At 41.9% G+C, this 106,505-nt stretch overlaps 1 protein-coding gene across 7 annotated transcripts; it reads right to left on the bottom strand.

Annotated features, from left to right (window-relative positions):
- Window positions 1-19,365: 19,365 nt before the first annotated feature.
- On the bottom strand, window positions 19,366-89,089 carry SLC38A1 (solute carrier family 38 member 1). Of its 7 annotated transcripts, none has more exons than XR_008663565.1 (18): window positions 87,851-87,946; window positions 71,591-71,705; window positions 68,085-68,302; window positions 57,838-57,913; window positions 57,430-57,545; window positions 37,500-37,573; window positions 35,977-36,069; window positions 35,584-35,665; window positions 34,570-34,652; window positions 33,569-33,627; window positions 33,336-33,452; window positions 32,043-32,122; window positions 30,342-30,442; window positions 27,937-28,055; window positions 27,063-27,204; window positions 26,865-26,962; window positions 23,248-24,922; window positions 19,366-20,851 (listed from the first exon to the last, which is right to left on the bottom strand). XR_008663565.1 is itself a non-coding variant. In XM_055318665.1 (18 exons), exons 4-18 carry the CDS (start codon window positions 68,204-68,206, stop codon window positions 24,821-24,823), a joined length of 1,464 nt encoding a protein of 487 aa, XP_055174640.1. In that variant the 5' UTR covers window positions 68,207-68,302; window positions 69,502-69,580; window positions 71,591-71,705; window positions 87,851-87,946; the 3' UTR covers window positions 19,366-24,820. The 7 variants fall into 7 exon arrangements, 5 of the variants coding, with proteins under 5 accessions (XP_055174640.1, XP_055174639.1, XP_055174637.1 ...); XM_055318665.1 differs by adding an exon at window positions 69,502-69,580 and having other exon boundaries at window positions 19,366-24,922; XM_055318664.1 differs by adding an exon at window positions 69,502-69,603 and having other exon boundaries at window positions 19,366-24,922.
- Window positions 89,090-106,505: the final 17,416 nt, after the last annotated feature.

A 106,505-nucleotide genomic window follows, 5' to 3' on the forward strand; every position in this document is an offset into this window, starting at 1 on the left:
TTATTCATGAGAGACTCACACTGAGAGAGAGGCAGAAACATAGGCAGAGGCAGAGGGAGAAGCAGGCTCCATGCAAGAAGCCCGATGGCGGGACTCGATCCCGGGTCTCCAGGATCATGCCCTGGGCTGAAAGCAGACGCTCAACCGCTGAGCCACCCAGGCGCCCCCTCTAGCTTAGATTTAATAAATTTACAAGACATTCAACCACCTGCCCCAAAGATAGGAAAATTGGAAAAAGAGCCAATTTTATAGTACTATTTTGAGAACTGAAAACTAAAAGATAATACAGACTAGGGGTGTCTGGCTGTCTCAGTCGGTAGAACATGTGACTCTTGATCTTGAAGTCGTGAGTTCAAGCCCTATATTGGGCGTGGAGCCTACTTTACAAAATAGGTAAAAAAAATAATACCGAATAAATAGGAATTCCAAAATGACAAACATTTCAGCATACCCCTCTAAAATGGTGATAAACAGAACTCTTCTTTCTCAAGGCAACTAGGTTCTAAAGAAACAGGGTATATTGAGAGTTTCCTATTCTCTGAAAGGATTTTGGGATTCCGCTTGATTGCCAGAGGTAGTTGGGGTATTATTTGGAGAGAGCTAACTCAACATCAAAATGGATCTGTTTGGAATGATCCCAGTGTCTGCTAAATTCTCTTAAGCCTCAAAGATAAGAGATGAACTGGGCCGAAAGAACTTCCTCTGAAGCCCCCTTTGATGAAAGCTGACTTGTTTTATTTTAGAGAAAAGCTGGAATGATAGGAATTTTATTACTGAAATCTTCTGTTGAACTTCTCTTTAAGAAATATTCTGGAAGATCTTACGATTATCTGATTATTTGCTAAAATAAAATTGATTGATAACTTTTGGAGGAACTTTCTTAGCTATGATCTTATGTCTGTGTGCTGCTCAGTCAGTGGGTTGGTCTGTAAGGGAAGCATAGCCAAGGACTGCAGTTCGTGAATGAATTGTTCTAAATAATGGATGACGTACAGATGATAGTCTGCCTAGAATAATTTGGTCTTGAATTAACTGATATTTGGAATCATATTTTAGCTTGTTTCTTCTGTGTTCTTATATTTGATGTGAAACTGTCCACTTTCGCCAAGAGGCAGTCCTTAAATTTGAAGGAATTAGTAGTCTGGAGTTGGGGGCAAGGTAATTTAAAAGTTCATCACAGATCCAACCAGAAGAAAAGAGCAATTTGTATGCCTGGTTTGTATATGGATTGGTGCCTCTTTTCCTCTATCTAACAATAAGTGGAGCAGAATAAAATGGGTCACAGGAATTATTGAATCAAGCCAATTTCATCTATAACTTCCTAACTAATCCCAAACATGGGTTATTTTCAGAATACAATGTTCCTTTTTATATTTTTAAAAGTAAAACAGAGAGGACGAGACACAGAATAAAAGATGAAACAGTATAGACACATTAATCTAGGGCAAAACAATTCCTTTCATTTATAGCACTGGTTCTCAGACTTTAGTATGAATCAAAATTGTCTAGGGAGCTTATTGAGTATGCACATTCCTGGCCCTACCACATGATTTAATAAGTTTGCGAGGGACTCAGGAATTTACATTTTTAAGAGACATCCAACTGTTCTTATTCAGGTAACCCACAGATCATACTCTGAAGGATATTGAAACCATCTGAGGGGAGATTAATGTCTGTAGATGCTAATACAGCATTTCCTCAGGGAGTGAAACTTGAGGTAGAGGATCCTGAACAGAGAATCTTGGGAATCCATCTTTGGCCTGGAGCTTACATATGGTTTCATTTCCTTTGGATTAGATAAATGACATCCAGGAAAATGTGGGAGCAACAACACACGTGTGTGCATGCACACACACACATCTATAATTTCTAGGCTCATTAATATTTTCTACAAATAGATTCTGAGATGCTTATTTTTATCATTAGCAAAAACTTTCTTCACTTTGAATAAACATTTGACCTCTCTTACTTTCTTCACATCTGGACCGTGTAGAACTCTCCAAACTCCAACCAGCAGTGACAAGGGACCTCTCAGCTAAGGCTTACACTGCTCCAAGATTTGGGGGAGCTTCTGGCCCTTTCTCCCCCTCCTTTCCCTACATCTACCTCTGCATTGACTAGACTCTCCTGTCCAGATCCATTGAGCTAGACTGCATGTATAAGCTCTGACCTGGCCTAGTGGCTGATCCCATTTTGTCTGAGATAAGCAGGATGTTAACAGATTTGGATTCCTACACTAAGCCAGCAAGATTTAGTATTTAATTTATCTCCTATTCATTCAACAACATGTGAGTGCCTACTCAATATTTGAGTGCCTACTATGTGACAGGTGCTGTTCTAAACATTTGGGATACATTAGTGAATCCAACAGAAAGATTCCTGACCTTATAGAGCTTATATTCCAGTACCGGAGAGAGACAACAAACAACATGATTAAGGCATAAGTGCTATGAGAAAATGAGAAAGTAGATCAGGGGGTGTGCACATGCATATGTGTGTGTGTATTTGTGTGTTGTGGTATTACATGAAACAGGGTAAGCCTTATTAAGAAAATGAGAATTGGGCAAAGATTAAAAGATGGGAGGAAATTAGAGGATATTTGGAGGGAAAGCACAGTAGCCAGAGGATAAGCCAGGGCAATGACCCTATGGCAGGGATGTGCCTTCCATGCTCAAAGAATAATCAGGAAGCCAGTGTAGCTGGAACAGATTGAACAAGAGGCTTAAAGAAGGAGACAAAATAAGAGGTAATGGTAAGGAAAGTCAAGAAAAACTTCATCTTTTTTCTGCAAGCTGCTAGAATATTGGAGTGGATATCATCTGAGAAAGGAAGGACTATGGATGAGGGGCTGTTGACATGGAGCAAGTTTAGGGAATAGGGAGAAATCAAGAGATTTGTCTTGAAACTGGGCAGCCTGGTGGCTCAGTGGTTTAGCACCGCCTTCATCCCAGGGCGTGATCCTGGAGTCCTGGGATCGAGTCCCACGTTGGGCTCCCTGAATGGAGCCTGCTTCACGCTCTGCCTGTGTCCTTGCCTCTCTTTCTCTCTTTCTGTGTCTCTCATGAATAAATAAATAAAATCTTTAAAAAAAAGAGAGAGATAGAGATAGAGATTTGTCTTGAAACTATCAGACACCAAATCAAAATTTTGAGTAGGCACTTGGGTTCTTGAGCTTGGAGTTCAAGAGCAATGTAAATATGGGAATGATCAGCATATAGATTTTATTTAAAGACATGGAACTGATTTAAGTTATAAAGATGAGGATAGATAAGAGGTTTGATTCTGAGCTCTGAGGAACTTGAACAGTAAGAGGATGAACTAAGAGAAGCAAATAGCAACAGAACTTGGGAGGAAGCAACCAGAGAGGTATGATGAAAAGCAAGAGAATGTGGTGTGCTGGGAGAATAGTAAGAAAGAGGGATAGCATCGTAAGCTGGTCATGCCAAGGTCTGAGATTTACCCATTGTAATGAGCCACATGAAGGTGATTGGTGACCCTGCCAAAAGCAATTTCAGGGGAGTCATTGGGAGTGAAACCTGATTGGCGAGGACTCAAGAAGAATAAAAGGAAAGTAAGTGGAGACAGTTAGTATATACAATTCTTTCTAGGAATCCTGCTACAAATGGAAAAGAAAAAGAAATGGGCAGGAACTAATAAGAGAGGTGCTGTTGTCACTGTTATTTTTATTTTTTTTTTAGAGATTTTATTTATTCTTGTGAGAGAGAGCGAGAGAGAAAGCACAAGCAGGGGGAGGGAGAGAGGGAGAAGGAGAAGCAGACTCCCTGCTGAGCTTGAGCCTAGGACACTGGGATCATGACCTGAACCAAAGGCATATGTTTAACTGACTGAGCCACCCAGGGGCCCCTCACTGTTGTTTTTAAATGGGATAAATATGACTAATAAGGAGAGAATAGAGAGAAATAGAAATAGAAATAGAGTAAAAAAATTGAAGTGCAAGAGAGACAAAGTAAAATTGTTAGAGCAATGTTCTTGATTAGATGAAAACGGTCAGAGTCCACATGTACAGGATTGGCTTTGTAGAAAGTTTGGGTAGTTCATTTATGGCCATAGACAGGAAAGCTGAGCCTGTGGGAGACGATGCCATTTGGTAAGTACATGAGATGGTGTGAGTCTGGGGGAGTTCTCTTCTGATATTTCCATTTTCCCAGTGAATTAGGAAATAAAACCTATTAAAATGAAGATGGGGATGAGGTTTGGGGGTTTAAGAAAAGGGGAGGAGGTGTGAAAGACTATCTGAGAGAGTGGGAGAATAAGGGATCTTGATATATACGGTATGATTGCCTGTAGACATTAGGGGCCCAGCTGTGGTTTCTGTGTATAAATTTAAAAGTTCAACTTGTCTAGAGTTTGTGGTTTTTCTCTGGTCATATTTAGCTACACAGGTGCAGACACAGAATGGGCTAAGAATTGGATTTAAACCAGGGAGAAAAGGGAAGGCACTCCCAAGAGGAATTACATGAAGAAAATGTAAAGGAGGACCAATTTTCAAAGGTACAAGCAACGTCAAGGGGACCAGCAAGGATGGTGCAGCACCTGAGGGCTGGCAGCAGTAGGGAGCCATTATCACACCCAGGCTGAAAGGGCAGGAGATGGGCAGTTATCAGAACTCCTTGAGAGGTGCAGCTGCAGGAGGAGGACCCGTCAGTCCAGGCTGTGGCCTTAGGGAAACTCAGCAGCTGCTGAACTGCAGCCTGACATGGAGGGAGCAGGGGATTAATACCCCTACTCTTCTTTCCTCCCCTTTCCTGCCTGCACCTCTCATTGGTTGAATGTAGCTGGTAGCTAAAGGGTAAGAGGGTCCTGTGCAACCATCTGTAAAGGGCAGCGCCTAGCAGACAGAGCAGAGTAGAGAAGGATGGAGAGTGGATGTGGAGGAACAAACACAGAAGAATCTCCAGCTGGACCAGAGTTGTGCTTTTGCCCCACGAGTACACTGAAGTGAGTCAGGGGCAAGTGAGTCAAGCCAACATGCAAGGGAGTGATTATAATGGCTGCCTGTGGAATTCAAGTGGGTAAAGAGGGAAGAGAGAAGGACATCAAGGGTGTGAGGGACAGTAAGAGTGCAGAGGAAATGCCATCTGCTGAGGGTGAAGGATAGTTGGCCTTCAGGTAGCAGAAGGAGTGAAGACAAGAGGTACAGGTAGGAGGTGGTCCAAAAGGTCAAAGCTGAGATTGTGGAGGAGTTTCAGGTATTGACATTGACGAGGGCTAGATATTAATTATGATGTGAGTGAGTGGGTGGGGTGGGGTGGGTGGAATCTCAACAAAGTCGTTGAGAGTGGAGACGTCAAGGAACTAAGGGGTCAGACCTGGGATCTGGTGCTATACTGGCAGCCACTGGGTTCAAGAGCTACTCCCAGACCACTGTTTAGTGTTATCAGATGTGACAGCTGGATCCTTCTCTTGCTCTCCTGCTTGCTGCCTTGACTGGTAGCCCTGATTTTTGGCCTAAGTCCTGGTTGCCAAGTTCCAACCAGTACTTTGTTTGGTACAAACCACAGTTGACTGTGGTTCTGTTGTCTTTGGTTAAGTTTCCTGGCCAAAGTTTAGGATTATCCTGACCTGGGAATCACTTCTGATTTGCTGTTGCAGAGTTTCACCGCTAGGAGGAACCTGGACACTTTCTCCTTGGACCCTGTAGCTTTGACAGATGGCTGATCATGACTGATACTGTATGACAGTCCCTCTGGGCCTCCTTCACTTCGCTAAACCTTCAAAGTCAGTTTTGGCAGCTGGGTGGATTCCCATAAGAGCTTATCCTTATGCAAAATCTCTTAACGTCCCTACTTGTTCATATTGCTATGAGGCCATTTTACCTTGAGTCAGAGGACTAAGTTATAAAATACTACTCAAGGGAGGATCTATAAATGGACACAGAAGTGGCAGGTACTAGACACATAATCTTTTCCAGAGAAACTTGGTTTCAGTTCAAATCCTCCATGCTTAGAGCTCCTTCTCATAAATATTCACGTAGCATACCTTTTGGTTCATAGCTAAAAACTAAGCACTATGTTAAACCTTTCTGGTAAAGGAAAATCTATGAGTTATACATAAAGCACATGATATAAAGCAGAAATAGCTTTCCAAATGCACTATAAATTTTTAGAGCTAGAACGATGATAAATGTTAAAAGAAAAAAGAATATCAGTGATAATTTGATAATGCTGGGAATGAGATGCTTCTTCTACCTGACATAATAAAACAAAGAATCTAGAGTCTGCTAATAATCAATTAGAAATGGAAGTGGAGGGACGCCTGGGTGGCTCAGCAGTTGAGCATCTGCCTTCAGCCCAGGGCTCATGGAGCCTGCTTCTCCCTCTGCCTGTGTCTCTGCCTCTCTATCTCTTATGAATAAATAAATAAAATTAAGAAAGAAAGAAAAGAAAGAAAGAAAGAAAGAAAGAAAGAAAGAAAGAAAGAAAGAAAGAAAGAAAGAAAAGTGGAGAGGTGAGCACCTGGGTGGCTCAATCGGTTAAGTGCCTGCCCTGAGCTCAGGTCATGATTCCAGGGTCCTGGGATTGAGCCCAGAGTTGGGCTCCCTGCTCAATGGGGAGTCTACTTCTCCCTCTCCCTCTGCCTTTCCCCCTCCCCTGCTTGTGTGCTCTCTCTCTCTCTTTCTCGCTTTGCTCACTGGCTTTCAAATAAATAAATAAATAAAATCTTTGAATAAGGAACACCTGGATGGCTCAACGGTTGGGCATCTGCCCTCAGCTTAGGGCGTGATCACCGGATCCCAGATCGAGTCCCACATCAGGCTCCCTGCATGGAGCCTGCTTCTCCCTCTGCCTGTGTCTCTGCCTCTCTCTGTGTGTCTCTCAGGAATAAATAAATAAACATCTTTTTTAAAAAAAATCTTTAAAGGTGGAGAAAAAGATTCAGTTTATAATAGTGACAAAAACTATACAATTCTTAGGAATAACTTTTAAAAGGAAGGTACAGGACCTATATGAAGCAGACTGGAAAATCTTTCTGAACAGGGATCCCTGGGTGGCGCAGCGGTTTGGCGCCTGCCTTTGGCCCAGGGCGCGATCCTGGAGACCCAGGGTCGAATCCCACATCGGGCTCCCGGTGCATGGAGCCTGCTTCTCCCTCTGCCTGTGTCTCTGCCTTTCTCTCTCTCACTGTGTGCCTATCATAAATAAATAAAAATTTAAAAAAAAAAAAGAAAGAAAATCTTTCTGAACAATATAAGATGCACATAACCTGAGAGACATTTTTGTTTTGGATGAGAGGAAGACTCACTCCAAGAAAAATGTCTATTCTTTCCAGATAAATGAGATTCATGTATTGGCATTCTAACTTGTATCCCAATAAGCTTAAAAAAAAAAAAAAAACCTGGGCAAAATACTTCAGAGTGAAGACAGAAGGTTAAATATCTAAATGTGACCAATAGTTTTTTAGAAGGACTGAGACGGACACATCTCACCAATTATTAAGACATTATATGAAACAACCGTGACTGTAGTTAATACCATCTTGTGTAATTACAATTTGCTGAGAGAGTGGAAGTAAAATGTTCTCACGCACACACACACAAAAGGTCCATATGTGAGGTGATGGATGTATTAATTAACTAGATGACAGAAATCCTTTCACAATGTACACACATATCAAATCATCTTGCTGTACATTTTAAATATCTTCAATCTTGGGGCGCCTGGGTGGCTCAGTTGGTTAAGTGCCTGACTCTTGGTTTCAGCTCAGGTCATAAACTCCCCACATTGAGCTGTGCTTCAGACTCTCTCTCTCCCCCTCTCTCTACCCATTCCCCCCATGATGCTCTGTCTCTCTAAAATAAATAAAGAAATCTTTTAATAATATTTAAATAAATCTTTAAGATAAATAAATATCTTACAATTTTTTCAGTTGTAGCACAATAAAGCTGAAAAACGAGAAAAAAAGAATATTAAGTAAATTGAAAATATTTTGAAAACCAAAAAATAAAAATAAAAAAAAAGACTCCAATTCATACAGTTTTAGTGCAAGACTGCAAATATTGATAGAAAGAATAAAATAAAAAAAAGAAAGAATAGAATAGAAAGTCCAGAAACAGATCAACATATAGGAACTTAATAAAACAAGGACAAATGATGGTTTATATAATAAATGGTGCTGACCTAACTACCTACCTATCTATAAGAAAAGTTCTAGGGATCCCTGAGTGGCGCAGCGGTTTGGCGCCTGCCTTTGGCCCAGGGCACGATCCTGGAGACCCGGGATCGAATCCCACGTCGGGCTCCCGGTGCATGGAGCCTGCTTCTCCCTCTGCCTGTGTCTCTGCCTCTCTCTCTCTCTGTGACTATCATAAATAAATAAAAAATTAAATAAAAAAGTTCTAGTCTCATTTCACATACACAAATATCTTACAAGTGGATTGAATATTACTAAATAATAAATAATGAAAAATAAATAAATGAATAAAATAATAATATATAAAATGAAAAAATATAAATAAAAATATTTTATTTATATTGTAAATAATAAAATAAATATAATAATAAATTATATTAAATGAAACAATATAATATTATTATAAATAATAAATACATTAAATGAAATTAGAGTGATATTTTTATTACTTGGCACTGAGAGAGAATTTCTTTATAAAAACTATAGACTCAGGAAAGCCAAAATCCATAAAGTAACAATAGCTTTATTTGACCACATGAAAGCAGAAAATAAAAGGATGCATCACAAAATCCAGAAACAGAATAGAAAAAAATTAATATTTTACAATATATGTAGTAAACAAAGCATTCCTTTGTTCCTGTTACAAGTCAGTGAGTAAAAGATAAACAATCCTACTGAACAATGGATAAAGAATGTGAATAGACATTTATAAGAAAGGAAATGAAAATGGCAATAAGTATTTGAAAAAAAATGATCAATTTCATTAATAGTTTGGAAATTTAAAATAAAAAAAAACAAGATCCCATTTTTTGGTCATCACTTGACAAAAACTTTAAAAGTGTCACAGCTTCCATTTCTGGTGAGGATGCAGAAAAAGGGACAGATATATATTATTTGTGGGTGTGTGGATTATTACTAGTAGCTTAGAAAGTAATTAGGCAACTTCTGTTAAAATTAAATAAGACAGATCTTTTGGTCCAGTAGTCTCACTCTGGGGAATTTTATCCTAGAGAAATAATACACCAAGGTATAGGTCTTGCAGTCATGGGTATTTAATTTAGCACATATACCACAAAAATCTGTATGTCTCTCATGGAAAAAGATTGAAAAAATATATATCCCTGGCTCATGCATACCAGGGAATGCTAATGCATCTAGTCACAGAATGAGTTTAATCTGTAGGTACTGTGATTGGCATGAACTCCAAGATCCATTGTTAAGTGGGGAAAAAAATTAGATAATTTGCTTAGTGTTTACAGTATGATATATACTATTCTGAGTTTTTGTTCATGTTTTAATGAAGTCATTTAATCCTCACAGCAATTCTATGGGAAGGTTCTGTTATTACTTCCGTTGTACAAAAGCAAAATCAGGCATCAAGATATTGAAGTAACATGTCTGAGCTTGCAGATCCAATAAACTTGAATCCAGACAGTCTGATTTTAGAATCCATGTGTGTAGCCACTGTGTCAGAAGTTATATTTTGGATATTTAGTATCAATCTAGTGTTCCAAAAACAGATTCTTAACCATTTTTGATACATCTCTGTAATGTTTGATTTATTGCAAGGAGGGGCTTATAATTATTAAAACACCTATTAAGAAAAACATTTAAAAATTATATTTCAAAATAAAAAAGGGTTTGGGGACACCTGGGTGGCCCATCGGTTGAGCATCTGGCTTCAGCTCGGGGCAAGATCCTGGAGTTCCAGCATCGAGTCCCACGTCGGGCTCCCTGCATGGAGCCTGCTTCCCCCCCTATGTCTCTGCCTTCTCTGTGTCTCTCATGAATAAATAAATAAAATCTTAAAAATAAATAAATAACTAAAAATTAAAAAGTGCTTTAATTACTACATTGTGCACTTGAAACTAATACAACACTCTATGTTAACTAACTGGAATTAAAACAAAAACTTAAAAAGAAAATTAAAAGGGGGAAGAAAAACAAATCTGGGAGTAGGATGTTGAATCCTGCATCTAATTATCCCACTTACCGAGGGAGAGTAACATAGACTCAATGTAACCTCTTTAATTTATTCATTCACTCATTCAACAAGTATTTATTGAATACCTACCTACCCTGTTCTAGGTGCTAGGGATATGGCAGTGAAGAAAATAGACATAAACCCTGCTCTCATAGCATTACATTCCAGCTAGAAAGAGACAGGCAAACAAGCTAATTAAAGCATTTCAGATGGAAATAAGAGTTCTAGCAACAAAAATGAAACAAGATAAGGGATACAGGAACTAAGGTATGAGTGTTACACGTAGGGAGTTGCTATTTTTCATGGAATGGTCAGAGAAGGTCTTAGGGATAAGGTGACATTTGGGAAGAGAACTGAAGGCAGTGAGGTAACTGCCACATGGGTAAACTGTGTGAAGAGTGTGATGGCAGGAGGAAGAGCAAGTGCAAAGGCTCTGAGATCAGAGTATGCTTGGTAGGTTCAGGGAACAAGGTCAGAGTGGGGTCGGGGTGGTCAGGAGGAAAAGATCATGGGCTGACTATGTAAATAAAGGATCTAATTTTTTCTACGAGTGATATGGGAAACCACTGGAGGATGTTGAACAGACCATGACATGATTTGACTTACTAACCGATGATGAATATTAGTCGGTCATTTCAGATTTGAAAGTGTTTGCTGTTCACTCCACACAGTCCACATAAACACTCCACTGAGAGTCTCTTGAAGGCATTATCAGAAAAGAGAATTTTCAAATGGCCTGGGAATGTTGTCAGGAAAGTCTGAGAGGGCAACTGAGTGGGATTCCAGAGACTGATTGGAAATCCCATCCTCGTTTGAATGGACAAGGCTGACAAAATGTGCCATCCATGTGGTTTGCTTTGTGGCTGTCCCATTCAGAGAAAGAACCTTAGAAAACTGAGAAAGACATTTTATTCCAGAAGGAATATTGTTTGTTTGATTGATTGATTGATTGATTGATTTTCAGCAAAGGGAAGGTGAACATATGAACATAGGATTTACCTAAGGCCTCACTTCCTTCCCCCAACAAACAAAACTAAACAAATAAAACCCCCAGGATTTTGGTTTGTCAAGAGAGCTCAGAACAACATGGAGGAAATTATTATTTCAAAAACATTTTATAAAAAAAAAAAACAAAAACATTTTATATGTTATGGGCCCAGGCAAACTTAGGACATTAGGTTGGGTTTCTCAGAAGCAAATTTTAAGACTGATTTATTAGGGAGTGTTCCTAAGCAGAACCTACAGAGGTCAAGAGAGTGGGGCTGGGAAGAGAAGGAACCAAGCAAGGAAGCATGTAGTATCAAGAAAGCCGAAGGGAAACTGACTCCATGGCACAGGGGAGTTCTAGAGACAGTAGGCACGCCTCCATGTTGGCCCCATGAGGACCATGAGGTTGCGGTGCTATTTATGCCACAGCTTAACATCAATGACACCTTACATCACTTACTGATCAAGTGCTGTGGGAAGAGAAGAAATGCTAGATCCCCAGGCATACACATCCCTAAGTGGACTCCACTGAAAATCTCTAAAAGATCCAGGATAAGGACATCATTTGACTACTATTAATAGAAAGTATATCTCACTCTTTCCTTCATATTCTGAAAACCATCATGCTTCCAGAGAAAAATAAACCTTTAGCTCAAACATCAGCTAGGATGTTTGAAAAGTGAAAACAAGATGCTTTCCCAGGCAGAAAAGACAGTTTCTTAACTACTTAGAAGAGCTGTCTTGTCTTTTTTTTTTTTTTTTAAGATTTATTTATTTGAGACAGCACAAGCGAGGGTGGGGGGGCCAGAGGGAGAGGGAGAAGCAGAGTTCCCACTGAGCAGGGAGCCCGATGTGGGGCTTGATCCCAGGACCCTGGGATTGTGACCCGAGCTGTGGGCAATGAACCGACTGAGCCACCCAGGTGCCCCAAAAGAGCTATCTTTTCAAAAGGTATAGATAGTAAGTACATAGTACTTTCTCTGATGCCCAACTCCCAAGAGCTGAGAGTTCATGAAGACTTGGTTGCCAGGTGCCTGATTGAGGAAAAAGGTGCTCACTAGTGGTCAGGCACCTCTCCTGCTCTTAGACATGCTTCCTTTAGCTACATATGTTTAAAAATTGGAATTGCAATATTTGTCTGCATATAAGATATATTTTGCCCACAAAGAACGTATTAAAAATTTATTCTGTGTTTAGAGTGTTTGTATTATGAATAAAAGGTTGAGAATCCAAGATGTAAAATAATCTATGCTAGGGGGACAGTGAGTATGGCAACATAAAATATCACAACAGAGAGAAATTTCACATCCTATGGATAGTTTCCTTAATGCAAATAATAAGCCAAAGATAACACGCATCCAACCTGAAGTAAAATGGTCAAACCAATTTAAAGGGGTTTGGAGGGGTGGTACAATTGGTTAATCATCCGACTCTTGATCTCAGGGTGTGAGTTCAAGCCCCACATTGCTGGGTGTGGAGCCTACTTTAAAAAATGAATAAATAGGGGATCCCTGGGTGGCGCAGCGGTTTGGCACCTGCCTTTGGCCCAGGGCACAATCCTGGAGACCCGGGATCGAATCCCACATCGGGCTCCCAGGGTGCATGGAGCCTGCTTCTCCCTCTGCCTGTGTCTCTGCCTCTCTCTCTCTCTGTGACTATCATAAATAAATAAAAAATTTTTAAAAATGAATAAATAGGGCTGCCCAGGTGGCTCAGTCTATTAAGCATCTGCTTTATCTCAAGTCATGATCCTGGGGTCCTGAGATCAAACCCCATGTTGGGATCCCTACTGAGTGGTGATTCTGCTTCTGCTTCTGTTTCTCCTCAGCCCCCTTCCCTCCCCTAGTTCTCTCTCTCTCTTAAATAAATAAATAAAATCTTTAACAAAAATAAATAAAATAAAAATAAATGGCATTTTGAGGAACTGATTATTTATAGGAGTTTAAAAAGGAATGATAGAATAAGATTGCTAAATTAAATACAGATTTTTTGAGGTTATATTTCACCTAGACAGAATCACATATGTAAATATGTAATTACCTATTACATTTAAATATTACAATATATAATTTTACAACATATTTAGGTTTATCGCAAAATCTAGGCCTTTAGTCAATAGTAAATAGCACATCAAACAAAAGCAGATTCCTGTAGATGATTAAATAATACATAAGTGAGATTGGTAAATGATATCCTGGCCCAATATTATGTCCTCTCTTTGTCTTATTTCTAAATTTTGGATAATTTCTTAAATATCTCGGATGTACCACTAGAGATTATAGTTTAATGGGTCTGAAGAAGGTCCCTGGCATAACTATGTTTTAAAGCTGTCCTAAATTCATAAAATATGTAAAACTTACTCATCATCGTTTTGAAACCAGCTATGAAGAGTCAAGCTATGGTGGACCAGGGATCTACCAATGGAGATTTTCTGATACATAAGACCAAGAGTTGTCTCTAGTTTCTATCTGTGATATGGATGGAGCTAGACTAACTGGAAGCCTGAAGATAGAAAACAAGGAGTGGGGCTGGGTTTAGCTGCGGGGAGTGTTAATTAACATGCAGACTGTTCAAGAGGTTATTGAGGAAAGAGAAGAGATGAAGAAATAGCATAAAGGACAACAGAAAACAGTAGAAGAGAGACCCGAGTATGAAATGAGATAAAGACATAGGAAGAGAATCTGAGAGCATAATGTTCTTAGGAGTTACAAAACCTCATCATAGAATTGACGGGGCAAAAGTTAAGAGCATTTCCAATATTAATAGATATTGTTAAATTTCTCTCTAAAAAAAGTCATGACAGTTTACACTGTCATCAGCCACATATGAAAATGAATGTTTCGTACATCTTTACCTGAACTATAATAGCAATTGTTTTGATTTTGCCAGTATGAAAGGAGTCGTTTTAAAAAGTATACACAGATGTTCCAATTTTCATTTATTTACCTACGACTTAGTTAGATCAAACATCTTTTCAAGGCTTATTTCTTTTTCTGTTTGTTTTTTATATTTGTGTAGTCCATTTTTCTATTGGGCTTTATATATATTTGTTTTTCTTAGTGATTGTTTTAAAGATTTATTTATTTATTTATTTATTTATTTATTTATTTATGATAGATATATATATAGAGAGAAATAGAGGCAGAGACCCAGGCAGAGGGAGAAGCAGGCTCCATGCTGGGAGCCCCACACGGGACTTGATCCCGGGACTCCAGGATCATACCCTGGGCCAAAGGCAGGCACCAAACTGCTGAGCCACCCAGGGATCCCCTTCTTAGTGATTTTTAAAACTAGATTTGTTAAGGAGATTTGCTCTATGTCAAGGACTATGTAGGCAGAACTGTAGGAAGTTTCTAGGTGCTTCTTTTTGAAGACAGTTTAGTCACTGTTAAACAAGGAAAGTCAATTGAATGGCGCCTCTTAAGTTCCAAATAGGAGCCAAACTGGCAGGCATCACCCCTAGGGAAAGATGTAACTGGAACATTTTTGTGGTTTATCTATGATTGTCCAAAGCCAAATATCCCTTGGTATGTTGAAACAGTAACTGTTGAAAGGGTCAAGCAAATTTGCAGAGGCACCAGGAAGCCTCCCGGGAAGATAATATTATGTCTTCTACCCAATTCCTTTCCTTTTGAGTTTTGTTTTCGAACCTCTCTTGTAGATTGAGATGATCTCAGAGGGGACAGGAAACAGTCCTGAGAGTCCCAAGGGAAACTCACCATGAGGGACACCTGGAGTTGAGACCTGAGATCAATATCAGGTTTAAATGCCCATGGATGGGGAAGGGTGCCGGGGTGGCTCTGATACAGTGTGCAAGTATAATTGGAGCCCCTTCTGAGCCCCTTCTGGAGGGCATGAGCTGGGAATGAACTTCTGGCAAACTGAGGCACTCTTCATTGCTTGGGCTCTCAAGGTGATGTCTATCATAGCACTGCATGGATTAAGGTCATCATTCCTCTATGACTTCAGCCCTCATTGAACTGTGAGCCTGTGACAGCATTATTACCATAGTAGGCACACGTAAGAAATTGTGCAGAGCTGGTGTTCAACAGTGACCACATGTGGCAGCAACAGAAACTGCACTGCAGTGAGAAAGGCCTGATGTAAATGGGTTAAATTCTCCAGTTCTCTTTTACCTGGAATTTGGAAGCAGGTACCTCTGCTTGGACAATTTGAAGGCAGGAGTATCAAGAAAGACATGTTGGCCATCCTGATAATTCGACCAAGAGAATATTTTGAATAATTTTGACCTCAAATTTGAGAGTCAGATTATACCAGTTGAAACATGTGTTATGGCAAATGTGTTTCATCTTTCAATTGGAATTTTTGGATTCTTTTTCTGTTTGGCACTTTTATAAATCATAGAGAGTTTTAAAGATTTATTTATTTAATTTGGGAGAGATCATGAACAAGAGGGGCAGGGGGAGGGGGAGAATCCAAAGCAGACACCGTGCTGAGCATAGAGATGGACAGGGTGCTCGAGGTCATGACCTGAGGTGAAACCAGTGGTCAGACCCTTAGCTATCCTACCCCGGTGCACCATACGTAGAGAATTTTAAAATAATAATTAGTCAGTTACTTCCGGTGTGACTCCTGTGTTTTGTACCAAGAAAGGCCTTCCTTTCTTCCAAGATATTATATAAATGAGATATAGATAGGTAGTGCCAGAAAAACTTTGAAAGACTCTAAAGTGGGGGAAAAAAAAAAGATGGCCAGATGATCTTTCAGTGGCACACTATACAGCTTTTCAAGGTGATGTGGAAAAACACTGATGATAGGATGGATATCCATTCATGGCTACAGTCTGTTAGCAACAGTTTTCCAGTCTCATTATCAACTAGACTTCTGCTTCCTGAAACTTGCCTGAGGCTCTACAACAAACTTCAGGCCAAAAATCTGGTTCTTTAGCAAAGACAAACTGTCCAGATTCTCAGGGAGTTGGACTGTGCCAAGTACATTGAACTATTGACACTTCAAAGAATAGATGTTTGGGTACAAACTTGAGCTGACATAGTTTGGATGGCTTTCAGGCTGTACCTGTGCAGTGTGGGTGGACGTCCAGGACTCGATTCCAGAAGCAGACAACTTTATAAAAGCAGAATGCTACATCAAGATCCCACAGAATAGAATTTCACAGGATGAAACGAGCTGATAGAAATTTGACTGTGGTTGTTGAGGCTGTCTTAAATGCTCTATTTTCTGAATCCATAAGGAGGCCATTTTTCTTCTTAAGTGACCTTTAATCTACAACAATCCAGTAGACCCTGCTCTTGTAAAGTGAAGTTAAACTTTTTTTTTCCCTGCTTCTCACTGACCTTTCTACCACCACCAAAGTAAAAAGCTGAGTTCCCATACTGTTTCACAGCAATATACTTATTTGCGTAGGTTCAACAAGAATCTTTTCCTTTCTACCGGTACATAATTGGAAAAAATTGATCGTGTAAGGATGGCCTTTCCTGGAATGTCATATTCGAGAATGATGCTCAGTCAGTTACGTCAAACAACTCTAAGGAACAAAGGTTGATTTTACTTATGGAGCCAATGCCTACAAAACCATCCCAGCAAAACCGGCCGAGTACAATCCTTAAAGGTGGTGAAAATGGGGCCGGGCAGGGGGTAGGGAGGGGGACGGGACTCAAGTAGAGAGGAATTCACTCAAATTTATAGACAGTGCAAGCAAAATATGGTAGTTTCTTGGAGTTCCTTTCCCAGCCTTGAGCTAGTAAATAATAGAGACATTTAAACATACAGTTCTGTGGCTCCAGTAGCTGTTCAGTACTACATGGCTATGAGTTTTAAAAGCAGATTCAAAGAACCCTATATGATTAATACTTGCCTCACTTAAGAAAATAATCAGGCCAAACCCAATGAGTCCAGCCCTTTTTTATTATCAAAAACAATCTTTGAGATTTTTATAGTCACAAAAAAAAGGAAGCCGTTAGGGAAATTGGAAAGACTTTGGAAGCCGCAAAAAAGGCTACTGGGAATACTTTTGATATCTCTTCTGGGTTAGCTGATTCTGTACATATTTTGCCTTTTGGGGGAGATGGGGGTTTTGAATTATGTTATAGCCTTGCAAATTATGCCAAACTGATGTAGAAATGATTACTGCCCAGAGAAGTAAAAGAATTCTGCTGGTGGAGATGCAACTGATTTCTCTGTGGGTTAGTCCAGTTTTGTGTCTACTAGCAAATTCATTTCAGCTCCCCCGATTGCTTATATATGTGTCTGTTCTTTGAGTTATCCTTTGAACCATTTTTAAAATATCTTACTTGTTCCTTCATTAATAGTGAGCTAAATAAAATTTTTGACGCATGACAGCCTTATGAGAGTCATGGGTTTACACTTGTGAAAAAAAACATACTTGCCCACGTGTTGTGTATTCGAGCCGTCTTTAGATATAAGGGGCAATAGAGGATCCTAGCTTTATTTTCTTTAAAAAGCTAATCATTTTTTTCATAGTAATTGAATAACCCTTATTTCCCCTATTAATTTAAAGGCCACCGTTCTGGTGTTATTTGGACCATTTATGTGTTCTCTATTATGATCTATTTATTTATTTTCACATCAGTAAAAATCTGTTGTAGGTGCTACAGCTTTATAATACACTTTGATAATCTGACAGATTATTTTGATGTTACACTGAGCCCAGAGAGGAAGAACAGATTGTCCTGCCAATTCGGATTAGTCTAAAATTTAAACTAACTAATGATAAAACATTGGTATACAAAAAAATTGCTCTGTTATTTGGGTCTCATCAACCTCTTCCAGGTTATCCAACCAGACAAAATACAATTATGAGTCTAGAAGGTAAGTAAACAGGTCTTTTGAGTTGCAAAGTCAGTGAGCCCGAAGTTTATCCCATAGGGGAGGTAGAGAGAGAATAACCCTCACCCAGACTGTAATATGTAAAACAGGGCACAACAGAACAGTATTGGCAGACATTCACGGAGTAATAGTGGAAGAAGTCAGAACTGTCAAAAGCACTGGAGGATCGAATCTTTTGATTTAGAACAAAACCAGCTCATATATTCAATGGCCTTTTGGATGTTTGCATTTTAACAACTACTTGGGTTTGAAAGTAATAATTACTTATACTCTTTGCCTCGGGGGTTTTGATTGGCTAAGGAATAGACAAGGAATACATGTATAAAAATATCAGCTTTCTTGCCAATGAAACTGATTTGGAATAACAGCTCCTGTGCCCCAAATTTCCACCTTGAGATCCACACATGCACCTGTGCTCTGCAGAATGGGCTGTCATCCAGGCAGCTCAGGGAGAGGCAAGAAGGGTTGCGTACCCAGTCATACCATCAAGGTCCAGGTTGTTTTTGCACTAAACCAGTCTGCAAAAGGAATCTGGATATCAGAATCTGGCCATCTTGCTGGTCTGATAAACCTTCCTAAGATCATGGAGGAGGAGCCAGGAATAGACAAAGAAAAGGTCAAGGTGCAGAAGCTTTCCCCGTAATAGTTCAGAGAAATGGAGGTGTTGATAGAATTTTCTGTTACGGGTGGCTATAATATGAGGAGAGGAAGACTAGAGTCCCTATTACAATATAGCATAGAAATTGATCCATAAAGATGAACCTGAGTTTAAAAAGGAAATATTATGTTTAGTTTACCCTGATTGCAAAGAATGGAGAAATATGTAATATGTTTCAGATCAGATTCCTATCAGAGGTATTTTTTTTCAAGTTTGGATATGTAAATATAAGTTTTCATGAACATACAACGTTCCAGAACACTGACAAATGTGTGCAAATCTGTCTCCAACAATCAAATGCCCCCCCCCCATTTTAGTACTGCATCCCAAAAGAATGAAGGCAAAACTCAAAAATGCTTTTAGTTCACATTTTTTAATGTTTAAAAACTATGTTAACAGAGCAATTATAGAACAGAACTTCTTAATATTTCTTTATTTACACCACATCCTGGGGGGAAAAGAAACTGATTAACCATGAATAGCAAGGTTTTGTGACTTGTGACTTACTTCTATCACCCATCTGAAAGTCATTTACAAGTTTTTATATTAATAAAACAGTGGTGTGCTACACATACTGGACTTATATGAAGTCTAAATTACAACTGGACCCTGGAGAGTGGACTACGTACCAACGATCAAGATTCAAGTGTTTTGGGAAAAAAATGACTTAAGACAATCTATGTTGGCGTCAACGCTGAAAATGAAAGGCAAACATGCAAGACTTTCAAAAGCTTGATAAAATAAAGGTCTTTCCGCCCCCCCCCGTCAAATTTGTGCTCATAGTTAATATTCAGGTTTTTTTCCCCCTTTCAAAGATCCCAAGGTTTGGGAAATGCAGCAATTCAATTTAATTTTGAAAAGAAAAATTCTCCCCAACTTCTGTTTTCATAAATACTGTGTAGTGGTATCAGTGTTAACGGCGAAAGAGCATTATGAAGAAACAATTTGTCCTTTTGGGTATATCTATGTCTATATGACAGTAATTTGGGTCTAAATATTCCTTATTTGTAGCTCAGAGGATTATCTCTTAAATAATTGATCTTAATACAATAAATCAATGCAACTATTTCTCAGACATTTTGCTTTCTAAACAATTAAGTAAGATTTTTAGAATCCAAGTTTACACTGAGAGGATGATGTTACCTGGGCAAGAATGTAAATTTTCCTAATTCCCAAACAAAACCACTAATATCTATGACAACATTTATTCTCGTTATGCAGATACTAGATTCTTGATATGCAGACTTCTATTTCAGTGTGAATCAACAACTGCAAAAATATACAGCCTCCTATTTATTTACAACGTATTTACATACAAATGAAATATTTCCTACAATAAACCTCAGCTGCATAGATTCTTCCTTTTAAAAACACAAAGTCAAGCCTGTAGACAGATGGGCCCAGTTCACAGCCCTTCCTCTGAGAAAACCCTAAAGAAGGAGAAGGACTGAGCCTTGTGAATTTTACTATTTTCAAGCACTTTCCCTTTTAGATTTAGGGAGGTTTTTCCATTGTTAGCCACCCCATTCCCAATTTGTACCTAAAGCCCTATGCCATCATCAATAATTCACTGCGTGTATTTTAGAGGAAGTATGTTCTGTTGCTGAAGGATCCTCAGATCTGCCATCCGTAGGGAAAACCATTTATTGGCCCTGCTCAGTGATGTAGTCTGGGTCTTCTTTGTTTTGAGAGTGGCTACAAGTTTACAGGGAAGTGGAATGGAGGCATTCTATTCTCAAAGCTTCCGCCCTTTCCAAGCCTCAAGCCATTTCCATTGATAAACTGAGGGAAGCCAGTGGCTTTGCTCTGAGGCATGAGATCAAATACCTGATGGTGTCCTCAACCTCCTCCCCACCCCACAAGTGGCCGGCCAACATCGTGACCTACTGAAACCCAGCCTTCTCCGAGCAGCTGGTCGATGCTTTTGCGGTGCATACCTTTCTAGAGAATTCACTTTAAAAGGAGGGCAGGATGGATCATTACACAACGCACACGAACATTGTGGAGAACTTAACTCCTGGCATGAATTCAGGATCTCCTCTATGGAAGGCCGCATTTACCAAGGGGATTTTCTTTGCGTTCTCCACAAAAACAGAAACACTTCACTTTCATGTCTTCACAGCTTCAAAAGAAAGGTATTCCCAGTGCACCTCAGCCCGGTAGACCCGAGTGCGGGGAGCCTTCCTTTACGACTGTGCGTCAGCACCAACATTTCCTAGGCACCACGCTCTGAGGTAGGACGACTGGGGAGAAGCAAAGAGAGACAAGTTGGCCTGTGGTGGTTCTCTGACTTGACGTGCATCAAGGTTACATGGGGGGCTTGTTCAAACCCAGACTGCTGAGGGTTTCCGCCCCACAGTTTCTGATTCCATTAGTTCTGGGGTGGGGCCCCAAACCCTGCATTCCCACAAGTCCTCAGGTGCTGCTGCTGCTGCTGCTGCTGTGGCCCATCCGGGGAGCACTCTGTGAGAACCACGGCCTTAGAGGCTTGAGTCCAACTCCAGAAGGAAGTCAGTTGTGGGGGCCATTTCTGCGGTGTCCTCTCAAACACAGGGATCCCACCACAGTCCCCTGTCCACCCCCAGCCCCGTGGCCATCACCCACGTGTGCCTTTCTCAACAGGGTCCGCAAACACAGAGAAGGAAAGTCAGTAGAGAGCCTCTTTGACACCGATCTGCTTACTAGGCGGCTAAACCATGGTTCACTAGCCCGAAACCCATTCGAAGTGCTGTGTGCTGGCACTCGGGGGAAGCTCTGCGACAGCATCCTGTTCTGTAAGTGGGGTGGGGTGGGGTGGGGTGGGTGGGGACAAACCACGGAGCAACAGGTCCTACAAAACAGAAAAGTCAGGCCAAGCCTGAGACCTCTAGGCAAAAGAAAGGACACCAGCCGAGGAATGAACGTCCCTGGCGGTTTACAACCCACAAGAGGCCCCATCTTCCTCCTCCTCTTCCTCCTCCTCCCACCAGGTTCTCTGGTGGCCCTGGACTTACTCTTCCCTTCCTTTGCCGGAGACCTTGCTTCAGGCCACACGGTCTCCACTAACTAGTGGTCACCCTCCCCCCACCGTCCAGCAGCTGGTGTGTGGCTAGCGTGGGCCGTCCAGATTCCATGAACAGGAGTGACGTCTTCTTGGCAACTCTGAACAAATACTCCTTAGAAACCGTATTCTCTCTGGTGGTTAGGCTTTTTAGCAATCACGCTTTATTATCCTTATTCTGCTAAATGATGGGTTTGATCATCCTTCCTAGCTGCTCTGGGGCCTAACCACTATGTATAACCTGGTTTTTAGAGGAAAATACATTCCAGGTTGCAAACAACCAACTAACAGGGTTTTGCAACATGATCTACTTATAAATCGGGGACAGCCTGTGTTTAATGAGATTCGATTTCTCTCCCGTACACACTTTACTGCCCCAGTCCCAACACTACGTTAAATTAGGGATTTACTAGTATATTGTGTGATAATAACTAGAGAACAGGTCTAAATCCAAAGTATGAAACTGGCACTGTTCACTAGTGTTAAGGTTCTAGCTACCAAAGGAAAACGTGCTGCTCCCAATGGCCAAGGTATAATATTCTTTAGTCTACTAATTTAGCAGAAAAACTTCTATAGCACTTGACTGTTGTTTAAATTCTACCTAACATCTGTGATACATGTATTTTTGGCTACCAGTTCACTATTCTGAACAAGAATTATTGCAGTACACTTTACAGCTAATCCCACACAAATGATGTGATTAATCTGTGGTATTTGACAAATTACAGTAGGGTCTATTATATTCAGTCAAAAATCAACTTAGATAAACATACAAAGAAGATTTTAAAAACCTGCAGTATCACAGGCATCAACAACAATGTGCCTCCTCTAAATAAATATCTTAAATAATAATAAAAGTTCCCTGTACTGACACATAAAATCCAGAGATCCAAAAATATCACTACACATCCCAAGAGTTACAATTTTCTAAGTTGACTTTGTGTCAAATGAGCTGTTATAAATTAATGAGGAAAATAGAAAGTTGCATAATATTGCTTGCAAACTAAACTCTACTTTTTTTAACGGAGGGTCAGTCCACTACCTGGCTATTTCATTACTCGGTGCCCTGGACGAGCCTCTGAGGGCCAACTGACTTGTGTTGCTCAGTTTCTCTCCCTGTTCATCCAATATGGAAGACACTGCTGAAAAGGCCAGAGGTGGCTGTGGATTTTACTAGGCTAGGTATTCATGTATGAGCAGGTATTCCTATCTAATTACCTGAACTCTGACCTAACGTGGATAGAACTCAGGAGCATTACATTAAAAGCTATGATGATCCTACCAAGAAATGCAGGAAATAACCTTTCCATCACAAGGTGCTTCGATGCCTGCCTTTTCTATGGGACATCAGTCTGTAAATGGGGAGGGACAGTTCCTTGTTACTCCTGGGGAATGATGAGTAAAGATCTTTAGGGATTTGAGTGAAGGAGGAAGAGAACGCAGAGCTAAGTGCTTGGAAATCCTGCCAAGGTTCTACGGTTTAGATCCTACTTATCTCTGGATAAGAAATCTGTGCTCAGTGAACGTACAAGTTTGAGAAATTCAACCAGAATATGAATAAAGCACAAGTCCTATTTCAAGAGCACAAACATTTCTTACTGTGTGATAAGGACTGTCCAATCACAGGTGGTGGCCCAGCTTCGGGGGGATGCGATTCTGGGTTTCCTTGCTGTCCTCCAACTTTCCAAGCTATGCCTTGTCCCCAACTCTCTTCTTTTTCAGTCTCTGTGTAATTTCCTTCCACCCCCTTTAGGAGGCAGTGGGGCTGGGGTAGGGTGTGAGGCAACGCCGTCCTTCTGTGTGAGTGACGCTGGGCAGGCGGTAATGGCGCACCCTTTGGTTAGGGAAGAGAAGAGGAGACAGCACAGGCACCAAAGTCCCCGTCGGAGGGAAGGAAGGTACACTGATTTTGTCACAAGTTCTTCTCAAAAGCTATCTCTGAAGGTTCTTTTTCTTTTTTTTTTCCTCAAGACTCTGAGTGGATTGTTGATGGAGAAGAAATAGGAATGAGGCTTATTTAAGGTACAAAAATCTTATATTTGTAATAACCTAAATTTATAGATATAAAACAAGTCTTTTAAAGACCCCCTAAAGTACCCAATATAAAACAGGAATTACTTATCCTAGATCATCCTTGGTTAGATACACATTATTCTCTGTGCAAAAAGCTGGTGGACATGAGTAAAAGCTGCTGGGTTTATAATTTAAGAAAATGTTTTCTCTCCCTTCAACAATACAGGCGTAGGGTTGAAGGCTATTTGCATCAGAGGAATATTTTCTTAGGCATTTTGGATGCTCTTTTTGCAATACTCTAGCTTCTCAGTTTATTACAAAGGTGTCACGGGTCTCCCTCAGTGGAAGGTGACTTGGATTGGAATTTGACACGGTTGGCCAAGAGGGAAACAAAACTCCATTTGCTAGATAACCCAAATGTGTAGTTTAAAATATTTACCAAGGTAAGAAATCATTCTCACCCCCTCCCCAGCTGAGAACACTCATTGGAGAATGTCTCTGCATGAAGCAGGATGTAGTACCAGTGAGGCCACTGGCCCGCCGGAACCTGGCTGCCAGCTGATCAGAGCCACCTCAAATATTGGGCAGGTTCTGATCCAGCAATGGCACACACCCTGTCACTCTCTTATGATTATCCCTGTGTGCTATGTTAACCAAAGTAGGCAAAATATTTATGAAACCATTTTTTTTCTGTAAAGCAAAATAACTATATACAATTCAAGATTCGTTTTCTCTTCTAAAAAGGTACAGATGGTGTGAGTGGAACATCGGCAGGAAAATTATTTTAGAATCCAGATGCATAATAAATAAACATGATTGATCATTACGTTTTCAAAGTTCTAAAGGACCATGAAGTCACAAAAAATAGGAGGGTGAAGAATAACTGATTGTGAAGAATACTGAGAAATACAATTGCATGAAACTTTAAAAAAAAAAAAAAAAAAACACCACAATCCTGAAATCGATCCCAAATCTTAGAGGAACAGGAACCATTATACAAACAGGTTTTTTGTTTTGCTACCGAAGTGTTATTCCATTTTAGGTGTCTTGTGAATTTCTGTTTGCTTCTGTAAACTTGCGAAAGAAGTGATGAGAGATTGCTGATGTGTGGTGACATGACGGGGCAGCGGGCTGGAACGATTCCTGTCCTCAGCTGGTCTCAGTGGCCTTCGTCACTACTTGATGAGCAGGCCCAGTCGTAGATGACCAAGGGAATGCTGACCAGGGAAAACAACACCCCCAGGCCCAAGAAAAGGGCAGCCTGGAGCAACACAAAGGCATGGGTTATTTTCAGTGAGGCCAACATTTCCCACATACACCTGGGGGGAAAAATAGAAATACTTTCCCTCTTCTTTGTGTGTCCCCAAAATTTGGAGTTTGTTACAACCATTGCTGAACTGTAAGAATCATCCCAAGATTGTATGGATCTGATTCTTCAAGGATGGGAAAACAAGAACTAGCTATGCAGGGCCATCCTCCACATTCTGATCTTTGACTTCATGTCACCTCAGAACAAATATCCATTCTATAACTCTCTGGGTATCCTTATAGTTTCTTTCAAACTAACCTCCTAACTGGGAAAAAAAAAAAAAAAAAGGCCTCTGAAAATATACAGGTCATTCAGGTCATTTTGTTATTTTTTTATGAACCAACCAAGGTTAGTTATCATTGGCAGGCAAACATTTCTGTTTGGAAAAGTGGGAAAAAAGTTATATAAAAGCAAAGTCAATCTGAGCAAGTGAAATAGGAAATGGGTGTCCACAACTAAGTTATTTTAAGAGTTCAGGAAGGCGGAAGAGGGGACCAAAATCTGGAGAACATGAGATTAGAAATTGCTTGGGCTTAAAAGTATCCCATGAGGGATGCCTGGGTGGCTCAGCGGTTGAGCGTCTGCCTTTGGCTCAGGGCGTGATCCGAGAGTCTTGGGATCGAGTCCCACATGGGGCTCCCCACAGGGAGCCTGCTTCTTCCTCTGCCTAGGTGTGTCTCTTATGAATAAATATATAAAATCTTAAAAAAAAAAAGTATCCAATGAGAGCTTTGCAGGAAGAAGGATGAAGTAACAGGAGAGCCAAGGGGGCTGGACTGGAACCTGGGGGATAGATCTAAGGGAAGGAGAAGAGGCAAATGGTAGGCAGGGCTGTACACCGCCTACCATCACAGGTCTGGTCTAACTCCCAGTGGGGCCCCACATGGACAGGAGCCCTTGTCTAATGCTATCTGCTAGATCCTACTACCAGTTTTAACATGGGAGCGGGGTTAAGGAGGCCCAGAGAATTCACGAGCAACAGGCAACAGGCCTCTACCATGTTCAGATTTAATCTGAGTGTATTTGACGGCTCCTTCTCTGTCCTTGTGAAGCCCCTACTGGTATGGTTTAGTAAGATTTGGGACTTCTGGCTTCAGGGATAATCCTGTTGGGGAAGTAGATGTTGTACCAGCATCAGTGCTGCTTTTCCTAAATGCACAAGGATGATCCCTTCTGCCTACATCTCTCACCCGGGTCTGTTGACTCGGGTGATACGTGCAGTTGGAGCGCTTACACTATCTGGGAGGGCAGCTGAGAAGCCTTCTCCGAGGCCAAACAAAATGGTGCTCCAGAAGGTACTCATGTAGCAGCCACTTCACCCCTGCTTCCCTTACTGTCTCCAAGTGCACCACCTTCAAGATGCCTTTGAACTTCATCAGACCTGGAAACAAGAATCCCAATGTAGAAAGGTAGTTTCTGAATCCAGGTCTGTTGTTCCAAAGTATTTCTGTCAAACCATAAAAAGGCTCTTTAAGCTAACTCAGCCATCTTAAGTTAAGGCGTCCCACATTCCCTGGGCTGTTGGAAGGAGTTACATGACCACGAATTGTACAGAAGCAGTGGGCTACCCTTAATCTTTGAGTCCCTCTCCCTTTCCTAGCTTGCTGAAGACAAGGCATCGCCTTACAGAGACGATGACAACATCCAGTTTCCCAGGTGGCCCAACCCTCGCTCAGGGAAAAGTTAAGACACAGTAAGAGTAACATATTTTGAGAGAATAGATCAGATTCTGATAAGGTATTTTAAATCCCCCAAAGGGGAAAGCTATAGGACTACTGCTCCCCTTTTGAGGTCGCTACCAGTAGGGTCAGGTAGGGGAGAGATGGGCTATTTATTTGGTAAATTTACATGAAAAACTAATCAGAAAAATTAGAGTGGCAGGCATGAGACATACCCAAATTCTTTGAGTTCCTTTATCTCCATCCTGGCTTGTGATTTTTAAATAAAGAGATGAAGGAAGAATGAAAATGAGCATATTAGCAGACGTAACTCCTGTAAAATAAGAAAAAAAATTGACGTTGTTATGGTGAAATATTAGCTTTCTAAACAGCTGTTGTAGAGCACTGATAAGTGTAAAGTCATCAAGCCGTACCTACGACCCCAAAAATATCCTTCATGGAGGGTATGAAGATCACCAACAAGTTGATAATCACCAAGAGTATGAAGGTAACCAAGATATGGCGACACAAATTAAACTTCGTTTTCTTAGCCAGTTCAAATAAAGATGATCGAACCTACAGGAAAAGAAAACAAAGACTCCGTGACGGCCTCCGGCCTGCCAACCTCCACATTTTCAGCAGAAACTCATGTACTGGTGCACAGGAATCTGTGAAATGTTTTGCAAGGCCTTGCACAGTATTACAAGCAAAGGTCTTGATTTAAGGAAAGTATTTTTATTTACAAATAGGTAGTTTGCTTTGGTGAGGGGTAATTTCTGTTTCTATCTATGACTAAGTGTTCTCTTCCAGTCCCTTTCTGTTCTCTCATCGTGTACGAGGAAGATTCAAACACTCCGTCTTGGACGCCTGGGTGGCTTAGTCTGTTAAGCATCTGCCTTCTGCTCAGGTCGTGACCCCAGGGTCCTGGGATCGAGCCCCGCATCGGGCTCCCAGCTCAGTGGGGGGTCTGCTTCTCCCTCTGCCCCTCCCCCTGCTCATGCTCACTCTGTCTCTCTCTCAATAAATAAAATCTTTAAAAACAATCATTCTGTCTACATTTCTTTGTGAAGAAGGAAGAGATTATGAGAATTAAGATTTATTCCATCAGAGCCTGCCCTATCTCACTGACCCTACTTTCTCTCTGAAGGGCCCTAACCGAGTCTCAGGGTCCTTCCCTACTATATATGGTTCCAGTGACACTGGGAAGTCACCCTCAGCAGGCTTTCTCTGGAGCGGGCTCCTGAACACAGGAGAAAAGGGGAGGCCTCGGCTTTTTGTATGTCGACAGCTCGGAGGCCTCTTACTCACCGTGAAGAATAACACGGGCACTGTGAGGATGACAGCCACGATGACAGCCAGCCGCACTGTCAGGATGAGAATGTCATCTTTACTCTGGTACTTGTGGAGGAGGTCTGACTGTACGTTTTCTAAAGCGAGGGAGAGTATTAGAAAGAAACAAACACATTGCTGAATGACAGTTTTTCTTAACAACACAGAATCTGGAAACAAAAGGGCAAGGAAAGCAACGCTCTAGGTGTTGAGGTAACTATTACAACAATTTATGAAGTTGAAAAGAAAAAAATGCCCTGTGTGAGACAGGCTCCACTTGTCCGTATGTAACTTTAAAAGGAATTTACAGTAATTTCTAGAAGCAGTTACACAGGCAGTGTGGGGATGCTCAGCTTATACTAAATTCAACCCGGGAGTAAATCGGAATTAAAAATAACAGAGTTGAAGCACAAAAACCTTCCTCATCTAGACTTTTCCCCAGTTGGTGCCACTCATCAAACGATGCTACACCTCTGCAGTCTTGCCAGGTGGACTGCACGCCACGCAGAGCCTCATTCAGACCCTCCTCTTATCATTCCACTTCCAGGGGCCAAGAGAAGGAGGCACTAACTTCACCACCAGCAGGAAAGAATTCTCTTCCATACATGTTTTTCTTATTAAAAAAGAAAAAGTATTTAGCTAATGTAGCATTTTGAACTTTTCTTAACTCTGAACTTCAGGACGTGATTTCAAAGACAACCAAAGCTAGAATGGCAGTCCCTGCAAATGCTCACTCCTTCGACCAGAGCACCTTCCCCTCCTGCATGTCTCCCGTAAGGTCTAGCACCTTCCCCTCCTGCATGTCTCCCGTAAGGTCTAGCACCTTCCTCTCCTGCATGTCTCCCGTTAAGGTCTAGCACCTTCCCCTCCTGCATGTCTCCCGTAAGGTCTTCTCACTATACCGGTCTCAAGGTTCTGGGGGTGGAATTCCAATTCTATTCTGTGCCATAGATTGGTCTCAGTTTTGGAAAAGGGACCCTAGGTTATAATGAGAGTCTCATTAGTTCTAATTTTCTTGATTCAGAATTTATAACCATCTAAAAATAGCTGAGCCTCTTTCTTTAACCAAAGAGTATAAAAGGGTTTGATATTCTATTTTTTATGGGGGAAAATTGGATTTGCAAAGAAAATTCATGCATGAAGGGGTAATAGTGAGACTGTTCAATTAACAGGGAAGCTCTCCCTCCCTCACTTTACCTACCCCCAGCCCTGCAACTCTGCAGGAAAGCTAGAAACACTATTTTTATGCAGAAATTCAACATGGTATTTATGGATTTATCAGACAGTGCTGTTTGCCATTGCTTACAAAAACAGTAACAATACAACTGTATATTCAGGGTAGCCAATCTTCTCCAGGCTGAATTAATCGTCTCCAAACCTATTTAAGTTTGGAGACATTAGGGTTTATGGAAAAAAAAAAGCCCCAAAGAAATGCGATTTAATAAAGAACAACGTGAAATATATGTATTTAAATTTAAATCAAGTCCCAAATCATAATGGTAATGAAAGATGTTAAATACAGCTTGAGGATAATCTGCATAGGAGAGGATGAAGACCTAGTAAGAGAAGGAAAACTATTCCCACAAGGCCAATAAGTTACAAATGAAACCTAGTTGTTCTCTTTTTCAGATTTCATGCCTTTGAACCTTCTCTGCCATTCCTTCACATCTTTGCAGGGCTCCAACTTCCAGTGAACAATCAGGCGTTTTATTTTTAATTAACACAAGTGTCATGAGTGTAGCACTCTGCTCTTTCTCACTTTCAACATCTGTCTCTGTCTCTCTATTAATGGAATCTGACCCAATTCGCAACAGCAATTAGGAGAGCCTTCTCCGGTATAGTTCTAAACTTTCCTCAGTAAAGGTGGCGTGCTTATAAAATGCAGTTTCTTTTAAGGACAGTATTAGGAGAAAAAAAAAATTACAGTATCTTGTTTCAGTAATTATTCTATTGTGCAGTCTGCACAAAATATACAAAGGAATCATCACTACTTGCTTTATGCAGAAGACCTGCACAATCGATGGGTAGATTTTTTTTGCTTTTTTGGGCTATCATGTTAAAAAGTTATTTAGATATTGGGGTGCCTGGGTGGTTCACTTGATTAAGCAGCTGACTCTTGATTTCAGCTCAGGTCGTGATCTCAGGGTCCTGGGACTGAAGCTGTGCTTTGGGCTCTGGGCTGAGCAAGGAGTCTACTTCAGGATTCTTTTCAGGATTCTTTCCTCCATCTTGCCCCTCCCACTGCACTCAGACTTTCTCTCTCTCTCTCTCTCTTGCAAATAAATAAATAAATCTTTTAAAAAATGTTAAAAGTTATTTGGATATTGCTTTTCACTAATTTATTTACAAATACCTATATTTACGTGCTAACAGGAGTCACTTACCATAGAACGTCAAATAGCCAAAAATGGCAGTCAGGAAGTACATAACAAACATGGCGAAGAAGGAGATATTGGAAACCATCTGCATCTTTTTCTGTGATCGACTAAGAACAAAGATAAGGGAATTGTAAAACTTACAAACCATGTTACTGAGCTTAACTACCAGTGCTAACACAGAAGAATACTAACAACGTTCTATCAGGCTAGGGAAGATCTGACCAGCTAAGATCACCCCTCTTCTACACTCACTGCCCCCAGCAATTACTCCAGTTTAAAATAATTTCTTTTATACCAAATGGATATTGTGAGAGAGATCCATGGAACTACCGATCCCTTGAATGTCCTTCCCCATTCTTTCAAAAGAATATCAGGTTCTCATCAAAAGGCGGAGAATATTTTTTAATATTCGTTTTTGATATTATCTCCACACTCAGCATGTAAGGGGAAAAGAGCAGAATAAATTCAAATGGGTGGCCCCAGAGATGAATGGCAAAGCTAGAACTTGACCTCAGGTATTCTGCTGCTACAGCTGCTACTTAGGTTCCTTTTTCCCCTCACTGTGTGGCCCCAGGATACACCTGCCATTCCTTGGTCTGTGTTTCCAGACCAGTAAGTACCCAAGTGATCACAGCTGTGATGGTGAAGGGCTCTTTCTCTCTCAGGTCAGGTTTACTCTGGGAGTTTTGGGTGAACTTTAAGTTTCTTTAATGGCCCAAACAATTAATCTATCAGGCCTGTAGTCAATAACAGATCATGACAGTCATAACATTTGTTTGTGTCATAATAGGAAAAATTGAGAGAAGTATACACATCAGAAAAAATACAAACTAAAAGCTGGACTATTAGGTTTAAAAGAGGTCAAAGCCATATTTAAATATTTATGATCCTGAGTATAGGATCATAAAGTAGGACTGATGTACATATAAGTAGATGTAGGTATTTCCAAATATACCCACATATCAATTACATATGAAAGAGGAAGAGTCATGAGTGAATCAATGCTAACAGACATCTAGTTCATTTTTCAAAATGGAAATAGATAGCTACATGGTATATCTTTTCTGAGCTTAAGACTATGCCATGATGACTATTTTAATCTATAAAGTCTGCTAAGAGTCAGCTAAAAAGAGAATCCAGGAGGAAATTTATAAGCAGGATTTTAGTTTTCTCTAAAACAGCAATCAAAAAACAAATCCACAGAATCATCTTCATGGTTTAAAATGAACAATAATATTCTTTTATCCAGTTTGTGGCCTTAACATTGATTTCTTTCTCCCTGATTTCACAGCCTTTTCCATCTAAACCAGTAAGAGGCAAATCAGACATGAAGCATTTTGCAGTTTATAGATGCTGATTATTATTATACACTTGTAAAATAAGCATAAGTAACATCAAGTAACACGAATACTTGAACTCTCCTAAGAGACATAGTATGTGAAAAACTAATTTAACAAAAAAGACCACATAGTTGGCCACTTTATATGTTTATGGCCAAAATATACTACAGTTTTCTGATTTTTTTTGTTCTTTTTTTTTTTTTCTCCTTTATTATAGTACTTGCTCAAGAATGGCAGAAAGTAAATGTTGAAGCTGGGTGATGAGTCCATGGAGGTTTATTATACAAGTCTATTTATTTTAATACAATATCTGCCTATTAATGAGGGGATGTAAAAAATGATTAAGATAAAAAAACAAATCTCTTACTCTTTAAGCTCACTGTAGATTGGTAGGACTGACGGGTGGCAGACAAAAGCAAATGCGATGGTTGGTAAAGCGTACACGGTCTAGTTGAAAGAGAAAAATAAACATTAAGGAGAAACATTTTTACTCGAAAAATTATTCTGCTCCAATATCTCTGAGCTGATTTTTGTCTGACAGCTCTTCAGAATCCCTGGATTATTTGGTTATTAGGAGGGCTTTGATATCTAAAATAGAAGCAGCTTTTCTAAGAGAGCTTATCTAGCATGAGACGTGAGGCACTTGGCACAGAGGGGTTTTAGGTTCACCTCACCTACAGTGTATTGCACCTACTTCAGGCATAGCATCTTCCCATATTTACATGGTGCTGGGCGGTCACACAGCACTTTCCCTACGTCATTTCGCTGAGTCTCTACAAGAACCCTGAGCAGTAGACAGACCACTGATACTCTTCTGACTCCCTCCAAAAATTTAGGTGACACACCCAGGACTTCCACCTCTATTCCACGGCTCTTTGCTCCATAGGGTACATCAAATCAGACTTAAAAGATGACATCTAAAAAGACAACTACTTCCACGTTCGTTACTTTGGCTGTGTCCTTAGAGTTGCAGGAGAGAGAGAGATCTGTATCTATTTCGTTTTCTCAGATAAGGCTTTTTAAAGCTCTCAATCTCAATATAACTTCTGATACAAAAAGAAGGAAGAAAAACTGACATTCCTCATGCTCTAATTCTGCAAAAGCTCTATACCAGGCCCATTCTATAAAACCCTATAAGACACAGAATTCTAGTTTTTTACATGGAATTTGGTAACTTGCCAAAGGATTTGAATCCAAGCCTGACTGGTTCTGTAGTCTACTGTTCCCCATACTACTAACAACATCCCAACTGTATGAAAGTTTTTCTAAGTGCCAATGTGTGGCGGTATCCGTACTTGACACTTGCGAGCTGGTGTGCTTTTCCGTCACTACCAGGGAAAAGGCAGTGGGCTAAGGATGTTATTAATCTGTTTTTTCAAAATCTACAAGGAAAAGAGGAGCTGAGCTAATGATCCAGAAAGAGATTTTCACAGAGAATGCTTAAGGTTGTCCTACACATAAACTGGATAAGAGGAAGCATGAAATACAATCTTTATGTCTATTTCTCAAAGGTCTCTAAATTTACGGAATTTGGGAAGCAGTGGTATGGTGTCCTATCGAGAATGAATACTTTCAAAGCAGTTTAATTACAACAAATATGAGAACTACAATGCCCTTAATAAAATGTTCTTTTTTATATTTAAAAGATAAGGAAACTTACCTTTGAATTGAAGGTAACATATTTTGGTGTACACATGTCAGGATTTGTTAAATTAGCACTTATTGTTGAATTTAGCTCTGCAACATCGCAGCGAATTTGAAATTTCTTGTAGATAACCTGGTATTAAGAAATATAGGAGAAACAAAATGGACTTGATCAAATTAAAGCCAAAGGATGAATAACTGGCATTGTACTATGGCAAAACTAAACCAACCCTTTTCATCAGCACTTACCACTATAAGGAAAAATACCATACAGCTCAAAGAAAATCCACTAGTATAGCCAAGATACCCTAAAAGAAAAGGTGAAAAAAATTATTGTTATTATTTCACTTATCTTGTTTTTTTCAATGCATTATTTCAAGCATAGTTCCAATAATGTGCAAATATGCCTGTGTGAACATAAGATTTATTATTTGAGAGTGCTACTTTATTTGGTAAAAAAAAAAATGGTGACTTTAAATAAAAACATTATATTACTGTTTTGATTCCAGTTTTCCCTGATACACTAGACAATGAAGATTCCCAGATCCAGGGAAAAAAATTGGCCCCAAATTTGGCCATAGCTCTCGGTTGCTATACTCTCTGATGGAGACCTATGGCCAGATGCATTTGCTCCCTGATCTACTCCATAGTTCTTTATTATGTACCTATTGTGTACATAGTGAATATCAGCTACAATACTTCTCTTCCCACATGAGGGGCACACACAGGGGAGATGAAGTGATTTCTAGGAATAAATTGAGCATCTGGGGCTCTTCACCTTGCTACCCTTGGAATCTCCCAACCACCATAATTTCCACAAAAGCAGGGTTAACTTGTATGTGGGAGGCTGCACAGAAGCAACTTTCTGTCTTGATACTAGATTTGAAAATCTACTTATCTAAATAATCCGGATATTTAAGATGTTGTATAAAGAGAACTCCATTTTCTGTACTTTTCTCAGAGGAGACTGTAAGTCGTCTATTGGATATATCACCGTGTCTGCCGCTGGCCCCAGAACTTCACTTCTCCGCTCCATATCTCAGTAGAAGGATTGCTTAGGAGGGTCACATACTGATGAGTGTTTTCATCCCATATTAAAGTTAAGCCTGATTAATACTTGTAAATTTATCATTCACTTAAATCTTTACCCCACGAGTGAAAGTAGAGTTGGCAAAGTTGTTCATTTTTATCCGGTTTCTGATTCATCTGGGCACTGTAGAGACTATGATAAAAGCAAGCTCTTTCCTTACCTAAATTCTTCAAGAGACACAGAGGAAGGATTATGCCAAAGGTAACCACCACCACCAGAACGCGGCCATCCACATACCAGGCTCTGAAAGAGGCATTTAAATGCTTGGGTCACATTTTTGTAGAAAGTTGTATTTTTTTTCCTCAAATGTAAAATTTCACAATGCATTTTAATGAATTTTTACCATTATTAATTTTTACCATTAATTTCTAACACTTGAACCCAGCCACTCCTCATTTACTATCGTCTAGCTCCCAAGTGGTAGAAGGGATTTTCCCCTCCCCCATCAGCTAAATGTGGCGTTCCTTTGAATTATTTACATGGTTTCAAAACTGAATGCACACACTGCATTCTGTTAGATTACAACATGTCTTATCAATTATTTAAAGATAAGTTCCTTTTTGTTTTGCTTGGCTAATACCATTGAAAAACAAGTCAGCACAGGTAGGCATTGCTTTCTCCCTAATCTCTTATATTTGACCTTGAGTCCTGATGATAGAACACAAGGAACTCTGGCTTCTATGATTCTCCCTTGAAAGAAAACAGAAAAACTAGACTGACAAGAACTGTTAAACAAGAGGAAGTCAAAACAACCGATGTGCCAGGTGTACCTCCAACATTTTCCAAGCTTAGCGGTATCTTTAATGAAGTTGGCTCATGTAAATTTTGCTCCCTTCTTTAAGAAAGAGACAACGGTCTTAATGCGTGTTCCACTTCTGTGTTAAATATACGTCTGTGTTAAAAGTACTCCGTATCTGTTCTATTTTGTAGAAACTAGATATAGATCTCAGGCTCTCTGGGAGGTGCAGCATCTACTGTTTGCAGCCTGACAGATAAATCTACCTTTTAAATGCTCATATTCAAATGGCTTTCATTTATATAACCCTAGAGAAATTTGCTGGAGCAACAAAGAAGGAAAAAAAAAAACCTAGGGAAAACTCAAAAACTTCGGTTAGCCCACACTTAAATTAAAAACATTTTAGTTATTTCACAAAAAACATGGTCTATAACTTACGAAAATGCCTCTTCCTTTCCCATGAGAAACTTTATGGCAGAGGGTAGTTCATTTTTTACTATGAAGAGGTAGCTCAGCATTGCTAGAGGAAAATGAGAACATTTTTAGAAAGAAGATACTAAGGCTCACGTTGCAAGCTATATAAAAGGCTAGCAGCCTGTTCTTAGACTGACCTTCAGTAAGACACAAAGACAGTTTTAGCTACTCCGTATACTTGGTTTTAAATAAGTGACTGCTCTCTCCGCTTTGCTTTCCATGTGCCATTTTAGCAATGAGAACGATCCTGCTTCCATTTTGTTAAAATTCATCCGGCCACCCAACCACCAGAATTAGAAAAGATAATAATATTCACATACTTTTAAAGTTATGTATAGAAAAGCGTGTTCTTTTTACCTCCAGTGTTCTGTAGAGAGGTGGCTCCAAAGATTACGAGCTTCCCTGTGGTGCCAAAGACCTGTTCTCCCAGCTTTTCATAAACCATGCAGCCTATTTAAAAACCATAGTTGAGAACACAAGAAATGACAGGGTTCTAAAAGTTAAAGAAAGCCAAGATTTCCTCATTCCATGGATGATTCCCCAAGTTATTCTGTCTTTCTCAAAATCACACAAATAGCCTTTTGGGCTTTGCAAGGGGTAAGGCGTTGCAACCTCGTGACATTTTAAAATGTCAGACATGACCACCATTTCTCCTTTTTCAGGTTGGCTACAAGAGCATTACAATTAAATTATTAGGTCATAAGGCTTATTTTAAACTATCTCGAAAAGTCTTTGTCTTCTTACTTTACTGGGGGGAAATTCCTATTCTGATCTCCCTCTCAGGTCTGATGATATCATTAAAATAAAGATTTGATTTAAAAATACAAATCCTATGGCTGGGATGAAAGTTCCCTTCTGAATTAATTACGTGAACCGATGAGGCTAACAAGGAATTATCTTAATCACATTCCACGAATGCCTCATGTGTCCTAAACACAGGAACAAACATGTAAGAGTGAACACCAGAACTTTGATCATTTGTAAAATTTAGTTCAAAGATACGCAACTCAGAAAAGAGACCAATAGGTAAGTCTGTCAAAAGAATAATTTGGCTACAGCAAAATCCTAACATGTTCAATGGTCTCATCTCAATAAATACTAAGCTGCTAAGCCATTCATTTAAAAAAAAAGTGTTTATATTTCTTTATGACAGTTTGGCTCACATTTTTAAAACGTTCACAGAAAGCAATATAGGTCAGACTATAATTAAAGCTTTGTTTAATCTCTCATAAGACTGGTGTTTACACAAGACAATGGTAGATCCTCAATTTATTACAAAATGTCCCAGCTAAATGGAGTCATCTATGTACAGTAATAGTTGGCCAATGTGGTTTTAGCTAAAGTCAAAGTCAAAGTATTACAAACAGAATCCATTTGTCCCAGGAATAGAAAATAAACACTTCAGGTATTACACTGCCCAGAACCTGGAGCCTTTCCACAGCACCCTCACTCCCACGTTGCCTCAGGCATAACATTTTCTCCTCGGAATATACACAAAAAAGAATGAGAGCTCTGTTTACTTTTAAAATCTTGAAGGCTACAATATCAAAACCTGGAATCCTTGTTCTGAATTTATTAAGACCGAAGGAAAAACTGAAGCCTTTCAAACAGAGGCATCTCAAACTAGAAAAACAGGTATAATTGGGGGTTTGCTTTACATGACAATGCTATCCTCTCAATGTCCAAGACAATGCAATGTCCATGGTGCGGTGTCTATTTCTCTGGGTCAATACCACTGTAGGTTTTTGAGGGATTGTAGGTCAAAGTACTCTTCAATAATCAGTTGCTGAATCGGGAGGGTATCACTTGTTTACAGTATCACCATGCAAATCAGTCACCCTGGCTTTAACAAAACTAGACATTTATTATCATCAGCTTACCTGTTTCCTTGGAACAGATCAAAAGAAGGTTTATTGAATATATAGATAGCAGTGTCACAGAAGTCAAAAGTATCCTAAAGCAAAGAAAAGAAGTCTTGTAATAACAATAAAAGAACATAACTCGGACCTTACATTTTCGAAGGGCAAAGGCTTATTTATATGGTTAACCCTATATGGAAACATCCAAATTTTGGAAACTATTAGTCACACCCTCTTTAAAATCCTCCATAAAAATGCTCTACCAAATAAAGAACTGTTCATTAGAATCTGAGTAACCCTAACAGTGCAAATCCTCTACATAATTCAGAGCCTAAATAGCTCTCTGAGGTCATTTCAGTTGAGATGACTTTCAGACAGTATCATGAAAGAAAGCTTTTATTGTCTATGATGCACTTTCTGTTACATCTGAGTGAGAAAGTGTGAAAAGGGTGTGGGGACTGGGGGTGGTGGCGGGGGTAGAGGGAAAAGCTTGCAGTGACTCTTAGGTCAATGACCACGTGCCTTTAGGCAACCTGCTCAGTTCTCTCATCCCTTAGAGGCCTCACCTATAGCACAGACGCAAGCTAAATGATGTCTGAGGTCCTTTTCATCTAATTACTCGGTGGCTATTTTTGAATCGATACACTGGACCACTGAGATAATTCTTTTTTTTTTTTTTTGCACCTGGTTCCTCTTAAAGACTAAGCACTTCTTTTAACGGATGGGAAAATCTTGACAAGCAAACTGAAAATACTTTTTTGAAAAACTCATGTTTTTGTTTTAGTACATATGGCTCATTATCAAACCCTCCTCGAGAAAAAAACACAGCTAAAATGGTGTGGGAGATTGCATAGATTATTTCTGAATCATTTGGTAAAGACACACTTAGTAATTGAAAATAAAGCCTATTTACTAAAAAGAAAAAAAATTCCAGTCCCCCAAATGAAACCACTTACTCCCTGATGTAGGGAGATATAGTCCTAGAACAATATATTACGGCAGTTGATTCCACATTTGAGTAATTAAGGCAATGATTTTTCTAGCAAGTGCAGTTGGGAGGCACTTGGCACATCACGCAATTCTCTCTGTGTGAGCTCTCTCTTCCCAACCCCTTCCCCCACCCCGCACACCTGCTGAACCACTGTCCTCGGGCCCAGCTCAGATGTCACCTTCTTAGGTGCCTTCCCTTGTCCCAGGCAGAAAGACAGCTCCACGGCTCTCTCATGTCTTATGGTGTTTTGCTGCTCCTGTGTGCAGTGCAGCCACAAGGAGATAAGGGAGGGACTACAGAATGGTCAACTGCAGAGAAGATGGAATGCCATAGATTGGTCACAAAACCTAAAAGGGGGACAGAGCTCAGCAGAGGTAAAAACAAACACTGGGGGAAAGAACAGAAAACCTAACACTCTGGGTGAAGACCAAACTGACCAGCTAATAAGAAGGGGAATTTGGGTTAAGGTATGATTGTAAGGAAGAGCATTCAGACATATATGGACTTATCTAAGGTTCTTGAGTAGGAGGGTGAATTAGGGGTAAGTCCCTTATTATCTATTTTGGCTTAGGGGAAGAAGAAACTGAGAGCAGGCATTTATGAACCATCCCAGTAGTGTTGAGATACGTAATGGACCACAACTGGATATGCTCTGCCAGAGAGGAAGATACAGGACACAACTGTGGTATGATTTTTCTTTCATAAGAGATAAGCCATATTTATTTTGAAGTTTTAGGGACACTGAACACTAGCTGGCAACTCCTACATGTGACAAGCCATAGAGGACTTCTCTGACCAGCATGGGCTTCCAGCTTGGGATAGGATAGATGGAATTTTCGGATTAGCCATGGGCTGTTCTAGAGTGATCACATGCCCTATTGAGTCTATTCTCCCGGACTGACCTAGTGGGGAGAGGGGATCTTGCCACTGGGCCCCAGGCTAATGAGTAAAGAGTATGACCTTGGAGGAGCTATGTGCCTAGTGGGAGGGATAATTACTAACGTCTACATAATGATTAACCAAAGGCCCTAAACTGAGGAGAACTGGGTCTTTATTAGCAAAAGAAACATAAGGAAACATCTGTTCACTCAGCTAGTAGCCCCTGGGATCACATGGTTCTTGCACATGGTTGCCTCTTAACACATTCTACTGGGTTGAATCTCTTTGTAAGTGATGCTCAGCTGGCCTGTGGCCGTTGACAAGAAGTAAAGGATTTCTTCACTCCTAACACGTCTTTTTCTCTTTCTGGGAGAAAAGTGTTGGTCAGGGAGGACATTAGCAGGGAGTTTCACCTATCTTCTCCGCCACACTTAACAGCACAGTGAGGTTCTCCCACAGTCATGAAAATGACCCTTGTGCTCCCCTGTTTAAGGACATAAACATTGTACCCTAGATGTAAAGACCTGTAGCAAGAAGCCTGACAGCCTCTGCCTTTAATCATCCCATCGCTGAAGATGGTCTTTCCATCCCTCCCAAAATATAGAGCTTCCCTCCACAAACTGAAAACTCATATGCAGCAAACGCTTTTTCTAGCAGGTCATAAGAGGTAAAATCCGGATATAAAATTTTAAGATGGCCTTAGGCTATGAAAAAGACCTAGTAATATCAATGGAATTAAAATTTAGGGAAGTACATCTCCTTGTTTAGATTCTTAGAACGAAGTGCTAAGTTGTCTAACCAGCTACAATGACCCTAGAGTAGTTTAAGGGGATCCAGGGATGTCAAAGACACAAAACATAACATCAAAGAGAAGGAGCAGGAGGGATGTTTTGCCAGAATGTGATGACTTATTTGAACATTTCTCCTGTCTTGAGCATTACTGTACCTCTCTTTGTCCAGTTAGATATTTGTACATATTATTGTGGTTTGCTGGAAGAGAAATATACGCAGGTATTCCTGTGCTAAGAGGAAGATGAGTGATTCAGGTTTTCATCTCATCCAGACATCATGGTTGCTTGCACACCTCTAATCACTGACTACAAGTTCTAACGTGGTTAGAGCAAAAGCTGCCTGCTGAAAAAGGTGTTGTGGTGGCAACTGAACCTCTGCAATAGAATCTGAGCTCTCAAAGCGTTGCTATTTCAGACTTAGGTTTTGCCCGGAAGAGAAGGGAATCCAGAACATGTATCTGGACATGGGCACTGGGGAAGCAGCAGCAGGAGAGTTTTCTAGTGAAGAACGTGGTCAGGAACTTCTGAGAACCCTCGCATGTCAGCAACGTCTTGAAAGAGGTGGTGCGGGGACAATCCTTGGAGAGTTTGTGTCCCCTGAGGAGAAAGAGTCCTCAATTCTAGACTCTAGGATCAGAGAGGGGCCTTTAAACATTGCCCTGCCCAGCTTTCCACCCAGCACAGGAATGCTCCATGCTCCTCCATCCAACACACAGGCATCCATCCAGGTCTGTGAAGTGTGTCACAGGGGACACATGTGGCACTCACCCCATCCTGTTTCTGGAAAGAGTCACACATAGGGAACAGAGGCTGAGCTGAAACTACTGCTGCTCTTCTATCCTCGGGGTCCTCATTTCACCCTTTGGACCTACTCGAATCTATTTGAAATGGAAACCGTCTTCCACCAAATAGTCCATCTGATGGTGCTCATTTTAACATTGTGCCCTTTGACCTAAATCTCTCCAAATCTCCCAGCTATCATCCTGTGATGGAGGTTTCAGGCTCTTTACATCTTAGTCATGGTCCAGTTCCTCAACCATCCTCCTTCATGGCTGTGTGCCCCCAAACGCAAATGCCATCACATTGGTTTTGGTCCAAATAGTGCAAAGCGTGTTAAGATTATTAACTTGAGCTGGACATCATGCTTCCTTGAAGGCAACCTATTTTGGCGTTCATTTTTACAGCAGCCAAGCCACACCTGATTCTTACTGAGCTTCTATTGGAAACGGCTATTAGGCTACTCTTCCTGGCTCTGTCTCATGTACTTTTTTTGAAAAGATTCTGCACTTTTCCATTACATTTTATCTTTCCAGTCTCATGATATCTTTTAAAATTGTTGATCTTTTTACTTATGTATCAACTGTCTCATCAAGCTTTGTATCTTGAACTCGCCTTCATCCAAGTCACTGGTACAAACTTTGAATACAACAAGACCCCCATCTAAAAAAAGCTCCCAGTCCAGTCAACTGCTCCAGCCAGAAACCTGGAAGTCACCCTTGATCTTTTATCCACTCTCTCATCCCTCATATCTAATCGTTGACAAGTGTCCTATTACTTCTCCCTCCAAAATAGATCCTAAATCCATATGCATTTTTTTTTCCATCTCTACTGCCACTACTCTAATCCATCACTTCTAATTTCTGGGCAACTGTAGTAATCTCTATTTCTTGTTTCCTGCCCGCCCCCCCCCACCCCCCGCCCAGTCCTTCCTCCACTTGACAGCCAAAGGAATCTTTTTATTTCATTGCTTTATTATGTTCCTCCGTTACTAGACTGTAGGACAGGCCATGACAGTTTAATTCAGAGTCACGGCCCATCCTATTTGCCTATTTACATACAATACCAAGCAAAGCACATAGCAGACTCTTGGCTAAAAATAAGTGAATTTACAGAATATTAGCATCTTATTTGTAAATCATATAAGATTATGCCAAATGTCTTGCTAAAATCAAAATACATTCTGCCTAAGACAGTTCTGTGACCTACTAGTTCACTATTATCTCAAAAAATGAAGTTAGTTTAGCAAAACCATTTAGGAAAACCCTATTGACCACTATGAAGCAATATTTTCTACAGTATTTGCATATAAACAAGCTATTTAAGAATTTGCCTTTGAATATTGCTTGGGATCTATGTTTTACCACTTCTGAAAGCTGGGATGAAATCTGCCCATTTCTAGTCCACTGGTGATACTCCTGCTCTTCATGATTTCTTAAATATTTCTGACCGTGGTCCCAGATATATTTACTGTATTTGGTGCAAGAAAATTTTGGTTCCTACCTTAAAGCAATAACATGTAAACATCTGTTTTAAAAACATTTATTTGCTATTATTTCGAATCACATCAGTAAGACTGTAATTCTTTGTTCTCCCATAACTTACCCAAAGATTACATGGATAACATTATAATAAATTTCATTTCTTAAAGTACTATATGCTAATCAAATGGAAAACTGTGACAATAAATGGAACCAAACATTTAAGACAATTGAAATGTTTTATTTTGTTTTTTAAGTAGGCTCCACACTGGGCTACAGGGGCTTAAACTCACGACCCTGAGATCAAGAGTCAGACACTTAATGGACCGAGTGAGTCACCCAGCACCCCAGTAATTGAAATGTTCTATGCCATGATTGTGGTGGTGATTTCACAACTGTATCTGGACAAACATCAAATCCTATCCTTTAAACTGGAGAATTTTATTGTATATAAATTATGCCTCAAAAAAAAAAAAAAAAAGACCAACTCCACATTGCTTCAAGGATGAGGAGACTATCTTTTAAGTCTCGCTAAATAACAAGCAATCATATGACATACTCCCCACCCAGCATCCATCGGAGCCCTTGAAAGAGGTAGAGATGAAGCAGCAGTCACCGCTGTGGATCCAGAAATAGATTCCATGGGGGTGTTCGGATGGGGGTGTTCGGGGCTGCCATGCAGGTGAGTGCTTTCAACTCCTCCTGGACCCATTCCTCTTAAAAAAAAATAAGAGAACCCTTCCCAACCTTCCCTGCATGACTCTCCCTGTGCTCTCCCTGCCAAAGTTTAAAGCAGCTGCCCTCAAAGTTTAATGATATATCCGAATCTCCTTAGGATCTTGTTAAATTGGAGATTCTAATTCAGTAGATCTGGGGTGGGACCCGAGACGCCGCATTTCTCACAAGCCCCCAGGTATCGTGGATGCTGCTGCTCCACGGGCCACATCTGGAGCAGCAAGGACTTAAAGCCGCAAGCATAGGCACTGCGACACATATGTCTCGATGTTTCTGTTTCTCACAACTGCTGTGCCACATTGCCTGCCACACTGTGGGTGGGGTGCCAAGCCAACATCACAGTGTGACTACCTATGACATGCACCCCATGCTGTCCAGGCGGGACTGCAGTGAAGGGAAGCATTTACAGCTGGAGCATTATCACTCCTGTGGGATGCTGACCGGCTCTCAGTATGAATGTGAGGTCCAGTCGACTTCCTTTGGTCAACTTCCTCAGGGTATTAGGGCATTATATACCTCACCAACATATATATTCTAAAATTAGGGGCGCCTTGGTGGGGGGGGGCTCAGTTGGTGAAGCATCTGCCTTCAGCTCAGGTCATGGTCCTGAGGTCCTCTGATTCCCACACCCCGGCTTATGTGTGTGCTCTCTCTCCCTCTCTTTCTCTCTCTCTCTCCCTCTCTCTAAAATAAATAAAATTATTTCCAATGCTACATCCCTCCCCCACCCCAGCCACGTCTCTTTCCTTCCAAAAGGGATCTGAGGCTCACCACACTATACACTTCTTCCTCTTTTAAATCCAGTTAAAAGTATAAAACTTTTAACACCCTCATGATTAGAATAGTCCATAGAAAAACTCCCTGCACTAGAGGAAAAGTAATCTTTATTACTAGTCTCGTTTTTATCTACCATCATCTCCCACCAATCTACAGCCCCTCCCTCCACAACTCAGACACATATAAGCTGGTCAAGGCAAAATATGTATAAGAAATCTTAAAACTCCAGGACAAGGGAATTGGACAAACTGTAAGGAACATATTGTTTTCTGGCCAACCATCTTCCTCCAGTCCTTCTCTGTTACTGGCCTCTCTCTTACTCTCCTCTACCTCTTCCCTTTTTCCTACCTTTCCAAGCTGTGTCCACCTTCCTGTCTTTCCCCCTCCACTTTTTTACACTAACTCTCTCCACTTTTCCATCCCCTCCCCACCAACTCCTCCAAAGGGAAATATCTATGTGAAGTGAGTAAAGATTTAAAAACACTGCTGCAGAGAGCAGAGCGCTAGCTGGGGATGAAGGGAGGGCTGGGCAGGGTGGAGGACTTTGAAAGAGTTACCCATCTGTGTGGGTTGAAGAGCTCAGATTCGGGGGTGGTTTCCAGCCAGTGTGACAGAGAACCAGTGGAGAAGGGAATTTTAGGGTGTGGGAAAGAGAGGGGGTTTTCAAGTGAAGGGCAGTGACATCTAAGCTGGACAGGGAAGGAAGTGTGCTTCTCTGTGAGGTTCTCAGAGACAATGGTTCTCCATGACATTGGAGGAGAGACCCAGTGGGAGTACCTGAGGAAGGAGCCTGGAAGTGGAGGGCATTGTGGTCAGAAGTAGGATATCTGGAGGGTAACTGCAGAGGCAGGATGGTGCAGCATGATTCCTGGCCCAGGGCAGCCATACCACTAGGAGGCTTAAGTGGAGAAGAACGGCAACCAGAGAAAGAATTATCTATTTAATGAGAGCTCAAATGGAAGGAGACGTGCCTGAAAGTGAGGAGAGAGGGACCAGGTGTTCTGAATCCCTAACCCATAAGAAAATTTTAAATATTTTGGAAAATGTAAAATTCTCTTTTACATACAAATCCATTTCCTAGAACTTTAATTGACTTTAATGAGAACTCAATATAATTAACAAAACACAAGTTGATCATTATTACTAGTAAATTTGGGGCATTTTCACTATATCAGGCCCACACTAAGCACTTTTTAAAATATTTCACTTATAAGTAGTACTATTACTATTTTACAGATAAGGAAATTGAAGTTCAGAGAGATTAAGTATTTTGTCTAAGGTCACACAGTTAGCATGAGAACCCTCAAACCCGGGATGCCTGGGCGGCTCAGTGGCTGAGTGTCTATCTTCGGCTCAGGACGTGATCCCGGGGTCCTGGGATCCAGTCCCACATTGGGCTCCCTGCAGGAGACCTACTTCTCCCTCTGCCTATGTCTCTGCCTCTCTGTATATCTCTCATGAATAAATAAATCTTTTTTTTTAAGATTTTATTTATTTATTCATGAGACACAGAGAGAGAGAGAGAGAGAGAGAGAGAGAGGCAGAGACACAGGCAGAGGGAGAAGCAGGCTCTATGCAGGGAGCCTGACATGGGACTCAATCCTGGGTCTCCAGGATCATGCCCTGGGCTGAAGGCGGCTCTAAACCGCTGAGCCACTTGGGCTGCCCTGAATAAATAAATCTTAAAAAAAAAAAAAAAAAAAAAGCCCTCAAACCCTCACAATCTGACTCCAAAGACCTTACCCACCCATGCTCTATTGTCTGCCAAAGTCAAATGTCCACAGAGGAATGACAGTGTAAAAAGGAAAACCTTGCAGGAGACAAACAACTTAGAATGAAATACATCATAATGCTAACAGAGCCTGTTGTAACACTGAGTGATTTATTTATACTTCATTTATTTTTTGCATTTTCGAAATGGTCTTTAATGATTATTTTACTTTTACAATAATATTATTAAAATGAAAATGAAAAGAACCTTTCAAATGACGGTAGTATTGTTTCAAATCTTCCTTTCGCGGGGGGAGCGGTTAAGAGTTGCATCTGTTTAAACCTCAAAATCATTAATGTAGTCCCTATTTCCTTGAAAGATCTCACCAAATACTTAAAGAAAGGAGCAGAAACATATAATTATTCAGTTCCAAAGTGCACTTCCTAGTCACTAGATCATGATTAGATTTCAACATTCTGGGGGTCAGAGGACCAGCACACCAGGACCTAGTAGCATGCAGTTATTTGTAATATTTACACATTAAACTAGAGAGTGAAAGGGATGGTTTTAAAATGCTGAGCTGGGAAGAGGCAGGGATCAATTATTTGTACAATTCCTTCCATTTCTTTCCTTGTAGGTCAATCTAAATTTTCTAGTATGAAGCTGCTCTTAAACCGCCCTCACTGCTGGTTACGTGTGTCAATTTGTCTAATGAAAGAAATATGCCTCACTGATGACCAAGCCAAATAATATCTGGTATAATCTTAAAAAGAAAGAAGTACTTACAAAGGTATGCAGACAGAACTAGAATTTATCAATTTAGTTGATACTTTGTGAGGTTAGGAGGGGACTTGACTATAAATGAGGAAGTTGTACTGGTAAGAAAGAAAGCCATGCGCCACCACCACTTCCTGTTTTTGCCTATAGTCGTTGGCAGAGGGCTGTGGGTTTTGCGGGCATTCCATTTATAACTCTTGACATGTCCTCCTTCCTCTTCTTCTACTCCACAAGAATAACTGGCTTCCTTTCCCCTCAAACCTAGATCCTTACCTTTGAAAATGATGCCCTCCTTTATCACACTCTTAAGATGACAGAAAAATTCCATGTAACCATTAAATAAGGGAGTATGCTGTTCTTGGTGAGTATTTCGGACTTTCACTCCAGCAGGAATGATGGAGCTGGGGCTTCATTCATATTTTCCTACTCTGTTTCCATGGTAACAATGCACATTTAAAAAGAGATGGAAGAGTTTAGGAGGACTACACCATGGGCTTGTTGCCCTCCCTTCCCTCATCCCACCACCAATCACAGTGTCGTCCTCGCAAGTCCCTTAGCCACTGTGAATCTTAGTTTCCTTACCTATAAATTAGGGATGTTACATAGAATTGTTATAAAGATCCCATGAAACATGTACACTTTATAACATCTTTTTTTCTAACTCTTTAAAAAAATAAAAGCTTTTCCCAGCTAACAAACCATACCAAAAGAGGTTACAGGTGGTTTCGGTCGGTACGCTGTAGTTTGCGAACCCCTGATATATAGATGTAGATCACTGATACCATGTACCCAAAGTGAAGTGAAGCCTGTGGCTATAGAACAAGGCACAACTAACTGGCCCACATGAGGGCAGTTTCCCACTCTACTAAACCAACTACCACTCTGTGAGCAATAAAAATTCAAGTCAACCCTGAAAATCCAAATTTCTGGACTATACTGACCTACTGTGCTGATATGCACCTGGCCTGCTGCAACCCAGTAGAGTGAACGAAAAGGAGGCCTCCATGCATCATCATGGAGGCTGAATGATGGCAAAACCTTAGACAGTATAGTTAAGTTGGTTCTTGCTGGCTAAGAAAGACACAATGCTCCAAAACGGAGGCCATGCTGTTGTCCTTGGGTAGCACGACCACGATCCGAATTGCACCGGATGCAATTCGGTATACAAAGGACTGAGCATATACTCCCTGCACATGCTCTTGTGCATGCACTCGGTGCACACACTCGCCCGCCTTTCTGGGGCCATGAGAACTGCCTTCTTGGAACCCCTTATCAGACACATCTTAGATGACTCACCCAACTAAGCGTAACTGCTCAACTTTTAAAAACAATGGGTGGGACTCATCTCCTACGCTTGCCAACCCTCTTCGTTTACAAAATAGGCACTCATTTTTAGCACAACACGAACCATTTTCCTATTTCCCTATTTCTGAAAAGCTTCTTAATCCAGTGAATTTCAATAGAGTTCAATGGCACTGCCACTGTCCTTTTTACATGTATCTCAAATGTTGGCAAGCCTGAATGTGCCATTTCTTCCCTTCCAGTATTATTATTATTCCCAAACAAGAGACTCTGATGCCAATGATTTTTGCTGCCAGCTAAAGGACAACAATTTTCTCTTCAGATCATTTCTAAGGAACAGTGATGATGACTCAAAGAATTTTAAAAACAACTAACTGATTGACAAGAAAGAGAAGATGAATGTGTCTATACTCCTGGACCTCCTAGGATCACCGGAAGCGTCGGGTTTCCCTACTGACTTCCTCTTTAATCGCATGGTTTTTTAGATCACAAGATCCAGTTTGGTCTTTCCTCAGGAAGCAAAGAACTGCCTGCTTAGGAGCCCACAGAGAAAGACAACTTAACATTTATGAGGAATAACTTGATAAATATCACACAGACCATCTTTGTTACTGCTAAGAGCAAAATTATCATCTTGGTGGGCGTGATTCAAACTTTTCAGAATATATATGAAGTAATGAAGCAAGGAGAGTTCAAGAACATGCAGAGTACATACTGGCGAAGGTACACTGCAATCTCACTCCAATCTAGTAGAATTTGCTGAGAAAATGTTAGACTTTAGAGCTATACTGAGGCGATTATTTAAGAATACAAACCTCTTGATATCATAAGAAGCCCATTTTGGGGGACAGGATAATAATGATCAAATACCTACAAGATACAAACAGAACTTAGGGCAATGTGTTGATGGAACTGTGGTCCTAATTCCATTTCTATCTTCCCCTTATGTAGGCTCAACTGTAAAACACTGAATTTAAAGAGAGAAGGCCCTTGCTTAGTCTCGTCTTGCTTTACAGAGATCTTTATATTCTAGGTTGACCCTCACTGACATGGCTATTTACTGGTATGTTTGTAAACAGTGTCATTATAGGTAATACAGTGTTGCATCTTTTTGGTGGTAGGATAATGATAAATGGTCCACTGAGATAAATATTAAGAAAAAGGGAGACAGAATTCACCTACAATTGAAGCAAACAATTCACCACAAAGTGAAAGTAATTGCTCTAAACTGAAAATGACAATTACTGTCCTTTTTGCAAGTAGCAATTTAACAACAAATGCCCATTTAGCAATGTAATACTAACCTCTTACAGGATTTAATAGGCTCTGAACTATTTAGACTTTTCAAATGAAGGAGGCATTCCCCGGAAAGTAACCAAGTAACCACTTGGTAGTGAGTCCTGTGCTAACCTGGTTATTATCATTACAGCTCCCATAGCCCACTTAAACTTTGAGAGTGAGCCAAACCTTTCTATTGGTATTTGCCCTGTGAGAAGGTTACAACATTATGAAAGCCATCGCTTTGCCCTTAAGCCCTGTTTTGGTGTTTGCTAAATCTAATTAATTCACTCATTTCAATGAAACTTTATTGAGAATCACCTAGATGCAAGCAACCGTTCTAGATCTTATTGGGGCAGGGGGGATGACTCGAAAAAGGAAGAATTAGACATTAATCTTGCTCCTTGTAGGACTCAGAGTTCAATAGGGAAGGCAAAATAAATGCATAATTAATGGACATAATACTTGTTATTGGAAAGGTTAAGAAAGGAGAAAGGAGAGAGAGAGAGAGCCTCTCTTGTACCTGGGAGGATGGGGAAACATTTCTGGAGATGGCATCCGATTCAGAAGCCCAGAGGCCTGTAGGAATAAGGAAGGGGAAAGGCCAGGGTGACAAGGACGGGGCAGGAGGCCTTTACAGAAGAGAAAGAGGTTGCCTGGCTCAAGCAGAGGCTATCAGAAGGGAGATGGGGTTGAAAATATAGTTTGGAACAGGTGGCACAGCACCAACTGCTTATTTTCACTCTTATGGTCTTAAATATCAATACTGAAAATCTGTTCTTCCTCAAGTTTTCTGTAAGAGGGGGAAAGTCTTACTGCATAGGTCTTAAATTCCCTAAAAAAATGTTTTTTAAATTAGTTTCCTCCCCTAAAAACACATGGTAGCAAAGATAATACAGAGAGTGTAAACTTTGCACCCCAGTCCCTGTGTCACTCTCCAAAAGTAACCACTGTCAACAGCTTACTTGTGTAGGGTATATGCATTTACACACAACCTCCCTCCTTGCTCATTTCCACTTAACATTCAGGTTTTTCCACATAATATTATTCCTGGGAAGTTTTTCCATACCACTACATAGAAATCCAGTTTGCTTTTTTATTTTTAAAGATTTTTATTTATTTGAGAGAGAATAAGAACACTAGTGGGGTGAGGGGCAGAGGGAGAAGCAGAATCCCCGCTGAGCAGGGAGCCTGATGTGGGACTCGATCCCAGGACCCTGAGATCATGACCTGAGCTGAAGGCAGATGTTTAACCAATCAAGCCACCCAGGTACCCCCAGTATGCTCTTCTAAATAGTCATGTAATATTCTACTTTATGGAACTACTATGATTATTTAACCAATTCTCTCATAATGGACTTGGTATTATCTGACTTTGCTAGTACTTGGTTTTTAATTCTTAATAACAATAATTTAGTTAAATCTTTGGAAGGAATTAAATCCAAGGGCTCACAAAGACAGTAAGGAGTCTTAAGAGCACATAAGGCCAAGTCAGATGTAGATATGACACGTACAAAGAAGTTCAGAATGTTTATTAATTTTATGACATATTTTAGGCATATATTTCATTGGCTGTGACCAGAAACTTGGCTACCCCTGAGCTACAATTTAATGCACTTGATATTCCAAAACTATTTCCTTTACAATAAGGGTGGTAAAAAGTAGTAAAATAGCCCAGGAATACTGATGATTATACAAGGCGATTTTTAAAGCTAAAATATTAACTTGCAAGTATCTATTGATAAGAATAAAATTTCTCTCATGATGTATATTAATTATGCAAATTTGGTTTCTGAAAAGCAGTATAGTGTTTTAGATTACACAGGTTCTAGGGTCAAAAAAAGCCTGAATGGAACTCTGGCTCTCCACCTTGCTAAGTTGTTATTAAGCCTCAGTTACTTCATCTGTAAAATGGAGCTAATACTTCATAGTGTTGATGGAGATTATTATTATTATTTTTAAAGATTTTATTTATTTATTCATGAAAGACATGAGAGAGAGAGAGAGAGGCAGAGACACAGGCCGAGAGAGAAGCAGGCTCCATGCAGGGAGCCAGACATGGGACTCAATCCCAGGTCTCCAGGATCACGCCCTGGGTTGAAGGCGGCGCTAAACCACTGAGCCACCTGGGCTGCCCTGTTGATGGAGATTAAATGAGATATATGACATATATAATTACTGTTCAATAAATGTTAACCATTATTTAGTGACTACCTAATTAATACTTCAGCAACACGTACTATATAGTGCTATTATATACCAGGCACTACTGGTGTTCCCTTCATCTCTCTCTTTCTCACATGCACACACTCACTCTTTCTCTGTCATACACACACACACACACACACACACACACACACTCTCACGGCAGCCCTATGGGATTGATACTAATTAATAAATGTCTTCTTGCATACCACTTTTCAAAGTGTGTCTTTAGCTATATTATCTTTTTATCCTCACAACCAAGTGACATAAAAAATGCCAAACGAGACAAAAAATTCAAAAACTCAAAAAATGAGAGACTCTGGAATGGTCATCAACCAAAATAAAATTTAAACCAAAATAAAATTTAAACAATCTATATAGATTGTTATGTTATTTCACAATTATCATTTCAAACAGATGGTTTATAAGCTCAGTGTTTACGATAAATGATCATATCTTTTGAACTCTCAGAAGTATCATCAATTACTTTCTCCTTTTTCATGGTTTTACACTTAAGGACTATATTATTAAAGTAATAATAAACGATGATAACTGCTAAGAAGTTATGGAAAAATATAAAGCATTTATTGCTTTCCATATTTGACATTGTTTAATAAGCCTCTCATTTACTTGCTACTACGAAGAAATTATACATTCTAAAGACATTCATTTTCTATAAAATGCATACCTTTAATAGATACCTTTAGAAATGTAACTTCCCTGTTTCAGGCCGGCTTGGGGCAGATGGTAAGGTGAAATAAAAAAACAAAACAAAACCCACCATTCTTCCATGCCAATATTTACTTTTCTCTTCTTTTCTTTTTTTGGGGGGGAGGGGCTGAGCAAGAGGGAGAGAGAGAATCTTAAGCAGGCTCCACATCTAGTGCACAGCCCTAGTCCGGGTTCAATCACTGAGACCCTGAGATCGCAACCTGAGCCAAAATCAGACATTTGACGCTTAACCCACTGAGCCATCCAGACACCCTACCAATATTTACTGTTAATGCCACTATGGCCATGATGGAGTTACAGAGAAGCTATGTAAAAAAAAAAATCAGTGATAGAAGAAAGAGCTAGAGTAGAAGAGTTTTTAGCACCCACTGCCTTTTCCTGGGATCCCATATCTTAGGGTGCATTTTACCCTGAGAAATTTGTACCTCAGCACATCCCAAAACTGCTGCCTCAGGGTATAGCCCTATTTTGTTTCTAACGGAGAACACATACTGTCAGAAGAGCTGTAAGCTGAGATTCCCATTCCCGTACTTCCTCTTCCTAAGATGGGCTTCAGAATTCAGGAAAATACAAAACCTAACTGCATTTTTCCAATGGGGCAGAGTTCACTGAATCCAACTGAATCATATGTGTATTAAACAGGGATGACAGCCATTATGGTTAGGTCAAAAAAATGAGCCCCACATTCATCCAAGAAAAAGAAATCACTCCCGCAAGTTTTCAGATGACCCGAGCGAGGAGCTCCGCACCCAGCCTCAGGGAGACTCAGAGGAGCCTTCCCAGCTGCTTTTCTAAAGAAGCTTGGACAAGCTTGTACTCTTTTTCGGGTTGGCTAATATGAGTCTGGAACAGGGCCCTGTACCAGATGAAATATCTTGATCCTGCCAACTGCTTCTTGGCTTTGAGCAGCTGTAGGAGCAGCTGGTTTTACAACACACAGAGTGAGTCCTTGTTCTAAGGTAGGAGATTTCAACATTTTGTGAAAAGCTTATAAGTTTGGGTCTTTATACAACTACCTTATGAGCTTTCACCTGGTGATTTGGTGTGTTGTGCTTGCTACTCATGCATCTTGCAAATAACCAAATAATTTATGAGAGTTTTATACAGGGAAGTCTTCCTGCAACTGAAGAGTCAAGTTTATCCAATTATTTGCTTCAGTCAGAACCTGAAGAGTCATGAGATAAGAGATCAATTATCCCTGAATCACTATAATTAAAAATCAACTGAATCCTAGGAATGGTAGATTGAATATAAGAACTTGCTCCTGCTCCCTCCTAAGAACACAAGAAGAGCCAAGAATCACAAAATTTCAGAACTAGAAAGCAGACAAAGCTGAACCTTAAATTGGCAGTGGAGAAAGCCAAGACCACAGAATTCCCAAAAGGCCCTGGTGGCGTTACTGGAAGTAGGGAACAATGGAAGGGATGAGCTAAAATACAGAGGATCTTCAAGAAATAGCTAGATTCCTCAGACCAGGCACCTATTCCGTAAAGTTGAGTCATTGCTCATCCCCCACCTAGCAAAAGATATCTATCTGAAGATACATTCTCTGGAAAGTGCCAAATATAGGTCTCTAGGTGAGGGACTCAGCACAACTTATGGGGGGGGTAGGTACTGTCAGGAAAACTGGGATTTGGTGAACACATGCAACTGAGATATTCACCCCAAACCTTTCCCCCAACTTGGTTCCCAGAAAGACGGCAGCAATGCTCAGCCCCTCTGGACAGGTGACTGGAAGACCCTGGGTGCTCCAAACAGCCAAAGAGTAACTGACACTGGTAGTTCCCCAAGAAAAGGGCTGCTGACAGAAAAAAAAAAAAAAAAGAAAGAAAGAAAAAAAGAAAAGGGCTGCTGACAAAAAAAAAAAAGAAAAGAAAGAAAGAAAAGAAAGGTGCTGACAGAAAAAAAAAAGAAAGAAAAAAAGAAAAGGGCTGCTGACAAAAAAAAAAAAAGAAAGAAAGAAAGGTGCAAAAAAAAAGAAAGAAAGAAAGAAAGAAAGAAAGAAAGGAAAAAAAGAAAAGGGCTGCTGACAACACCTTAAATGAAGTTATTGCCAACAAGCCCCACCCACCTGTAGCAGGCCTAAATTAATCTTGTTTTCCTCATCCCTTACTTTTGAATATAACAAAGAAGGACCACTTGACATCTGAGGAAAGATTCTACAAAATGAAAGATAATGTCCAAAGCAAACAAAAAATCAACTTGCACCAGAGAGATACTGAATTCAGCAGAATTTAGGCTGTGGAAAACTCTAGAGGACAAATGGCCCAGTTTCTTTAACAACTAAACTGTATACAAAAAAAGGAGAAAGAGAAGTGGGGAAGTCTTTAGTCTATAGACTAAAAGAGATTAAAACACACATCAACCAATTGTACTGTATGGACCTTATTTGAGTACTGATTTGGAAAACCCAGTTGTTCTTTTTAATGAGATAGATAGGCAATCCAAATATTATTCAGATATTTGATGACATTAAGGAACTGATTTTTTAGTTGTGACATATTATGGTTCTGTTTTAGTAAACCTTATATTTTAAATGAGACATATACAGAGATATTTATGGATGAAATAATATTAGAGCTAGGATTTGCTTCAAGACAAACCAGGTGAGGGGGATGATTAAACAAGAAAGGCCATGGGATGAAGGGAACATGGGAATCTTTTATGTTCTTCTTTCCACATTATGCTTGAAATTCACTAGAAGCCTTAGAGAAAACACTGACATCAAAAAACAAAATAATATAATATAAAAAGGAATATTCCAAGAATCTTTAAAAGCTCCTATAAATAAAACAATAATAATAGAAATAAAGCATTCAGTAAAGAGCTGGGGGAAATTGAGGACATATCCCAGAAGCTATAGTGAAAAATCATAGAAATGAAAATAAAGAATAAAAATTAGAGGACTAGTCCAGAAGGTCCAGAATCTGGGGAGCAGTTCCAGAAACAGAGAAAAGGAAAAGAGGAAGAAGGAATTCATTAACACAATAATGTGTAAGAGAATGTCCCCAAACTACTTTTTTTTTTTTTTTAAGATTTTACTTATTTATTCAGGAGAGGCAGAGACATAGGCAGAGGGAGAAGCAGTCCCCGAACTTCTAAAAGAAAAGGAGGCACACATGCCTGACACAATAGATGATAAAGACCCACATTAAGACACATCACTGTAGGGGTGCCTGGGTGGCTCAGTGGTTGAGTGTCTGCCTTCAGCTCAGGGCATGATCCTGGGGTCCTGGGATTGAGTCCTGCATCAGGCTCCTTGCAGGGAGCCTGCTTCTCCCTCTGCCTATGCCTCTGCCTCTCTCTCTGTCTCTCATGAATAAATAAATAATATCTTAAAAAAAAAAAAAGACACATCACTGTAACACTGCAGAACATGGGGGACAAATTTCTAGAAACAAATTTCCAGAAACAAATTTCCAGAAACAAAATGGAACAAAACAAAACCACTGGCTGTATAAGAAAGAGCAGGAATCAGAAGGATACAGGACTTCAAAACAGAAGAAACCAGAAAACATTAGAGTAATACCTTCAAATTCTGGAGGAAAATTATTGCCAATATAGAGTTCCATATCCAGCCGAGCTACCAATCAAAGGTGAAGGTAGAATAAAAACATTGTGCAGACATGAAGGTCTTGAAAAAAAAACTTATTTCTATTTATCCTTTCTCAGCAATAATACAAGGAAGTAAATCCAGAAAAAGGAAGAAGTGGAATACAGGGAATAGGGATCTAGCCGAGAAAAGAGGTGAAGGGGATTCCCAGAATGTGACAAGGAGAGACTCCACAATGAAAATCTGTTCCCTCTACCCCAGTTCTCTTATCTGTAAAGTGGGGAGCTAACATTAGTACCTATCTCAGAGATTTGCAAGGATTCAGCATAAAACACTTCGAGTAGTACCTGGTACAAAGTAAGAGCTACAAGAGTTACTGTCATTACCATCCTCAAAGAATTGACTCTTACTATGTTAACATAGAACTAACTACTTGATATAATGCAATAACTGAAAAAAATTAATGGAAAACACATTTCTGAACTGAACATATTTCCAACTTTAGAAAAACTGAAAACAGTCACAGAACCATAGGGTTTCAAAGGTTGGCGGGGTTCTGAGATTTTTCTAGTGCAATTTTCTTGTTTTACAGAGTAGATAAGTGCAGCTCAGAGTGGAAAAGTAACTTGCTTAAGACTACACAGCCATTTAGAAGGGCTGGGACTAGCAGTTAGGTGTCCCTGGCCACTGCTCTGAAAATCACAAGTGCAACAAACCCTCAGGTATCCTCAGAGATCCACACATAGAGTCACCATAGAAATATTTTGTCCAACTCCATGATTTTACCCTAAAACCTAGCACTTGGCTCAAGATACACGTAAACAGAAAGACCATATAGAATGATCCACCCAGCACAATAAAGAGAAGAGGCTACAGTTGGGTTTACTGAGTTGGGCGGACAATGAGGAGGAAATGTATTGAATTCACTGTCCTATCACAGAGTTTTAATTCTAGAAAGGAGGTATCTAGTGGGTTTACACATAAGAGGAAGAATTTTAATCCCTAGCACTACTGACCAATACGGCACATCATGGATGGACATCACTGATCCCTGAGTAATGGAATGGGTACCAATGTACTTTCATCACAGTTTTCTAAGTCTTTCTAAAGGAACATACACAATTTGTAGGAGTACTAGCCACTTCAGTCACTGCTTCCAAGGAAATGATGCTTTCATCTAAACAATCCAGCAATGAAGACTAGTGAGTGAGGCCAATGAAGAACGTGAGTGTAGTCATGCGGGAAAAGGCTGGAGGAGAGAATTTCCTCCTTGCCTTATCAGGCAAAACACCACTAATACTCCATGAGGTTTGAGAGGGGAATCAGGCTGGGTGAGCATTTTCCTGGCATCAATTCTAGGATCTGTTTTCACCTTGGTCCAACTGAAAATAAGCCCTCTGTACATCTGCAGAAAGTCCCATTCAACACTGCGAGAAAAAGTTATATAAAACAAAATTGCCTATTTTCTTTTAACTAACTCTCAGAGGAAAAGTACATGCTAATTTCTTGTCTGTGCTTCTTGGCTATTTATTATAAACAAATTTGCAATTACCCTTGGATATGGTACATGTTCCATTGCAATCCAAATACCAAAGTGGTGAGTGGCTGGATTAAACACCTCTAAATATTTTGACCTTTTAGCTGATATTTAAAGTGACAGGTAAGGAATCCAAAAATACCAAAAGTGCTATTATGAAATCTTTTAATCCTTTTTATAAAGGCTTATTTTGGTATTTTTGATAAATAAAAAGATTTCCTCTTTTCCACTTTCTTATAAACATTAGACGCAACTTGGAAAATCATTCCAACAAATAATATAAAAGTATGTACTCGTGACTTCACCAAATTACTAAAAACATAAAAAGAAATATTCGGAAATACTTCCAATTTCTTCCATATATGATCAAAAACATACAGAAAATACAGTTTTAAAATGGAAAGTATTGTAGTATCAAAACTCACAGAAAAAGTAGGATTCCGGTGTTTGCCAGGGCAAAGGCGAGTCCCAAAATCCCACTGCCCATAATGGCGTTGCTTAGGTTAAAAACAGACATTCCTAAGGACGTTGTTCCTGGAATCTAAACAAAGAGACACACATAAGCACAACAGTCCCCAAGAAAGTACCTCATGCCAAAGTCTTTAAAGCACTATTAGGAACCAGTGGAGAAATAAAATTCAAGAAATACTTCCTTAGTGGTCTAGTTATTTATTTTCTAAAATGGGTTTTGGGAGAAAATACACAGGATCAGAGGAATACCCTGGTGAATATAAATAGCTGTACTTTGGATATTATGCTACACGAATTAAAAACATCTGTCCCAATTTATGTGATTAAAACAAATAAGCATACTTTATTATGATGACACTTACATATTCATCACATTTCTTTTTTTCCAAATGGCTGTTGGTGAGACTTCTTCTACTTTCGCGATCAGAAATAAACTTGCTGTAAAGACATGTATAATAATTTAATATCACAATGATGATTGAAGCTTAACATTATAAGTTATCAAGATATCACACATAAAAAGTTATGAGAGAGTTACTTAAGAGTTTACTGCCCTATTCAACCACTTTTCTGTTTTGTTTTGCTTTGTTCTTTGCCCGTAATAGTCGTCTACGCTCTTGTTTTACCAAATAAACTGAGTCTCCAAGGGCAGATCATTGCTTCATTTGTTTCTATACCCCTCGCTCTACTTAGTAGAAAACACTGCTAGTAGCAGGTGTCCATCTTTAGATGAAATGTAAGACAACCACCTTCATCAAAAAGAATAATCTCAAATCATTCCAATACTAATAAATTAAAACACTATACGCACTATAAGTTGACTTTCACATAGATTTTTCTCTAATTGAAAATTAGATGATGTCAAAGATACTATAAAACTGGCATTTTTTTTTAATTTTTATTTATTTATGATAGTCACAGAGAGAGAGAGAGGCAGAGACACAGGCAGAGGGAGAAGCAGGCTCCATGCACCGGAAGCCCGATGTGGGATTCGATCCCGGGTCTCCAGAATCGCGCCCTGGGCCAAAGGCAGGCGCAAACCGCTGCGCCACCCAGGGATCCCCTAAAGCTGGCATTTTAAAAGAATACTGGAAACAGATCTCCTTCAGAGCTCACATCCCTGGCGCACAAACTTAAATAAGCATTCCCTCTCTGCTGCAAAAAAAGAAAATAACTCTTTCCCCAACAAACATTCCTTCAGCAACTGCTATATGCAAGTCAGCAGGCCAGATGGTAAGGGAGACATGGGGCTCTGTAATAAATGATGCAGACACTAGGCTATATGAGTTCAGGCTAAGAGGTCATGGTGAGGGGGAAGGCAGGGCATATAGTCCATGGTGAGGGGCAGTTAGGGCTTTAAGAAAGCATGGCATTTAGAACTTGAGCTTGAATCCTCACTAGCTCTGAGGGACTGAGATATAAGCCATGCTACCTCAGTTTTCTCATCTGTGAAGTGGGAGTAACTCTATTCCATTATCTCATAGCATTACTAGGAGAATTAAGTAAGAGAGCATGAGTAAAACATCAGTACAGCTCCAGGCACGGAGTAACAGCAATAGATGCTAATCACTACTCTCCACCCAGGAGGTGGGACTTAAGTTGGGATGGAAAGATTCAGACAGGCTGCCTAGAGTAAAGTATATACAAACATATAGAAACAGGAATTCAGAAAGCTCTAAGAACTATCAAATATATTCATGATTAATATGAGAACTTTATGGCCTAAATTCATAATTAAAAAAAAAATTCCCATGGTGCCTGGGTGGCTCAGTTGGTTGAGCAGCTAACTCTTGATCTCAACTCAGGTCTTGCTTGATCTCAGAGTCCTGAGTTCAAGCCCCACATTGGAGCCTAGTTAGAAAAAAAATCCTGGGGCACCTGGGTGGCTCAATCAGTTAAGTGTCTGCCTTTAGCTCAAGTCATGATCCCAGAGTCCTGGGATTGAGCCATGGGTGGGGCTCCATACTCAGCAGGGAGTCTGCTTCTCCATTTCCCTCTGCCCTCCCCTGCCCTGCTCATGTGCACTCTCTCTCTCTCTCTCAAATAAAATCTTTTTTAAAATATCTCCATTAACAAAACAAGTGTTACTGTCAAAGAAAAGTCCATTCATGGGTAAACTGCTACATGGATTAGCAGGACACTTTAGGGATGCTTTTTAGCTCTTCTGAAAATTTGATTGTCCAGTTTTAGCAAGAACTAGTCACAGTGAATTTTTCACCAATGAACGTAAAGCCAATTGAACTGGGCTTTTTAAAGACTCAGATATCTTTAAATTGTGCACTACTACATTTGCATATATGTTTTGAATGATGCTATATTTCACAATAAAACATTTTTTAAATGAAAGATACATATCATCAATGTTGGTTTAATTTAGCTACCTTTTTTCATCTTTGATCCAAGGGGTCTGGCTTCTCTTACTTCTCCAAGTTCGCCTTATTTTGCCAAGCTAACCTCAAGAGAGGTGACACACAGACTACGAACTTCCCCGGGGGGCCACCACCTCACATTAGCAGCACAATCTGCAGTTTATCCCTTTGGCATCTAGGCAGATGTGTCTGCAACCTGTCATGTTAGGGTGAGAGAGTGAAAGGAAGTAGAAGGGAATCTCTGTCTCCCAAAACGTAGGAGAGACTGTCCCAGATAAACCCAGAATAGGGAGGTCTGGCTGTGCAAAAGGCAGATGAGATAAGGAATCCAGAGAAGGAAAAGCTGCTTTTATCGGTAGAATTAGCCAGACAAAACTTAAAGGCAGAGGCCTAAGAAAGAGTATTACAGGTTCTTAGCAAGAGAATGGCATCAGGAAACCAGTATCTTTGGAGACCAATCTGGCAGTTGTATAGCATTGTTATTAATGATTGGTGTGGCCCTCCTTTTGCCCTCAACATTTTTTAAAAAAAGATTTTATTTAATTTATCTGAGAGACAGAGGGAGGGAGAGAGAGATTGCAAGCATGAGTGGGGGGAGAGGTAGAAGGACAGGGAGAGAGACTCTCCACCGTGCACAGAGCCTGCCAAGGGGCTCAATCCCAGGACACAGGGGTTGGGCACTTAACCAACAGAGCTGCCCAGGTGCCCCTGCCCTTAACATTTTAAATCTTTATACAGAATTGAGGCTAACAGATCTGGCTGAAAAGAGGCAAAGGAAGGCTGTCTTCCATTTCACACAGGCAGACCCAAAAAACATGGGTGCTGGACTTGCCAAAATGAAAGCGACTCCTATTTAGTGTTGCTATTACACAAAAGATTATTTAATCAGACTGTCTTTGACAACCAACTCAAGTCTAACCCAATCTTTATCCAGAAGGTCCCCCATTTGCCTTCCTTATAGAGGGACTTGATTTCCAAAAAGCATTTCCACTATTTTTAAATCAAGAGGAAAGCCCCCAATGTTTTCAAAGAAGACACCCTAAACACCAGTAAATGGTGACCCAACTTATGGCAGACCCAAGTTTCCCAGCTCTCCTCAGAATTGGTGGCAGAGGACTGGTGCCTGGCAGAGAAGAATGGGACACAGGCACCGTGACACTGGGGGCGTCTACCAGGGTCAAACACCGTGCAATGGAATGGGATAAAGAATAAGGTCCCTGCGTGATTGCCAGGTCTTCCCTGCAGGACTTCTGCAGGATGAGAATAACCAAACTAACTTTCAGAGCTGCGGTAGTGAGTTACCATTACAAAGCACATTAAAAAAATGTGTGTCAGGCGCCTCCCTGGTTCTGCCTCTCCCAGTCTACTTTCTGCCACATGGCTTAATCGGTTTTCTCCCAAAATCTTCACTGGCTCCCCCACTGAGAAAGTTTCAAGGACAGATTCCCTACCCTGCAATTCTAGGTATTGCTTAATTTAATTTTGTCTCAATGCTCCAATCTCAGCTCCCCCTGACCCTCAAAATGATCTTCCAAAGAGAAGTGAGAACTGAGACAAGCAAGGCCAGTGCATTCTGCAGTATACCCCAAAACTTAACTCCTAATAGCCTGCTGTTGGCCAGAAGCCTTACCGAGCACATGAACAGTTGATTAACACACATTTTGTATACGTGTTACATACTGTTTTCTTACAAGAAAGCAAGCTAGAGAAAAGAAAACATTATGAAGAAAATCGTGAGGAAGAGAAATTACATTTACAGGACTGTACTGTATTTACTAAAAAAAATTTTTTTTTAAATTGGACGCATGCAGTTCAAGCCCATGTTGTTCAAGGATCAACTCTAGTAGGAATCCACTCTCACCTCAGGAGACCCTCCACCCTCCTCTCAGCCTGCACCATCCTGCCAGTTCAAAGCCCTCACCTTCCATGAGTCTTCTTATACTTTGGTCTAAATGGAGTTTTCTGACTCTGACCTATTTACTATTTTTCTGTGGCACAGACTGAGCCCTGAGGTCATTTTGCATCCTGAGCTGTTATGTGGCACCCTCACTCCCTCTCCTTATACGTACCTGCCCATGCATCTGCAATTCAGAAGACCCTCCATAACCTGCATAGGCATCTTCTTTTAAGGAACTGTGGAGTAGCTTAGGCTGCAGGGAAATCTAACTCACAAGAATGAAGTACTTAAAGAAAGCCTCTTTATTCCCTTTGGTTGTTCCAAATTTTTCTTCCCTGTAGTCTTTATAGCTTTGCTCTGTACTTCTGTAAATGTCTTTAAAACAAATAAAACCAACCCTTTTTGTAATGGAAAAGTCCATTCAAAATAACTAGGTCATGCAGCTTATTACAGGTTCCTGTTATCTCACCATTTAAAAAAAAATGCAATTGCATGTTAAAAACCACTGACCTCTGGCAAAGAAATAGGAATAAAACTTCTTTTTTATTGACTTAAAAATGGGCTATGGGTGAAGGTGCCTTTGACATATGGTCTCAGATGATAGAAGTATTATTAAAAGAAGAATTTCCACTGGGTCGGTCTGTACCTACAAAGCAGAATTCAACAACTCTTAGGGAACCAATTGTTCTGTGTCCAAAACAAAACAAAATAAAACCTACAGTGGCTGTCGTGGTGACCTTCAATAGACAAAGCCTTACAAAGGATGTAGGCGTTATACTGAGATAGTGTGAAAGGAGGAGAGAAATACAGAGCAGTTATTTAAAACTAAAAATAAATCAACAACAATCCAATTAAGGATGGGTTGTACGATAGGAAGATAATCTTCCTATTGTAATCTCTACCAATCAGGTTCTTACTAGATGATAGTGTTTCATTTGAGGATTCATAACACAAGAGATGAGTGCTTGAACCTAAATGACCTTTGCTAGTTCTTTACCAAAATTGTAACACTCTATTAAAAAGGAAAAGGAAGACAGAACCGGAGAAAAGAAGTAACAAAGAGATTGGAAAACATGAAAGAATGAAAGAAACAGAAGGCATTTAAAGAGAAGATGGATCCAGATGGCCAACAGACACATGAAAAGATGCTCGATATCACTCATCATCAGGGAAATGCAAATCAAAACCACAGATATCACCTCACACCTGTCAGAATGGCTAAAATAAAAAACACAAGAAACAATAAGTATTGGTGAAGATGTGGAGAAAAAGGAACCCTTGCACACTATTGATGGGAATGGAAACTGGTGTGGCCACTCTGGGAAACAGTATGGAGGTTCCTCAAAAAATTAAATAAAATAAATCAAAAATAGAATTACCGCTGAGTGAAGTAAGTCAATTGGAGAAGGACAAACATTATATGTTCTCATTCATTTGGGGAATATAAGTAATAGTGAAAGGGAATATAAGGGAAGGGAGAAGAAATGTGTGGGAAATATCAGAAAGGGAGACAGAATATAAAGACTCCTAACTCTGGGAAACGAACTAGGGGTGGTGGAAGGGGAGGAGGGTGGGGGGTGGGGGTGAATGGGTGACGGGCACTGGGGGGGGCACTTAACAGGATGAGCACTGGGTGTTATTCTGTATGTTGGTAAATTGAACACCAATAAAAAATAAATTTATTAAAAAAAAAAAAAAAGAATTACCATATGATCCAGTAATTCCCCTACTGGGTACTTACCCAAAGAATACAAAAACTAATTTGAAAAGATATATGCACCCCTATGTTTATTGCAGCATTATTTAGGATAGCCAAATTATAGAAGGGACCCAAGCGTCCATCCATAGATGGGATGGATAAAGAAGATAAGGTACATACAAAGAGCCACACACAACAAAGAATGAAATCTTGCCATTCACAACAACGTGGATGGACCTAAAGGGTATGGTTCTAAGTACAATGTCAGAGAAAGACTAATACAGTATGATTTTACTCATATGTGGAATTTAAGAAACAAACAAAGAAGAAAGAGACAAAAAACAGATTCTTAACTATAGAAAACAAACCAAAGGTCACCAGAGGGGAGGGGCTTGGGGGGATGGGGGAAATAGGTGAAGGGGATTAAGAGGACAGTGATAGTGATAAGCACTGAATAATGTATAGAATTGCTGAAGAATTGCTGAATCACTATATTGCACACTCAAAACTAATATAATGTTTGTTAACTATACTTGAATTATTTTAAATGAATAAATAAATAACTTAAAACAAACTTGAACTTAAATGACTTTTGCTAGTTCTTTACCGAAATTCTAACACTCTATTAAAAAGGAAAAGGAAAAAAAAAAAATAAAATAAAATAAAATAAAATAAAAAATAAAAAGGAAAAGGAAGTTAAAAAACTTAAAAAAAATAAAGACTAGAGGGTAAACAAAGCCTTACTTGACAGTCAAACTCTACTGAAAAGAAAGGGAACAGAAGCCATTAAAGCAAGGAAAGAATTTTTCATTCTGACATGAAAACTGAAGACAGAAGTTGTGGAAACTTCGTCCTTAACATGTAGAAAAGATATTACATTCTCAAGCGTCCTTCCAAATGATACGAATTTAGTACATAAATTCTTCTGGAAGATACAGAGGGATCAAAACAAACAAAGGCTGATGCAGGGTATAGTGACAAGAGTTGTCCCGGATTCTTTCAAGAAAAATCTTAAAGACTCTTCTGGGGTCATAACAACATTAACTCTACATAAAGACCAGAACAAGAGTAGATAACATACATGAATATTCTCATGGATACAGCTAGGATAATCTATGAATATTCTGACAACTTTAGTATTTCAAAAGCTTTAAGGTAACAATAACCAGCAACCCTCCAAAAGCTAAAGCAAAATTGTTATTCCTTGGGGTGGACAACACAGAAGTGCTTCCCAAAGAAAGAGGGTTGCCCTATTATTGATACAAACTTTTCTCCTACTAAACTAAAAGTCTTACTATTGCCAGACACTCTGCCAAACACTGTACATGGATTTGCTCATCTATTTTCACAATCATTACATGTGATCAGTACTATCATTAGTCCCATTTTAGAGAAATTAAGTAACTTGACCAAAGTGACATCGCTAATAAGTAAAGTGCTGAGCCAGGATTTGAACCTAAGCAGGCTGGATGCAGAGCCTGAATTCTTTTTTTTTTTTTTTAACTTTTTTTTCTTTTTAAGATTTTATTTATTTATTCACGAGGGACACAGAGAGAGGCAGAGACACAGGCAGAGGCGGGACTCGATCCTGGGATTCCGGGATCCCGTCCTGGGCTGAAGGCGGCGCCAAACCATTGAGCCACCCGGGCTGCCCCAGAGCCTGAATTCTTAACCTATAAACAGTATAACAGTATTGCATTTAATATTCCCCAACAATCCCATGAGGTAAGGTATTATTATTATCCATGTCTCACAGGGATAGAACTAAGGCTCAAAGCACAAGGTCTACTGATTGAGCCAGGATTCAATTCAAATCCAAATCCAAACCAGGCACTAACTGTTCTCTCTGTGTGTGTTTGTGTCTGTCTCTCTCTCATTTAACCAATATTTTGTAACATCCACCCTGTACCAGGCACTATTATCATATCATTACAAGGTATAAGAGATATAAAGATGACTAAGATGGCTCTTTCTGTCAAGAAGCTCACATCCAGAAAAAGAGCCTAGAGCCTGCCTCTCTGAAGTGTGGTCCCTGGATCAACAACATGGGCATAACATACATGAATATGAATCTCAGGCCCTGAAATAGAATCTCAGGCCCCATCGCAGACCTCCCGAACCAGAATCTGCATTTTAACAAGGCTTCCAGGTGTTGAGTATGCACATTAAAATGTCAGCAGTACTGGTCCCATGGACATTTTGAAAGGTTTTGCTGTTTCAGGTAGAGATTTCTATGACTACAACCCCAAAATTAGGGCATGAAATAAAACTGAACTGGAATAAGGGCAGGAGTTCTAATACCCGGATGACTCTACTCTATTTTTAACTAAACTTAAAAAGATGACTCTTACAGTACCCTAGTGGGGGAGTTCTCAGGCAAAGCCATCAGTTACATGCCATGTAAGCGGAGATCAATATTTGCTTTCCACATTCTCTCTAGCTTTGCAAAAAGAGGGACCGTGACCCCAAAAGTTCACTGCTTTGGCAGATGGCCCTCTTAGATTCCTATAACTGAGCCTACTTTCCTCACTCCCATGTGAAAACGCCACAAGAAGAGTGAGAGGTATTTAGGTGTAGCTTTTGCAGGAATCATGATGGGGATCTTTTGTTTCTTTCATTGGCCTCTTTTGGCTTCATGTTGCCATATGCTGTTTTTAATTTGAATTGTCCTGGAGCCAGAAAGGAAGCAAGATTCATGAACTATGTCAGTGAAAGAGAGGACATAAAATAAAGAAAGAAATGCATCACACTGTATTTGCAGTAGCAGAACCAGATTCCACAAAGCAAGTGGTCAACACCCGCCAGCTCTCCCGCTGTACCCACTTACTGCTTTAATCACAGTCTGTGAGGAAGTGAGCTCAGGCAAGGTGCCCAAGCCATGGGCGAGAATGGGTGCTTCCAGATATTGCAAGCTGGAATCTCCTCAACAACTTAATATTTTTAGTTTACTAAGTACAACTTTTAAAGATCAAGTTCAGATTCTAAACTGAACATTACAATGACTCATTTTAAGGTCCTTACAGTTTGCACTGCTTGGGCAATCAATGAAGCTTCATTATAAAACTAAAATGCCTTGTGAAATGGTTGGACTCCCATCCACTGCTAAGTGGAGGTCAGTAGTGACTGCAGAACACTCCGGGTGTACGCAGCTTAAAATAGCATTGGTATTTTAATAAAACTGGAAAAGACTACCCTTTTTTCATTAATGCCCCAATAGTTGGAGGCAGCAGGATAGAGCAGAAAGACGGGGATTTCTGACAGAACCTGTGTGCACTCTTGGGCAGGTTATTTTATTTCTCTGAGTCTCAGCGTCCTGATTTGTAAAATGCATTTTAAATTTTTCCTTATTTGCAAAAGAATGTTATAAGGAAAAATGGCAATATATGCAAAAAATACTTGGCACTCAAGAAATGGTAGTTATTATTGATAATTACTCAGAAAAAGTCCAAGAAGCAAATTTAATTCCAACAGTAAGATATGTCACAACCCAGTGAATGGTACTTGGATGATAATGAGGAAGTGTCTGGGTTGCACACTTAACCTCTGAGGACATTTAGGGAAGAGAAAAGGGAGAAGCAGGGCTGGAACTTTTGAGTTTGTGATGACCACAGCTAAGGGCTCAGTAGGCCTTCCAATTGCACACCATATTAAAACATAGAGCAGATTTCCAGAAACAATTTCCACAAAGATGCCTGGTTAGCTGTTGTAGGTTTTCATCTTTTTCCATCCCATTTCCGTCTGATCACCCCCCAAATATGTACATCTCTGGAATGTTCTAGTAAGTGGTCCTGTCTATTCCACTCTCTTCCCCTGGAGGGGGAGGCTTTTAGGAGGCTACATGCTTTAAACAGACCACATCACTGAGTCCCAAGCTAGAGAGCTTCCTGTGAAATGATCCACAGACACTGGCTATAAAATCAGCATGTCAGAGAATGGCCCAGATCACTTAAAAAAGAGGGAAAAAAAGACATCAGTCCTTCTCTTCTAACTTAAGAAACACAAGACCCAAGAGTTGCAAGGACCTGCTGAGGTCATGACTGGGGCTGAGAGCTTTTGGGGCAGACTCTTCCCACCTGCCTCCCATCTACCTCCTCCCACTCATGCTCTCTTCTCTTTCTGTTTCATGTACTAATTCCCTACTACAGTTTCTCAGAGAACTACTGGGGCTCAACTATTATTATTACTATTTAAAATCTGTGATAGACATCATGCTTGTAAAGCTGTATTTGCAGTTTTAAAATGGGATCATTGGCAAATGGGATGTTGACTGTTAGTAAAAATGTGGGTGAGGGCAGATGACTGTAGTACATGCTCAGATATGAGATGCAGCAAAATTCTAGCAGCCTGTCTGATTCACAAGCATAGAGCTTTTGAAAAGTTAGGTCTGGTTGGGGTCCAGTGTATTTATATATTTTTATTAGACTCAATTGAAACATTTGAAAGGATGAATAAATTACTTTCCTATTTGCTTCATTTGCTATTGCAGACTTTGCCCAACAGATGTCACATAAGAAATTCAAATTACGTCTTCAAATGGAGCATAACTTTAGTAATGAATAATTCAGGAGAATAACCTAACACCAGAATAATATTTTAGAGACATTTCTTTCATAGGGTTGAGAGCGTTAGCTGAAAAATACTCACCTATTTATCTGACCATTTTCTACTTCGGTGAAATCATTGGAATCGTTGCTAATGTTATCATCCTCGGGCACTGTCATGTTCTGCAACTCAGTTAATTCGAGTCCACTTTTGAAATGCATCATGTTTAGAAAGTAGTATCGATAGTCAAAAAAATTAGTCCAAATTCTGCTCTGAGTGTATGACAAATGGATAGCAGCAAAAATATAAGCTTGACACCCCTAAAATACAACACAATAAAAAATAAGCATATGAATATCACTACTGATTAAACTGTGACAAGTAAACAATAGTCAACTTACTGATAACTTATACATTTTGCTCTTCAATGCGTTTGAGCAGTCTTTGTACATCAAGTTATAGAGGCTTATCTCTAAATTTTATGCCTGTCATAACTCTCCCCTCTTTATAACTACAAAATGAGTCCTGTCCCATAATTTTCCCGTTCACATTTATAGGAATACCAAGTCAACTGCAGGCATTATAGATGCCTTTTATGAAACTGTTTAAAAGGAAAGGGATGCAGTTATTTTAATGCATCCCATCACAGGGCACACATATAGTGGGTGCAGACTACACAGACACAAAAGCACCTCCGATCTAGCAATCCTCGTTTAATAAAAATGCGAATCCTCAATAAATGGCATCATGAGGGATCAACTACCCAACCTGGAGGTCAAGCAGCAAAGGACAAACCTGTGTTTTGAAATTTAGCAAACACTTTATCCATCAACTGCAAGAGATTAAATCAATCTCTTCCATGAAATCACTCCATGTCAGGGAATTAGGGAATTAAAAACTCATACTCAGGGGATTTAGGTTAATCTACCTAAAACTGTATTTCCTCTCCAGAAACAAAAGACTTGTAGAGTTCCTAGTCTGCCCTACATGGATGACTGGGACTTACATTTTGACGGCATATAAGGGGAAAAAGAGCTTCAGACACATCACAAATTAAGCAGGTGGCAACCAAAAAGAGCTAGATGTGACCTGAAAAGTAAGGCCTATGTATACACAGGAGCCTCACCAGGGTCATCTCGGTGAGGTGATGGACACCAGGGAATGAAGCAGAAAAACAAGAAAGTTTGTGTTTTTTTTTTTTTCTTTTTACCACCAAAGGCAAACCCCTTTGGATGATACTTTGTCTGATCCTGAATTTCATAAGCTGACTATAGCCTACTTAAGAGTCAAAACCCTAATGTGCCCAGGTAAGCATCCCGGTACATCCCAACCAGTATTTTGCTAATTGACAAAATTTTCAGGACCCGTAGAAAATACCTCAGAATGATTATTTTTTTAAGACTGTTCACTTTCCCACAACCAAGGCACACAGTATTCCTTTTTGTTCATACCGACTCCTATCTAGCATGAAATTCCCTTGGTTCCAGGATCCTTTACAACTTCCAACAGGGAGACTCACCTCAGTGCTGGTGACCTCTGTTCCCCTTTACACCTGTCCTCTTGAGTCTGGACCCCCAAATGAGGGGATGGGGAAAACCCTAGAAACCAGGCATGGACGAGACTGGAGACAAAGCCAATGAAAATACATTTTAAACCTGCGCACTGGCGTGCTAGACTGCCCCTGCCTTTTGGGGCCAGGATAGGTGGACCTTGCAGTGGGGGCCTGGAGCTTCCTACCACACCCCCAGGGAGAGGGAGCCATTGCTGTCCCCTGCTGGTGAAGACATTCTCACTGCCCACTGGGGAAGATAGGCTTAAAAAAAAAAAAAAAAAAAAACACTTCCTAATACTTCAGGTCCTGGGAGCTCCACTTCCCTGCAGGCAGGGCCTCTCCTGGAGAGCAGGAGGCCAGGGCAGGGAGGGTCAAGCCCCACGTCTCCCTGGGTGGTGTGGGAGATCTCCCTAGGCTGATTCTCTAGCTGGAATGGTAGTACTAGCAACTAGGCCCATCTCTAATTGTTTTTAGTGCCTTCACACAGCAGCAGCATTTACAACCTCTTTATAAACGTTGCAGTGTGTTAATACGCACTCTTGTTGGCCGCCTTAATGAAAGCCACACAGATGGGCTAGACTGGGTGATTTCCAGGAGCCCTGCCACAAGGTCTCTCTTCTGTATCACTTCCCTTGGAGTCTGAAGTGATACTGAAGTGATACTGCGGGGCTCGTAGAAAGTTGATTCAGTGGGTGGTGTTTGCAATTTGGGCTGAGTCTTTTCCTCTGACAGATCAGGAAGAAAGAGGGCGCTGGACAAAAATTTTCTGAGAGGAGAAAAAGTTGACTAATAATAGATCTGGAGTCTACTGTTTGAATTTAAACTTTCATATCAATATACATGTGTATGTGTGTGTGTACAAATAACATATATATAGATAGATAGATGGTCAATTAAATAAATGGATTAAAAAAAAAGCAAAAGCATCATAAAAAGGAAGTCCTGGCCACTAAGATGATGTCAGTATAAAGCAAATGCCGGTACTAAGTTAATCACACAGAATAAATGTTTTTTTCTTTGGCTTACACAGAAAAGAATTTTTCACAGTCAAGGAGCCTAGAAGTCCAAGATCAGGGAGTCAGCAAGTTTTGTTTCTTCTGAGGCCTATGGTCCACAGCTTGTGGATAGCGCTGCTTCTCTCTGTTCTCAATGGTCTTTCTGCTGCCTGTGTGTTCTCTGTGTCCTAATCTTTTTTTTTAATAAATTTTTTAAAATTTTATGTATTTATTCATGAGAGACAGAGAGAGAGAGAGAGAGAGAGAGGCAGAGGCACAGGCAGAGGGAGAAGCAGGCTCCATGCAGGGAGCCTGACGTGGGACTCGATCCCGGGACTCCAGGATCATGCCCTGAGCTGAAGGTGGTGCTAAACCGCTGAGCCACCTGGGCTCCCCAAGAATAAATTTTTATTGTTACGAAATAACCTAGCTGAAATCTAACTCGTTCTTGAAAATGAAAACTGCAAAACTGGGTAAATTAACAAAGTTAGTGACACCTCTCACCAAGGCTGAGGCCACACATAGAAATTCCTCACTGTTCAATTTATCATCTATTTACTGAGGCTCGATGATGAAGGGATTTCAAAGTTTGAGAAAGGTCAAATTCAGGAATCTGAGGCAGCTTCAAAGAAAAGTCACATTTGGACCAGCCCTTGAAAAAGACATTTTTTTTCTTATTCTAAAACTAATACATACACACCAGGAAGTCTTCAGAACCACGCCTTGCAAAAGAGATCCCACCACCCAAAACTGGGCCACTATTAGACTATGGTATACTTCCTCTCCCCTCTCCTTCTTTTTTCTTCATTTTCCTTTCCTGATTTTTCTTTCTCCCTCTCTAGTTCCTTCTCCCCCCCACCTTTTTTTTAACATTGGAATTTTAGATTGTTTTTAACCTACTTTTCTTCATGTTGCATTACCTTATAAGCATTTTGGAGAACAGGTATCTTTTCTAAAACCACATTAGTTCGTTATTAATAAAGAATATAGGCTTTGGTAGAAAAATTAGAAGAAACATGCATGCAAAGGAAGGGGGGGGCAAGTAAACAGAAAAAAGTCACCTGTTATGTCAGCAAACAGAGATGATCACTGTGTATATACTGGAGTATGACCTTCCGGGGCTCTTCTGTGCACATAGATATGGTGCCGAGCACACAGTAGGCACTCAATAAGTATCTGTGAAATGAAAAGAGTACTATAAAAAAATAGGTCTACATTTACAAAAATGGAAAGCATATCATACAGTCTCGAAAACATTTCATTTTTTCGTTTAACAAGATACGATCTCCTCTCCTGAGTTAGGTTGAGATAGTGAACACGGGGCTACACCATTGCTGCAAATGCTTGCTTATCTGCTGGACTGTGCTATAAGCTGACATCCAGCCCTTTCCATCTGGACAGCCACACTGCTTGGCAGACAAGTGACTGGGGGCGGGGGGGGGGGGGCTGAGCTGAGATTTCTCAATGAAGGAGAACATGGTCAACAGCACAGGCAGGAAATGCAGGCTGAGTTCAAGAAGCAAAGAATGAGAGCTTCACTGAAATTACCGAGGCGATTATCAGACAACAGAATTAATTAAAAGGCCTACCAGCGTTATTGTGTGAAGATCTTGATGTTAGCCCAACCATAATTACAATCTCTCAACATTTATAATAGGTTGCAAATTAAAGTTTTTTTTAAATATTTATTTATTTATTTATTTATTTATTTATTTATTTATTTATTTATTAATGATAGAGAGAAAGAGAGGCAGAGACACAGGAGGAGGGAGAAGTAGGCTCCATCCTGGGAGCCCGACGCGGGACTTGATTCCAGGACTCCAGGATCGCGCCCTGGGCCATAGGCAGGCGCTAAACCACTGAGCCACCCAGGGATCCCCTGCAAATTAAAGTTTAATCGGCACAGAATATCTTTGGTCCTTTACCACAATCTCGTGAGGTACTCTTGAGCAAACATTATGTCAGTATGCCTATTGGTATACTTTACCAATAGTAAAATTAGACCAACGTGAAATACGTAAGTCTCTACTCTTCATGGCATTACATATCAAAGAAGATATACAGAGAAACTCGTCTGGCCTTACATTGCTTAAGCCCTATATAAGCGAGCAGGACTATCCCATATAAGGTGACAGCATACCATAAAATATCTGCTAACTCTATGACAGAGCAAAGAATAAATCCAGAGATTTCAGAGATATGCATGCCTACAGGTGTACAGAAGGAAGGAAGGAGGGAGGGAGGAGGGAAGGAAGGAAGGAAGGAAGGAAGGAAGGAAGGAAGGAAGGAAGGAAGGAAAAAATAGGGCCTGGAGAAATCAGCAGAGTTTACAAAGTTAGGCCTTGAGCCGTATCTAAAAACAAGGAGACTTAGATGGGGGATTGGGAAGGCGTTACTTGTACTGGGAACAGCACATGCCAAATGTACACAGAACAGCCTTACACGACCATTCAGATGAACCTAGCTAGAGCAGAGGGAGCAAGGGACATGTTCTTGAGGAACAGAAGTTTTATAGGTTTGGTAAAAGCTGATTAAAAGACTGTAGGGGGGATGCCTGGGTGGCTCAACTGGTTAAGCATCCAACTCCTGATCTCAACTCAGGTCTTGATCTCAGGGTTGTGAGCTCAAGCTCCACACTGGGTTCCACATTGGGCATGGATCCTACTTAAAACTAAACAAAATAAAATAAGATAAAATAAAATACTGTATAGGGAAAGCCAAACTATAAAGAATATATTGTAACTCGATGTCAAAAATCACTTCTTGGATGTGGTCTATGTATACAATGGAATATTCCTCAGTCATTAGAAACGACAAATACCCACCATTTGCTTCGACGTGGATGGACCTGGAGGGTATTATGCTGAGTGAAGTAAGTCAATCGGAGAAGGACAAACATTATATGGTCTCATTCATTTGGGGAATATAAAAATTAGTGAAAGGGAATAAAGGGAAAGGAGAGGAAATGAGTGAAAATATCAGTGAGGGTGACAAAACATGAGAGACTCCTAACTCTGGGAAACGAACAAGGGGTAGTGGAAGGGGAGGTGGGTGGGGGGTTGGGGTGACTGGGTGATGGGCACTGAGGGGGGCACTTGGTGGGATGAGCACTGGGTGTTATGCTGTATGTTGGCAAATTGAACTCCAATAAAAAGAAAGAAAAGAAAGAAAAGAAAAGAAAAGAAAAGAAAAGAAAAGAAAAGAAAAGAAAGAAAAGAAAAGAAAAGAAAAGAAAAGAACCACTTCTTGGGAAAAATACAAATTCAATTGCTTTCTAGTTTCTAGACTTTCTAGTGGATTTGCCTGCTCAGTATTTGTTCCTACTTCTTGTAGTCCAGTTCTGTATATGAGGGCAACTTGAGAGCTACATTTCCCACACTCTTTTGCAGCTAGGGTTCTAGGTATGATACAGATTCCACCAATCAGAGAGCAAAGTGGTGGGGGCAAGGCATCCATTTGGCTGGTACAATTCTAGCAGGTGCAATACATGGCTCTGGAACCAACAACTGCGGCTATGGACTCCTGATCATCAGATGTGGCTCAAATGATGTATTCCTGGAGCATGTAGCTGAGATAGTGAGAAACTGGCTTCATGGTTTCCTGGCTTCCTGATGGAGACGCAAGTGGCAGTTCCCTTAGCAGACTAGTTTTAAGTGGTGGTATTCCCATAATTATTCCTAGAGACCCAGCCTGCTCTGTCTCCTCTTCCGACAATTTTACAGGCACTTAATTGCCTGTATTAAATCCCTTACACTTACCATACATAGAAAAATCTCTGTTACATGCAAATAAACCCTGACTGATAGTCGTTAATTTTATTCCCCCCACCTTTTTAAATGTTTTATCATGGGAACTTTTAAACATATACACAAGTAGATAGAATGGAATAATGAACCCCCGTGAATCGACTTCAACAATTATCAATTCAGGCCAGTCTTACTGAAGTTTTACTCCCACCATCACAGAGAATTATTTTAAAGCAGATCTCGGACATCCTATCCCCTGTAAATGTTTCAGCACATATCTCTGAAGGAAAACTTTTATAAAACAATACCAGCAGATCACTATCAAGCCTAAAAAAATGACAAGAATTCCTTCGTATCAATAATGTCCAGTCACATACACTTAATTTTAAAATTGTTATGAATCACTATTGGTTTTTTATTCTGTGAAACTAATTAGATTAAACCTCTCCTAGCTCAACTGCTGAGAATCAATTGTGGTAGTTAGGTCAGTAGTTTTGAGAAAGCATGAGGCCTAAGGCCAAAGATGCTCCTATTCTTCCCGCCATCTCTTCCCATAACTGAGCCGGTTTACCCATTTGAGATCTTTGGATCATCTGACTCTTAGATGGTAAAAATATGAATCTATGAACTGCTTTTCTGTTTCTCAAAAGGCCTCAAAGAGGCCAAAGAGGTTGACTAAAATGTCAAGTATTCTTGCTTTGGGCTAGAGTGCATTAACTTGGTGTGATGAGCCTAAATTCTGACCAGCAATTTTATATTTCTTTGAGTAATAAAACCAGGACATAAACTGATATATTAAAGTTTTAGGCAAAACTCATTAAACAGTATACTTACAATCTGAATATTGCATCGCATATAAATTATACTTCAATTAAAAGCTTAGTGTATAGAAATACAATGGACTTCTGTGCACTGATTTTATATCCTGTGACTGCTGAATTTCTGTATCAGTTCTAGCAATGTTAGGGTGGAGTCTTATGGGTTTTCTACATAAAGTATCACATGTCATCTCTGAAGAGTGAAAGTTTGACTACTTCTTTGCCAATTTGGATGACTTTCATTTCTTTTTGTTGTCTGATTGCTGAGGCCAGGACTTCCAGTACTGTGTTGAACAACAGTGGTGACAGTGGACATCCCTGTCGTGTTCCTGATCTTAGGGGAAAGGCTCTCAGTTTTTCCCTACTGAGGATAATATTCACTGTGGGTTTTTCCTATATGGCTTTTATGATATTGATGTATATTCCCTCTATCCCTACACTGCAGAGTTTTCATCAGGAAAGGATCCTGTATTTTGTCAAATCCTTTTTCTGCATCTATTGAGCAGATCATATGGTTCTTATCCTTTCTTTTATTAATGTGGTGTATCACAATGACTGATTTGCCGATGTTGGACCACCCTTGTGGCCAAGGAACGAACCCTACTTGGTCATAGTGAATGATCCTTTTAATGTACTGTTGGAGGATCCCTGGGTGGCTTAGCAGTTTAGCACCTGCCTTTGGCCAGAGGCGTGATCCTGGAATCCCAGGATCGAGTCCCACATCACGTTCCCTGCTTGGGGCCTGCTTCTGCCTCTGCCTGTCTCTGCCTCTCTCTCTCTCTCTTTCTCTGAGTGTATGTGTGTCTCTCATGAATAAATAAATAAAATCTTTTTAAAAATGTACTGTTGGACCCAATTAACTAGTATCTTTGTGAGAGTTTTTGCATCCATGTTCATCAGGGATATCGGTCTGTAATTCTTTTTGGTGGGGTCTCTGGTTTGGGGATCAAGGTAATCCTGGCCTCATAGAATGCGTTTGGAAGTTTTCCTTCCATTTCTATTTTTTGAAACAGCTTCAGAAGAATAGGTATTCATTCTTCTTTAAATGTTTGGTAGAAGTCCCCTGGGAAGCCACCTGACTTCTGTCTGTTGGGAGATTTTTGATTACTGCTTTGATTTCTTTAGGGCTTATGGGTCTGTTCAGGTTTCCTATTTCTTCCTGTTTCCGTTTTGGTAGTTTTTTTTTTTCTAAAGATTTTATTTATTTATTCATGAGACACAGAGAGAGAGAGCCTGCGTGGAGCCTGACGTGGGACTCGATCCCGGGTCTCCAGGATCATGCCCTGGGCTGAAGGTGGCACTAAACCGCTGAGCCACCAGGGCTGCCCAAGTTTTGGTAGTTTATATGTTTCTAGGAATGCATCTATTTCTTCCAGATTGCCTAATCTGTTGGCATATAATTACTCATAAGATTCTCTTATAATTGCTTTTATTTCTGCAACGTTGGTTGTGAACTCTCCTCTTTCATTCATGATTTTATTTATTTGGGTCCTTTCTCTTTTCTTTTGGTAACTCTGTCTAGGGGTTCACTGATCTTACTAATTCTTTCAAAGAACCAGCTCCTAATTTCATTGACCTGTTCTACTATTTTTTTTATTTTTATATCATTGATTTCTCCTTTGCTCTTTATTGTTTCTCTTCTCCTGCTGGATTTTGGCTTTATTTGCTGTTCTTCTTCCAGCTCCTTTAGGTGTTAGGTTAGGTTGTGTATTTGAGACTTTTCTTGTTTCTTAAGAAAGGCCTGTATTGCTATATACTACCCTATGACCCAGCAGTTGCACTACTAGCTATTTATCCAAAGGATATAAACATAGGGATTCAAAGGGGCACATGCACCCCAATGTTTATAGCAGCAATGTCCACAATAGCCAAAATATGGAAAAAGCCCAGATGTCCGTTGACAGATAAATGGATAAAGATGTGATACATATATACATATATGTATACATATCACATACATACACGCAATGGAATATTACTCAGCCATCTAAAAGAATGAAATCTTGCCATTTGCAACAACGTGGATGGAACTAGAGGGTACTACACTAAGTAAAATAAATCAGTCAGAGAGGGCAGCCCCGGTGGCGCAGCGGTTTGGTGCCTCCTGCAGCCTGGGGTGTGATCCTGGAGACCCGGGATCGAGTCCCACATCGGGCTCCCTGCATGGAGCCTGCTTCTCCCTCTGCCTCTCTCTGTCTATGAATAAATAAATAAAATCTTTAAAAAAAATCAGTCAGAGAAAGACAAATACCATATGATTTCACTCCAATGTGGAATTTAATAAACAAAACAGATGAACATAGGGGAAGAGAAGGAAAAATAAAATAAGACAAAGGCAGAGAGAGGGGCAAACCATAAGAGGCTCTTTACTATATGAAACAAACCAAGGATCACTGGAGGGAGGGGGTGGGGTACGGGGTAACTGGGTGATGGGCATTAAGAAGGGCACATGTCGTAATGAGCATTGGGTGTTACATTCAACTGATGAATCACTAAGTTCTACATCCGAAACTAATAATATACTGTATGTTAATTAAATTGAGTTTAAATAAAAAAAATTTAAAGGCCAAAAGCTTAAAATTGATACTTATAATGTTTGAAAAAGATCTTTGGGGGATGCCTGGGTGGCTCAGGGGTTGAGTGCCTGCCTTCGGCTCAGGGCGTGATTCCGGAGTCCCAGGATCAAGTCCCACATTGGGCTCCCTGCTTGGGGCCTGCTTCTCTCCCCTCTCCCTGCCTATGTCTCTGCCTCTCTGTGTGCCTCTCATGAATAAATAAATAAAATCTTCAAAAAAAAAAAAAAAAAGAAAGGAAAAGATCTTTGGGAAGTGGGAAATAATAAAAGAGGTCTTTGGTAATAAAAAGGCTAGGACCCAAGAAGCAATCTCCAATTAAAGGTGTTTTCTCTCTTCTTAAGACTCATGGCTTAACCAAGTACAAGTGCTCTTAGCTCTGCTAGCATTTTTCTATCACCACTTCCTCTCCACGCACTTCCCTGACTTCCACCCATCACTCTCATCTCCGTATCTGGAAAGTGACCTTGTCTATAACCTTGAAATACCAGCCCTCATCCGCCCGTTACTGCCAACAATCTGAACTTGCTCCTGTCCTCATCGCTCCCCTGAAACCATGCTCAACTGGCAAATTCTGGCTCCACCGTTCAGGAGCTGTGGACCCTGGGCAAGTAGGTCAACTTCTCTTTGCCTCAGTTTCTGAATCTGTAAGCTGGAGATGAAGACTACCCACCTCATACAGTCATTATAAAGATTCCACGCTCGGATCCATGGGCAGCACCTACAACAGTGCCTGGCCTGGTTCTCGAAGGCCACTGTGGCTATACTTGCTACTCCTGCTACCACTTCCTAATCAAGGCAAGTGGCCTTTTCTGGGTTCTCATTCCCTCCAACGCCTTCCAGGCAGGCAGGGAGCACTGCTTCCTGGACTCCAACTTGCTCCTAAGCACTGCCTCTGGGCCTCCTGGGCCGGCCCCCTTCCTTCTCCCGCCTGCAGTGTAGGGGTCACTCCTCCAGCATACACTCCGAATTCTTTCCTTTCTAAGGTTTCAAGCCTGTAGTGTCAGATTTCAGCCCACAAAGGCATCTTCCAGACTTTTTCCCCAGTCTTTTTCATTTGCTAAAACTAGCATTCCTCTGCATTATGAAATAGGCTCTCCCTCATAAATACTACTTGGTAATAATCAAGTCACTTAACATGTCACATGTTTCTTCATCTGTAAAATGAGAAGGCTGGAGGGAGAGAGGATCTCTCGGGTCCCTTCCTGCTCAGAAAAATTTCCACAAATTCTTTTTAGACGCCAGCTGCCCGCTGGACTTCTCCATGTGGATGCTTGCCATTATTTCAAACCCCACATGCTTAGTTGAACATATCACTGACCTCACACGTCGGCTTTGCTATTTCTGTTAAAGATAATGTTCTTTTTCCTCATCACTCAGACTTGGAGCCCGGGTATGGCTTTAATGCCGCTAAATATCTAATCAGTCACCAAGCCCCATCAACATTCTTTCATACGTCCCCTCCTGCCCCTTATTCCCCTCTGCCCACAATCCTAACTCGCTTTCCTCCATGCTACCTGCTGGTCCTACCCTCTCTCCCCTACAGAGGCAGGTTGTTCCTGAAAACCTGTGTCTGGCACATTCCTCTTCTCTTCTTGCCAATCATAACTTCCCAGCGTCTACAGGATGAAGCCTAATCTCTGGAATCTTCCAAAGCAATCCTAGATTGCTCATAACTAGCTCTTTAATTTGCTCTCCAATGACATTCCTCCTGGGCCCTCCATTTCCTCAATGGATCTAGTCTTAGGCAGTTTTCTGCTTTGTTCACACCATTTCTTTGACCCCGAACTGCTCCCCTCCCCCTTCCCATGAAGTCCACTCCTCTGGAAGTATAACATTGCTTTCAAAGCCCAGCTTGTTTGCTTTCATGCTCTTTTTAAAAAATTCAAATCAGGGCAGCCCCAGTGGCTTAGCGGTTTAGCGCTGCCTTCAGCCCAGGGTGTGATCCTGGAGACCCAGGATAGAGTCCCACGTCGGGCTCCCTGCAGGGAGCCCGCTTCTCCCTCTGCCTGTCTCTCTGTCTCTCTCTCTGTCTCTCTCTCTCTCTCTCTCTCATAAATAAATACATAAATAAATAAATAAATTTTTAAAAAAATTTTCAAATCAAACTTCTCTGTGATATCTTTTTCCAATGACCAACCCATGACTGTGTACCTGTGATGAATTCTTTCAACATTTTTGTATAGATTACTAATTGGCCTGTATAAGGGTTTTCATATAGGTTAACAATCCTTTTATGTACTTATCATCTTCCCTAATTACAATCTCAACTTCTTGAGGATAGGGACCATAGACCTGATAGCTCCCTTAGCAAATAGTATTAGCAAATATGTTAACAATAATAGTGATGACTAAATTTAAAGAGCAAGCTATGATCATCTGTCTGCAGACAACATATCAGTGATCCTCACACACTTTCCCAGGAAAATAAAATAGAAACGGGAAGATAAAGGAAGCAAGATGAAGTCTTTCCACTTTCCATGAAGTCTGCCACTTAATTCCTTTCACATTTAATCTGGGTATGTGAGAATTATGTGGAAATACATTTAAAACTGTACGGTACTATATAAACGGAAGGTATTTATCATTAACCAAGGTTAATGCCATGATATGATATGCAAAGAGAATGCAAGAGCCAGGGGAGGGAGAAGCAGACTCCTTGCTGAGCAGACCTATAAGACTGGCCTCAATCCCAAGATGCCAGGATCGATGCCAGGATCGATGACCTGAGCTAAAGGCAGACTAAGCCACCCAGGTGCACCCCATATTCAGACGTTTCAGAATTACTCTGATTTCTCTAAGAACGAAAATACTGATAAACTCCAAGAGTTGGCGAAGTCAATCTATAACTTTCTATATAGGACAAACTGTATATCACATTTGTTTAAAAAAATCCCCTTAAAACTTTATTTAATGAGAACAGTGAGTGTATTTGAGCAGTGTGGTTACCACAAAACTAAAAATCTTTCTTATCAACTGAAAATTTGTAGATTTAAATAGTTACAAAGGGCAGAGTTTAAATGTTTAAAAAAAATAGTTACAAAATGCAGAGTTGAAAACAGCCCGGAATAGTTCAGCTTTTGAGAAAATTATCTTTCTTTGCATATATATGTTTTTGCTCTAATGATATATTTTTTAAAGATTTTATTTATTCAGGGATCCCTGGGTGGCGCAGTGGTTTGGCGCCTGCCTTTGGCCCAGGGCGCGATCCTGGAGACCCGGGATCGAATCCCACATCGGGCTCCCGGTGCATGGAGCCTGCTTCTCCCTCTGCCTATGTCTCTGCCTCTCTCTCTCTCTCTCTCTCTCTCTCTCTCTCTCTCTGTGTGTGTGTGTGACTATCATAAATAAAGAAAAAAAATTAAAAAAAGAAATATTAAAAAAAAAAGATTTTATTTATTCATTCATGACAGACAGAGAGAAAGAGAGAGGCAGAGACACCGGCAGAGGGAGAAGCAGGCTCCATGCAGGGAGCCTGACATGGGACTTGATCCCGGATCTCCGAGATCACACCCTAGGCTGAAGGCGGCGCTAAACCGCTGAGCCACCGGGGCTGCCCTCTAATGATATTTTTGATCAAGAACTGCTGTTGAGGGGAGCCTGGATAGCTCTTTGGTTAAGTGGCTGCCTTCAACTCAGGTCATGATCCTGAAGTCCTGGGATGGAGCCCTGCCTGTCTCCCTACTAGTGGAAAGCCTGCTTCTCCCTCTCACTCATTCTCTCTCTCTCTCCCCCCACCCAATCTCAAATAAATAAAATCTTTAAAAAAAAGGAAAAAAAGGACTGTTGTTGAACTAAAAAGACTGGATGGAATTTTCTTTGTTTTTAAGGCTTAGCTAAGTTATGACAGCTAGCGCCCAACAAACTATTCAATAAAGAACAGAAATAATAAGAAATTTAAAGCATCACAAAGTGATGCATATAAAGAGGATCATTTATAAAAAAAATTACACATATGCCTTTGCCTGAAAATAGAAAACATAAGAAAACACACTATATACCCCAATACCAAACGATGTAATAATCCTTGGACAAGTTTTTCTTCTCTCTAGGCCTGTTTTCTCACCTTAAACTAGGAAGTTCTTTTTTTTTTTTAAGATTTTATTTATTTATTCATAAGAGACACAGAGAGAGAGGCAGAGGGAGAAGGAGCTTCCATGCAGGGACCCCGATGTGGGACCCGATCCCAGGACTCCAGGATCATGCCCTGAGCCAAAGGCAGACGCTCAACCACTGAGCCACCCAGGCATCCCAAACTAGGAAGTTCTGATTAACCAATGCTCTCTCAAAGATCTCCAGTCTTAAGGCCCTCTGAATTTATAATGCTATCAAGTGTTTCCTAATGGATCACTTTCAGAGACAAGAAACGGGCTTGTGGACAAATCTTCTGAATAGGTGACCTAGGCTAGAAGTCCTCAGTTCCGGATACAGACACAGGAATCACCTCAAGAGTTTTAAAAAAAAAAAAATAGCCTAACACACACCAATTTCTGATTTAATTGGTCTATGGTGGGATCGAGCATGGATAGTTTAAATGCTCCCCTGGGGATTCGAATGTGCAGCCAGGACTAAGGTCTACAGATGCAGAGCAAGGGTTGCAAGTGCCACCACAGCCCGGATATGGGAGAAAAATGGGCAAGGCAGATGAAGCATAAGGAACTGGAGAACACATATCCCACCTATTTCAGTTGGAATAAGCCAGATCTTTCTACTGTTTGTTTTTTCCAAGAAATGCCTGAAATCCAGATTTTAAGTGAATATCCGAAGTTTAAATATTGACAGCTAATTGCAAACAATTTTTTTTAAAGTCTAGGTCACATAAAATGTACCCACACGCTTTATTTGGCTTTATAGCCGGTCGTGTACAAGCTCAACTAGACGAGTTCCATAAACCGAATACAACTTTTTCTCTGTGCTCTGTCCTTGTCTCTTCTACTCAGAGCTTCCTCCTCCCATACCTGGGTCAGACCCTATCCTTTTCCTTTTCCTTTCCATTGTCTGTTTCTTTTCCAGTCTTCTTCATCACTCCTAAAAGATGGAAACTGAGATCCACACATTAAATCTTTATGTGGGCCTGGCTGTATCAGTGGGCAGGATTGTATACCTGGGAAAATTCAGGCTGTAAATTGTAATCTAAGGCTGAGGCTCCCTGATGTCAACAACAGGCTGGTTTAGTCAAAATCAAGGGAAAAGTCACTCAAGGTCACAGCTCTGCATTATTTAGACTATATCAAACAACATATGGAGCTCTTCATTTAATTTCTGACTTTTTTTTGTTTGCTTTAAAATCTAAGCCACTGTAATTAGAATCACCCTGAGTGTTTTAAAAAAAAAAAAAAATCCCAAGTCTGGGCTCCACCCCAGGCCAACTAAATCTAAAGGTCTGGAAATGGAGTCTGGGCATTGGTAGCTTTTAAAAGACTCCGTTTGGGGGCAACTGGGTGGCTCAGCTGGTTGAGCGTCTGGCTCTTGGTTCCAGTTCAGGTTGTGATCTCATGGATCATGGGATTCAGGCCTGTACCGGGATCTGGACTTAGCAGGGAGTCTGCCTGGATTGTCTCCCTCTGTCCCTCCCACCTGCTTGCTCACTCTTTTTTTTTTTTTTCCTATCTCAAATAAATAAATATTTTTAAAAATAAATGAAAAATAAAAATAAAAGACCCCAAGGAGGTCTAATGTGAAGCCAGAGTTGAGAATCACTAATCTGAACTTGTGCCCTAAGGCTGTGGATTAGCAGCACATTTAACTCAAGATGATTATCATCTTGAGTACTTCTTTGAAGTTGTTCAAGGATTTCCTCAGCTCTGTTCTCATTGTATCTGCACAACTCTATGGGTTAGGCAGCTTGGACACTATTTATTAGCACTGGACGGATGAGAAAATGAGGCATAAAAACGTTAAATGATTTGCCCAAGTGCACCCAGCTAATTAGTGGCAAAGACACACTGTAACTTTACCAGGTAAACTGAGGCAGAATTCCTTGATCGTAAGCCTGGTTCTTGCAAAGTTTCCCCAAAACATCGTGCCCCCTGATCACTGAATTCCTTTACTGTTATTAAGTAGCCCTAACACTAGGTGGTCACTAGAAAACCAATGGCTACAATATGATCAGATTTTAGAAGCAAGTGTAACAGCACTTTTACAAGACACAGTTTAGGGTCAGTGGTCCAAGGTGCCTTTTTCTGAAGTATGTGATGCGATTTTGAAAGTGCTTACTTCTACACACATCCTTTCCCCGCCCCCACACCACCTTTCATAGTTTCCATTAAGATGTTATTTTCAGAAAAGTATTTTAAATGATTAAATATGCACAGAATACCAGAGGTAAGGGGAACTTTACTGATCAACTTTCCCACCACTTCTGATAGATGAGAAACCTGAAGTCCTTTTTTAATACAATATATATGGAGTGCTGACATGGTGCCCAGCACTTCACACACGTTATCTTAATTTAATATTCAGGATACCTCAAGAAGATAGGGACCACTACCACCACCATCACCATTACCTTCATTCTCATTTAACAAATGAAAACACAAAGCCAGGGGTGCCTGGATGGCTTAGTGGGTTGAGCAGCCTACTCTTGATTTCGGCTCAGGTCATAATCTCAGGGCCATGAGACTGAACCCCACATCCAGCTCCCAGCTCCACACTCAGTGGGGAGTTTGCTTGAGGATTCTCTCTCCCTCCCTCTGCCCCTCCCCCAGCTCTCTCTCTCTCTCAAATAAATCAATAAAATCTTTTAAAAAGACAAAACACACACACAAAAAAAATAATAAAATAAAATAAAATAAAATCTTTTAAAAAGACAAAACAAAAACACTAAGGTTTAGAGATGCTAAACAAGCCCCCATGTCCCTGGGCTGGTTGGTAAGTTGAAACTCCGTATTTACTTTTTTTTTTTTTAATAATGTGTTCTGAATTATTATTATTTTTAAAATTGTATTTATTCATTCATGAGAGACACACAGAGAGAGAGAGAGAGAGAGAGAGAGAGAGGCAGAGACACAGGCAGAGGTAGAAGCAGGCCCCATGCAGGGAGCCTGATGTGGGACTCGATCCTGGAACTCCAGGATCAAGCCCTGGGCCGAAGGCAGGAGCTAAACCATTGAGCCACCCAGGGATCCCCTCAGTATTTACTTTTAACTCGAAGCCTGTGGCCTTATCTCCTGCCTTCCGTGACCTGGAGTGACAAAAGTGCAAAAAGTAAGAGATACATCCTTATGAAAATGCTAAGAGATGACCAGTGAACACTTTATTTGAAGGGGGAGAAAAGTGACACTCAGGCTAGGCCTTCACACACAGGATTACAGGAGGCATTCCAGTCCAGAATCAACACCGGTGCTGAAGCAGCAAAGTGACAGGGAGAGCACAGGGTAAACTGTGAGAAAGATGGAAAGAGACGAGGCATCAGACCGTGGAGGGTCCTGAGTTGACTGGCTAAGGAATGGAGACTTTAATTTTAGGCGACGAGAACCCCCTGAAGGTTTTTAGAAGCAAAGTCACTAAAAAATGCAAAACGAGTCTAAGAAATACAGATCCATGGAAGCCTGGAGACTGATTAGGGAGCAGGGGCTTGGTACCCGAGCAGAGCAACTAGAAAGTTGTTACAGCTCATTAATTCCCTGCTCCACTCTTCATCACGTGTTGTGTTTGCAGGAAGCACTGGTTTCTTCAGAGCACCCCCATGTCTGTTTCGTGATCCTTGTATCCCAACCTACTACTTGCATTGCCATGTCTAAGACTGGTGACAGGGACCTGAACTTGGGGCAGTGGGAATGTAGATGAGAAGACAGGTTTGAGAGGCATTAGCAAGGGCCTGGTAAGTGCTCAGAAGAGGGAGGAGAGTAAGAGGGAAAGAGAAGCAGAAAGAAAGCTCTCACGTTTTCACTTGGGAGAAAGGGAAACAATGTGATATAGAAAGGAAGGGATGATGGGGCACCTGGGTGGCTCAGTCGTTGAGCGTATGCCTTTGGCTCAGGTCATGATCCTGAAAACCTGGGATCGAGTCCCACATAGGGCTCCCTGCATGGGGCCTGCTTCTCCCTCTGCCTGTGTCTCTGCCTCTCTCTCCCTCTATGTCTATGATGAGTAAATAAAATCTTAAAAGAAAAAAAAAAAAGAAAGAAAGAAAGGAAGGAAGGGATGGTCAACAGTCGCTTAAAGAAGTGAGTGAGATGGCTAAGGTCTCAAGCCAAGAGTCATTTCTTAAGCAGCTACTCCATGCTGGGCATTAGGGGAACAATTATGAGTAAGACTGGTTTTTGCCCTCAAGTGTCATCCAGAGGGAGGAAAATACCCGACAAGAGCAGCCAGATGCCTGGCCTCCTAGTCTCTGGACAAACGTCACCCTCCCACACAGATCCTGCTAGACGGTCATCTATTTCAAGCACCTTCCCCCATCATGTGATCCTGTTTTATTTCTTCATTCTGCTAACACACACCTAAAATTCATTATACGTGCATTTATTGTCGGTTTCCTCTAGGAAAAAGGGAAACACAGAAACAGGAACTTTAGTTACATATATTAAGTCCTCAAGTAGGAAATATTTATTGAATATTTGGGGGCAGGAGGGGAAGTGGATAAACCACATCAAGGTTTTACGATCTCAAACCAGACTAGGCAAGTATCCTAAATACCTTAAGGAGACATGCTGAGAACTGATGTGACTGAGAGGGGCAAAGCCATTTTGAGGTTGGGGCCGAGGCAAAATCCAGGATCGGCGGCTCCTCTGGGCTGTTTCACATAGATTTCGGGAGTACCCGCCCCGCAGTGAGATGTTTTAACAATGAGGCCAGCCAGCCACCTGGCTCAGGTTTTATTTCCGTGGTCCTGACGTCAGAAACAGCACAAGTTGCTACCCAGTTTTTTCTATCAAGGTGACAAATTACAGCCTGGCTGTACCCTGCAGTCTGCAAACCATTGCTTTATTCCCTCCTCCCCCTGACATTAAAAAAAAAAAAAAAAAAAAAAAAAAACCCTCCACTGCAGAGATGTCAAATCCCCTTCGCATACAAATAAATACCGTTTCTTCGCGCTTGGGGTCCCTTTCACTCTTAGCTACGCGCGGCGCCAGGGGTTAGTCTGAGAAAGGGCGCGATCCCGGAGGCGGAGAGGCTGACACCCGAGACGCGGCGCTCCGAAAGGGGGTCCGCGCCGCAGAGCGAGACACAAAGGGCTCCCGACGGGGGAGCCCCACCTTCCCAAGCCCGAGACGGCCCGTGGAGGCGCCCCGAAACGCGCTGACGCCGTGACCGCCAAATTCCTTTTGCCGCCCTCCGCTCCCGTGCATCCTCTGATCGCAGTTCACCCCAAACCCGGGGTGGGGGGGGCGACTCCGCAGGGCAGCAGCGCCCGGGCAGCCCCGTGACCTGCAGGGTCCCCGCGGGTGCGGAGGAGCCGGGCGCTCGGGGCGCCGGGGGCGCCGGGGGGCGCTGGGGGGCGCGGGCGGGGCGGGGCGGGGCGGCGGAGCGCAGGATTTCCTCCCGGCGCTGGCGCGGCGAGTTCAAAGGCCCTTTTGTGGCCACGTTTAGGGACGCGAGCGAGGCGCCGGGGAGGAAGGAGGAAGGGGCGAGGCGAGGGGAGGCGAGGGCGGTCGGCGCCCGGGCCCCGCGCGGGGCGGCCTTTTGTTCGCCAGCTCCCCGAGCAGCGCTTCTCGTCCTCGCCTTCCTCCCGTTGGAAAGCGCCTCCTGGGGCGGGAAGCGACCGTGAATCACCGCCCGCGTCGCCAGCCCCCCGGCCCCCGGAGCCCCCCGACGCGGCGGCGGCGGCGGCGGCGGCGCCGCCGAGGGAGGGGGCCCAGCCCGAGGAGGGGGCCGCAGGCGAGCTCCCGGGGCTGGCTCGGCCCCGCCGCACGCGCCCCGCGCGCCGCATCACCTGCTCTCTCTCCAACGGCCCCGCGGGCGCAGGAAATCCCCCCGAAAAGCCCAGACCCCGCGTGCGTAACGGCGGAGCGCCCGGCCCCGCGCGGCCCCGACCCCCGCAGCCAGATCGGTGCCGCGCACACGCCCGCCGGCCGAGCCACGGCCCCGCACAGGTGCAAGAGGCGAGCCCCGGGCTCGTCCCGACAGCCAGAGCCGCGCTCCCCGCCGCCGCCTCCCGCGCCGCGAACTCCCTTCCCTCCCGGCCGCCGCCCGCTCGCCCGCCCCCCAGCCCCCCAGCCCCCCAAGCGAAATCGCCTTACCTCGGGCACTAGAGGGGAAAGCGGCCAGAGGGGGCCGTGCGCCGGCCTCTGCGCGAGGTCGGGCCGCCGGGCGCGCGGGCGGCGGCGGGGGCGGCGGCGGGGGTGGCGGCGGGGGTCGCGGCGGGCTGCGCGGGGAGGCCCGGCGTGCGCGGCGGATCTCCGCGGAAGGTGAAGGGCGGAGGTTCCCGGCGACCTTCAGGCGGCGCGGCGTGGCCGCCCCAGCCCGCGCTCTCGGGCTCTCCTCCTCCTCCTCCTCCTCCTCCTCCTCCTCCTCCTCCTGGGCCCGATTGCATCAGAATCTCCCCCCACCGCCAACCCCCACCCACACCCCGCTCGCCAGCCTCGCACTCACACGCGCGCGCCCGGGCTCGGAGGGTCCCGGGCCGCAGTCATTCTCCTGCCGGCGCGGCGCGGCGCCTCGGCGCATCCATGGCTCGTGACGGCTCCAAGGGGGAGAGACTCAGGCCATTCCCCGCGCGCCCGCCCCTGAGCCCGAGCCGCGTGTCACCGCGCCGAGCCCCGTCACATGGCGCCTCCGCCGGCGGCCGCGCCTCGCGACTCCCCGCCGGCCGCTCGCGGAGGGTGCGGCGACCGCGCGCCGGGGAAGGGGCGGGGGGCGGCGGGCGGGGGCGCGGGGCGGGGGGGCGGCACCGGGCACGGCGGCGGCGCGCAGCCCGGACACCTGCCCACGCCCCCCTGGGGTCCGGCGGCGGCGGCGGGGCACCGGGAGCCCTCGGGGGCGCGAGTGGGAGCGGCTGGGGGCGGCTTTCGGGGTACGCCGGGGAGGGGGGCGCCGCGGGCAGCTCGCAGCGCGTGGGTGCGGGCTTGGCTCCGGGGGCCGCGGAGGCCGAGCGGGGCGCACGGGCGCCCCTGCAACCCCTTTGTCCCGGGCCCGCAGCGGGGGCGCCCCCCTCGTCCGATCCGGCGCCCGCGGCCGCCGCCTGCCCGAGCCCCGTGCGCGGCGCCGGCTCCGGGGGCCTGGGCGCGACCCGCCGAGCCGGGAGCGCGCACCTGCCGGCGCGCCGCGGGGCCCGCTCCCCTCGGCCTCCGCCTCGGCCTCGGCGCGGGCCCTTCCCGGGCGCCCCCCGGCCCCGAGGTGGGGTTTTCCTGAAAATGGCGCCCGGAGATCCCACCTGCGCCTCCGCCAGCTGGGCCGCGGTCACAAGGCCAGTTTGCGGGGTGGGGACGCGGGCTCTCCAGGGGCAGGAATCGTGCCGTCCCCGTGTTCCATCGAAACAGGAAAGGGAAGGTGAATCATCCCTCAGAAATCAGTCCACCTGGAGCGTCTCGGGCGGGCGCCTGGACCGGCCCCTGTAGTGGAGTGAGTGGCCACCAATCGCCTTATTGAAAGAAAAGATGTTAATCACGTCTGGAAAAGTGAGAGGACACCCCACCATTCAGACCCCCGGTAATTCAAAGTCTCCCCCCACCACGACACTCCATCCCCCCAAATGGCAGCAAATGGCAATAGCCATTCACTGGGCAGTAGCTTCCTGAGAAGGCATGTCGGTGAGTGAGCTTGAGAAATGGAAAATGCAGGGGAGCGAAATGATGGTAGCTTACCTCTGACGTGGTGGCCTCACCTGCTTCACTTTTGTCCTAGTCCTGTTTTCCCAACTTGCACAACAAGAGGGTTAACTGTACCCGCAGCTCGGGAATATTCTACAGGTCTTCAAAGAGTTGGTTCCAACCCCCTCTCCTTTCCTGTAGGAAGCTAATGTGGTATGGAGTTGATTTTTTTTTTTTAAGTAATTTCAAGTAGTGTGCACCTTTGCCCGACACAGTGATTCTAATAAATAAGGACAGAAATCTGAACGGGCAGCGTAGGTAAACTGTGAGCATAGTTCCAAAGGCTGTGAAATCTTTACCTTATTAGGCAGGATGTATGTTCATCACTATTTGTTTGGAGAGAATCTGATTTCAAGCTCATCCTTCCATTATTTGCTGGTTTCTAGGCACCCGAAAGACTGCAGTTTTTGCCTTGCGTTTTTTTGTAATATTTTTTTTTATGATAGTCGCACAGAGAGAGAGAGAGAGGCAGAGACACAGGCAGAGGGAGAAGCAGGCTCCATGCACCGGGAGCCCGACGTGGGATTCGATCCCGGGTCTCCAGGATGGCGCCCTGGGCCAAAGGCAGGCGCCAAACCGCTGTGCCACCCAGGGATCCCCTGCCTAGCGTTTTTTTGAATTGGATTCAGGAGTGATGGAACTGCTACTCCTCTCCAGCGACTCTGCTATGAACTTTACACGTAAATAGTATCTCATTTAATCCCTCCAACCCGCTCCATTAGGTCCTGTCCTCTATGTATAAACAAGAAAGTAGGTTCAAAGAGGCGGAATTGGCTCTGTTCGCTCCAGACAGAACACAGTGCAAGGGGGGGAGCCTGGAAGTGATTCCTGAAAATCTATGCTCAAGTCTTTTAAACCGTGACACTACGGCCTTTTGCGAGCAGACACTCTTGGTCCTCGGGTTGAGAAGGAGCTTCAGCCCTCATCTGGATATGAGTTGACAACCTAGAAGGAGAGTGTAAGTAAGCATGAACGAGGCTGAAAGAAGGGTTGCTCCTGCGTGGGGAACTGGGGGTGGGGGGCCGGAGTGGGGGGTGCTCAGATCAACCTCCTGCTCTCTGCAGTCTGTGGTTTTCTTTTTTTGTTTGTTTTAATTTTATTTATTTATTTATTTATTTATTTATTTATTTATTTATTTATTTATTAAAAAGATGTTATTCATGAGAGACAGAGAGAGAGAGAGGCAGAGACTCTCCATTCCATGCAGGGAGCCTGACATGGGACTCGATCCCGGGTCTCCAGGATCACACCCGGGACTGAAGGTGGTGCTAAGCCACTGAACCACCCGGGCTGCCCAGTGTGTGGTTTTCTTTAGGATTGCTTGTAGGTGAGACTTCCTTTCAGTAGCTCAGCACTTAAACCCATTGCATGAAAGGGGGCAAAGGGTGTTGTGATGACAACCTCCCCATTCACTGGGCTGAGACATAAGCAGCAGGATAAGCACTTTACAGATGGGTTCTTTTTTTTTTTTTTTCTACTTGTTTATTCATGAGAGACCCAGAGAGAGGCAGAGACACAGGCAGAGGGAGAAGCAGGCCCGATCCTGGGACTCCAGGATCACACCCTGAGCCAAAGGCAGATGCTCAACAGCTGGGCCACCCAGGTGTCCCTACAGATGGTTTCTTACCTAATCCTTACAACTTTCCTAAGAGGTGCCGACCATCCAAACCCCTGATTCAGACACTGAGGAAATTATCCCAAGGTCTGACTGGCCCATCTAGCTCTAGAATCCTGAGCTGATTCCAAAGCTGATACTCTGCGTCTAGGTCTAAAATGTTGCCCAATGTGAAAACAACGCTCTTTGGAGGGCCGAGGGGTGGGACAGGTCCCAGGCCCCTGTGCCTTCTGGTGAGAAACCACTGGCCTGTTTCCAGAGAATCCAGGGAGTCAGTTTGCTCTATAATGGGTTTGTAAAAAAATAATAATAATAAAATAAAATGTAAAAATATATATATAATGGGTTTGTGAACTCCAAGGACATTGTTGTCGATAGTGTCTAATGTCCCCAAAATGGTACAAAGGTAGTCAGGACAAACTCACAGGTTGTACTGTGGACTGCTCCAGGAAACCAAGAAAATGAAAATTCCATGTCTGCTCTGAATGTGATGTTGAGGAAGGAATCTGTACTGCAAAAGGAGAATTGAATCACCTGGGGTCACCTGGAGGTTTTCTGGTAGCCCCATAGGTCCTTTCTGTTTGGTTCCAGGAAGGAGGGGTAGCTTTGTGAAGAAAGATCCCCAAAGAGGATTCAGCCTAAACTTAAGTCACAGCTGCTCTCAATGCAGCTTCACCGTGTCCTCACCTGGCTTGCACTCGCTCCCTGGGTGGGTTGCCCGGCGGGATAGCTAGAAGGGTCACCACTAGCTGTGCACTTACGGGGAAACTGTGCTTTCCCTGTGCATCTTCAAAACTTTCCAAATACATCTGGCCCAATACTAGCAGACATCTTGTGGATGAATCTTGAGTCATAGGATTAATACTATCTTCTGAATATGTCGCTTTTCCTTTTAATCTACAAAGGACTATTTCAGGACAGTCTGAATTTTAATAATGATAAAAAATAGAAAAGTCGACTGGTGAGGTTAATTCAGAATAAGTGTCCTGTACATTTTCTACTTGTAACAGAAGCAGTACAGCCATCTGTGAACAAAACTTACCTTATTAGAAAATAAGTTATTTATTCTGAAATTGGTTTTTTTTAATCCCTATTGATAGGATCTACTCTAAAATCACAGATGGTCTTTGAAATTACTGGTTCTTCTTTTGACTGATGTAATCGCATTTCTTGGCCTGATTAACCCTTTTTTATCATTCTTGTCCTTTGGACCATATCCATAGATGCCAATATTTTGGTACTAAGAGTTAAACAGCCGCAGCAAAAAGTAATTTGCCATTAAAGGCGTTCCCAGTTGTCCCGGCCATCTTTCTCCAGACACGTGGCACTATGAGAACTAACCTTTCTCCGTAGCACTGTGACAGACAGATAGATCCTACTGTCCCTTCTTCCAGCACTGAGATGAACATTCTACCTCGCTGGGTTTGTAGTTGATTGTCTGGCAGGAGGTCAACAATCCCCACTCTAAGCTGAATGTAAATTAAAATCCCAGAGTGAGCCTCTTTAAAGGTGTCTATTGTCTCTGATTTGGGCCCAGGCCAGCTTTGTAGGGTCATTTATTTGTTTCATCTCTTAGGGGAGCAGGGAGTAGGGTTCATTAAGTATTGCGACTGTATGGCAAGATAAAGAACCGGGGCTGATAACCAGTCCTGAAAGTTTGATGTCGAATTTATCTGGCATTTAGGCATCATTGTACAGGTCAACTGTGACTGTATTTCCCTAGCTTGTTGCCACATGGGGTAATAATACCCATCTCATGGTCAAATGAGTCAGTGTCTACAGAATACTTACCATAACGCTTGCTTGGGGCATAAGTGCTCAGTAAGTGGTATTTGTTTATTATTTTCACACTTTGCAGGAAAAAAGCATGCGGAACTGACTGTTCAAAGCCTGAATTTAGGGCCACAATGTGTACTTTACTGTCCTCACCCCATACTGAGTATCAAGCCCACGCCTCTACTCCCATTTCATTCACCACTGTGGTAATGGGGAGAGAGATGGTATTAGAGAATAGTTAGCTCTCCATTTCGGCTCTCAACCTTATCTTTAAGGTGAGAAAGGGAAGGTTGGGATCTACCTAATAATGTATTAATTAAAAAGTAGAAGTGTTCCAGAGCAGTGTAGCATCTTAGCACGTACTTACTAATGGTGCCAGTGGAAATTGGTACAACTTTTTGTAAAGCAGCAAACTAGGTGTTTGAGTGTGGGCTCTGGGCCAGATTGCCTGAGTTCTAATTCTGACGCCACAGCCTATTAGCTCTGTGACCTTGGGCAAGTTACTTAATGTCTCTGTGCCTCAGTGTCCTCATCTTTAAAACAGAAGTGAACCAGGGCAGCCCTGGTGGTGCAGCGGTTTAGCACCGCCTGCAGCCCAGGGCGTGATCCTGGAGATCCTGGATCGAGTCCCACGTTGGGCTCTCTGTATGATGCCTGCTTCTTCCTCTGCCTGTCTCTCTCTCTCTCTCTCTCTCTGAATAAATAAATAAATAAAATCTTTAAAAAAAAAACAGAAGTGAACCATAATACCTATCTCATAAGGTAAAGTGTGTGTCAATAAACTTAAGAGAGTTCACAACGTATCTTAAGTATTCAACAAGTAATGAAAATTATTACTGGAAAACAGTTTGGCAATAAGTTGAAGGAACTTAGATTTCATCAGTGTCACTTCTGAGAAACTGCACCCTAAATATAATACACAAAGATGTCACTACTAGCACAGAGGGCATGTCACTACTAGCGCACACAGGCTTTAGAATCACACAAGTAAAGGTCAAAGGCATGTTTCCAAGCATTCATTTTTTCCCCCAAGTATTCGTTTAAAGCAAGGATGACATAAATTCATATGACAAATTGAAATAAAATGCTCCAGTGGCTAGGCAGAGCTATAAACCCTCCATAGCCCTTAGAGATACTTTGGGAAACAGGATACAGAGCTGACTATTCCTTTATTCTGATCCAATGTGATCCTTCTTTCTTACCAGTTTGGGTATCCAAACGCAAGAGAGCTGGAGAGAGGATCTGCATCCAAGAGTGAGAGAAAGGAAAGTGATAGAGAAGTGGTTGAAAGACACCAGGGAAAGATAAGAAAGACAAGAAAATGAGAAAATGAATGACAAGATCAGGAGGCAGGAACATCTGAAACAAGTCGGAAATGCTTGGCATGGAGCTATCAGGGCAGGACTAGAGCTGGGTCATCCCAGGGTGTTGGAGGCTCTCCTGACGCTCTTTGATGCTGCGGTCTCACTGGGGGGAAATGCAGCTTTTGCCTTTTCTGATGAAAAGATAGCTTTGAAATGGAGGGGCTGCTTTTTGTTTTTATTTCATGTTATTTTATTTTTTACTGCAGGCAGTTCTTAGGGGGAAGAATCCTATTCATTACTTGAGTAGAGTAACTTGCTTTACTAAAATAAGTTTCTATTCTAAATGATTGTTCTTAAAATAGGAGATACCCAGAAATATCCATTTTGAAGGACTCTTTATTCAGTTTATTTTAGGCATATGAAGCTACTTCATAATCACAAAGGGGGTAATTTAACAAGAGATGTAAAACTGATAGTCTTGTGTTGTACATGTTTATGGTTATTTATACACACACACGTGAATAAAATGCTCAAAGTTCTTTAATCAAATGTAACATGTCCAAGATTGAGCTCATCTTTTCTTCCCCCAACCCAAAGTCTTCTCCTCCAATAGACGCCATCTTGGGAAAGCGCACCATCATGGGCACAACCACTCAAGCCAAGAGAAGGGGAGTCTCTTGGCTGTCTCCTTCACTCTTCACATTGAATTCATTAATTCTTCGAATTAACATTTACCAAGTGCCAGGTATTTTTTTTTAAGATTTTATTTATTTAGTCATGAGAGACACAGAGAGAGAGGCAGAGACACAGGCAGAGGGAGAAGCAGGCTCCGTGTGGGGAGCCTGATGTGGGACTCGATCCCAAGACTCCAGGATCACGCCCTGAGCCAAAGGCAGATGCTCAACCACTGAGCCACCCAGGCGTCCCAGTGCCAGGCATTTTGCTGGTGTTTCACGGAGCTTGGAGTTAGAGTGGGAGGCCAGTATTCCTCAGATGATCTTGGCAGTGGATGTAAAAATTACAGATGGAGAGGAATGCTCCGAGGAAAAGAACTCAGAGTATGATTCTGTGACAGTGACAGAGGAACATGCACTAGCCTGGGAGTCAGGAAGGCTCCTCCAAGGACAGGAGCCTTGTTTGGATTCTGTCCTCTTTATGCTAAGGGTTTGAACAGGGAGAGGTTAATGGACATGGTCCAGTGTGCATTTTCAACGGAATAATCTCCAGTCCCATTGCTCCACCGCTTAAATATTTCTGCATCTGTTCCATCTTCTCCATCCTCCTGGCTATCACTAGCATGAGCTTCCGTCAACTCACTCCTGGCCAACTTCTCTCCCAAGGATGTTGATTATGTACTGAATCATTAAAAGCACCTGATTATACTTACTCAACATGATATGTACATGTACATATTTGTCAGTAACATATATGTATTACCGTCCCGTTTATTATATACATTAAAAACATTCCCCCAAGTTTTGAACAATTAAATAGGATTTTGCATTTTATATTTATTTAACAATATTTTGTTCTATTACTAAAATATATTCCTAATTATTACTAAAATGTTAACATTTTAATGGGATATATTTGATTCAGTATACCTTATTTTTAAAATTGTTCTTAATGTTCATGGTACAGCAATTCACAAGTCTGGTTTCAGAGTTGATTTATTTTGACTCTGAATTTAATGGCTGTCATAGCTGGGAAAGAACCTCAAAAACACATGTCCCGATGGAGGAGTGCACCGTTAGCTTCCCGAAGAAGTGAATGAAACCATTCATTTCTCAATCTCATCCACTAATTTACAAAGACTTATTTTATTCATTGTCCACCTACAAATGTACACTTAGATAAGGGTCGTCATTAATGACCACGGAAGAGAGCCCATAAATCTTACTTGATAATTCTGAGTTTGTTTTAATGGACTTCTTATCACTTTGACTAGATAGGCATTGGTTTACCTTGCAGTGTGACCAACCAAAGAGCCCTTACTAGGAGTGAGAGTGTCAGTTCTACTTTTTCTTATTTCCTTATGCTTGTATTGTTATTTTTTCTAAATCTGAAGTTTCTTCAGACGGATCTTTTCAATCTACTTGTTCATTTTTGGAGGACAAGTTAAACTGAAATATAATTTGTTAATTTAATCAACTAAGCACACAGAAAAGCAATATATCACAATATGCCAAAAGGAGACAAATTAACAAGGGCACCATTATACCTTCCTGGACTCCTTCCTCAAGATATCCTGAGTGCTGCGAGTGACAGGAGCCCTTCTAACATGTGGGCTGAGGGAGGGTCACCAATGATCTATGTATTAATCTAAACAGGAGTTCTAGTATTTTCTCCCCGAGGTCCACGTTGTTACTCCACATCAGCCTTCCCTGAGAGCCTCCAAAAACTCAGTCTAACTGCTCTTGATCACCTAATGTCTCCACTGCAGTTTAGAAGTCACTTGCCATTTCTGAAGTCCAAAGTAGCTTACATGCTTCTCTACATTGAAATTATGTATTCAAAGACCCCTTCCCCACTAGTCTCCAAACTTCATAAAGTCAATAAAGTCAAATGGCATGTTTTCACTTGTTTCCAAGTACCTCAGGCATAATGGGAGCTCAATAAATATTTGTGCAATTAATAAATGTATGAAAGAGTAAATAGAATATAGTTAAGTAGCTCTAATTGTTTCTCTCTTTTTTTAAAGATTTTATTTGTTTATTCATGAGAGACACAGAGAGAGGCCGAGACACAGGCAGAGGGAGAAGCAGATTCCATGAAGGGAGCCGGACATGGGACTCGATCCCAGGACTCCAGGATCACACCCTGAGCCGAAGGCAGGCGTTAAACCGCTGAGCCACCCGGGTGTCCCTTGTTTCATGTTTAATTTAAATGTCAGGTCTTTAAAAGGACAAGGAATATAACAAAAATATAAAATATTTACCAAATATACATTTAGCTAAGTTTTGAAAGTTTAGGAGCCTGTATACATGTTATCAAATGAACAGCAATTTTTGGAATCTCATGATGAATAATTTACAATTTTAAAACACCAAGGGGAAAAAAAAAAACACCAAGGGTGTCTATTGAATATCATCTAAAAGGAACAAACAAAAACAAAACCCCAGCCTGTGTTTAAGAAGTAGTATATTTAGCTTAACAGTTTTCTAGCTTATGTGAATTATCTAGAAAATTCAGAGCCCAAACCACTTCCTTAACGATCGGGAAGTTTTTACTTCCATAATTATTGGGATGAGTGCCAGCATTCTCCACGTCACACTCCCTGTATGAAATTAACATTTGTAAATGGAGTCCAATTAAATTTTGTACTTTAAAAAAAAGTTCCAATTTGTTCTATTGTTCCTCCTTGCCCTTCATACAAAAATGAGAATTTAGATATAATCCTATAGTTAGGATATGAGCCATTTAGCGATATCAATTTAACCATGAATATGATAGTTCTTTGTCTCTATTCAAGTTGTTATTCTTAATCCACTGATTTCAGTTTTGAGAAGGAACAGAACTGCAGCAAAACTATCATACTGCATGGTGTTAGTGTATTCATTCATTCATTCATTCATTCATGTCTTCCAGGAATGTGCTTGAAGTTAATTCCTTTTAAAGGCAGCATTCTTTAACTGATTCTGTCATCTTTGGAAACTTGCTCCTGCATTCATTTCTTTACTACTGTATTTTCATTCCCTTCTCTACTGACGATAAAGTATTCAAATCTCTCATCATTAGAAAAGAAAGGGATGAGGAGGGAGGAAACAGGAGAGGAAAGAAAAACAAGGAAAAAGAAAGGGAGGAAATTTCTCTTGATTTTACATCTGTCTCTAGATGCAGCTTTCTTCTTTCTTCTATTTGAGAGCAAGATTCTCCAAAGAATAGTTAACAATATGTTTCCAATTCTTTTTTACCTCCTGTTCATTCCTTAAATACACACACATATATACGCAAAATTGCAAATTAATTTCTACTCACTGTAGAAAAGTTGGAAAACACAGTAAAATCTAAGGAAAACCAAACTCACCCATAATTTTATAGGCCATTAGATAAGCACTACTGACATTTAGTTTATTTTGTTTTGTGCCCATCTTTTCTACATTCAGAATCATGTCTAGTTCTGCATTTTATGAAATTATGATCATTTTATTATATCATTAACATTTATTCAAAAACATAAATTTTAATGACTATGAAATATCCCATCATATGGTTTTGCATTCTCATTAACTTCAATTTTCATTTTATTATATATGTGTATAATACTTCTTCCCCATCTCTGAGTATTTCTGTAAGATAAAATTCTAGAAGTAGAATCAAAGGGCTTAAATGTAGCAATATTTTAAAATATTTGATACAAATTTAAGATCACTTTTTAGAAAGAGACTATGCATTAAAACATTAATAGCTGGGTGATATGCTATATGTTGGCAAATTGAACTCCCATAAAAGAAAACATTAATAGCATGTGAAGGTACTTGTGACATGGCATCTTTAGCAGTCTTGAGAATTATAATTTTGCTCATAATTTAGTAGTAAGTGAAAAAAGAATTTCTGGATTTAATTTGCATTTCTTTTGTTACTGGTTTTACTGAAGTTTTAAAATGTGCTTATTAGACCTTTTTTAATTTGTTCTATGAATCCTTATATCATAGGCTTTATTCATTGTTCCAATATTTTGGTGTTTTTAAATCCAGTTGTGCAAGTGTTTTATATTTTAAAAGTCACAATTGTAGCTAATTATGCATTTTTTTCAATTTTCTGTTTGCTTTTTAGTTATGTTCAGAAGGTTAAAATTTTTATGTCAATGAACTCTTGAATTTTTTTCTTAAATCTACAAATTTATTTCACAGATACAACATTCACCAGAATTTGGCCTTAGTTCTTATGACTTGGGCTTTTACTGAATTCTTTCATCCACCTAGGAGCAAGAGTTAAGAATCTAAATTGATTTGTTCCAGGGATCCCTGGGTGGCGCAGCGGTTTAGCGCCTGCCTTTGGCCCAGGGCGCGATCCTGGAGACCCGGGATCGAATCCCACGTCAGGCTCCCGGTGCATGGAGCCTGCTTCTCCCTCTGCCTGTGTCTCTGCCTCTCTCTCTCTCACTGTGTGCCTATCATAAATAAATAAAAATTAAAAAAAAAAAAATTAAAAAAAAAAAAAAATAAAAAAAAAAATAAATTGATTTGTTCCAAATCGCTAACCAATTATTCTAGTACCAGCTGTGAAAATTCCTTCTCTCTACTGCTGTGGTGCCTCCTTTATCAGATGTCATCACACTTTAAAATATATATGTAATAAGTTCCTCCTCCTGATCTAACTACTCTGTCTGCTGATATGCCTATTCTTTTATCACCTATGCTGATTTAGTAGACCTTTGTCGTGGGCTTTAATATCAACTAGGGCACAAGCCTTTACATATTTTTCTTAGTTAGTCTTATCTGTTTATTATTCCACATGAATTTTAGGATCATTACTAAGTCAATAAAACAAAAACCACAGATTTGGACTTTTTTATGCCTATAAGTCAATTTGAACATACACATAAAACCTTTACCATAAAAACGCATAAAAATCTAAGAGTTCCTTTAAAAGAAATGTATAGGCTCTCTATCTATAATTTTGAATATATAGGGGGGCTTGGCTGGCTCAGTTGGTAGAACATGTGGTTCTTGATCTTGAGGTCATAAGTTTGAACCCCCACATTGGATGTAGAGATTACTTTAAAAAATATAAAAGAGGGGGGCACCTGAGTGGCTCAGTCGGTTAGGCATCTACTATGGTCCCAGGGTCCTCAGATCAAGTCCCACATCAGGCTCCCTGCTCAGTAGGGTGTCTGCTTCTCCCTCTGCCTCCCTCTGTCTGTCATGGATAAATAAATAAAATCTTTGTATATATAAAAGAAACACACTTTAAGAGTAAAGTATAAAATATTGCTAATATATAAATGATGTACTGAATACATTGAGAAATATACTGTACAGGCAGAAGGTTACAATTTTTTCCTAGATTAATTTATAGAAAATTAACTTTTAGGGCAGCCCAGGTGGCTCAGTGGTTTAGCCCCTGCCTTCAGCCCAGGGCCTGATCCTGGAGCCCCAGGATCGTGTCCCATGTCAGGCTCCCTGCATGGAACCTGCTTCTCCCTCTGCCTGTGTCTCTACCTCTCTCTCTCTCTCTCTGTGTGTCTCTCACGAATAAATAAATAAAAATTTAAAAAAAAAAGAAAATTAACTTTTAAAATAAACCATTATTTTTATTATTTTTCTAAGATTTTATTTATAAATAACCTCTACACCCAACATGGGGCTTGAACTCACATCCTTGAGATCAAGAGTCTCATTTTCTACGGACTGAGCCAGACAAGCGCCTCTTTTATTATTATTATTATTATTATTATTATTATTATTATTACTTGAGAGAGAGAACTGGCAAGAGAGGGAGAGAAAATCCTAAGCAGGCTCCCTGCCCAGTGGGGCTCCATTTCACCACCCATGAGATCATGACCTGAGGGAAGATCAAGAGTCCAAAGCTTAACAGATTGAGCCACCCAGGCACCCTGACCTATAGATCCATTTTCAAAACAATAAAATGAGAGCACCTGGGTGGCTCAGTTAGTTAAGGATCCCAAGCTTGGTTTCCGCTCAGGTCATGACCTCCTGCTCCCTGAGATGGAGCCTCCTGCAACCTCTCAGAGCTCAGCAGGGAAGATTCTCTACTGCCAGGCTCTCAAATAAACAGGTAAATCTTATAATAATAATTAATAATAATAATAAGGCACCCATTTTTAGACAAATTGCATTTCTGTATTAGGAAAGCATAAATAACCTTATGTACTTGAGTTTCGGGGGAGGGGAGTTGGGTTTGGTTTTGGGTTTTGCTGCAAAAAGCTTTATTGTTTTCCCCTGGTCCACGGCTGGGGGAGGCTCCAGGGGGCTGAACGCTGCCCCGGGCCCCGCGGAGGGGCTCAGGCACCAGCCCCCGCACCAGGAGGACCGGGGGCCCGGAAGGCTGCGGGGCTCCGGGTCTGCAGGTGGCCCCGGGGAGGGCAGGAGGGCAGGAGGGCCTCCCCGGGCCTGTGCGGGGCGGGCGGGGCGGGAGCAGAGCCCCAGGGGCCCGAGGGGCTGAGGACACGGTGGCCCGGTGTGTGGCCCGGTGTGTGGCGGGAGGCTGCAGGAAGGGGCGTCGGCGGGTCCGCGGGGTCCCCCCTGCCGGCGCTGAGCCGGATCCAGGCAGCGTGTCACGGTCCCCGCCTACCCCCCCCCCCGCCGACGGGGTCCGCTCGGTTCCCCCCACCATGACCGGGTCCGCGGGGTCCCCCCATCCCGCCGACGGGGTCCGCGGGGTCCCACCTCCTGCCGACGGAGTCCCCCCCTAACGCCGACGGGGTCCATGGGGTCCCCCATCCCACCGACGGGGTCCCCCCACCCCCCGCCGACGGAGTCCACGGGGTCCCCCACCCCACCGACGGGGTCCCCCCCACAGGGTCCGCGGGGTCCCCCCATCCCGCCAACGGGGTCCGCGGGGTCCCACCTCCTGCCGACGGGGTCCACGGGGTCTCCCCATCCCACCGACGGGGTCCCTCCACGCCCCACCGAGGGGTCCGCTGGGCCCCCCCCCCCCACCCCGCGGACGCCGAACCGGATCTGGCACCGCCGTAGATGTGCTCAGGTTGTAGCGGCCCCCGATCTAGTTGTGGAGATTCTGTAGGTCAAAATGCAAGACACCACTGGGGTTGGCTCTCTCCAGTAAAGAGAGCCTCGGTCCAAGTTATCAAAAATATTTAATAATCCACAAAGTAGGTATCTGTCGAGGTTTTGGATTCTCTGGGGAAGAGTCAGTCTTAAGACTGAGACTAATGAGGGACCCCTGGGTGGCGCAGCGGTTTAGCGCCTGCCTTTGGCCCAGGGCGCGATCCTGGAGACCTGGGATCGAATCCCACGTCGGGCTCCCGGTGCATGGAGCCTGCTTCTCCCTCTGCCTGTGTCTCTGCCTCTCTCTTTCTCTCTGTGTGACTATCATAAATAAATAAAAATTTAAAAAAAAATTAAAAAAAAAAAAGACTGAGACTAATGAGCGGGAAGTTGATTACCTTAGGGGTCTACCCTGGAGGGAAGGAAGCAAGACCAGACAAAGGGACACCCCAGGGAGTCCCAAGCCGTGATGGGCCTTCAGGGTGGCCTTGAGTTAGAGGAGGGGCAGGATAGGTGCCCTGGGGCCAATCAGCCTTCTGTGGTCGAGATACTTCTGCAAAAAAGCAAATAAATGAGGGCTTCTGTGGGCTTCCAAAGGAGGACAAGGACAGTGTCCCATGGTGTCCTCTGTAGCACAGACTGAAATTGGGCCTTATGATTGCCACATCGTGCATCGGTGTGGACTCAGGAAATATAAATGTAAATGCAAAAGTAGAAAATTCTTGGGGATCCCTGGGTGGCTCAGCGGTTTAGCACCTGCCTTTGGCCCAGGGTGTGATCCTGGAGGCCCGGGATCGAGTCCCACGTAGGGCTCCCTGCATGGAGCCTGCTTCTCCCTCTGCCTGTGTCTCTACCTCTCTCTCCCTATGTCTATCATGAATAAATAAAAAATCTTAAAAAAAATTAGAAAATTCTTGAGAGAATGGTTTTAAAATACACACAGCCTGCTGTACTTCATGTCACAAACAGGAAGAAATACAAAAAGGAAGGATCCTAGGGTTCTCATTGTTCTGACTTATCTGACTCTTGGGCATGAAAAACTAGGGTCGAAAAATTCGATGCTCATTTCCTTTGTTTTCCATCCCCTTCTCTAGTGAAACAGCAAAAAAAAATGAAGCCAGGAGGAATAGCAAGGGATCAAAGTTCACCATACTTTCCTGAACAGGCAGGGAGGGGATGGAACTTAGTCAAAATTTCGTAGACAGCAGCTAAGCTGAGTTCAAACTCAGGTCTGGCTGCTTTGAATGCCTGTGTTTCTTTTTCTATATGCTGTAAATATGAGGGATAGAACCAGACAAAACAATTAGAAATTATTCCTCTATTCTGACATAACTCCGCTTTCAAAATATTCTATTTATTTATTTATTTATTTTAGAGAGAGGGCACGCGCACACACTCCTGCACATGAGTGAGGTGGGAGAGGGGGAGGGAAAGAGAGAGAATCTTAAGCAGGCTCCACACCCAGCGTGTCAGGGCCCATTGCTATTGTGGGGCTCGATGTCACAACCCTGAGATCATGACATGGGTGGAAGTCAAGAGTCAGATGCTTAACCAAGGGAGCTGCCCGGGGAACCCCCATAGCATAACTCAGTTTTTTTCATTCATTGGTTTAATAAATATTTATGGACTGCTTACCAGGCACCTGACTCTTTGTTGGGATAGAAAGGGGATGGATGAAATATAGTTGTAGTCACAAAGATCTACCGAGCTTATCCATCCTGTTAATTATTAGGGTGTTTGCTATTTTGCTATTTTGCTCCTGTACCAGTGGCAAAGTAACTGAAGTAGTTACGTAATTAATTCTTTTGATGGCTTGCCTGAGCTACGCAAATGAGTGAGCATCTGAAAGACATTAAAGGCATAAGGTACACCTTTAAATAGATTTTTGGAGATGAAGGTGGATATCCTGGCATGGGGAAGGGAGACAATGCTGACCCATTTTTAAAAGGGAGGCAAAGTAAAATTGTACTCCTATCATGGGAGTAAAAATGCAAGTTATGAGGGGCATTCCTGGGGATCCCTGAGTGGCTCAGCAGTTTAGTGCCTGCCTTCGGCCCAGGGAGTGATCCTGGAATCCCGGGATGGAGTCCTACATCGGGCTCCCTGCTTGGGGCCTGCTTCTCCCTCTGCCTGTCTCTGCCTCTGTGTGTGTGTGTGTGTGTGTGTGTGTGTGTGTGTGTGTCATGAATAAATAAATAATCTAAAAAAAAAAAGGAGGGGCATTCCTGAATTGTTTGTTGATTTTAATGAAGAACCTAAAATAGTAAGTTAGATGCCACTCATTCTTTCTTTTGGTATAGGGTCCTGCTCACAAGCATGAGCTTTGTTACTAAATATACCCAAATTCTAGTCTTGTCCACATGTAAGAAGCACGTGTGCAGAAGTGACTTAACCACCTCGGTCTTTGAGTATCTCCACTTGTAAGATAGGAATGATAGCAGTACCAATCTCATAGGTTCGTTGTGTGGATTACATGAGATTCAAGATTAAATAGGGCCTGGTACTTATTGCTTACTATTTATTAGCTCTTGTTAAGAATTGGTAGTCTTGGGACCCCTGGGTGGCGCAGCGGTTTAGCGCCTGCCTTGGGCCCAGGGCGTGATCCTGGAGTCCCGGATCGAGTCCCACATTGGGCTCCTTGCATGAAGCCTGCTTCTCCCTCTGCTTGTGTCTCTGCCTCTCTCTGTGTCTCTCGTGAATAATTAAACTTTTTTTTTTAATTTTTATTTATTTATGATAGTCACACACAGAGAGAGAGAGAGGCAGAGACACAGGCAGAGGGAGAAGCAGGCTCCATGCACCGGGAGCCCGACGTGGGATTCGATCCGGGACTCCAGGATCACGCCCTGGGCCCAAGGCAGGCGCTAAACCGCTGCGCCACCCAGGGATCCCCTCTCGTGAATAATTAAATAAAATATTAAAAAAAAGGAATTGGTAGTCTTTACGTGAACACATATTTAACTCTATTTGTAGTCGGCATAGGAGATAGTAGAGCCTGATGGTTAAGAAAATGACCTCCAGAACCAGACAGCCAGAATTCAAACCTAGACTCTTCCTTGGGCTGGCTGCATGACTTTGGGCTAGTTACTTACCCACACTATCCCTCAATTCCTTGTCTGCAAAGTGGAGGTTACACAGTTCCCACTCACGGTGTTATTGTGAAGATTGAGTGAGTACGTGTCTATAAAGCCTCTAGGATAATAGTACCATGCAGAAAGGGCCGGGTAGGGGCGCCTGGGTGTCTCAGTTGGCTGAGGTCTGCCTTTGGCCCAGGTCATGATCTCAGGGTCCTGGGATGGAGCCCCGCATTGGGCTCCCTGCTTAGTGGGGAGTCTGCTCCTCCCTCTCCTGCAGCCCTCCCTCTGTTTGTGCTCCCAGTTTCTCTCTCTCTCTCTCAAATAAGTAAATAAAATCTTAAAAAAAAAAAAAAAAGGAAAGAAAGAAAAGCAAGAAAGAGCCATGTAAATATTAGCTATCATCATCATCACCACCACCATCATCATCACCGCTTGTTAAAGACACGTGCTTCTCCAGATCAGTTGATGTTGCAAAACCCGTAGCCCTCAGACATACACCCACATACTGGAATGCACACATGCACAAACACACCTCAGCTGCAGAGTCCTCGCTGCTACAGACCGTTCTCTGGGGAGACCAGCAGTGAGTGCACTTACTCCTCTGCTGAATTTCCCCTGGAAAGGAAAGGGAGCTGACTTCTGGAACAGAATGTAAGGGCGAGATAAGACAGGAGGAATGAGCAGCCTGTGGCGCTGCCAGCCCAGGGCAAAGGGTAACCCTGGTGCCTTCCTCACTTCCCTATCAGCCTCCTTTCCTTCCTTTTGCCACTCCCACTCTCTCCTGCCCTCCCTCTCCTGTGTCTGATCTCCAGTTTCAGTGACTTCTAGCCATGAGCCCTTGCCAAAGTACCAACTCTAATTAAGGCAATTGCTGAGAACCTCAGGTATGCAGCTCCCAGAGGGCCTTTTCATATTATACAGGATGTAGGAAGGGGCAATATCTGCTCTGTTGCTCCCGCCCCTTCAGCCCCCCTCCTTCTTAACCCATGTCAGGGTCATGGTGAGAGCCAGCAGCAGGTGGGTGGAGCAGTGGGGCCCTTGTTTCAGACTCTACCTGCTCCTCCTCTGGAGGGGCAGGGTTTTGTGACCAGGCTTTGCTGAACACGACCCGTGTCAGCTCTTTCCACTCCCTCACCGGATTATGTGTCAACACACAGGGGTTCCTACTTTGGGTTCAAAAAGGCATCATCGGGTATCCAGTCAGTCTCTTACACTTTTCTTCCACAAGAAACATTCACACTTTTAGCTAGAAAGAAGAAAGGAGCCATTAAAAAAGAGGAAGGAGAAAGAAGTTTAAGTGAGGGCTTCAGGAGGTTCCTTGAACTAGCCAGACCTGCCTGAGTGTGCCAGTGGTCACATAGGTGCAGCTAAATGAGTGGCAAGATGGATCTTGGAAGCTTCATAGAAATACATCATTCCAAGATGGGACTCTGGCATTTCCTTTACAACATCCCCGATAAAGCGGATAGGTCTAGCCACATGGGGTTATTTGTTTTGTTTTCAGGTTATTATGTTTCTCCTGGCTCTGCCCTTCACCAGCCAACCCTCCTTTTCACATGACAGACACTAGATACTCAAGAGCAACCTCTCAAGAGTGTTCTCTCCGTAGCCACCATCTCG

This window comes from Nyctereutes procyonoides, unplaced genomic scaffold (assembly GCF_905146905.1).
Source record: "Nyctereutes procyonoides isolate TBG_1078 unplaced genomic scaffold, NYPRO_anot_genome, whole genome shotgun sequence".
Lineage (NCBI taxonomy): Eukaryota > Metazoa > Chordata > Mammalia > Carnivora > Canidae > Nyctereutes > Nyctereutes procyonoides.

What these genes read in the sequence shown, in the direction of transcription:
- SLC38A1 (XM_055318662.1), bottom strand. Translation starts at nt 68,206, where the DNA reads ATGATGCATTTCAAAAGTGGACTCGAATTAACTGAGTTGCAGAACATG. An exon ending in ATGTTACCTTCAATTCAAAG is followed by an intron (nt 32,123 to 33,335) that starts GTAAGTTTCCTT and finishes TCTTTCAACTAG; the next exon opens with ACCGTGTACGCTTTACCAAC. An exon ending in TGGCTATTTGACGTTCTATG is followed by an intron (nt 28,056 to 30,341) that starts GTAAGTGACTCC and finishes CCCTCGCTTTAG; the next exon opens with AAAACGTACAGTCAGACCTC.